The 144,179-nt window shown below is 44.7% G+C and overlaps 1 protein-coding gene across 4 annotated transcripts; it reads right to left on the bottom strand.

The window, feature by feature from the left end:
- Nucleotides 1-54,193: 54,193 nt before the first annotated feature.
- LOC140399740 (leukocyte immunoglobulin-like receptor subfamily B member 2) lies at nt 54,194-98,470 on the bottom strand. 4 transcript variants are annotated; one of them, XM_072489250.1, is made up of 5 exons: nt 70,386-70,494; nt 65,409-65,705; nt 60,074-60,184; nt 59,082-59,146; nt 54,194-54,372 (listed from the first exon to the last, which is right to left on the bottom strand). In XM_072489250.1, exons 1-4 carry the CDS (start codon nt 70,489-70,491, stop codon nt 59,112-59,114), a joined length of 549 nt encoding a protein of 182 aa, XP_072345351.1. In that variant the 5' UTR covers nt 70,492-70,494; the 3' UTR covers nt 54,194-54,372; nt 59,082-59,111. The 4 variants fall into 4 exon arrangements, with proteins under 4 accessions (XP_072345351.1, XP_072345353.1, XP_072345350.1 ...); XM_072489252.1 differs by lacking the exons at nt 59,082-59,146; nt 70,386-70,494 and adding an exon at nt 98,423-98,470; XM_072489249.1 differs by lacking the exon at nt 59,082-59,146.
- Nucleotides 98,471-144,179: the final 45,709 nt, after the last annotated feature.

The following is a 144,179-nucleotide window of genomic DNA, read 5'->3' as shown; positions in this document are numbered from 1 at the left end:
TAAGGGGTGTTGAGAGATCCAATGTTTATTTAAGATGTGAGTTGAGTTCATGGAATAAACATTGTTTTGTGTTTAAAAACCCACGTGTCCATAATTATAATACCACACCTAAGGAAAAAGCCGTGTGCGAGGAAAAGCAACACATCCATTAAAAGCAGAGGTTGGTTGAACTCCATGATACATTTTGGGGTCCTGAAAACGCCTCGCCCATAACACAATATTGCCTTTTTCACTTGCCTTTTCTATCTCCTGATTTATTATCTGCCACACATCCTGACCAGTGCCAGGGGGCCTGTACATAACTCCCATCAGGTACTTTTACCTTTGCGATTCCTCAGCCTACCTGGAGATTCTATGCCTTCTGTCCCATACCGCTCGTTGCGATCGATTTATCTTCATTCTTACCAATAATGCAACCCCGCCCCTTTGACCACCTGCCTGCCCTTTTGATAGGACACATATCCTTGGATATATAGATACCAGTCCTGATCCCCCTGCAGCACCATCTCTGTGATGCCCACATCATCGTACCTGCCAATTTCAATGCGTACAACAAGCTCATTTACCTTGTTCCGTACACTGTGTGCATTAACATACAACATCCTCAGTCCTGCATTGACTCCACTCTTCTCACACTTGTCACCCTCTTTGCTCTGCCTGCGGCTGATGTCGTTCTCTTATTTTGTTCTATGTTCCCCCTTCAGTTATTACACTTTCTACGCTAACGCTGAGGGGTTTCCAACCCCTGACAGACTACGGTAAATCCTCCCGAGTGATTCTAGCAAACCTACCAGCCAAGATATTAGTGCCCCTGCAGGTGAGATGCGGCCTATCCTCCTTGTACAGGTTTCCTTGGATCAGAGAACATTAAGCGGCGAATATTCTGAAGAATTTTGATAGGGTCAAGAGAATATTCCGTTTCCACTAATTGGTATGTCAGTGACTAGCGGTCACAATTACAAGACGGCAATCAAGAGAGCTATGAGTGATAGGTTTTTGGGGTTTTGAATGCGCTGCCTAGTGTTGGAGGTGGATTGCATTGGACTTTGCCGAAGAGAGCTGGATACATATTTGCAGTTGATGAACATAAAGATAGAACATGCAGTGCAGAAGGAGGCCATTCGGCCCATCGGGTCTGCACAGCAGGATACAGATCGGTTGGAGACTTCGGCAGAGAGTGCCAGATGGAGTCTGATGTGGACAAATGTGAGGTAATGCATTTTGAAACGTCTAATACGAGTGCGAAATAAGCAATACATATCAGAACTTCCGAGGTAGTGAAAGGCAGATGGACCTGAGTGTGCAGGTCAACAGGTAACTAAAAGTGAAATCGCAGGTAGAGAAACTCGGAATGTAGGAATATGTCAGGTTCTCCTTCATCCACGGCATTGAGCCTGAAGGATATGGAGGCTTTGGAGGGGGTACAGTGAGTTTACGATTATGTTGCTTGATATTGAGGATATTACCGGGGCAGCACGGTAGCATTGTGGATAGCACAATTGCTTCACAGCTCCAGGGTCCCGGGTATGATTCCGGCTTGGGTCACTGTCTGTGCGGAGCCTGCACATCCTCCCCGTGTCTGCGTGGGTTTCCTCTGGGTGCACCGGTTTCCTCCCACAGTCCAAAGATGTGCAGGTTAGGTGGATTGGCCATGATAAATTGCCCTTAGTGTCCAAAATTGCCCTTAGTGTTGGTGAGATTACTGGGTTATGGGGATAGGGTGGAGGTGTTGACGTTTGGTAGGGTGCTCTTTCCAAGAGCCGCTGCAGACACGATGGCCGAATGGCCTCCTTCTGCCCTGTAAATTCAATGATATGACAACATGCCTATCTCCGAGACAAAGCTACAATTATCGGTCGGGAGATCTCAACTGGAGATAACCCAAATGAAGTCGAACTGCTGGTCATACGAACAAGGAGAATGAATGACGAGGTGGGTGCAGGTTGTAGGGTGACATTTGACAGTATATGCAGTAGATATCACTCCAGGGGGAAGGGGGTACGGAATTGGGCATTCGTTGATATAGGAAATCAATGGCACAGTCCGGTACTTTATGCCAGTAATAAACCCCCTCCGCCACAGGATATTTGGTTTCACCTTAGAATATCAATTTCGCCCCCGAATGGATGAATCTTTCCCTACTAACATACCCCTCACACCTTACCACCAATATCACCACGAGCCGCACCCCCGACCGGCTCTGAGTCCCCACGACCACAGTTGATGCACCATCGGTGAAATCATGTCACATTCGGTCATTTACAGAATCAATCGTTGAGGAATGATATGGACACTCATTGAGAAATACTGTTCGCTTCTACCGTGCCACCTCGGTGACACGGAGCCGCCCCAAATGAAAGTTACATTGTTATTGCCGTGAACCGGAGCTGAAATAATCAATACGTAAAGCACATAGAATAAACATAGAAGTTTCATTTCAATGTTATTTACCTGATATGGTCACCTCCACAGCCTCGCTCATTGGGGATATTAGCTGCCGACCACTGACGGAAATTTCATATTGACAGGCATATCGCCCTTCACTTCTTCTATCAGTGGCCCGGAATGTTCCAAAATTGTCGTTTCTGACAATTTGACGGGAGGACAAACGTTGTTTATCTTTGTAAAAATTGAAGTATTTTTCTCGATTATCTCCAGTCACTGTGCAGGTAATAGTGAGAGTCTCTCCTCTTACATATACTCCGGTTGATTGATCAAGGACTGCCCTTGGCTTTTTTAGGGGATCTATGGTTAAGAGAAAGTGGATAGAATAGATAAATGTATCAGAAGAATACATATTAGGGCCATTGTTCGGACAAAAATCTCCATTGATCTGTCTGAAAGCAACCTGAGTCTCTGAGGATCACAGGCCACCATCTCCTTTTTTAGAGAGAGCTGATTGTTGGGATTTAACCTGCCGTTCACCACACCGCAGGCAGGGGGGACAGCTGACAGTGTGAGGTCACATGTATACAGTAGGTTGCCCGAGGGGTACAACCCACTGTTGGCGTCTCTCCGGAAAACAAAACGGCCTCACAGTCCACTGAGCTCCTCCCTGACTAAATCCACAGGTTTGTTACAGGTGGTATTTTCAGCCTGAATTATGAAGCACAAGTCCCAGTGTGTATATAGCCACCTCCAATAGTGAAATGCACCCTCAATCCTGGCACCGGGGGATGTGTCAGACTAGATTATAGAGATTTGGTACAAGACTATCTGTATCTAGCTCCAATAGTGTAGCACTCAATACTGACAACGTCTGGAGTGTCAGTCTGGTTTAATCTTGATAATATATATATGCGTGTCTGTCTGGATTAACCGGGTGAATATACATATCGAGACAAAGCCAAAATTATATGTACGTTGAATTTGCATGGAGACAATCCAAATGAAGTTGAACTATTGGTCATACCAGGAAAGAGAGTGAATGACCAGTTGGATGGCTGGAGGTTGGAGAGTGGTCTTCTGGACCAGGGTTTAGAGAACCCCAAAGTGCATCATGGAGTTCACCTGACCAACAACTTTTTGATTTTCATTTAGTGTACCCAATTCATTTTTCCAATTAAAGGGCAATTTAGCGTGACCAATTCACCGACCCTGCACATCTTTGAGTTGTGGGGGAGAAACCCACGTAATCACGGGGAGAATGTCCAAACTCCACACGGACAGTGACCCAGAGCCGGGATTGAACCTGGGACCTCGGGGCCATGAGGCAGCAATGCGCCACGGTGCTGCCCTACCTGACCCACAACTTTCAGTAGATTGTGGTAAGGGGAGCACACGGCCCACTCTACAGGAGCGGTACAGCAGAAATGGAAAAGGAATTTGAAAGCAAAACAATATTTATTCCATGAACACAAGTTAACCTTTCTAAAACATAGTGAACATATTTTCAACCAGTCATTCAAATACAACCCCCAAACAATACAACACTAAGTAATCCATGCTTTCCTTTTAACATCCATAAGACGTTTTAAAAAAACTTAACAGAAGCACATCAGGTTTAAATTCACCACTGAAAGCAGTTACCACTTTGAAAACCCCAAATGAACATTCATAAGCTTGCAGGGATTCATACACATCCTGGTGTCATTTTAGCTTCTCCAAAATTAAAATGAAACCAAACCCACCCTTCAGCAAAAGCCTGAAGCGAAAGAAAAAGCTGACAGACAGCCCAGCTCGACCCACTCTCTGACATCACTGCAGTAATCAACATCCATTTCAGAAAGGTACTCTCACATGACAGTGGCGTTTAACTAAGCAACATATAGCTCTCCATGGGGGCTGTAGGATCGGAACTGTTCATTCGTTGGTACAGAAAATCAATGGCAGCGTCCGCTCCTTTCAAGCAATATTATGTAATCAACTCCTAAATCACAGGACTGTGATTTCACCGGAGCTAGCTAAATATCTCCCAGTGAATGCACCTTTCCCTACTAATATACCCCTCACAGCCTGCATCAAATTTGACAACCACCCACTCCCCATACCGGCTCTCTGAGTCCCCAAATCCACAGCCGATGCACCACTGGTGAAGTCATGCCACATTCTGTCACTTAGAGAATCAATCGTTGATGAATGAAATGGACACTCATTTAGAAATGCTGTCGCTTCTACTGTGCCACCCCGGTGACACGGAGCCACCCCAAATGAAAGTTAAATTGTTATTGCCCGGTACCGGAGATGAAATAATCAATACGTAAAGCCCACAGAATAAATATAGAATTTTCTATTCCATGTTATTTACCTGAAATGGTCACCTCCACAGTCTCGCTCATTGGGGATATTAACTGCCTACCACCGGCGGAAATTTCATATTGACAGGCATATCGCCCTTCACTTCTTCTACCAGTGGCCCGGATTGGTCCAATTTTGTCGTTTCTGTCAATTCGACGGGTGGACAAACGTTGTTTATCTTTGTAAAATTTGAAGTATTTTTCTCGATTATCTCCAGTCACTGTGCAGGTAATAGTGAGAGTCTCTCCTCTTACATACACTCCGGTCCATTGATCAAGGACTGCCCTTGGCGTTGCCAGCGGATCTATGGTAAAGGGAAAGTGGATAGAGTAGTTATAAATGTATCAGAAGAATACATATTAGGGCCATTGTTAGGACAAAAACTCTCAATTGATCTGTCTCAAAGCACCCTGAGTCTCTGAGGATCACAGCCACAGATCAAAGAGAGAGCTGATTGTTGGGATTTAACCTGCCGATCACCACACCGCAGGCAGGGGGAACAACTGACAGGGAGAGGTCACATGGATACCGTAGGTTGCCCGAGGAGTACAACCCACTGATGGCGTCTCTCCGGAAAACAAACCGGTCTCACAGTCCACTGAGCTGCTCCCTGACGAAAGCCACGGGGCTGTTACAGGCGCTATTGTCAGCCTGAGTTATGAAGCACAAGTCCCAGTGTGTACACAGCCACCTCCAATAATGAAATGCACACTCAATACTGGCACTGGGAGATTTGTCAGACTAGATTATAGAGCTCAGGTCCCAGACTAAATGTATCTAGCTCCAATAGTGCAGCACTCAATACTGGAGTGTCAGTCTGGATTAACCTAGCTCATATATATGTGTCAGTCTGCATTAACATGGAGAATATATAGATGTATATCTCTGAGACAAAGCCAGAATTATATGTCGAGAGGATTTGCATTGAGACAATCCAAAAGAAGTTGAACTTTTGGTCACACCAACAAAGCGAGTGAATGGCGAGGTGGGTGGCTGGAAGATGGAGACTGGTGTTTAACGGAGCAACATGGAGCTCTCCATGGGGACTGTAGGATCGGAATTGGTCATTCGTTGGTACAGAAAATCAATGGCAGAGTCCGCTCCTTTCAAGCAATATTAAGTAATAAACTCCGAAATCACAGGACTGTAATTTCACAGGAGCAAGCTGAATATCTCCCCCAGGTGAATGAACCTTTCCCTACTCGCACACCTCTCACACTACGCCCCTCATTTCACCACCACCTCCTCCCCATACCGGCGCCTGAGTCCCCAGAGCCACAGCCGATGCACCATCGGTGAATTCATGCCACATTCTGTCATTTAGAGAATCAATCGTTGAGGAATGAAATGGACACTCATTTAGAAATACTGTCGCTTCTACCGTGCCACCTCGGTGACGGGCAGCCACCCCAAATGAAAGTTAAATTGTTATTGCCGTGAACCGGAGCGGAAATAATCAATAATCAAAGCCCACAGAATAAACAGAAGTTTCATTTCTATGTTATTTACCTGAAATGGTCACCTCCACAGTCTCGCTCATTGGGGATATTAGCTGCCTTCCACCGACGGAAATTCCATATTGACAGGCATATCGCCCTTCACTTCTTCTACCAGTGGCCCGGATTGGTCCAATTTTGACGTTTCTGTCAATTCGACGGGCGGACAAACGTTGTTTATCTTTGTAAAATTTGAAGTATTTTTCTCGATTATCTCCAGTAACTGTGCAGGTAATAGTGAGAGTCTCTCCTCTTACATATACTCCGGTCCATTGATCAAGGACTGCCCTTGGCTTTGCCAGCGGATCTATGGTAAAGAGAAATTGGATAGATTCGTTATAAATGTATCAGAAGAATACATATTAGGGCCATTGTTAGGACAAAAATCTCCATTGATCTGTCTCAAAGCACCCTGAGTCTCTGAGGATCACAGCCACAGATCAAAGAGAGAGCTGATTGTTGGGATTTAACCTGCCGATCACCACACCGCAGGCAGGGGGAACAACTGACAGGGAGAGGTCACATGGATACCGTAGGTTGCCTGAGGAGTACAACCCACTGATGGCGTCTCTCCGGAAAACAAACCGGTCTCACAGTCCACTGAGCTGCTCCCTGACTAAATCAACAGTGCTATCAAGCGGAATTTACTAAGCCATAACTTGCTCACTGCCGCTTAGATCCGGTTTACCACGGTTACTCATCTGCTGGCATCATTACAGCCGAGGGTCAAACAAGGAAAGAAGAGCTGGATCCCAAACAATAGCTAACACTTTCATTGATATCGAAGGTCGAATATGGCTTCAAGGAGCCTTAGCAAAACTGGAGTCAATGGGAATGAGTTCTGAAACTATCCTCTGTTTCGAGTCATACAAAGCGCAGTGTATGATGGTTGTGGTTGTTGAAGGTCACTCACATCATTATCTGGACATCACTGCAGCAGTTCCTCAGGGTAGCGTACTAAGCCCAGAAACGGAACTGGACGAGCCTTACAAACACTGTGGCGACTCGGAATCCTGTGGCAAATAACTCAGAGGTTGGAAATATATCGCTGTTCCTTCACTGTCCCAGTGTGAAGACCGGGGTATTTCCTCTCTAACGCACAGGGACTGCGCTTCAAGAAGGCAACTCACCAACACATTCTGAAGCGATATCAGGGATTTGGAATAGATTGTGGCCCAGCCAGCGAAACCAACATCTGGGAAATAAGAATGTAAAAAGGGGTTGCATGGAGTGGGAGTTAAATGTTTTTTCCTCTGCCTCATGAGAGTGCGACCAAATCTGCTTAAATCGGCTCATTCACGGATTACTTCCGACAGTGCAGCCCTACCTCAGTCTTTCCACGGGTTTGGGGTGGGGGCTAGTGTCGGCGTGGATTATGGAGCTCAAGCCTGAAAGCATATACATCTACCCCGCCCAGTGCAGCCTTCTTCAGTACAGGCATCGAGGTTCGTGTCAGCCTGTGTTATGGATCACAGTTCCTGAATTATTTACATCTACCTCCAAGAGTGCAGCACCTCCGCAGTAGCAGAAACGGACGGGCTGTAGAAGGAGTGCTGCTCCGGATTATCGACCTCAAACCCTAAATTCTTTATATCTAGCCCCTGACAGTGCAGCACTCTCTAAATACTCACGCAGCGTGGGAGTTACTGCACCATCATGTGGCAATGATCACAGTCTGCAGTTCAGTTCCAGACCACATCATCTGTGGACTGGATACTTCACACCTCCTCCTGATTGGCTCGTGTGGTCTTCTCTGGCTCATAGTTATAGATCAAGTATCCAGGCCCCAAACGTTCATGGATTCTGTCAGGATTTTATTCAATTAAAATGCTCCCTCTCAGTATCTGACCTAAAATGTTCTTACATTAGACGAAACAGGCTTTGTAAAATAACAATGAACTGAAGCAGTTATCTTAAAAAAACCACTGTTTTCAGTCCCTCACCTGCTATTGTCACAATCACAGATTCGCTCACTGCGGATGTTCTCTGATCATGCACACAATAACAATTACACGCAAAATGTCCTCCATTGCCGATTGCAGCAAATGAGAAAGTTGCAGAGATGTCCTGTGTGGTAATTCCATCACCCTTAAAATGTTGACCATCTTTGTAAACGTAGAAGGTTTTATCAGAATCACATGTCTGGCCGGTGCAGGTAATGGTGACATTCTCTGTTTCTAAATACACTCCAGTCGGTTGATCAAGTGATATATTTGTCTTTGTCCGGTGAACTGTGTTGACCGAAACAGAAATAACTATTAAATAGATCATCAGGACTTCATGTACAGTGAGAATGTGATAACTCAGTAACTGCTGAACTGTGCTGGAGGGAAATGTTTGCTCCGGCATCTCATGTTGACCAATATGACGTTAAGGAGTTTGGTTGCAAAGAAACAGTGAGATATTTGAAATTGCAGAATACATTTCAGTAGCTCAGCTCAGCACGTGATACAGATATTTAAATGTAACTAGATCTGAAAGTAGTAAATAAAATAACAATAAATATAATAAATCAGTGGAATACCCTTTACCAAAATGAGATGTTTAATCAGAAATATTTTCCTGGAAGTGATGATCTAATTTGACGTCAATATTTATGCTAAGTACAACCGATTTAAATATGTAATTTAAAAGTGTGAAAATCTATTTTAATCTGTGTAATTTCAAACAATGGATTCTCTTCGCTTAAATAAGTACATACAATTATGGCAGAGGTGAGTGACTCTGTCAAGACTGACAAACTCAAGCGGGGAATTAGGTGAGCTAAAACTGGGCTTGAAATGTCATTGCCATTGGGTTTATTAAAATCCCAATGCATTTTATACATATGCGAGGAGCAAGAGGGTTCCTACGGATAGAGTAATCCCACTCCAGGACCAAGGAGGCAGGGCATCCGTGGAGTCAGAGGAAGTGGTTTATATCCTCAAAGAGTACTTTGCATCGGTATTCACCAAGGACAGGAGCATGACGGATGTTGGGGTTGCGGATGGGTGGCACAGCAGTACAATGTTTGGGTGGCAAGTTTGCACAGTGGCCGGCACTGTTGCTTCACAGCTCCAGGGTCCCAGGTTAGATACCCGCTTGGGTCACTGTTCGTGCGGAGTCTGCCCGTTCTCCATGTGTCTGCATGGGTTTCCTCCGTGTGCTCTGCATTCTCCCCACAAGCAAAAGTTGTGCAGTTTAGAGGGATTAGTCATGATACATTGCCCCTTATTGCCTCAAAAGTTTGGACGTGTTCCTGGGTTATCGGGATAAGATCGAGGTGTGGCCTTGAGTATGGCACTCTTTCCAAAGGCCGGTGCCGACTGGATGGGCCGAATGGCCTCCTTGTGCACTGTAATTTATATGATTCTAAGGGTGTGCGAATAATAGAGGACGCGTCAGCATAACGAAGGAGCAAGTGCTGGATATTTATTAATGCACTGTTAGACATGTGCCCTCTGCCGGATGGGATATATTCCAGGGTCATGGGAGTCAAAAGAGGTAAAACCGGGGGCTTCCACTGAAAGCTTTGCATTATTTTTGACCACAGGCGAGGTTCCAGAGGACTGGACAATAGCTAAACTCCCTTTGTTTCAGACGGTAAGCAATAATAAACGAGGTAACTATCGCCTGTTGAGCCTGACGTCATTGGCGAGGAAGCTATTGGAGAACTCCCGAGGGACAGGATTTATTCGCATTTGGAACCGAATGGACTTGTTAGTGACTGGCAACATAGTTTTGTGCGGGGGCGGTATTGTCTTATCAACTTCATTGAGTTTTTTTGAGGAGGTGCCAAAATTAATTCATGAGGGATAAGGTGGAGATGTCGTCTCCATGGACGTTAGTATGGCGATTCACAATGTCCCTCATGGCAGACTGCTACAAAATATAAAGTTGCGTGGGAGTCGGGTGTGCTAGCTAGATTGTAACAGAACTGGCTTGGCAACAGGAGACAGAGAGTAGTAGTACAAGGGAGTGTTTGAGAATAGAGTTACGTAACTCGTGGTGTTCCACAGGAATCAGCGCTTGGACTATATTTGTTTTGAATATATGTAAATGATGTGGAACAAAACTTCGGTGCTCTGTTCAGCAAGTTTTCAGGTAACGCTACGATATATGGAGTTGCAGATAGTGACGGGGTCTGTCAGAGAATGCAGAATAATGATAGATCGGAGAGTTTGGCAGAGAAATGACAGGTGGAGTTCAATCCGGACAAATGCGAGGCGATGCATTTTGGAAAATCAAATTCAGGTGTGAATTATTGAGTAAATGGCAGAGCCCTTCAGAGCATTGACATACACTGAGATCTGGGCGTTCAGGTCCATATTTCTATGAAAGATGCAATGCAGGTGGACAATGCGATCAAGAAGACAGACAGTCTGCTTGCCTTCATCCACCGGGGTATTGAGGACAATTGATGGCAGATCATGTTACAGTTATATAAAACTTTATTTAGGTCACATTTGGAATATTATGTGCAGTTCTGGTCGCGACTGGACCAGATGGGCTTGGTTGGCTTGGAGAAAGTGCAAAGAAGGTGTTCTGGGGTATTGCCTGGTCTGGAGGGAGTTATCCCTGAGGAGAGGTTGCATCAACTCGGATTGTTTCCGTTTGAAAGACGGAGGCTGAAGGGTGACCTGATTGAAGTCGGCGAATTTAAGAGAGGTATAGACAGGGTGCATAGTCAGAACTTTTTTTCCAGGGTGGAAGGCTCAATTACAAGGCCGAGAGGCTCAACGTGAGAGGGGGAACGTTCAGGGGAATTGTTTTTCACGGAGACGGGGGTGTGGCGCCGGGAACGCGTTGCCAGTGGAGGTAGTGGTGCCAGGCCGATAGCAACGTTCAAGACATATCTTGCTCGACACATGAACGGACTGAGAATGGAGGGACACAGATCGCTTGGGCAAGAAGTGCTAAGTGATAATCAGGAATCTGGATTGGCGCAGGCTTGGTGGGCCGACGGAACTGTTCCTGTGTTGATATGTTATTTGTTATTTGTTTGTTCTAATTACTGCCCTCACGAATGGGCCTTTCAGAATCTGCTTGGGATACTCTGCGAAGCGAGCATTCCATGGTGTGATGTTAATCTAAAAACAAAAGGAAGGCAGCAGTTGGAGCCAGCTATTAGTTAAGGACCACTGACATATTCCGAGTTTGGATTTGTTGCGAAATGGAGGAAAACCGTACTTTGATGGCCTTCCACTGCTTTCAGTGTCCATGTTAATAACCTCGTCCCAAACACCAGTCCGCCCTTGGCACCCTGTAAACTCGTTCCCCAGACACGAACTGGATCCTTCTCATTGATATCCGCCTGAGCTGACAGAGACACTTCACCATCTTGAAATCATATTTGACCCTACGTTGATTTCTGCACCCATGAATGCATCATTGCTCAGGCCAAAAAAGTCAATCTCCATGACATCCGCTGACTCCGCCCCTGTCTCAGCCCACCTGTCTTTCCTGCCTCCGCACATGTGTATTTCAACTCTCACCCGGTGGAGAACACATCTGTCACACTGCATCAGAATGATTGTAACAGAATATCCGGTGTCCTCAGTGCCAATGCAACCTAAGGTCCATTAATGTCGGAGCTCCATTCTCTAAGAACTAAATTGTGCTCCCCTAAACGAAAGCCAATGAATTGAAAACTGCCTGGATTAAAGAAGAAAATAATTATATTCCGGAACGCTCCATGTCCCTCGTGTCATCCCTATTTGTGTTCTGTTCCCCAGCTCCTGAAACCCGTTGCTATCTCTACACCCATATAATTGTGGGCCCTAGAGCTCACTTAGACATTCCATTGCCCTGTAATGAGTTCCTGCAGCTGCTTTGGGACCCTGAGCTCTGGAGTTCGCCCCCTAAAACTCTCCGCTTGAGTCACTCCCCCTTGAAGACCTCCTTCTCGTCACAGTTTTTGCTAATCTCCAATGCCATCTCCATGCTCGGTGTTCAATGGATATTTGCTCCCTTGTAGCGTTTAGGACGAGTTACTGCAGTACTGCCACTGTATGAATAAAATAATGTTTGGTGAGGCCTTTGGATGGGAATGATAATGGTGGACAATTGTGTCCTTTTTTCATGCACTAGACAGTGAGACTATTTCCCTTCATTTCTGCTCAGATGGCAAGTGAGAAAATCTCAGGAGTAGAAGAAGCCCATTTCATGGGCGATTCTAACAAGCAATTAATCACTAGGTGAGTGTTTTAGATCTGCTAGAGCATCTGAGTTAGTTGTTAATTTCAGACATGAGGGTTATCGGTTTTGCAGTTTATTCGGTACTCCGAGGATAGGCCTCAATTGGACAGTGGAGCAGTTCGAAGACATGCAATGACACCTTTGGATATGCTGTACATATATTTGGAATTGTAACTGCAAACATAAAATGAATACTCATATTTCACAGAACTTCAGCTGTTGCCAACTTCAACACGACACGCCTCCCTCGTCATCCTCCCCCGATATGTGTGAATGGGTGACGTGTCAACAGAAAATACGGTATTTCCGGTCGCATTGACAATCTGGTCCTGCATTACCATTGTCAGTGTTGTAGCACGATGGGTTACAACATTCAGATCAATAACCATGAAGAAAAAAGGATTGATTAAACAGGACAAGAATTAGTAGTTCAAGGCAGTTTATGAAATTGGAGAGATATGTCGCCACTTACTTTGTGAAACGCTCCTTTCAATCAGGGAAATCACTGAAATTGAGAAAATAAGAATGAATAAAAGGAGCATCAAGACCATTCCTAGAATTAATGAAACAATGCCTGTTCCAATGCAGCGCCAAAGTGCCCGTTTCAGAGGCTTTGTTACGAAACACACATCCCGAATTCCCTGATATCCAGGTATTCCTTTTTGGCGGCAGGTAAGCATCTGATTTTATTTTAAGCTTTGCTGTTGGAGCTGTTGACATGTCAGGACGTACATTCCAGTCAAGCAGCTCGCTGTGGAGAAGAAAGTCCCCCTTATGCCCGTTTATTTCTTGTGCCAATCAGGTTATATCGAGTATCCTCTGGCTCCCCACTATTCTGCACATAAAGATGATTAATCCTTATGCAATCAAAAATATCGAGTATGATTTTGAAAACTTGAGTTAAAGCTCATCTGGATCTTCGCTGCTTGGGGGAAGACAAGCCCAGCGGCTCCAACACTGCAGTGCGGATATTGGGGAATAAAATACACTCGAGTGCCAGGGCCTTCAGTCGGAAAGATCGGGATAATTTTTCCCGGGGATACGGTACCCAAAGATTGGAACTTTCCCCGACAAATTGTAATTGATCCACCGTCAAATACTCATTTTAAATCTCAGTTACGGAGTTTTTTTTCTAAATTAAATGTATTACCATGTCTTTAGATATAAGAAGACAAGTAGCTGAGGGGACAGAGTTGCCATAGAGTTTTACAGGATACAGAGAGACCATTCGGTCCAGAGGTTCTGTGGCAGCCGTCTGGCACATATCTATTCTTATTCCATTTTCAGCAATTGGTCCCGAGACTTGTATGTTATAATGTCTCAAGTGCTCACCTAAATACTCCTTCAATGTTGTGAGGATTCCCACCTCTTCCATCCTTCCAGGCAGTCAGTTTCAGATTCCCACCTTCCTCTGTGTGAATGTGGTATTCCCTCAAATTGCCTCGAAATGACATGTTTCTTACGTCATATCCCCTGGATTGTGCCCCTCTACTCGTGGGGAAAGTTCCTTCCTATATACTCTCTCTATGTCGCCAATAATGTTGGGCTGGATCATTCTCTGTAATGTGTCTCTGTCTCTGCCTTTGTCGCAGTCTCTCTGTATGAGTCTGTATTTGTGTGTTTGTGCCTGTACGTCTCCCAGTGTGAGGTTTGGAATTAATAATTAATCGTGGAACACTTCCAATTTTCAGCAACATGTTCCAACCCTCGAGCACCATATTCTCGGAGAAACGTTTCCCAGCTTCAGACCTGTCTGTGCGTTTTTGTGCGTGTATCTCTATCTGCGTATCTGTCTCTGCTAGCCTGTGTGATTGTTGTTGTCTCGCTCTCGTTCTGTACATATAGCTCTATGGGTACATAAAAAGCAAGAGGGTAGCCAGGGAATGGGTTGACCCATTGAAGTACAGGGGAGGGAAACTATATGTGGAGCCAGAGGAATTGGGCGAGGTATTAAATGAATACTTTGCATCGTAAGAGAAGCAATTTCATTTCATTTCAATTGGCGGATGTTGAGTCTGGAGAAGGATGAGTAGATAGCCTGGGTCACATTGATATCCAAAAAGACGAGGTGTTGGGCGTCTTGAAAAATATTAAGGTGGATACGCCCTCAGGGTCTGATGGGATCTACCCAAGAATTCTGAAGGAGGCAAGAGAGGAAATTGCTGAGCCCTTAACATAAATCTTTAGATCCTCACTGTCTTCAGGTGATCTCCCGGAGTACTGAATATTAGCCAATGTTGTTCCTTTGTTTGAGAAGGGTAGCACTGATAATCCAGGGAACTACAGGCCGGTCAACATTACGTCAGTGGTAGTGAAACTACTGGGGAGAATTCTTCGAGACAGGATCTACTCCCATTTGGAAGCAAGGGGTCGTAATAGCGAGAGGCAGCACGGTTTTGTGAAGGGGATGTCGTGTCTCATTAATTGATAGAGTTTTTCGAGGCGATCACAAAGATAACGGATGCAGTTACGGCAATGGATGTTGTCTATATGGAGTTCAGTAAGGCCTTTGACAAGGTCGCTCATGGCAGACTGGTACAATAGGTGAGTCACTCGGGATCAGAAGTGAGCTGGCAAGATGAATACAGAACTGGCTAGGTCATAGAAGGCAGAGAGTAACAATGGAAGGGTGCTTTCTGATTGGAGGGCTGTGACTGGTGGTGTTTCGCAGAGATCAGTGCTGGGACCTTTGCTGTTCATAGTATATATCAATAATTTGGAGGAAAATGTAACTGCTCTGATTAGTAAGTTTGCGGATGACACAAATATTTCTGAAATTGCGCACAGCGATGAGGACTGTCAGAGGATACAGCAGGATTTAGATCATTTGGATACTTGGGCGGAGAGAAGGCACATGGAGTTTAGTCCGGACAGATATGAGGTAATGCATTTTGGAAGGTCTAATACGGGAAGGGAGTTTACAGTGAATGGTAGAACCCTCGAGAGTATTGGCAGTCAGAGAGATCTAGGTGTACAGGTCCACAGGTCACTGAAAGGGGAAACACAGGTGGAAAAGGTAGTCAAGAAGGCATACGGCATGCTTGCCTTCATTAGCCGGGGCATTGAGTATAAAGATTGGCAAGTCATGTTGCAGCTGCGTGGAACCCTGGTTAGGCCACACTTGGAGTGTAGTGTTCAATTCTGGTCGCCACACTACCAGAAGGATGTTGAGCCTTTGGAGAGGATGCAAACGAGATTTAACAGGATTCTGCCTGGTATAGGGGACATTAGCTTTGAGGAGCGGTTGAATAAACTCGGGTTGTTCTCACTGGAACAAAGGAGGTTGAGCGGCGAACTGATTGAGGTCTCCAGGGGCATAGACAGAGTGGATGGTCAGAGACTTTTTCCCAGGTTGGTGGGGCAATTACTAGGGGGCGTAGGTTTAAGGTGCGAGGGTCAAGGTTTAGAGGACATGTACGAGGCAAGTTTATTTACACAGAGGGTAGTGGGTTCCTGGAACTCGCTGCCGGAGGAGGTGGTGGAAGCAGGGACGATAGTGACATTTAAGGGGCACCTTGCCAAATACATAAATAGAACATAGAACATAGAAAATACAGCACAGAACAGGCCCTTCGGCCCACGATGTTGTGCCGAACCTTTGTCCTATATTAATCATAGATAGGATGGGAATGGAGGGATACGGACCCAGGAAGTGTAGAAGATTGTAGTTTAGTCGGGCAGCATGGTCGGCAGGGGCTTGGAGGGCCGAATGGCCTGTTCATGTGCTGTACTTTTCTTTGTTCTTTATTCTTTGTTATGAGTCTTTATGTGTATCTGTCTATGTTTGCGCTGATGTGTCTTTATATTTCAGTCTTTGTGACAGTCTATGTGCCTCTGTCTTTTTTGTGTGCTCATGGATGTGTCTGTGTGAGTCTGTGTGTTAGTTTCTGTCTTTCTCTTTACCCACCTCCATTTGTCCGTTTGTGTGTATCTTTGTTTCTTTGGCTATCTCGGTGAATGTTTCTATGTGTTAGCCTTGTCTTTCTCTGCGTCATTTGTCTGTCAGTCTCTGTGTTTGAGATAGTCACTTTCTATATGTCCGTCCCTGTGTGCTTACCTCTGTTTGTCTCTGCATTTCTGTGTGTCTGCCACAATCTGTGTGCCTGTTCCTGTGTGCTTACTTCTGTTTGTCTCTCCCTTTCTGTGTGTCTGCCACTATCTGTGTCCCTGTCCCTGTGTGCTTACCACTGTTTGTCTCTGCCTTTCTGTGTGTCTGTCACTAACTGTGTGTCTGTCCCTGTGTGCTTCCCTCTGTTAAACTCTGCATTTCTGTGTGCCTGTCACTATCTGTGTGCCTGTCCCTGTGTGCTTACCTCTGTTAATATCTGCCTTTCTATGTGTCTGTCACTAACTGTGTGTCTGTCCCTGTGTGCTTCCCTCTGTTAATCTCTGTCTTTCTGTGTGTCTGTCACTTTCTGCGTGCCTGTCCCTGTGGGCTCACCTCTGTTAATCTCTGCCTTTCTGTGTGTCTGTCACTAACTGTGTGTCTGTCCCTGTGTGCTTCACTCTGTTCATCTCTGCCTTTCTGTGTGTCTGTCACTATCTGTGTCCCTGTCTCTGTGTGCTTACCACTGTTTGTCTCTCCCTTTCTGTGTGTCTGTCACTATCTGTGTGCCTGTCTCTGTGTGCTTACCTCTGTTTGTCTCTGCCTTTCTGTGCATCTGTTACTATCTGTGTGCCTGTCCCTGTGTGCTTAGCTCTGTTTGTCTCTGCCTTTCTGTGTGTCTGTCACTTTCCGTGTGCCTGTCTCTGTGTGCGTACCTCTGTTTGTCTCTGCCTTCCTGTGTGTCTGTCACTGTCTGTGTGCCTGTCTCTGTGTGCTTCCTCTGTTTGTCTCTGCCTTTCTGTGCATCTGTTACTATCTGTGTGCTTATCCCTGTGTGCTTAGCTCTGTTTGTCTCTGCCTTTCTGTGTGTCTGTCACTGTCTGTGTGCCTGTCCCTGTGTTCATGCCTCTATTTGTCTCTGCCTTTTGTGTGTCTGTCACTATCTGTGTGCCTGTGTCTGTGTGCTGACCTCTATTTGTCTCAACCTTTCTGTGTGTCTGTCACTATCTGTGTGTTTGTCCCTGTGTGCTGTTTGATGTATGTTCTCGTCTATTTACCACTCACTGTGTGAATGTCTCTCTGTACTTGGCTGTCTCTGTGACTTTCTATGGCTGTGTGCCTTTAGATATTGGTGTCAATGTGTCTGCATTTGTCTGGAAGAACCATGATGGAATGGATACGGAAAGTGAGTTTCGGCTGCTAAAGTGAAGGATAAAAGCAAGACCAGGAAGTGGTTTGCACGATATGGTTCCATACGTAATGTGTTCACGAAAAAACATCAATCTCCGCCGTCTGTACAGATTATTCAATTAGTTAAATCCAGGAGATGAAGCAGAACGTGCCGTTTAAATAATAAGAACCGAATATTGTTTCAATTTTCGGAATCTGGAATTAGTTTGTGCACTGTCCGAAACGCAACATGAAATCGATAAATGAAGAAACAGAAATATTAGTGGATAGACATTTTAACTTCCGCCTGGGTGTATTTTAGTGACAGTCAGCGTTTGTAGCTGAAACCAGTTGTTTCAGATCAGAGGCAGAACTCCTCATACAAAATAAACTTCACCATTGAGAGTGGAAGCAATGGGCCATCGGAAGTCTTGTTTACTGACCCTGTTGAACAATGCTTGGTGAAAATCTCTGTCAAATATTTCGAAAAAATGAAACAGATAATTCTTGAATAAATGGGCGTCATAAATGTCGGATTGATAGACTGAACCCCCTGCACTTATTTATCCAGACTGATCCATACCTGCACGAATCCAATTATGTTTAACATATTTCAATATTAATTAACTCTTAAATGTTCCACACATATCGCAGAATATGTTAACATGCAGATATATTGCACTGTGCCGACGTGCTGGGGATTTAAGCGCCATGAAACTGAATAAAAAACATGGCAATATTATTCGACAAGGGGTTTAAGAGGAAATGAAAAGCTAAAGTAAGCATTCGTCACTTGGGGTAGCAGACAGAGAGAGAGAGAGAGCGAGACAGACAGACAGACAGTTGGATACAGAATAACTGAGAGAGAGAAAGACAGAGTCAAAATTTGGAAGACTCCCACATGTCAGATGCACCTACTTGTGACAATAAAGTTTGTTATTGTGACAGCTGTCACCCATCTGTACCGGGGGTGTGACCAGGTGTCTAGAACGCCTCTTTGTGATGCTTTTCCTCACCTGAATGCTCCTCAATTGATCCAACTTCTGCTTCAACCGATTGAAGCGATCTGTGAGGATCTGCAATTGGGTATACATACTGCAGATACACTTGATTTGAACGCTTGAACTGTCAAGGATTTCCCACATCTCACAGGCGAAGCATTTTAGCCCGCTTACTGACATTTCTAGCAGTAAGTAATCAATAAAAAAATAAGTACTCATTATATTCTTGTTTTTAATAAATTTAGAGTACCCAATCATTTTGTTGCAATTAAGGGGCAATTTAGTATGGCCAATCCACCTGCCCTGCACATTTTCGGGTTGTGGGGGTGCAACGAACGTAAACACGGGGAGAATGAAACTCCATACGGACAGTGACCCAGAGCCGGGATCGAACCTTGGACCTCGGCGCTATGAGGCAGCACTCCTAACCACTGTACCACCGTGCTGCCCAACTTACTTATTACATTGTTATTAAATTAAGTTACAATTACCTATATGGTCCCTGGTGCTTGATTTCTACCATAGATATTGATTGATAAATACAATAAACTCCACCCTCCAGTCTGTCGCGGTCAGATCACAACTTCTCATCTCGGGTGGGCCCTTGTAAGTGATTTGTTTAGCCGCGAAAATCCCCACGCTAAATTTGTGCCGTAACCGGAATAAGTCTACGCCCTCCGGTTTAGTTGTTCCTCTTCAGAAGCAAGTAGCTCTGATGTTGACTTTATTTAGATGTGGAAATTGAAGTGTATTAGGTTACTAACCTTGAATATATTTTGGAAGCTTTAGATCGTGCGATCAAGTTGTGTTTTTCAGTAATTTACAAACTGTGTTAGCTGTCAATTGCAAAGAGGTTTCCTTAATATGAGTATGGTTAGGTATGTGTTTAGATTAAAGTTTGTGTACCATAAAATACACCTATTGAGCAGTATTAGTAACCTTGGATGACTTGTCTGCGCTCATAGTCCCACCAATTGCAAATTCCAAATTGTTGGCAGTCTCCCACAGATCTCACACTATAGATTAGGTACCTATCATCTGACCTTGAGATCAGTGTTCCCATACATGAAGCTTCAAAGTGGCATGTAAAAGCGAATGAATATGTCAAAAAATAATTTAAAACAATGTAATAAATTCACTTTTTAAAAAGAAAAGCAGATTATTGGGAATTATAGGAATCTCACGGTGGATTGTCGGTGTCGATGATTGACGTTGTCCCCCTTGTGGGGGAGTCGAACTCAAAAGGCACTAATATCTGACTAAGACATCTCTCATTTTATACAGACATGGGGAGGTATTTATTCTTTCAGAGGGCAGTGAATCTGTGGAATTATTTACCGCCGATGTGTCCAACGGTTGGGTCGTGAAAAACATTCAGTGTTGAGATAGACAGATTTTTAATCAGTAATGGAATCAAGAGCTATGCGGAAAGAGCGGGAAGCGTGGTGTTGAGGATTATCACGTCAGCTCGGTCATGATCTAATTGAATGGCTCGATTAGCCGAATGGCCTACACCTGACCCTGTGGTCTTACCATAGAAATCATAGAATATAAAGTGCAGGAGGAGGCCAATCGACCCATCGAGTCTCCACCGGCCCATAGGAAAGGGTACCCCAGTTAACCCCACGCCTCCACCCTATGTCCGTAACCCAGCAACCCCAGCTCATCTTTTTGGACACTAAGGTCAAATAATCTTGGCCGATCCGCCTCACCTGCACATCTTTGGACAGTGGGAGGAAACAGTAGCACCCGGAAGAAACCCACGCAGTCACGGGGAGAACGTGCAGACCCTGCACAGACAGTGACCCAGCGGGTAATCGAACCTGGGACCCTGGAGATGTGAAGCCACAGTGCTACCCACTGTGCTACCGTACTACGCGTTATGAAAGAATAGATTCTGGAAAAAAAATTGACCGTCCGAGCAGTCGCGTTTTTTTGCGTCGAATTATGAAGGAACCACTTTCGGATGAGTCGGCCAGTATTATAAAGGGTGACAGGCAGACTGCTCGATACTTCTGCCCGAGGACAGGGACTTTATTGGGTGGGGAGATATGACAATATGAGGGCTTTCTTCTTGGTGCACAGCAAGATTAATTGGCGGTTATAGATGTTTGGTAAATAACTAAAGCTGTTGATTGGCTGAAGGAGCAGTGGTTGTTAGCACTGGCAAGTCTTTGATAATCAGACCGTTCTGATTGAAGTCTATTGAGAAAACAAGCGGGAGGTGGAGAGATTTGACAACAGGTTTGTATTCAGATATGTTTCCAAAGTTCTGAATGAGCTGGTGTGGGGTAAGACGTCATGTCCCTCTGAATATCCTATATCAGCCCGGTCTATTAGGAGTGGGCGTTCACGCGGAGGAGTGTGAGGGACCTCATCTTACACATGGATGGACCACGAGAAATAGCGCCAAAGGTTAAAGACAATGAATTACCATGCAATGACATGGTACACCATGTATCATTTTGTGGGGAAGCGATCTTAGCATGAACATTTCAATATATGCTACTGACCCTTTCTGTGTGTCTGTCTCAGTCTGTGAGTCTGTGTTTGTCTATGTGGTGGTGTTTGTGCAGTGTGTCCAGGGAGCTTTTTTAACACAGTATGTAGATTGTCCGACCAGAGGAGGGGCAATATTGGATTTAGTACTTGGTAATGAACCATGGCAAGTGATAGATTTGTTAGTGGGGGAGCATTTTGGAGATAGTGACCACAATTTTGTGACTTTCACTTTAGTAATGGAGATGGATAGTGCGTGCAACAGGGCAAGGTTTACAATTGGGGGAAGAGTAAATACGATGATGTCAGACAAGAATTGAAGTGCATAAGTTGGGAACATAGGCTGTCATGGAAGGACACAAGTGAAATGAGGAACTTGTTCAAGAAACAGGTACTACGTGTCCTTGATATGTATGTCCCTGTCAGGCAGAGAAGAGATGGTCGAGTGACGGAACCATGGTTGACAAGAGAGGTTGAATGTCTTGTTAAGAGGAAAAAGGAAACGGATATAAGGCTGAGGAAACAGGGCTCAGGCAGGGCGTTGGAGGGATACACGATAGCCAGGAGGGAACTGAAGAAAGGGATTAGGAGAGCTAAGAGAGGGCATGAACAATCTTTGGCAGGTAGGATCAAGGAAAACCCTAAGGCCTTTTACACATATGTGAGAAATATGAGAATGACTAGAGCGAGGGTAGGTCCGATCAAGGGCTGTAGCGGGAGATTGTGTATTGAGTCTGAAGAGATAGGAGAGGCCTTGAACGAGTACTTTTCTTCTGTATTTACAAATGAGAGGGGCCATATTGTTGGAGAGGACAGTGTGAAAGAGACTGGTAAGCTCGAGGAAATACTTGTTAGGAAGGAAGATGTGTTGGGCATTTTGAAAAACTTGAGGATAGACAAGGGCCTGACGGGATATATCCAAGGATTCTATGGGAAGCAAGAGATGAAGTGGCAGAGCCGTTGGCAATGATCTTTTCGTCCTCACTGTCAACAGGGGTGGTACCAGGGGATTGGAGAGTGGCGAATGTCGTGCCCCTGTTCAGAAAAGGGAATAGGAATTACAGGCCAGTTTGTCTTACTTCGGTGGTAGGCAAAGTCATGGAAAGGGCACTGAAGGATAGGATTTCTGAGCATCTGGAAAGACACTGCTTGATTCGGGATAGTCAGCACGGATTTGTGAGGGCTAGGTCTTGCCTTACAAGTCTTATTGAAGCAGTGGATGTAGTGTTCATGGATTTTAGTAAGGCATTTGATAAGGTTCCCCATGGTAGGCTTCTGCAGAATGTAAGGAGGCATGGGATAGTTGGAAATTTGGCCAGTTGGATAACGAACTGGCTAACCGATAGAAGTCAGAGAGTGGTGGTTGAAGGGAAATATTCAGTCTGCATCCCAGTCACCAGTGGCGTACCGCAGTGATCAGTTCTGGGTCCTCTGCTGTTTGTGATTTTCATGAATGACTTGGATGAGGGAGTTGAAAGGTGGGCCAGTAAATTTGCAGACGATACGAAGATTGGTGGAGTTGTCGGCTGCAAAGAGACATAGATAGGATGCAGAGCTGGGCTGAGAAGTGGCAGATGGAGTTTAACTCTGAAAAGTGTGAGGTTGTCCATTTTGGAAGGACAAATATGAATGCGGAAAATAGGGTTAGCGGTAGAGTTATTGGCAATGTGGAGGAGCAGAGCGATCTTGCCGTCTATGTTCATACATCTTTGAAAGTTGCCACTCAAGTGCATAGAGCTGTGAAGAAGGCCTATGGTGTGCTAGCGTTCATTAACGGAGCGATTGAATTTAAGAGCCGTGAGGTGATGATGCAGCTGTACAAAACTTTGGTAAAAAAAATATTCAGTTAGCACCTCTCCTATCTCATCGGACTGCACGCACAAATTCCCACTACTGTCCTTGAGTGGCCCTACTCTTACCCTAGTCATTCTTTTATTCCTGACATATCTATCGAACGTTTTAGGGTTATCCTTGATCCTACCTGCCAAAGGCTTATCATGTTCCCTTCTGGCTCTTCTTAGCTCTCTCTTTAGGTCCTTCCTAGCTAACCTGTAACTCTCGAGCGCCCTAACTGAACCTTCATGTCTCATCTTTACATAAGGCTCCTTCTTCCTCTTGACAAGTGTTTCGACTCCTTTAGTAAACTACGGTTCGCTTTCTCGACCACTTCCTCCCTGCATGACAGGTACATACTTATCAAGCACACGCAGTAGCTTTTCCTTGAACAAACTCCACATTTCCATTGTGCCCATCCCCTCCAGTTTTCCTCTCCATCCGATTCATCCTAAGTCATGACTCATCACATCATAATTGCCTTTCCCCCAGATATAACTCTTGCCTTACATTATATACCTATCCCTTTCCATCACTAAAGTAAACTTAATCGAATTATGGTCACTATCACCAAAGTGCTCACCTACCTCCAAATATAACACCTTTCCTGGCTCATTACCCAGTACCAAATCCAATATGACCTCGCCTCTCGTTGGTCTGTCTACATACTGTGTCAGGAAACCCTCCTGCACACATGGCACAAGAACAGACCCATCTAAAGTCCCGAACTATTGCGTTTCCAGTCAATATTTGGAAAGTTAAAGTTCCCCATAACAACTACCATGTTGCTTTCGCTCCTATCCAGAATCATCTTTGCAATCGTTTCCTCAACATCTCTGGAACCTTTCGGAGGCATATACAAAGAACAACAAAGAACAAAGAAATGTACAGCACAGGAACAGGCCCTTCGGCCCTCCAAGCCCGTGCCGACCATGCTGCCCGACTAAACTACAATCTTCTACACTTACTGGGTCCGTATCCTTCTATTCCCATCCGATTCATATATTTGTCAAGATGCCCCTTAAATGTCCCTATCGTCCCTGCTTCCACTACCTCCTCCGGTAGCGAGTTCCAGGCGCCCACTACCCTCTGCGTAAAAAACTTGCCTCGTACATCTACTCTAAACCTTGCCCCTCTCACCTTAAACCTATGCCCCCTAGTAATTGACCCCTCTACCCTGGGGAAAAGCCTCTGACTATCCAATCTGTCTATGCCCCTCATAATTTTGTATACCTCTATCAGGTCACCCCTCAACCTCCTTCGTTCCAGTGAGAACAAACCGAGTTTATTCAACCGCTCCTCATAGCTAATGCCCTCCATACCAGGCAACATTCTGGTAAATCTCATCTGCACCCTCTCTAAAGCCTCCACATCCTTCTGGTAGTGTGGCGACCAGAATTGAACACTATACTCCAAGTGTGGCCTAACCAAGGTTCTATACAGCTGCAACATGACTTGCCATATAGAAAACCCCTAACAGGGTGACTCTCCATTCCTTTTTCTAACCTCAGCCCATTCTACCTCAGTAGACGAGTCCTCGTCAGACGTCCTTTCTGCCACCGTAATACTGTCCTTGACTAACAATGCCACCCTTCCCCCTCTTTTACCACCTTCCCTGTGCTTACTGAAATATCTAAATCCCGGCACCTGCAACAACCATTCCTGTCCCTGCTCTATCCATGTCTCCGAAATGGCCACAACATCGAAGTCCCAGGTACCAACCCATGTTGCAAGTTCACCCACCTTATTCCGGATACTTCTTGCATTGAAGAAGACACACTTTAAACCACCTTCCTGCCTGCCGGTACACTCCTGCAACTTTGAAACCTTACTCATGACCTCACTACTCTCAATCTCCTGTATACTGGAGCTACAATTCAGGTTCCCAAGCCCCTTCAGAACTAGTTTAAACCCTCCCGAAGAGCATTACAAAATCCCCCCAACCCGGATAATTGGAGCCCCTCTGGTCCAGGTGTAGACCATCCCGTTTGTAGAGGTCCAACCGAACCCAGAATGAGCGCCAATTATCCAGAAATCTGAAACCCTCCCTCCTGCACCATCCCTGTAGCCACGTGTTCAACTCCTCTCTCTCCCTATTCCTCGTCTCGCTGTCACGTGGCACGGGTAACAACCCAGAGATAATAGGGGCTGGTTTCGCACAGGGCTAAATTGCTGGCTTTTAAAGCAGACCAAGGCAGGCCAGAAGCACGGTTTAATTCCCGTACCAGCCTCCGCGAACAGGCGCTGGAATGTGGCGACTAGGGGCTTTTCACAGTAACCTCATTTGAAGCCTACTTGTGACAATAAGCGATTTTCATTTCATTCATGTCATTTTCATAACTCTGTTTGTCCAAGATCTAAGTTTTCACCCTAGATCCCTGAATTCCTGCCTTACATCCCTATCCCTTTTCCAACCTATGTCGGTGGTACCTATGTTGACCACGACTTGGGGCTGCTCCCCCTCCCTCCTAAGGATCCCGAAAACACGATCCGAGACATCACGAACCCTGACACCTGGGAGGCAACACACCAACCGCGAGACTCTCTCGTTCCCACAGAATCTCCTATCTATCCCCCTTACTATGGAGTCTCCAATGACTAATGTTCTACTCCTCTCCCCCTTCACTTCTGAGCAACATATTAATCTGTGTCTCTGTCTCACTCTGTGACTGTCACTATGCATTTGTCACATTCTGCTTAGCTGTCTCTGTCTGTCTATCTGTATTGATCTTTGTCTGTGTCTCTCGCTGTTGGCCCTGCTGTCACTACGCATTTCACACAATATGTGTAGCTGTCTGTGCTTCTATATCTATATTAATCTATGTCTGTGTCTCACTCTGTTTGTCCTGCTATCGCTATGCATTTGTCACATTCTGTTTAGCCGTCTGTACCTGTATATCTGTATTAATCTGTGTGTCACTTTGTTTGTCCAGCTGTCGCTATGCATTTGTCACAATCTATCAGCTGTCTGTGTCTGTCTATCAGTATTAATCTGTGTCTGTATGTCACTCTGTCCGACTATCCCTGTGCATTTGTCACATTCTGTTTAGCTGTCTCTGTCTATATTATTGTATTAATCTGTGTCTCTGTCTCACTCTGTCCGGCTGTCTCTATGCATTTGTCACATTCTGTTTCGCTGTCTGTGTCTGCATATCTGTATTAATCTGTGTCTCTGTCTCACTTTGTCCGGCTGTCTCTATTCATGTGTCACATTCTGTTTCGCTGTCTGTGTCTGTACATCTGTATTAATCTGTGTCTCTGTCTCACTCTGTCCGGCTGTCTCTATGCATTTGTCACATTTTGTTTCGCTGTCTAGTCTGTATAGCTGTGTTAACCTGTGTCTGCCTCTCACTCTGCTTATCCGGCTGTCTCTATTCATTTGACGCATTCTGTTTAGCTGTCTGTTTATAGATAGAGTTCACAGTGCAGAAGAAGGCCATTCGGCCTATCGAGTCTGCACCAGCTCTTGGAAAGAGCACCCTACCCAAGCCCACACCTGCACCTTATCCCCATTGCCCAGTAAACCCACCTCACACTAAGGGCAATTTTGGGCACTAAGGGCAATTTAGCATGGCCAATCCACCTAACCTGCACACCATTGGACTGTGGGAGGAAACCGGAGCACGCGGAGGAAACTCACTCACACGCGGGGAGAACGTGCAGACTCCGCACAGACGGTGACCCAAGCCGGGAATCGAGCCTTGGACCCTGGAGCTGTGAAGCAATTGTGCTAACCACTATGCTACCGTGCTCCCCATGTCTTTATATCTGTATTAATCTGTGTCTCTGTCTCACTCCTATTTTCCGGTTGTCTCTCTGCATTTTTCTCATTCTGTTTGACTGACTGTGCCTCTATATCTGTATTAATCTGTGTCTCTGTCTCACTCTGTGTGTCCAGCTGTCTCTATGCATTTGTCACATTCTGTTGAGCAGTCTGTGCCTGTATATCTGTATTAACCTGGGCCTCTGTCTGTCGCTCGCTGTTTGTCTGTCCCAGTCTGTGTCTCTGTCTCTGTGTCAGTTTATGCCTGCCGATATCTGTATCCACCATCATTAAACGGCTGGCTGCATTCACCATAGAGTTTTTTTGTTGAACATGTGAAGGTTGCCGGATAAATGTTGACCACAAGCAGCAGCTACTGCACAGTGTGCACAAAAGGACATTAGTCTCCTCCCTCTGTACAGATCTCTATCTCAATGGTGTTAGCAGATTAAGCAGAATAATGGAGGAAGTGCAGTTTAAATTATTCGATCCGTTTCGTGCTTCAATTCAGTTTACAAGTGTAGTTTTGTAACTGTCACAATTTCAAACTTAGTGCATTAACGTAAAGAGTCCTCGATTAAGATTAACAAAAGCTTAAACATTTGAAAATGTATCTGGTTAAATTTAACAGAGTTGGTAAATATTATAACGGAAATCTGTGGTCTCAGATCAGAAATAGATCAACTCAGACAAAATAAACATCATTTTAACACATCACTGGAAAACAATGGGTCAGGGGAAGATGTTTTTTATAAGGCGAGTGAAGATACATTCTGAGAATCTTGTTTAAATAATTTGAACAAATTAAATAATTAATTACTGTACCGGGCATCACCAATAGTGGCGGACTTGCAGACTGAATCCTCTTGCAATCACTTCTCCACACAGCTAAACAAATTGGTTACAAAATGTTCCACACAAATCTCAGGAAATGTTCATTAGCAAACATACTGCATTACACCAACGTGGTGAGGATTCAACCTGCAAAAATCACTGTGAACATTGTAAACACAGATTATCATTCAGTCACTAAATAAAAAAGGAAGCGTTCAGCTGGAGTGACGAATCGTTACTTGACAGCAGGGAGGGAGAGAGAGAGAGTGACAGAGAGAAAGTGAGAGAGAGAGTGAAAGCGAGAGAAAGAGGGAGAAAGAGAGAGAGAGAGAGAACATAGAACACAGAACATTATAGCGCAGTACAGGCCCTTCGGCCCTTGATATTGCGCCGACCTGTGAAACCACTCTCAAGCCCATCTACACTATTCCCTTATCGTCCATATGTCTATCCAATCACCATTTGAATGCCCTTAGTGTTGGCGAGTCCACTACTGCTGCAGGCAGGGCATTCCAGGCCCTTACTACTCTCTGAGTAAAGAACCTACCTCTGATATCTGTCCTATATCTCTCTCCCCTCAATTTAAAGCTATGCCCCCTCGTGCTAGACATCACCGTCCGAGGAAAAAGGCTCTCACTGTCCACCCTATCTAATCCTCTGATCATCTTGTATGCCTCAATTAAGTCACCTCTTAACCTTCTTCTCTCTAACGAAAACAGTCGAGAGAGAGAGAGAGAGAGAGAGGGTGAGAGAGAGAGTGAGAGAAAGAGAGAGAGAAAAAAAATGAATGAGGGACAGAGAGATAGAAAAAGACAGACAAACAAAGAAAGAGAGGAAGAGAGAGCGAGCGAGCGAGCGAGAGTGAGATAATAAATGAACGAAGGACAGTGAGACAGACGGAGGGGCAGAGGGAGATACACGAACAGACATAGAGGCAGACGGACAGATACAGCCACAGAGAGAGAGAGAGAGGGAGAGAGAGAGAGGGTGAGAGAGACAGTGAGAGAAAAAGCGAAGGAGAGAGACTATGAATGAGGGACAGAGAGATAGACAGACTGGCAGAGAGAGCTGCACAAACAAACATAGAGGCAGACAGACAGATACAGCCATAAGGCGAGAGAGAGAGAGAGAGACCGAGAGACCGAGAGACCGTCAGGGAGAAGTACACACAGGATGATGGATACATGGACCCTCAGGTGGACAGATGGAGAGAGTCAGACAGACAGACAGACAGACGCGAGAGAATGATACAGAGAGAAACATTGTGTTTAAAGTAAATTAGGGAACAACCATCCAGGGATTTTTCGGCGAAAAAGTGGGAGGGAGCTAAAACCAAGACAGGCAGTGTACAACACATACGGGACACATTTATAGAAGCGAAGAATTACAAGTCCCGTCAAATCTAAGGCCTTGAACCGCGGGTCTCAATGGAAGTGAACCACAGCGATAACAAATTCATTCGGTGTAATCTTCTGAAATCCCCGTCAGCCTGAATGAATGGAGCCGCTTTAAATCTTATTAATATTACACCGATATTCCAGGAAGGAGGGAGACAGTAGTTGTACGACTGTAGTTGTACAGTAAGCATTGTACTTCTGATTGTCTAACATCTGACATTGAGAAGAGTGTCCACATAGGCAAAATACTCAAACTACTGGTAATGTGGAAGACTCTGTGAAATAGTAAAGATTAAAGGCTCTCTAAACATAGAAAGATCAGATGAGAACATTATTGAGAAATATAGAATTGTCAAGAAAGGCTTGACAGGGTAAATGGGGAATGGTTGTTTCCCCTTAGAATCATAGAATCATAGAAGTTTACAGCATGGAAACAGGCCCTTCGGCCCAACCAGTCCATGCCGCACAGTTTTTACCATTAAGCTAGTCCCAGTTGCCCGCACTTGGCCCATAACCCTCTATACCCATCTTACCCATGTAACTATCTAAATGCTTTTTAAAAGACACAATTGTACCCGCCTCTACTACTACCTCTGGCAGCCCATTCCAGACACTCACTACCCTCTGAGTGAAGAAATTGCCCCTCTGGGCCCTTCTGAATCTCTCCCCTCTCACCTTAAACCTATGCCCTCTAGTTTTAGACTCCCCTACCTTTGGGAAAAGATGTTGACTATCTACCTTATCTATGCCCCTCATTATTTTATAGATCTCTATAAGATCACCCCTAAGCCTCCTACGCTCCAGGGAAAAAAGTCCCAGTCTATCCAGCCTCTCCTTATAACTCAAACCATCAAGTCCCGGCAACATCCTAGCAAATCTTTTCTGCACTCTTTCCAGTTTAATAATATCCTTTCTATAATAGGGTGACCAGAACTGCACACAGTATTCCAAGTGTAGCCGTACCAATGTCATGTACAACTTCAACAAGACGTCCCAACTCCTGTATTCACTGTTCTGACCAATGAAACCAAGCATGACGAATGCTTTCTTCACCACCCTGTCCACCTGCGACTCCACCTTCAAGGAGCTATGAACCTGTACTCCTAGATCTCTTTGTTCTATAACTCTCCCCAACGCCATACCATTAACTGAGTAGGTCTTGGCCTGATTCGATCTGCCAAAATGCATCACCTCACATTTATCTAAATTAAACTCCATCTGCCATTCGTCGGCCCACTGGCCTAATTGATCAAGATCCCGTTGCAATCCTAGATGTGAGAGAGTCTCGGACAAGAGGGCATAATCCCAAGTTCAGGACCGATCTTTTCAGAGATATGTGAGGAGGGATATATTCTCTAACGTGGCAGTGATCCTGTGGAATTCCATATTTCAGATGTCTGGAGACCTTGGCCGTTGACAAATACGAGGCTGAAATAGACAGACTTTTAATCAGTGAGGGAATCAATGATTATGGGGATAATCCAGAAAAGTGGGAGTTATTGATTAGCAGACCAGATCGGATATAATTTCATTGAGTTGTGAAATCGACTAGATGGGCCTCATGCAGTACTTCTTTCCTCCATGGTTTTATGAAATAAATAATTCTTTAAAAAGTCACCGGTCATGCCTGAACATGTCACCATTTCCAATTTTGAACAGGTACTTTAGGGAGGGTATCCAACAATTGATAGGGATGAAATGAGATTGATCCAATTGTATCAGGGAGGATGACACTTACTTTATATGGAGACAAATTATAATTACAGTTATTCTCCTCAGAGCACAGCAGGGCAAGATCATCCTTGGTAACGGACTCCCTTGAATATAATTATATTTGTGATACTGGGTGCTCCATTTATGTAAACTAGTAATATTCCATGGTAGGGATCAATAACCTCACATTATCTTCAGGAAAGTCCTCGAATTAAAGTAGTTTTAAACAACACACAAGCTCCATTTGCTGACTGAGTGCAATCTTTATAAAGACGAAGTGGTGCAGCTGCGTGGAGTGTGTGAGTGTAAACGTCACAGATCTTTACCGATCCATTCGTGTCCAGGAACAGACAAATCATGTGAATCTCAATGCCCTGGTTGCAATATGGAAAAGATGGAGGCATGGACTGTGGCAATTGAGACTGTGATATACAGTCTCCATTTCCACAGTCTATGCCTAGAGACAGAAACATGTGATGCAGAAAAAGGGACAACGAAATGGCTGAGCAACGGAGTACACACTTTGGTTCTGTCTTCACAAAAGAGGTCGCAAATCAGACACCAGAAATGTTGGAGAATGAAAGGTTTAGTGAGAGGGAAGAACTGAGGGAGATCAACATTAGTAGAGTAATTGTGCTAGGAAATCGATGGGATTAATGGTGGATAAATGCCCAGGGCCTGGGAATCTGCATCTCAGACTGCTTTCGGATGTGGCTCTGGAAATACTGGATGCATTGGTGGCCATCTTCCGGGATTCTATAGACTCTGGAACTGTCCCTTCAGATTGGAGGGTAGCTCACGTCACTCCGATATTCAAAAAGGGAGGGTGAGAGAAAGCAGGGAATTATAGACCAGTAAGCCAACATCGGTAGTGGGGAAAATGCTTGAACTATTATCAAGGACTTTATAGTGGAACACTTAGAAATCAGTGGCAGGATCAGTCAGAGTCAGCATGGATTTATGAAGGGAAAATCATGCTGGACAAATCTGTTCGAATTCTTTAAACAGGCAACCAGTACAGTCGACAAGGGGAAGGCAGTCGATGTGGTATATTTGGACTTTCAGAAGGCGTTTGACAAAGTCCCGCTAAAGCGATTTTGTACAAGATTAAAGCACATGGGATTGGGGGAAGTGTATTGAGGTGGATAGAAAACGGGTTGGCAGAGAGTAAATAAAGAGTAGGGATTAATGGGTCCTTTTCAAATTGTCAGGCAGTAACCAGTGGGATACCACAGGGATCGGTGCTGGGGCCCCAGCTACTCACAATATATATGAATAATTTGGATGAGGGAACAAAATGTAACATCTCAAAGTTTGCAGATGATACCAAGTTAGGTGGGAGGGTGAACTGTGACGAGGATGCAGGGATCCTACAGCAAGATCTGGACATGTTGGGTGAGTGGGCAAATCAATGGCAGATGCAGTATAATTTGGATAAGTGTGAGGTTATTCATTGTGGAAGCAAAAACAGGAAGACAAATTCCTAGGTGAATAGTTGTATATTGGGAGAGGGGAGTGTGCAGCGGGACTTGGGTGTCCTTGTGCACCAGTCGCTGAAGGTGAGCATGCAGGTGCAGCAGACGGTAAAGAAGGCCAATTGTACGTTGGTCTGCATTGAACAAAGAACAAAGAGCAAAGAAATGTACAGCACAGGAACAGGCGCTTCGGCCCTGAAAGCCCGTGCTGACCATGCTGCCCGACTAAACTACAATCTTCTACACTTCCTGGGTCCGTATCCCTCTATTCCCATCCTGCGAGAGATTTCGAGTATAGAAGTAGGTAGTGTTGTTGCAATTATACAGAGCCTTGGTGAGGCCACACCTGGAGTATTGTGTGCACTTTTGGTCTCCTTCTCTGAGGAAGGATGTTCTTTGCTCTCGAGGGAGTGCAGCGAAGGTTTACCAGACAGATTTCAGGGATGGCGGGACATATGAGGAGAGATTGACAAGGTTGGGATTGTTCTCTCTGGTGTTCAGAAGAATGAGGGATTATCTCATAGAGATTTATAAAAATATTTTTGCATCAATTTATACTATCCAATTATTATTTTTCTAATTAAGGGGCAATTTAGCGTGGCCAACCCACCTAACCTGCACATCTTTGAGTTGTGGAGGCGAAACATACGCAGGCATGGGGAGAATATGCAAACTCCACACTCCCAGAGACGGGGATTCGAACCCGGGTCCTCAATACCAGAGTCCCCGTGCGATCCACTGCGCTACATGTCGTCCTTAGATGTAAAACATTCTAACAGAACTAGACAGGGTAGATGCATGGAAGAGGTTACCAATGATGTGTGTGTCCAGAACCAGTGGTCGCAGCCTGAAGATTCAGGGTAAGACATTTCAGACAGAGATAAGGAGACCTTTCTTCACACAAAGAGTGGCGAGCCTGTAGAATTCATTACCGCAGGAAGTAGTTGATGCTAAAACATTGAATATATTCAAGAGGCGGCTGGATATAGCACATGTGGAGAATGGGATCAAAGGCTATGGGGAAAAAGCAGTATTACGCTATTGAGTTGGATGATCAGCCATAATCGTGATGAATGGGGGAGCAGGCTCGAAGGGCCAAAAGGCCTCCTCCTACCGCCAACTTCTATGTATCAATGTATGTGAGAAATGACAAGGAAATTCTGCGCACAAAGAGCATTGCCTCTCATTAGTCTCCTCAGTCTACAGACCTCTATATCAATGGTGTGCTAAACTCCAGCAGACTGAAGGAGGAAGTGAAGTTAATACATGTTGTCAGAGGTAAAACGCAGCCTGGTTTTCTCAAGAGGAGCGTTTGATTGTATAACTGATAAATTCATCAGCTCCTAACATATACAGAGTCTTCCAGGAACGTACTCCTACAACAAAGACTGAGAAATTAAGCCAACGTTTTGAACGTGGTCGTTATTAAAGATAGCAGAAATAGCACTTAAGTGTCAGAGTGGAAAGAAAAGATTTGACCTCTGAGAGACTTCAGTTGAGAAAAGAGGAACTTAGCTGTTTCCATAAAGGACCATGACTCAGATCTAACAGAATAATCTAAATTAGACATTCCAGAACGTTCCATTATTGGCTTCAAGTGCTGCCCTTTAACTTAACTTCCCATATCACCGGAACCTCCTCCTTCATGACTGAATCATGCCATTGGTCAATGTCCCACCGCATAACCATATACATCATGAGAGCCAGTTTGAACTTGATTGCCTGTGCTGAGGACCACAGTTGTAATACTGAACTAAAGGCCTTTCTAGCTCTGTTTCTAGCTTTGCTATTTCCCCGCCCATTCCGCGCATGTTCACTTCGCTGCATTGAACACTGGTTCAGCAGCGTTATCACCACACTTGGTCAATGCTTCCTTTCTGCAGCTTTGGTACACTGAGCTGATTGGCCGTCACAGAGGACATCCAGGGCAACCAGATTCTCTGCTCTGTCCAGGCCACGGGCTGAACAGCAGTCTAATTTCCAGTTCATGGGTTCCTTCCGCTCAAAATCATCACAGAGTCAGCAGAGCCAGTTCAGTAGAATCGTCATTTAGATCTGAAATGTTAACTGCTTCTCACCACAGATGCTGCTGGACGTGCTGAACTTATCTGACATTGTCTTTATTCTCTTGTGATCGGGTCAGCATCCAGCTATAAAACCGGGAGGTCGGCCTTTATATCGATGTATGAAATGTGCAATTGAGGAGATGTTTTCCCCCCAGGGAGTGCACGGGCTATAGAAGTTGATACTTTCCAGATTAGCTGATGCTGGTAACATTCATGTCATTCAGGGGAAATTTGGTTGTAAACATTTGGCTGATACGAAAGAGTTAGAGGAAGTACTGATAAGGTTGTATGAACCAGTAGAAGAGGTGGATGGTGTGGAATGTCAATGACAACACCTGAACTCTTCGTCTGAATAACCTCTTTATCTACTATAAATACAAATAATTTCAATTGTACTGAGTCGTGAATTAATAGAGAATGCACGAACTGACAATCCATGTCTGCAGTTTAAGAACCCTTCACATATGATCAGTTGTAATTTAACACATACTACAAGACTCTCTCTCATCCGAGTGGGAAGTTTGTTTCAGGTCAAGAGAATTAGAACCTATCGTGGATATATTGTTGGCAAGACTTCAGTTTTAAACAATATTATTCTTCCAAAGTGTATCACACCTGTTAGAGCAGCAGCAGACAAGTTCACAGGACTTTATTTATTGATGTAATCTGAATTCCAGTCACATAAATAAATAAATACAGTTAATATTGCACCAGCACTTTCTCATCTAAACATGGATGGATGCATTTGTGGGCATCACATGGGCTAAATTTGTTAGGTTGGAGGGTGTTATCAGACAATGTGCAACATTTGTCTGTACCTGAACAGAGTAACAAGTTACAACTTCAACTGCTTCAAGGTCTGAGAGAGAGATTAGGTTCAAGAGGTGGGTGATGGATATCACTAGAAATCTAATCCCAGGAAGGACATTCCTGTGAGAGCAATTGGCGTGATGCATTGAGTTTCCAGACGGAATTCAGAACTGTCCGATACACAAAATGAATGGGCAAAAGTAGCGTACATGTGAACAGCAACGATATCCTGGAATGAACTGAAAAGTCTTTTACATACGGAAGGAATAGAGCAATAAAGGAAGTCATTTCATGCTCTCGGGCAAGGTTTAAACAGGGGAACCACAAGGATCTGTGATAGGGCTCCAGCTGTTCACAATTTCTATCAAGGAATTTGGTGACAGGTATAAAGGCAACAGCTGCAAATATGCTGTCAGCACGCAGCCAGGTGTAAAAGTCAGTTGAGTGGCGATGGAAGGATGAATCATGGGATTCTGAGAGGACAGGTGAGTGGACATCAACCTGGCGGATAGACCGTAATGTGTAAAAAATGTGATGTGTTCCGCTTTGGTTGGAAAAGCAGAAAGTCAGAGTTTTTACGAAATAGTGAGAGATTTGATATTAACATGGAAACGAAGAATATAGGTGCAGTCGTAGGGCATTCGGCCCATCGAGCCTGCACCACCATTCAATATGATCATGGCTGATCATGCAAATTCAGTATCCCACTCCCTATTGGTCTCAGTACCCCTTGATCCCTTTAGCCGCAAGGGCCAAGTCCAGCTCCCTCTTGGATATATCCAACGTATTGGCCCCAACAGCTTTCTGTGGTTTGGAAATCCACAAGTTCACAGCTCTCCGAGAAGACGTTCTTTCTCAGTTCAGTCCTGAATGGCTTCCCCCATTTTATTCTTAGGCTGTGGCCCCTTGTTCTGGACGACCCAACATCGGGAACATTCTTCCGCATCCAGCCTGCCCAGTTCCATCAGGATTTAATATGTTTCTATGAGATCCCATCGCTTTCTTCGAAACTCCAACTGAATACAAGCCTAGTTTATCCAGTCTTTCTTCATACACCAGCCCTGCCATCCTTGGAATTAATCTGCTGAATCTTCTCTTGACACCCTCAAAAGGAAGAATGTCCTTCCTCAAACTAGGAGACCAAATCTTCACGCAGTACTCAAGATGTGGCCTCTTCAAGGCCCTGTATAACTGCAGCAAGACATCCCTACTCTTATACTCAAATGTTCTCGCTCTGAAGCCCAGCATGCCATTCGTTTTCGTCACCGCCTGCTGTGTTCAACCATGACACCCAGGTCTCGTTGCACTTCCCCTTTTCCTAAACTGCCACTGTTAACATATTAATCATCATTCCTGCTTTGCCACCAAAGTGGATACCTCACATTTATCCACATCGTGTTGCAATTGGCAGGTATGTGCCCATTCCACCAGCCTGTACAAATCACCCTGCTGCCTCTTTGCATCCTCCTCACAGCACACACTGCCACCCAGCTTTGAGTCGTTTGTAAATTTTGAGATACTGCTTGCAATTGCTTCGTCCAAATCACTGATGGATATTGTGAATAGCTGGGACCCCAGCACTGAACCCTGCGGTACATCAATTGCCGCTGCCTGCCACTCTGAAATGACCACTTTATTCCCACTCTCTGCTTCCTGTCTGCCAACTAGTTCTTTATCCACAATACCATGAGCTACAATATTGTCCAGCAATGTCTTTTCTGGGATCTTGTCAAAAGCCATTTGAAAGTCCAGATCCACAGCAACAACTGGCTCACCATTGTCCACTCTGAATAATAATTGGGCACATACTGAATAATTCCAGAAAATTGGTCAAGCATGATTTCCCTTCAGTAAATCCATGCCGATTTGGACCGATCCGTTCCCCACTTTCCAAATGCTCAGTTATTTCATTCTCAGGAACTTGGATGTCATTGGCCATATCTCACGAATAGCTGGCATGGAAATTCATTAAACAACTAGGATGTCAAAATGTACCGTGTCATTAATTGCAAGAGTGTTTTCGGACACTAATATAAATGTTTTCTTGCATTTAGAGAGAGCCATGGTGAAACAATATCCGCAGCTTTCCCTATAATTGTGGCCTTCTGGCATAAGAACAAATATATGTGCCACAGAAATAGTGGACTCGCTTCACGATATCCATCCCAGGGATTGCGTAGCTGTCCCCTCAGGAGACATTGATAAAAATGTGTTTGTGTTCTCTAGTGTACAGTTGCGAATGACAGATGATCCGACTGAACCAAGCATTATTCTCGAAGACTCGACAGGTGGATGGAGAATGCATGTTTCCTGGCAGCCTGGGGAGATTGTCTCTAAATTACAAGGAGACAATTTTAGACATAGATCAGGAGGACATTCGTCACTCAAAACCTGCTGACTCTTTCGCGTTCGCTCCGATAGACAGCACGGTAGCATTGTGGATAGCACAATTGCTTCACAGCTCCAGGTTCCCAGGTTCGATTCCGGCTTGGGTCACTATCTATGCGGAGTCTGCACATCCTCCCCGTGTGTGCGTGGGTTTCCTTCAGGTGCTCCGATTTCCTCCCGCTGTCCAAAGATGTGCAGGTTAGGTGGATTGGCAATGATAAATAACCCTTAGTGCCCAAAAATTGCTCTTAGTGTTGGGTGGGGTTACTGGGTTATGGGGATAGGGTGGAGGTGTTGACCTTGGGTAGGGTGCTCTTTCCAAGAGCCGGTGCAGACTCGATAGGCCGAATGGCCTCCTTCTGCACTGTAAATTCTATGATAGAAAACTCTGGGCTAAATCCTTGGCATGTTGAAGATATATGTCGATAACTTTCGAGTATAAAATACATCAACCGATAACTAGAGAGTGAACGAACATGCTGTTATTGTGGAGGACCAGCTATGATCCTGTTGAGCGAAGGAGCAGTAACAAGGAGTTGAATGTCCTGTTCCTGCTCCTATGTTCCTATATTCCAATCAACTGCAGCTCCACACTGGGACTTTAACAGATGAACCCAAATATTAAATATTAGTTAATGAGGTTCCATGCTCCAACTGTTCAGAAATAATTATGCGACTGATTGATTTCGCGACCGAAAAATAGATGAGAGCAGAAATGTACACTGTAGAGATGGGAGATTTCTTCACAGATTACCAAACAGACTGTACAGTACAATTGGCGGAGTTCCATTATGGAATGGATGTATCTGTGAAAAGTGATCATGTATAGTGTGAAAGATGTAGATGGGGAGAAATATTCTGAGGAGTGTTGATAGCTGTTTTAATCAAGGACATTTGACTCCGCCCCCTCTGCAGACATACTGCTCAGTTTGTTGCTCATTTGTAGAATGGAGAATGAGGAGAAGGTTTTAAGACACGTTCATACAGCTGAGCCCTGACTGAAGTATCATTGAGGAAAGTTCAGTTGTGCAGACCGCAACACATACACTGGAAATTATCACACATCGCCTGAAATTAGGGGATGTAACAGAGCCAGAAAGCACATCGAACATGCTGACAATTGCCATTGTTATCAATGAGAGAAAAAGCACTGAGCATCAGTCAGGAAGACTGTGGTTTCAACTCAAACTACATTCACGACAAAGAAAGAGGAACTTAGCAATTGTGAGAAAAGAAATTGACTCAAAGATAAAGGAACAGCTCCAAATATATGCAGCAGAAAATGTCACAATACTGTGAATAAAACAATTCCCACCAGCTTTGTCAATATATTGGCAGGATTTGCATTCACAAATGCAACATCCGCCTCCTCAATGTTTACCTGTTTGCACAGACACTGAGTGGGTTGGTTGACCTGTGGGGAAAAAAACCGCGACCTGTGGTAACACTGGCAACTACACCGCATGTTTCTTCCCCAGAATGGCGCAGAATTACGTGACTCTGTCAATGCTTTTGGTCCACGATTCCTTTAAAGCTGCCGAAGCTGTGAGCTGATTGGTAGCGCCAGAAACTCAATTGACCGAAATAGGGGAATTGGGAGACGCAGTGCTGGCGAATCCAAATTTAATTAAATTATTACATAAGAATCTGGCTTACTTGATTCCAACCTAAGCTCAAAAGGATTAATGCCTTGAACACCATAACTGTTACAGTATAAGGACCGTGTTTATTTGCTATTTGCTCAAGAAAGTATGAAATCTAGTCATTCAATAGCATGAAGGTCTTAACATTCCACGAATGGGCCCTAACAGACAAAGAGGGAGGAACAATTCCACAAGTAGCACAAGGACATTGGAGGATAAAAGTAAGCGCAGGGTGTGAAGAGACTGAGAGATAAATGCGGAGCACAATAGACAGCTGAAAAACCGATTGCAAGGCTCCATTGTTTGTTCACATTAGAGATTGCATCTCAGTTATATGCTCAGCTCCAGCAATCGGGACAGGGAAGTTCAAAATATTCAAATTCTGAGAAGACAACTCAGCGTGAATCTAACTTTTGCTTCCGGTAAATTCTGATGAAATCATAGACGAATGACTCCATTCTACCTTCATATAAGGTAAGGTCTCGGTACACCAGACTTGCCCTGCTGCCATTTTAATCCTAATAATGGCAACGTTTATTGCTAAATAATCTATTGATGGTTCTTGAAGGTTTCAACAGCTTTGACCCTGACTATTTCCTTTATCATTCTATAAATGGTTCAGACACATTTGTCAGATGATAGAATATCTACGCCTTTTCTGTGAAATATCAGTGTCATTGTGAATAAATGGATTATACCTCCTTGAGCGACTCTGTCCTTGAACAATGCAAGACAAAACAAAATAACTATATTCTCCAAACAGCACACAAGTATTCCATCTCTGCTAAAATTTCAGTTTGTCCAACTACTGATGGAAGAGGCTTGAATTCAACTCAAGGCCTCTGAGAAGCCTTGATGCAGACCAGCTTATTTTCATAGAATTTCACACAATTTCCAGTGCAGAAAGCGGCCATTCTGCCCATCGAGTCTGCAGCAGCGGCTCTTGGAAAGAGCACCGTACTTAAGCCCATCCCTTCACCTAATCCCAGTAGCCCATCAACCCCAGCTAACCTTTTTGGACATTGAGGGCAATTTAGCATGGTCAGTCCACCTAACCTGCACATCTTTGGACTGTGGGAGGAAACCGCAGCACCCGGAGGAAACCCACGTCGAAACGGGGAAAACGTGCAGACTCCGAACAGACAGTGACACAGGCCGGCAATCGAACCTGGGATCCTGGAGCTGTGAAGCAACTGTGCTAACCACTGTGCTACCGTGCTGCCATATTAATTCGACAAGTAGATACAATCTGTCACAAATAGAAGCGTTGATGTTTGATTCATAAATCAGCCCCCCTTTAACACGATTCTTGGGCAAGTGATTCTCTGCCTCACACATTGGTGGAAAGGACCCACTTGGTGTTTGAGCTCAGCAGTTATTTGGCGGTATAACAGGCTAATTAAACACTATGTAAATCAACTGATAATATCCTCAGGTACATCCACTGATCAATGCAGTGTAACAGGGCCAGGAAGTCAGTCGAAGTAGCAGACACTCTCTTGGCTTGCTGCTGTCATCTAAATCGCTCCACGTTCCCTCAATCTAAAGCCAGCTTCACTTTTTCATTGCTGCTCACACAGAATTCAACACAGTTAAGTTCCTGGTCCGATAGTACAAACTAATGCAATCTCCACCACTGGTATTGCTTTAACACGCTCCGCTACCAGCGTTCTGACGCCTCGGGGCTCAGATCCACTATTCCTCTGCTAGTACACACACCAAGCAGAAGCCAAAAACACACTCGGATCAATAAAAGATTGCTGCACTACTCACCAAAGAATAGTAAGAGGACACCACCCTCCATGTTCACTCTGAGGGACTTGAGGACATGTGAGTTGGAAGGACGGCGGGTAAGTGCCACTTCACAAAAATTCAAACCAGGAAATGTTAAATGAGAGAGGTTATATCTACTAGGAGGAAGTGACAGTTAAAGCCACAGTTAAAGCAACAGCGCTGAATTTTGCACAACAAAGGCTGAAACATTGATAAGATAATGTAATTTTCGAAAATGTTAACATTTGTAAGTTACACAATGATCATGTGTTGTTTCGTTTGTGGGGTTAAATGTAGCAGAAGTAACAACTTTAAACATTTGTGTTTGGTTGGAGATTGGTCTTCATCACAGTCAGGCATTCTGATTCTGTGAGGGACATTTCTTCACTTCAATCTCTTTTGGGATTGGCAGTACAGTAGCACAAGTGGATAGCACTGTGGCTGCACAGCGCCAGGGCACCATGTTCGATTCCCCGCTGGATCACTGTCTATGCGGAGTCTGCACAGTTCTCCCCGTGTCTGCGAGGGTTTCCTCCGGGTGCTCCGGTTTCCTCCCACAGTCCAAAGATGTGCAGGTTAGGTGGATTGGCCGTGCTACTTTGTCCTTAGTGTCCAAAAAAGGTTAGGAGAGGTTATTGGGTTATGGAGGTAGGATGATAGTGAGACCTTAAATGGGTCGTTGCAGACTCGATGGGCCGAATGGCCTCCTTCTGCACTGTATGCTCGATGTTGTATGATAATGGACCCGACCGCAATTTTCAAAAATGTTCCATTTGTAAAAGAATGAGCAATGGATAAGTTTGCAACTGGTGTGTATAATATGACCAGGAGTTGTCCTATCGAAACTTGGAAATGTTACAACTCTGCAAGAGGACATTCAGCCCATTTTGTCCATGCCAGCCGGGGAGACCGGGGTGCCTTTATAATCCCACCTTCTTGCACCCGATTCATAACCCTGTCGCTCACAAACATATCAGGTGCAGATGAGGGATTTTAAAGAAGGGTTTGGGGTCATGGACTCCACCATCAACTCGGGCAGCGATTTCAAGGCACCCACGAACGTCTGGGTGAAAATGTTCGTCCTCGTGTCCCCTCTACTCCTTCTACCACTTAAGTTGTAACTATGTACCCTGGCTCCAGACTTCTCGACCAAGGGAAACCACTTTATTCTGTCCATTCTTTCACATCCATTCATAACTTTGCACAGCACAATTAAGTCCCCCCTCTGCCTTCTTTGTACCAAAGAAAATAACCTCAAACTATCCAATCTATCATTGCAATTGCACGTGTTGAGCCCTGGCAACATTTTTACAAACTTCTGCTGCACTCTGTCCAGTGCAATTGTGGCCTTCCTGTAATGCGGTGACCATTACTCCAGTTGTGGCCTCACCAGTGTTTGATACAATTCCACCATTGGACCCTTGCTTTATATTCTATTCCTTTGCCAATGAAGCAGCACATTCCATGTACTTTCTTTCCTACCTTGCCGAATTGAACTGATACCTTTCGGGATCTGTCTACATGTACACCAAGCTCTCTTACTTCATTACCCTCTCAGTCTATTCCCATTTCTTGTGTACTCCCTAGAACTGCTTGTCCTCAATAAATGCTGACCTCACACTTCCCAATGTTAAATTACATCTGAGACTTGATCGCCCCTCCACTAACCCATCTATATCATTTTTGAGATTATAGATATCCTTCTCACTAACCACAACTCTGCCAATATTTATGTCTATAAGACCAAAAGGCAGAGGATTAGAAACCGGCCATTCGACTCATCGAGTCTGCTCCGTCATTCAATCATGTTATTTTTCTCATCGGTGTTCTCCTGCCTTCTCCCCATAACACCTGACCCCCTTATTGAACAAGAACCTATATATTTCTATCTTAAAGACACTCAGTGATTTGGCCTCCACGGTAATGTGAGGCAAATAGTTCCACCGGTTTTCCATCTTGTGGTTGAATAAATCCATCACATCTCAGTTTTAATGGATCATCCCTTCGGTAAGAGTCTGCGCCCTAGTGTTCTACATTTTTCCGACGAATGGAAACACCCTCTCCACGTCCACACTATCTAGAACTCTCAGTTTCCTGTAAGTTGCAATAAGATCCTCTCATACCTTCTAAACTCCTACGAACAAAGGCCTCGAGTACTCAACCGCTCCGCATACGACAGCTCTTCATTCCAGGGACCATTCTTGTGAACCCGCTCTGGTCCGTTCCCAAGGCCAGCACATCCTTATTTTTATACGGGGTCGAAAACTGTCCAAATGGGGTCTGATCAGAGCCTTTTCCAGCCTCAGAAATACATCCCTGGTTGTGTATTCTCGCCTCCTCGACATGAGGCTAACATTGCATTTGCCTTCCTAACTGCCAAATGAATTGGCATTCGGACTTATAAGTCCCTGTTTCTTTCTGGTTTCCTGAGACTTTTCGCATTTTGACTATAGTCTATGCCTCCAGTCATCCTACCAAAGTGCGTAACCTCACACTTTTCCACATTGCAGCCCCGTGCTTCCTCAATGCTCCCTATCCCTTTGGATATCTTTGTATCATCTGCAAACTTAGCAATAGTGCCCTCAGTTCTTAATTCCAGATATTTACTGTATACAATAAAAACTTGTGGCCCCTAAATCCACCCCTGAGGCACAGCACTAGTCACCGGCTGCCATCCAAAAAAATAACCCCTTTTCCCCCACCCCTCCGCCTTCTGCCAGTCAGCCAATCCTCCATCAATGCCAGGATCTTACCCTGAACAGCATGGGCTCTTAACTTATTGACTTTGTCAAATGCCTTCTGGAAACCTAAATCAATCACATCCACTGGTTCTCCTTTGTCTAACTTCCTTGTTAACTACTCAGACATGTCCTCCACGTAAAGAGGCCTCTTTGATCATGCCTTCTCCAAGTACTCCACAATCTTCTCTTTAATTACGGACTCTAAAATCTTACTAATGACCGAAGTCAGGCTAACCGACCTATAATTTCCTGTCTTCTGCCTCCCCCCTTCCTAAACAGGGGTGTTAATTTACGCATTTTCCATTCCTCTGGGACCCTCCGTGCCACCAGTGATTTTTGAGAGATCATCACCAAAGCCCCCACAATCACCTCAGCTTTCTCCTTTAGAACCCTTGGGGTATAGTCCATCCGGTCAGTTGATTCATCCACCCTCGGACGTTTCTGTTTCTCCAGAACGTTCTCTTTAGTTTGAAGATAACGTTCTGGAGAAACAGAAACGTCCGAGGGTGGATGAATCAACTGACCGGATGGACTATACCATCAACTGTGCCCCCTGGAGCAGCACGGTGGTTCAGTGGTTAGCATTGCTGCCTGGCGGCGCCGAGGTCCCAGGTTCGATCCGAGCTCTCGGTCACTTTCCGTGTGGAGTTTGCACATTATCCCCGTGTTTGCGTGGGTCTCGCCCCCACATGCCAAAAATGCACTGGGTAGATGGATTGGCCACACTAAATAGCCCCTACATTGGAAAAAATGAATTGGGTACTCTAATTTAAAAAAATAAAACTGTGCTCCCTGATTCTCGGTATGTTCTGGTACCCCACCGATGCCTTCCACCGAGAAGACTGATGTAAAGTGACTATTCGTTCTCCTGCCATTTCTTTGTTTCCGATTACGACTTCTCCATCCTCAGTTTTCGGTGGTCTAATGCCTGTTATCGCCTCTCTCTCTTACCCTTTATATATTTCCAAATACCTATTGCAACCTTCATTTGTATTACTGGCTATCTTATCCTCATACATTATCCTCTCCACCCTCATTGCATTTTTAATAATCCTTTATTCGCTTTGAAAGGCTTCCCAATCCTTTGGTTTACCACTAATACTCGCCACGTTGTATGCTTTGTAATTTGCTTTAAATCTTTCCTTGACTTTTCCCGCCAGCCCTGGATGCTTCGTCCTCCCCTTAGATGATTCCTCTTCCTTGGGATAAATTTCTGTTGTACCTCGCGAATATCCGGCAAGAAGCCCTGCCTTTGCTGCTCCACTGTCTTCCCTGCACGGCTCCACTTGTAACCAACTCTGGCCAGCTCCTCCCTCACGTAGTAGTTTCCTTGATTCAATTTCAAATACCGTTCCATCTGATTCTTTGTTCTCCGTTTAAAACGGTGGTAGTGGGCGGCCAGTTGCACAGTAGTTAGCACAGTTGCTTCACTGCGCCAGGGTCCCATGTTCGATTCCCCGCTGGGTCACTGACTGTGCGGAGTCTGCATGTTCTGCCCGTGTCTGCGTGGGTTTCCTCCGGGTGCTCCGGCTGCCTCCCACAAGTCCCGGAAGATGCAGTGTTAGTGAATTCGACATTCTGAATTCTCCCTCTGTGTACCCGAACAGGCGCCGGGGTGTGGCGACTAGGGACTTTTCACAGTAACTTCATTGCAGTGTTAATGTCTGCCTACTTGTGACAATAAAGATTATAAAAAAGTAAAAATGCATTCGATCCTACTGTGATTTCTGCCCCCAAATAGTATCTTCACCTTAAGTTCCTTCGTTACGTCTGCCTCATTATACATCACCAAACCCAGAATTGTCTCCTTCCTAGTGCATTCTGTCCCAAGTTGCTCATAAAAATAATCTCTTAGACAGTCCACGAATTCCATTTCTTGGGATCCAGTAGCAACCTGATTTTCCCCTTCCACGTGCATCTTGAAGCCCCCCATGATTATTGTAATATTGTTTTTTTAGCAGCTGTTTCTATCTTCTGGTTTGGCTACTGCCCCAGATCCTGACTACTGCCTGGACATAACTCAAATCAGGGCCTTTTTTTCCTTTGCGACTCCTCAACGCCACCCAAAACACATTTTACGCCTTCTCACCCTGTATCTCTCCTGGCTATCGATTTAATTTCATTTCGAACAAACGATGCAAACTCGCTTTATCTGCCCATCTGCCTGTCCTTTCGACAGGCATATATTCTTGGACATTTAGATACCAGCCTGATTCCCTTGTACCTACGTCTCTGTGATGCCCACAATATCGTATCATCAGCCAATGTCATTGTGCACAAGAAGCTAATTTACTTTGTTTGGTATACTGCGCATATTTAGGTGCAAGACTCTCAGTCCTATATTGACCACCTCCCATCTCATATTTGTCCCAGTCTTTGCTCTGCATGAAGTTAGATTCCTGCCACCTTCGACAATCTCTGTTCTATTTCTTGTCACCTGCAATTTTGCAATCATGCCCCGCACGTTCATGTGTTATGTTAAAAGTAACGTGATCTTAAAAACAGAATTAAGTATATTAACACTTTAACAATCATCAGGAAAACCGTTCTGAAATGGAAGAAAAAACTTTAACTCGCGATGCACAGTTGCCACCATATATATTTCAACTAAGCATCCCAATACAGTTCACTGTCCACTCATAAATATAGTCAGCAATCAGGTTTACTTCCTGTTCCGGTGCAGGCCTTTTGACAGAGACCCGTTCAGGGACAACGTGGAAATCATTCTGCTTTCACAGGCTTAAGTCCGATGACAAAACTGCCACAAAAATCATACAGACCTGGCTCTTCTCATCAATATATCATATTTGACCCAGTGGGATATCGCATGTCCATTACCGCCGATTACACACCATCCTTCATTAATTAACTATACCCGGTAAATCTCCATTCCATAAACCTTATTTCATTAGCCCTGGACACGGAAACAAATAACTAGTTAATGTCAATGCCAAAAATCATATTTATGGCTCTTTAATCACAGCGTTAGCAAACATATGGCTTGAATGTATTTGAACACAGGACCGTTAACAACATTACCACAGCAATATAGAACAACTTCATACATTCACCACATCTCTTAGCGTGGAATGAAAACTCAACATGGTCATTCCCAAAGCTGCCTAACACCAAAACAATGTAATTACAAAAGACTCGGCACAATCCCGCGTTCCTTTGTTGCTGTCAATACACGCGGGAATGTTTATTGTGACTGAGAGACTGAACCTGATTTCAGTTTGTTTTAAATTGGAGCTCTCCCCCTCTTACCCCATCATTCTCTCATCCAGTATCGGAATGCAGGCGGTACCAATGCCCATGGGGTGTATTTGCAGTGTCCCCGTTCTCTTCACTTGATCAGGACTCACGGGATACGGAGTCCATACAGAGCAATACTTATTTTAAAAAGTTGTTCAATTTCCAAGTTCTTGGTTATTTGTTGATGAATTAATATTACCTTTTCCGTGATAAATCCATCGGCAGCATCATTAACCCACAACTTTGTGAGCGGATGTTTGCAGTCAGGTGTTGTTCTGCTATGTGTGGTGCCGTTGACTACCAGAGCGGTGTCTCCAAGCCAATCATTTCGGCTGGGAAACATGTGCTCGGTTGTGAGGGGAGTTACTCGGCTTCTCCAGACACGGAAATTAAATTGAAACTGAATGGAGAGAACAGGTGAAATTTCAAATGGGTCCATGTTTTTCATTGAGAATAATTGGTAACGTTGACCAGAATTTCTAGGAAGCCATGGTGTTTTACAACAGGCCACCGCAGGTACATCTCTGTTCTGCTAGTCTTTCCAAACGGCCACATCCTATATGTGGTGCGGTGTTGTTAAATGCGTGTCATGGTGAACAGAGATACATGACATTTAATCTTTACGTGAAAAGCCTTGCCGCCAAAACGGGCAATACTGCTATCAGTAATTCGGAGTGACAAATTTTAGTTTAACATCCGGCATTTCTACTTCGTCTGAAGTGAGAAGCTCATTGCAATACAGCCATAATCTCGCTGCTGAAATGACCAATCGTTGCATCTTAGATCTACGGATCTACGGATATGTGGCAATGTAATGGAATGTAAACTATTCTGAATGCAGGGGTAGCGTTTTGCGAGTTTCGATCGGTCTGTTTTCGTCATTAGTGATATGAGGGCGATGCTGTCTCGGCCAGCATTTATGGCCCAACGCGAATTACCCTTAAGGTTAGATACATAGATACTTAGAAGATAGGAGCAGGAGGAGGCCTTTTGACCCTTCGAGCCTGCTCCGCCATTTATCATGATCTTGGCTGATCACCCAACTCAGTAGCCTAATCCTGCCTTCTTCCCATAGCCTTTGATCCCATTCTCCACAATCATAGAATTTACAGTGCAGAAGGAGACCATTCGGCCCATCGAGTCTGCACCGGCTCTCTTTTTTTTTAAAGAGCACCCTACCCAAGCCCACATCTCCACCATATCCCCATAACCCAGTAACCCGACCCAACACTGAGGGTAATTTTGGACACTAAGTGCAATTTATCATGGCCAATCCATCTAACCGGCAGGAAGAAGGGCAGGGCTACAGTGATACGGGAATCAATCGTAAAGGGAATACACAGGCGGTTCTGCGTACGCAATCGAGACTCCAGGATGGTATGTTGCCTCCTTGGTGCAAGGGTCAAGGATGTCTCGGAGCGGCTGCAGGACATTCGGGGAGGGGGGCGGGGAGGGTGAACAGCCAGCTGTCGTGGTGCACGTAGGCACCAACGATATAGGTAAAAAACGGGACGAGGTCCTACAAGCTGAATTTAGGGAGCTAGGAGTTAAACTAAAAAGTAGGACCTCAAAGGTAGTAATCTCAGGATTGCTACCAGTGCCACGAGCTAGTCAGAGTAGGAATGTCAGGATAGAGAGGATGAATACGTGGCTCGAGAGATGGTGCAAGAGGGAGGGATTCAAATTCCTGGGACATTGGAACCGATTCTGGGGGAGGTGGGACCAGTACAAACCGGACGGTCTGCACCTGGGCAGGACTGGAACCGATGTCCTAAGGGGGGGGGGGGGGTGTTTGCTAGAGCTGTTGGGGAGAGTTTAAACTAATGTGGCAGGGGGATGGGAACCGATGCAGGAAGTTGGAAGGTAGTAAAACAGGGACAGAAATAAAAGGCAGTAAGGGGGAAAGTTTAAGGCAGAGAAGCCATAGTCAAAAATCAAAAAGGGCGACAGTACAACGTACAGTGACTGAGGGGAGCTCAGTGAATAGGACCAGGAATACTACAAGAAATAAAACGGGAAGTGAAAACATTAATGGTAAGCGATGCGGCAGGTTGTTACAGGAAGATGTGGGTTCGACGACAAGGAAAATTAGGAGAAACGTTAAGAGGAAATATAACTTAGGAGAGGTTACTGATCGAGGTGTTAAGATTAAGAACAGAGGTAAAAAAGCCAACATAAGTGTACTTTACCTGAATGCTCGTAGTATTCGGAATAAGGTAAATGAGTTGATGGCGCAAATCATCGTGAATGACTATGATTTAGTGGCCATTACTGAAACATGGTTAAAGGATGGTCACGACTGGGAGTTAAATATCCGAGGGTATCAAACTTTTCGGAAGGACAGAGTGGATGCTAAGGGAGGGGTTGTAGCTCTGTTATTTACGGATGATATCCGGGCAACAGTAAGGGATGACATTGGTGCTATGGAGGATAAGGTTGAATCCATGTGGGTGGAAATCAGGAATAGTAAGGCGAAAAAGTCACTGATAGGAGTAATCTATAGGCCACCAAATAGTAACATTATGGTGGGGCAGGCAATAAACAAAGAAATAACAGAAGCATGTAGTAATGGTACAGCAGTTTTCATGGGGGATTTTAATCTACATGTTGATTGGTTTAACCAGGTCGGTCAAGGCAGCCTTGAGGAGGAGTTTATAGAATGTATCCGCGATAGTTTCCTCGAACAGTATGCAATGGAACCTACGAGGGAACAAGCGGTCCTAGATCTGGTCCTGTGTAATGAGACAGGATTGATTCAGGATCTCATAGTTAGGGATCCTCTCGGAAGGAGCGATCACAATATGGTGGAATTTAAAATACAGATGAAGGGTGAGAAGGTAAAATCAGCACTAGTGTTTTGTGCTTAAACAAAGGAGATTACAATGGGATGAGAGAAGAACTAGGTAAGGTAGACTGGGAGCAAAGACTTTATGGTGAAACAGTTGAGGAACAGTGGAGAACCTTCCAAGTGATTTTTCACAGTGCCCAGCAAAGGTTTATGCCAACAAAAAGGAAGGACGGTAAAAAGAGGGACAATCGACTGTGGATATCTAAGGAAATAAGGGAGAGTGTCAAATTGAAGGAAAAAACATACAAAGTAGCAAAGATCAGTGGGAGACTAGAGGACTGGGAAATCTTTAGGGGGGCAACAGAAAGCTACTAAAAAAGCTATAAAGAAGAGCAAGATAGATTATGAGAGTAAACTTGCTCAGAATATAAAAACAGATAGTAAAAGTCTCTACAAATACATAAAACAAAAAAGAGTGGCTAAGGTAAATATTGGTCCTTTAGAGGATGAGAAGGGAGATTTAATAATGGGAGATGAGGAAATGGCTGAGGAACTGAACAGGTTTTTTGGGTCGGTCTTCACAGTGGAAGACACAAATAACATGCCAGTGACTGATGGAAATGAGGCTATTACAGGTGAGGACCTTGAGAGGATTGATATCACCAAGGAGGTAGTGATGGGCAAGCTAATGGGGCTAAAGGTAGACAAGTCTCCTGGCCCTGATGGAATGTATCGCAGAGTGCTAAAAGAGATGGCTAGGGAAATGATAATTTACCAAAATTCACTAGACACTGGGGTGGTCCCGGCGGATTGGAAATTAGCAAACGTGACACCGCTGTTTGAAAAAGGAGGTAGGCAGAAAGTGGGTAATTATAGGCCAGTGAGCTTAACTTCGGTAGTAGGGAAGATGCTGGAATCTATCATCAAGGAAGAAATAGCGAGGCATCTGGATGGAAATTGTCCCATTGGACAGACGCAGCATGGGTTCATAAAGGGCAGGTCGTGCCTAACTAATTTAGTGGAATTTTTTGAGGACATTAACAGTGCTGTAGATAACGGGGAGCCAATGGATGTGGTATATCTGGATTTCCAGAAAGCCTTTGACAAGGTGCCACACAAAAGGTTGTTGCATAAGATAAAGATGCATGGCATTAAGGGGAAAGTAGGAGCATGGATAGAGGATTGGTTACTTAATAGAAAGCAAAGAGTGGGGATTAATTGGTGTTTCTCTGGTTGGCAATCAGTAGCTAGTGGTGTCCCTCAGGGATCAGTGTTGGGCCCACAACTGTTCACAATTTACATAGATGATTTGGAGTTGGGGACCAAGGGCAATGTGTCCAAGCTTGCAGACGACACGAAGATAAGTGGTAAAGCAAAAATTGCAGAGGATACTGGAAGTCTGCAGAGGGATTTGGACAGGCTAAGTGAATGGGCTAGGGTCTGGCAGATGGAATACAATGTTGACAAATGTGTGGTTATCCATTTTGGTAAGAATAACGGCAAAAGGGATTATTATTTAAATGATAAAATATTAAAACATGCTGCTGTGCAGAGAGACCTGGGTGTGCTCGTGCATGAGTCGCAGAATGTTGGTTTTCAGGTGCAACAGGTGATTAAGAAGGCAAATTGAATTTTGTCCTTCATTGCTAGAGGGATGGAGTTTAAGACTAGGGAGGTTATGCTGAAATTGTACAAGTTGTTAGTGAGGCCACACCTGGAGTATTGTGTTCAGGTATGGTCTCCTTACTTGAGAAAGGACGTACTGGCACTGGAGGGTGTGCAGAGGAGATTCACTAGGTTAATCCCAGAGCTGAAGGGGTTGGATTACGAGGAGAGGTTGAGTAGACTGGGACTGTACTCGTTGGAATTCAGAAGGATGAGGGGGGGGGGGGGATCTTATAGAAACATATAAAATTATGAAGGGAATCGATAGGATAGATGCGGGCAGGTTGTTTCCACTGGCGGGTGGATGCAGAACTAGGGGGGGCATAGCCTCAAAATAAGGGGAAGTAGATTTAGGACTGAGTTTAGGAGGAACTTCTTCACCCAAAGGGTTGTGAATCTATGGAATTCCTTGCCCAGTGAAGCAGTAGAGGCACCTTCATTAAATGTTTTTAAGATAAAGATAGATAGTTTTTTGAAGAATAAAGGGATTAAGGGTTATGATGTTCGGGCCGGAAAGTGGAGCTGAGTCCACAAAAGATCAGCCATGATCTCATTGAATGGCGGAGCAGGCTCGAGGGGCCAGATGGCCTACTCCTGCTCCTAGTTCTTATGTTCTTGTGTTCACTACCCTAACCTTTACATCTGATCAACTCCTCGAGAAATGCAATCACATTCCTTAGGCTCGACATCCCTCTGAGAAAACCATGGTGGCTATGTCGGATCAAACGTAGCCTCTCCAAATGTAGATTAGAATTGCTGCTCCAGAATGTTCCAACTTATTAAGACGGTATTTTGAATCTTTTCATTTTTTATTTATTTTCTTTTACACTATCAATGCTTATGTCATTGACTCATTCAAGGTGTATTTTTTGAAATTTCAATTGAAGATGATTATTCTTCAATCCCTATGAGTGCCGAAGGGCTTTCCGATTTTTTCTACCTGTGACATTACTATATGAATTTGCAATAAAATATAACTTGCCCTGTGACATTCTTTAAAACTAGTCATATGCTTTCACTTAAAATAGGACATAACGTTCATGCAGTAAACGCTAAGAATGGAATCATGAGTGTTCTGTCTGCTAACTTTTGTTGTGTCAAATTAAAGTTTGATTGGTACAGAACTGGTCAGGTCATAGAAGGCAGAGGATAGCAATGGAAGGGTGATTTTCTGATTGGAAGGCTGTGACTAGTGTTGTTCCGCAGGGATCAGTGCTGGGACCTTTGCTGTTCTTAGTATATGTAAATGATTTCGTGGAAAATGTAACTGGTCTGATTAGTAAGTTTACAGACGACACAAAGGTTGGTGGAATTGCGGATAGCGATGAGGACTGTCAGAGGATTCAGCAGGATTTAGATTGTTTGGAGACTTGGGCGGAGAGATGGCAGATGCAGTTTAATCCGGACAAATGTGAGGTAATGCATTTTGGAAGGTCCAATGCAGTTTGGGAATATACAGTGAATGGTAGAACCCTCAAGAGTATTGAAAGTCAGAGAGATCTATGTGTACAGGTCCACAGGTCACTGAAAGGGGAAACACGGGTGGAGGAGGTAGTCAAGAAGGCATACGGCATGCTTGCCTTCATTGGCCGGGACATTGAGTATAAGAATTGGCAAGTCATGTTGCAGCTGAATAGAACCTTAATTAGCCCACACTTGGAGTATAGTTTTCAATTCTGGTTGCCACGCTACCAGAGGAGGCCGTATAGAGGGTGCAAAAGCGACTTACCAGGATGTTTCCTGGTATGGAGGGCATTCGCTATGAGGAGAGGTTGAATAAACTCGGCTCGTTCTCACTGGAACGACGAATAGAGGGATTCGGACCCCGGAAGTGTAGAATTGTTTAGTTTAGACGGGCAGCATGGTCGGCAGAGGCTTGGAGGGCCGGAGTTCCTGTCCCTGTGCTGTCCGTTACTTTGTTCTTTGTTCTTTGTTCTGACACACAATGATGTCTCCGATAACGCTTTGCGAACTTTCTGAGGTGTGGGAAATGCTGTTTCCTTGGAGATATTGTCTCCTTTCCTTAATGGAAAATGTCCCCAAAGTCACAATCTTCAGCTTTTTGTAGAACTTGTGTTTCAGGACACGAGGGCAAAACATTTAATTTCCATTTCCCTGATTATGCTATGTTGCTTGTGTTCTTTCTTTGTTTATTTGGCCATTCATTTTAAAAAGTCATGTCCAAATATATTGTTTCCCTTGTATATGGAACAAAAAAGAAAGAAAAATACAGCACAGGAACAGACCCATCGGCCCTGCAAGCTTGCGCCGACCATTCTTGCATTCTAACCGAAAACCTTCTCATCTGTCAGGGTCCGTATCCCTCAATTCGCATCCAATTCTGTATTTGTCAACACCCTTTAAACGTCACTACCGTACCTTCTTCCACCGCGTCCGCCAGCAGCGAGTTTCAGGCATCAACTGCCCTCTGAAATAATTCCCCCGCACATATCCTCTAAACGTTGCCCCAGAACCTGATGTTTCGTTAATATTTCCTTGCTAATTTTCCGATGTGCCATACAATGCACAGGATTCTTGAATGCATTTCAATGCACTTGAAGAGGATTCTAACCTTATCAGAAGTGCCATGATGGAAAATATCCCCAGGGATCAGCTTCAGCAGTCTGCTGAAGTGGTTAAATGTGTTTCAGGACAAAAGATCTAAAACAAAAATACATTGAACTGAATTTTAAAAAAAATGTATGTTGTTTATTTGTATATTTATTTTTTCATTTCAACATTTTCTATTGGAAATTAATTGTTTACCTCATATATGTAATTCCGTTATAATTATATTATATTTAAATTCGTTCGTATGCACATAAAGTTGCACACATATACACAAATAAACGCACACATTTTCGCCCACACTGACCCATTGAAACGTAAACACACATGCGGAGATATATCTGTCAGAGACATCGTACTGGTAATTGGCGAACCTGAATTACATCCTTTGCTGCATTTTTGAGCAATAACAAACTTAACTATGGTTAAAAGTCCCAGACTTGTGTGACATATTTAATAGAGTTTTTTCACATTGTGATCTCTTCATTGTCGCTTCACATTGTTGTTTCACAATAAACTGCATCAGCATCGTCACCTGTCAAATACAAGGTGAATAATCGTGAGTAATACATCTCTGATATCATCCCGTCGTAATAACCTTTACAGGCACACATTAATGGTCAACAATCTTCCCGATGCGCAATGCCGCCATTGTGAAAAACAATCGTCTGCTTCCATGTCTTTCAGCAAGAACCCTGTGTGACGATTAGCTGTGGCAATTTCTCACCTGTTCAGTTCCTTTTTAATTATAATATGACTGCCGTCGTCTCGGTTGTCGCCTCGAGAGCGCGTTTTGAGAGTACATTCTACAATTTCATCCCTGTCAATATCGTAATTTTACTGCATCTGGAAGCAACATATATTAACTAACCAACTAAACAATTACAGACCACAGCAAGAAATTTCTACAATCAACTTACCTGCCTCTGAATTTATGTGGAAACTCTCGTGCGTAAAATTGATACCCCTCCTTCACTTTATATAACATGGAACATTGAACATTACAGCGCAATACAGGCCCTTCGGCCCTCGATGTTGCACCGACCTGTGAAATCACTCTAAAGCCCATCGACACTAATCCATTATCGTCCAGATGACTATCCAGTCACCATTTGAATGCCCTTAGTGTTGGCGAGTCCACTACTGTTGCAGGCAGGGCATTCCACACCCTTACTACTCTCTGAGTAAAGAACATACCTCTGACATCTGTCTTATATCTATCTCCCCTCAATTTAAAGCTATGTCACCTCGTGCTAGACATCACAATCCGAGGAAAAAGACTCACTGTCCACCCTATCCAATCCTCTGAACATCTAGTGTGCCTCAATTAAGTCACCTCTTAACATTCTTCTCTCTAACGAAAACAGCCTCAAGTCCCTCAGCCTTTCCTCATAGATCTTTCCTCCAGACCAGGCAACATTCTGGTAAATCTCCTCTGACCCTTTCCAATGCTTCCACATCGTTCTTATAATGCGGCGACCAGAATTGTATGCAATACTCCAAATCCGGCCGCACCAGAGTTTTCTACAGCTGCAACATGACCTCATGTCTCCGAAACTCAATCCCTCTACCAATAGAAGCTAACACACCGTAAGCCTTCTTAACAACCCTCTCAACCTGGGTGGCAACTTTCAGGGATCTATGTACAAGGACACCGAGATCTCTCTGCTCATCCACACTGCCAAGAATCTTACCATTAGCCCAGTACTCTGTCTTCCTGTTAATCCTTCCAAAATGAATCACCTCACACTTTTCTGCATTAAACTCCATTTGCCACCTCTCAGCCCAGCGCTGCAGCTCATCTAAGTCCCTCTGTAACGTGTAACATCCTTCCGCACTGTCCACAACTCCACCGACTTTAGTTATCATCTGCAAATTTACTCACCCATCCTTCTACGCCCTCCTCCAGATCATTTATAAAAATGACAAACAGCAGTGGCCCCAAAACAGATCCTTGTGGTACACCACTAGTAACTGGACTCAAGTCTGAACATTTCCCATCAACCACCACCTTTGTCTTTTTCCAGCGAGCCAATTTCTGATCCAAACTGCTAAATCGCCCTGAATCCCATGCCTCCGTATTTTCTGCAATCGCCTACTGTAGGGAACCTTATCAAACGCTTTTCTGAAATCCATAGACACCACATCAACTGCTTTACCCTCATCCACCTGATGGTCACCTTCTCAAAGAACTCAATAACGTTTGTGAGGCACGACCTACCATTCACAAAACTGTGTTGACTATCTCTACTCAAATTATTCCTTTCCAGATGATTATACATCCCATCTCTTATAAAGTTCCAATATGTTGCCCACAACAGAAGTAAGTCTCACTGGTCTATAGTTACCGGGGTTGTCTCTACTCCCCTTCTTGAACAACGGGACAACATTTGCTATCCTCCAGTCTTCTGGCACTATTCATGTAGACAAAGATGACTTCAAGATCAAAGCCAAAGGCTCAGCAATTTCCTCCCTAGCTTCGGAGAGAATCCTAGGCTAAATCTCGTCCGGCCCAGGGGACGTATCTATCACACATTCCAAAATTGCTAACACCTACTCCTTATGAACCTCAAGCCCTTCTAGTCCAGTTGCCTGAATCTCGGTATTCTCCTCGACAACATTGTCTTTTGCCTGTGTGAATACTGACGAAAAATATTCATTTAGCACCTCTCCTATCTCCTCGGACTCCAAGCACAACTTGCCACTACTGTCCTTGACTGGCCCTGCTCTTACCCTCGTCATTCGTTTATTCCTGACATATCTATAGAAAGCTTTAGGGTTATTCTTGACCCTACCTGCCAAAGACTTCTCATGTCACCTCCTGGCTCTTCTTAGCTCTCTCTTTAGGTCCTTCCTAGCTATCTTGTAACTCTCGAGCGCCCTAACTGAACCTTAATGACTCATCTTTACATAAGCCTCCTTCTTCCTCTTGACAAGTGTTTCGACTGCTTTCGTAAACCACGGTTCCCTTGCTCGACTACTTCCTCTCTGCTTGACAGGTACATACTTATCAAGGACACGCAGTAGCTGTTCCTTGAACAAGCTCCACATTTCCATTGTGTCCATCCCCTGCAGTTTTCCTCTCCATCCGATGCATCCTAGGTCTTGCCTCATCGCATCAGAATTGCCTTTCCCCCAGATATAAATCTTGCCCTGCGGTATATACCAATCCCTTTCCATCTCTAAAGTAAACGTAATGGAATTGTGGTCACTATTACCAAAGTGCTCACCTACCTCCAAATCTAAAATCTGTCCTGGTTCATTACCCAGTACCAAATAAAAATGAAATGAATGAAATGAAATGAAAATCGCTTATTGTCACAAGCAGGCTTCAAATGAAGTTACTGTGGAAAGCCCCTAGTCGCCACATTCCGGCGCCTGTTCGGGGAGGCTCGTACGGCAATTGAACCGTGCTGCTGGCTTGCCTTGGTCTATTTAGACCTGTGCTAAACAGCCCCAGTGAAGTTACTGTGAAAAGCACCTAGTCGCCACATTCCGGCGCCTGTTCGGGGAGGCTGTTACGTGAATCGAACCGTGCTGCTGGCCTGCCTTGGTCTGCTTTCAAAGCCAGCGATTTAGCCCTGTGCTAAACAGTTTTTCCAAATCCTATATTGCCTCGCCTCTCTTTGGTCTATCTACATACTGTGTCAGGAAACACTCCTGCACACATTGGACAAAAACAGACACAACAAAAGTACTCGTACTATGACGTTTCCATTCAATATTTGGAAAGTTAAAGTCCCCCATAACAACTACCCTGTTGCTTTCGCTCCTATCCAGAATCATCTTTGCAATCCTTTCCTCTACATTTCTGGAACTTTTCGGAGGCCTATAGAAAACCCCTAACAGGGTGACCTCTCCTTTCCCGTTTCTAACCTCAGCCCATACTACCTCAGTGGACGAGTCATCATCAAAGTTCCATTCTGCCACCGTAATACTGTCCTTGACTAATAATGTCAACCCTCCCCCTCTTTTACCACCTTCCCTGAGCTTACTGAAATATCTAAACCCCGGCAACTGCAACAGCCATTCCTGTCCCTGCTCTATCCATGTCTCCGAAATGGCCACATTATCAAAATCCCAGGTACCAACCCATGCCGCAGGTTCACCCACCTAATTCCGGATGCTCCAGGCATTGAAGAAGACACACTTTAAACCACATTCCTGCCTGCCGGTACACACCTGGAACTTTGAAACCTTACTCATGACCTCACTACTCTCTACCTCCTATATACTGGAGCTACAATTCAGGTTCCCAAGCCTTTGCTGAACTAGTTTAAACCCTCCCGAAGAGCATTAGCAAATCCGCCCCTCCCCCCAGGATATTGGTATCCCTCTGATCCAGGCGTTGACCATCCCTTTTGTAGAGATCCCACCGACCCCAGAATCAGCCCCAATTATCCAGAAGTCTGAAACACTTCCTCCTGCACCATCCCTGTAGCCACACGTTGAACTCCTCTCTCTCCCTGTTCCTCGTCTCGCTATCACGTGGCACGGGTAACAACCCAGAGATAATAACTCTGTTTGTCCTAGATCTAAGTTTCCACCCTAGCTCCCTGAATTCCTGCCTTACATCCCTATCCCTTTTCCTACCTATGCCGTTGGTACCTATGTGGACCACGACTTGGGGCTGCTCCCCCTCCCCCTTAAGGATCCCGAAAGCACGATCCGTGACATCACGCACTCTGGCACCTGGGAGGCAACACACCAACCGCGAGTCTCTCTCGTTCCCACAGAATCTCCTATCAATCCCCCTAACTATGGAGTCTCCAATGACTAATGCTCTACTCCTCTCCCCCTTCCCTTCTGAGCAACAGGGACAGATTCTGAGCCAGAGAATTGTACCCCATGGCTTACCCCTGGTAAGTCGTCGACCCCCAACAGTATCCAAAGCGATATACTTGTTACTAAGGGGAACGAGCACAGGAGATCCCTAGACTGACTGCTTCCTCCCAGCCCCTTTCACCGTCACCCATCTATCTTTATTTTTCGGAGTAACTACATCCCTGAAGCTTCTATCTATGACCACCTCTGCCTCCCGAATGATCCGAAGTTCATCCAGCTCCAGCTCCAGTTCCCTAACGCGGTTTCTGAGGAGCTGGAGACGGGTGCACATCCCACAGATGAAATCAGCAGGGGCACTGACGGCGTCCCTCACCTCAAACATTCTGCAGAAGGAACATTGCACTACGTTCCCTGCCATGCCCTCTAGATAAAAAAAAGAAAAAGAAAGAAAGAGCTTACCTGTTATTCACTCCCCTTCTCAGCAAGCACTCACTCGGCAACCTCTGCGCCCCACAAGATAACACCTGAGGGAAAATAAAAGAAAAGCTACTTACCAGTCACTAGCCAGTCCCTTACCTGCAGGCTGTGACGTCACGGTTCAACTTCTTTCGACTTCTACCTGCCCTCGAGCCTTCCTCGTGTTCTTTACAGCGGTTGTTTTTTTTTGGTGAGAGGAGGGGGTACGGACGGAAACACTGAAGAAGTGTTCCGGGTTTAAGTGTCACTTGACAACAACTCCTCCACAAACTACCTTCAAGTAAGGGTGAGCACACGGAGGTATGCAAATTACCCCCGCAACAGCCAATCAGCAGCTCCGCTCTACTGCCCTCTGCTGGATAATTCAATATAATTCAATAACTATATTTTTCCATTCACGGTTGAATTCCATCGCTACATGTTGCTGGCTGAATTTGGTGTAACTCTTTGTATTTGAGACATAGTGATCATTTTAGTTAACCTTACCATATTGATATTCCTGGTTTAGGTGAGATGTTCATCCCGAGTTCAACAGTGTGTTTTGAATAAATGTAAATCCAGCAGCTGCCGAATTTCAGATGGTATTGTAGTTAAATGTTAAAGGGAACTACGTACATATCTACTTAGTGGAAATGTGACTGATGTGGAAATGTTCAGATATCTGTCACGAGTAGCAATTTCAACTGGTTTTCTCAATAACAAGAAAGTATATGCATGTAAACACAGAACTATAATTATATATATACATTCAGTGTACATATACTTTAACAAATATATGTATTTCACATCTCTTTTTTGACAATGACTGAGAACATATTGTCTGATTGTTTCAGACTCTATACGGCCTTATTTAAATTGACAGCATTCAATAACGAAGACTTAATACTTACTCTGTGAGTAGCAGTTTGCATTGGTATGTTACTATTATATCCAACATGAATTGATCAATCTATCCGGTAGGTTTTCAAACATACCTGCAGGAACTGGCTTTCTCTTGGTCGGAATAAACTCTAGTCCCAGAATAATCACGATTCCTAACACGATCAATGCAGCGAGACTGAAACGGATTGGGATTGAACTGGAAACTAAAAGATTATGAGGAGAAAATGAATGACCATTTTAGTGCGTCATAGGCCAGTAGTGAACGGGATGTGTTTTAACATTTCCATTAAATATTTTAGATTTTAGTTGAACTGAATTTCTAACAGCTCTCGTCGCATGATTGGAATCCATGACTCCAGAAAATTGTCCTGTGTTTCTCGATTACTAGTCGAGTGAACACGCCACTGCGCCACCGCTTGTCCCAGTAAATTGATGCATTCCCTACCTATCCAATAAACATAGAACATAGAACATAGAACAATACAGCGCAGTACAGGCCCTTCGGCCCACTATGTTGCACCGAAACAAAAGCCATCTAACCTACACTATGCCATTATCATCCATATGTTTATCCAATAAACTTTTAAATGCCCTCAATGTTGGCGAGTTCACTACTGTAGCAGGTAGGGCATTCCACGGCCTCACTACTCTTTGCGTAAAGAACCTACCTCTGACCTCTGTCCTATATCTATTACCCCTCAGTTTAAAGTTATGTCCCCTCGTGCCAGCCATTTCCATCCGCGGGAGAAGGCTCTCACTGTCCACCCTATGCAACCCCCTGATCATTTTGTATGCCTCTATTAAGTCTCCTCTTAACCTTCTTCTCTCCAACGAAAACAACCTCAAGTCCATCAGCCTTTCCTCATAAGATTTTCCCTCCATACCAGGCAACATTCTGGTAAATCTCCTCTGCACCCGCTCCAAAGCCTCCACGTCCTTCCTATAATGCGGTGACCAGAACTGTACGCAATACTCCAAATGCGGCCGTATCAGAGTTCTGTACAGCTGCAACATGACCTCCCGACTCCGGAACTCAATCCCTCTACCAATAAAGGCCAACACTCCATAGGCCTTCTTCACCACCCTATCAACCTGGGTGGCAACTTTCAGGGATCTATGTACATGGACACCTAGATCCCTCTGCTCATCCACACTTTCAAGAACTTTACCATTAGCCAAATATTCCAAATATTCCAAAGTGAATCACCTCACACTTCTCTACATTAAACTACATTTTCCAACTCTCAGCCCAGCTCTGCAGCTTATCTATATCCCTCTGTAACCTGCTACATCCTTCCACACTATCGACAACACCACCGACTTTAGTATCGTCTGCAAATTTACTCACCCACCCTTCTGCGCCTTCCTCTAGGTCATTGATAAAAATGACAAACAGCAACGGCCCCAGAACAGATCCTTGTGGTACTCCACTTGTGACTGTACTCCATTCTGAACATTTCCCATCAACCACCACCCTCTGTCTTCTTTCAGCTAGCCAATTTCTGATCCACATCTCTTAATCACCCTCAATCCCCAGCCTCCGTATTTTCTGCAATAGCCTACCGCGGGGAACCTTATCAAACGCTTTGCTGAAATCCATATACAACACATCAACTGCTCTACCCTCATCTACCTGTTCAGTCACCTTCTCAAAGAACTCAATAAGGTTTGTGAGGCATGACCTACCCTTCACAAAGCCATGCTGACTATCCCTGATCATATTATTCCTATCTAGATGATTATAAATCTTGTCTCTTATAATCCCCTCCAAGACTTTACCCACTACAGACGTGAGGCTCACCGGTCTATAGTTGCCAGGGTTGTCTCTGCTCCCCTTTTTGAACAAAGGGACCACATTTGCTGTCCTCCAGTCCTCTGGCACTATTCCTGTAGCCAATGATGACATAAAAATCAAAGCCAAAGATCCAGCAATCTCTTCCCTGGCCTCCCAGAGAATCCTAGGATAAATCGCATCAGGTCCCGGGGACTTATCTATTTTCAGCCTGTCCAGAATTGCCAACACCTCTTCCCTACGTACCTCAATGCCATCTATTCTATTAGCCTGGGGCTCAGCAGTCTCCTCCACATCATTATATTTTTCCTGAGTGAATACTGACGAAAAATATTCATTTAGTATCTCGCCTATCTCTTCAGACTCCACACACAATTTCCCATCCCTGTCCTTGACTGGTCCTACTCTTTCCCTAGTCATTCGCTTATTCCTGACAGACCTATAGAAAGCTTTTGGGTTTTCCTTGATCCTTCCTGCCAAATACTTCTCATGTCCCCTCCTTGCTCGTCTTAGCTCTCTCTTTAGATCCTTCCTCGCTACCTTGTAACTATCCATCGCCCCAACCGAAACTTCACACCTCATCTTCACATAGGCCTCCTTCTTCTTCTTAACAAAAGATTCCAATTCCTTGTGTAAACCACGGTTCCCTCGCTCGACGCCTTCCTCCCTGCCTGACCGGTACATACTTATCAAGAACACGCAGTAGCTGATCCTTGAACAAGCCCCACTTATCCAGTGTGCCCAACACTTGCAGCCTACTTCTCCACCTTATCCCCCCCCCCACCCCCCCAAGTCACGTCTAATGGCATCATAATTGCCCTTCCCCCAGCTATAACTCTTGCCCTGCGGTGTATACTTATCCTAAAAGAATCCTTCATGATACTGAGCAATTCCATTCAATCACCTGTTAACATTCTCAAACTCCCCTGGGCGCGTGCGCTGTCCATGCCAACCCACGTGACCGAGTGACGTGACAGGAGGGAAATTAAATGTACTTTCAAAACACCTGACGACCTTGACTTAGCCCAATACATTGAAGTCATCAGGTTTATAAGTTTAATACCAACAATGTATTTTAACAGTACTGTAAGTACAATGACAAAAATATAACTGCCACTTTCCTCAACTCAGCCCCCACTTTCCAAATAGCCCCCCCTACAACACACTGAGACACACTTACTCACTCAGACACAGACACACACAGACATACACGGGCTCACACACAGACACAGACATTTAGTCACACTCAGACACACACTCACGGTGGCAGACAACAATGAGGAAAAGAGTTGTGGAGTGAGAACAAAGTAAAATAAAATAACATCGTGAAAGGATCTCTAAAGCATTGCGCCTGCTTTCAGTTCACGTCTTTCAAGAGTTCAAGATTTCGTTTTGATACTTATTCCTTCTGGGCTTGAAAGGATATTTTCGGCGAATGTTGTCTACTTTCTTTTTGAATCAACATCATTTTAAATTAGGAGTAATGATATGTCAGGTGCTCACTGGTTTTTGAACAACAGACTAGTTTTTCTAATTCAGCAAGGAGCGAGAGAAAAAGAGCTCCTCCCCCTTTCAAGGCCGAATCTTCTGCCCAGCTCTCTCAGAAGAATCGTACATGAACCAGTCACTGACTGTTGCCAAGCAGAACCGTATTACTCGCCAGCCCACAGACTGACGGGCAGCCACACGAAATGACGTCCTCCCAAGTTGGTTCTTATGATAGTCTCGGTGTCTCTCCGAAGTACAAAATGTGGTAAGCACTGGCATGATGAACAGGCTTTTCTTCAGGCACATTTTAATTATGGGTCCACGGAGCAAAATAATAAAATAAATGGTAGCATAAGGAACTGAAAAGGAGGGAATCTAACATAACTTCCCCCGTCCCGTCCCCCATCCCACCTGAAGGGATGAAACTTTATTTGAAGGACGTTTCAAACCAAGCAGGGTAACGCAAAAAACAAAGCGCACATCCATTTATCTATCCTTTCCCTCTACTTGAGTTGCCGGAATTCTTCTATCTGCCACTTACCAACTGTAAATAATTGAGAATCTATCCACCATAATCTGGTCCTTGTCAGGAATATGGGAAAACTTAATATTGAAACGTACCATCAATGAATTCTAAAGGAGCCATCTTGCATCTGAGTTTTACATATTTCTATAAACCAGGGCAGATTATGGTTCTGAAAGATTAGGCTGTGTTTATTACCATACCGGACACATAACTCAAAATGATGAAGGGTCTTTAGCAATGCGCTTTCGAAATGGTGTCGACTTCCTTTGGCACGGATTTAATTTTCACTGAAACGTTTCCCACCAGTGTTTACAGCACTTTTGTTCAGCTCTCTCAGAAACATTCCGCTAGAACTATTCACTGACTCTTGTCAGAGAGAAGACTGTCGCTGGACAACCCATAGGTTGCCAACAGACCAATCGAACGAACTTCCACCAATGCAGATCTTAATATTCACCCGGCGCCCGGGACACATGTAGCGCAATAGTAGCGCCAAGGACCTTGGTTCCAGAGATGCCCCGGGTCAGTCTCCGTGAGGAGTTCGCTCATTTGCCCCGTGTTTGTGTGAGTCTTAATACGAAAAGCCAAAAATGTGCAGGGTCCGTGGATTGGCCACGCTAAGTTGCCTTTTTGTTTAAAACCAATAGATTTACCCACCACCGAGGAGTTTCTATTTCCATCTCCAAAATACAAAAGCTGTGTCAAACAGGCCTGACGATCAGGTTGCTTCAGCTTGAGTCCACTGATTCTATACATCATGGTCCACGGGGGCAGCACGGTAGTGCAGTGAGTAGCACGCAGCCTCACAGCGCTGTGGTCCCAGGTTCGATCCCAGCCTGGGTCACTGTCTGTGTGGAGTTTGCACATTCTTCCTGTATGTGCGTGGGTTTCGCCCCCACAACCCAAAGCTGTGCAGAGTAGTTGGATTGGCCACGCTAAATTGCTCCTTAATTGGAAAAAATGAATTGGGTACTCTAAATTTATAGAAAATAAATAAAACATTATGAGTCCACGGAACAAAGAAAATTACATAAAATAAATGGGGCAAAGGGAAATCAAAAGGAATGTCTCCAACAACATGCTCCGCTCTCCATGTACGAATTGTAACCATTTCTAAACTTGTGGCACATTACAAACAGTATTTTCCGTCTTTCTCCAATTTGGATAATTTACCCCAGTCTGTCTATCCTCCTCCCTCAGAATGGTGCTCCGTAAAAATGATCCTTCAACGGCAGCCAATCAGGAATGGAGTTGGCAAGGTGCTGGGATGTGGATCTTGTCTCAATGCATCTGCTGGTATTATGCAGCAGAACTCTCAGTTTACATTTGGAAATATCTTGATTTTTGGCTTTGAAGCGTGGACTTCCCCATGACACAGCTAACCTGTGCCAACCAGGAGGCAGATGATTTATTGCTGCCAGATATTAGATCATGTACACATTTAATTCTCGGTGTAGTCTGTGCCAAGATTTAACACCAGAGCACTGTGTTCCTATTTTCATGTCAGCTTGAATTGCGAAGTGCACCGGTTAGTTTAACGAGATAACATCTCATGTCTGAATTAAAACAGGAACACATTATCCATAATCAGGTGGATATATTGACTGTGCATATCACTCACCTCTTACACTGATGCTCAAAGGGTCACTGGAGGTCGAGCATAGCCGGGTTCTGTTCACCTCCGCTTCATATCGACAGGTATAATATCCTATTTTGGAGTGATCGATTTTATTGATGGTGAAGGTGACAGAATGCATTCCTGCAGCAGGATATTTAACGTTGACAGAATTCGATTGTCCTTGTCTGTATAAGTAAAATGCAATCCCAGGACTGTCCTGGGAGCTGGAGCAGTTAAACGTGACACTTTCACCGTCAGCAATAACATAGGAATCCACTGAGAAACGTGGTTTATTCAGACCTGCAGTTGGACAGAAAGAAATAGTGACGGTCATTACATATTCAACACTGAATCAGGCTATTAATATTCAGAACTTTAGTCGAATTACCTAATTGAAAAGGAGACAGAGATAACAGGATGCTATAGAATGTGAAGGACTGATCAGTCAGGGAGGCAGTGGGGCCGTAGTACTGTCAATGGGTTGTGCTCCAGAGTCCCAGCGTTTTGATTTGGGGCACGGTGGCACACTGGTTAGCACCGGTGACTCACAGCATCTGGGACCCAGGTTCAATGTCGGCCTTGGGTGATTGTCACTGTGTAGTTTGCACATTCTACCCGTGTCTGCACGGGTTTCCCCCGGGTGCACAATACAAATATATGCAGGTTAGATGGAATGGCAGTGACAAACTGCCCTTAATGTCCGAGAGGTTCGGTGGGGTTACTGGGGTAGTGTCGGAGTGTGGGTCTCGGTTGTTCTTTCGGATGGTGTGTGCCGGTCCTCAGCTAATTCAAAACAGCAGTCGTGATCTCAAGAAACGGCAAAAGGAATTGGACACTGTAGAGGTTAGAGGACCTGCGGATATTCCTACAGACTTGTACTTGTACTGAAGGCATGCACCAAAGTACAGTGCAGTACAATTTGCCACATCAATAGCTCCGAAGTGAATACGGTCGGCAGCTTCAATACCTGGCCATCACCATCACCAGCAGTCTGTCCAGGTTCCTTCACTTTGACGCAAAAGTCAAGAAAGCCCAATTCATATCTTGTTACTGCCGAAGCTAAAAAAAGTCGTCATGTCTCCCTCAAATCTCACAAACTTCTGCAGATGTGCCATAGAACGCATCCTATCCGGTTGCATCACAGCTTGGTATGGCAACTGTTCGGCCCAAGATTGCAAGAAACTGCAGAGTGTGGTGAAATCAGCCCAACGCATCACACAAGCTTGCCACCCGCACATTGATTCTGTCTACACCTCCCGCTGCCTCATGAATTCAGACAGCATTATCAGAGACCCCTCCCACCCAGCCATTGCCTTCATCCAGACCCTTTCACCAGGCAGGATACAGAAGTCTGAATACCCGCACATCCAGATATACGTGCAGCTTCTTCCCCACAGCTACTAAACTCCTCAACAACTCTCCTTAGAACTGATGTGTTCCCTGTAAGAACACTATTCACGACGCCCTATGCTGCTCTTGCTCATATGTTTGCTTTGTTTGGCCCTTGTTCCGTACTTTTACCAATCACTATTTGTCGATGTACTACATGTGGATGTACTTAGATGATTAAACCTTTTGTCTACTATGTACTGTGTACGTTCTCTTGGTCGCAGAAAACTAGTTTCACTGTACTTTGGTACATGTGACGATAAATCAATCAATCAAGATATGTCCATTACACAGAAAAGGGACAAATCAAATCGGACAAATAATATCGCCAAATTTGCAGATGACACCAAGTTCAGTGGGAGGGTGAACTTCCTGCAGGTTGCAGAGATCCTCCGCTGTGATTTGGACAATTGAATAAGTGAGCAAATTAATGGTAGGTGCAGCATCATTTTTATGAACGCATTTGCATCCACTTTGTTCAGAAAAACAAGAGGGGATACTGTTATATGAATGTTCATAAATTAGGAGAGGGTAATGTACAATGAGACCCGAGTGCCCTTGCACACCAGTCACTCAAGACCAGCAGGAAGATACAGCACGTGGTAAAGAAGGGAAATTATATTCTTGCAGGAGGATTCGGGTACAGGATCAGGTGTGCCTGGCTGCAATTGTACAGGGACTTGCTGAATTAGCAACTGGAATATTATTTGCAGTTTTTGTCTCCTTATCTGAGAACAGAGTCTTTGCTCTCGAGGGAGTACATCGAAAGCTTACCAGACTGATTCATTGGATGGCGGGACTAACGAATGAGAACAGACTGCATCGGTTGGATTTCATTCGCTGGAGTTCTGAAGAACGAGGGGGATCTCCTGGAAACCTATAACATTCCAATAGGGCGAGACAGGGTGATTGCAGGAAGGATGTTCCCGATGGTGGGGGTGTCCAGAACGATGGGTCACAGTCCGAGGATACGGGTAGACAATTTGTACAGAGATAAGGAGAAATCTATCCCCTCAGAAGTGGAGAGTCGGTGGAATTCGTTACCACTGGAAGCCAGTTGAGACCAAAGCATTGTATGTTTTCAAAACCAGTTAGATATATGACTTCGGGTGAGGGAGATTGGAGAACATGCGGGTGCGTGGGGTGGGGAAGGGGGGGGGGGAGCAGAATTAGTCCATTGAGTTGGATGATCAACCATGATTATAATAAATGGCGGAGCAGGCTCGAAGGCTGAATGGCCACCCCTTCTCCTATTTTCGATGTTTCTTATGGCAACATGGAACTTATGCAAAAGCTTCATAAAATAATAGTAACATCTTGTATCCAATTCTGAGCATGAAACTCTATACATGATGGCCAGGTCTTGGAAAGTGATTTGGAGGTCATTGACTCAAATGCTTCCAGGAATGAGGGACATAAGTTAGGACTAGTAAATTGAACATCTCCCTTTCCCTTGGCAGTGCAAGGAAGATTAAGACAACGTTTCCTGGAAATTACATAAATAAATGATCTGTTTTGATGAAGTAATTGGGAAGTCGCTGGCAGAGTGATCATCGAGTCGCGAGTCGCATAACACAGAAACAGGCAATTCGCCCCACGTTGTCTATGCCGATCAAGCCCCAATCTGTACTAATTCCATTTAACAACTCTTGGTGCACAGCCTACTATGCCTCTGCGATTTAAGTGTTAGTTCGAATGCTACTTAAATGTTGCAAGTGTACCTGTGCACACCACCCTCTCTGTCAGCGCGATCCGACATTTCCACCACACTCTGGGTATAAAATAAAGTTTCTGCAGGTCCCCATACACCACTTATTCCTCCCGTTAATATTTTACCCCCTTAGCTTTGACACGTCTTCAATGTGGTAAAGATTCGGACCATCTATCCTATCTATCTCTCTAAATTGTTTGCACATCTCTCAGTTCTCCCCTCAGCATCCGCTACTGCGATGAAAACAAACACAGTCTTTCCTCAGAGCTGAAACGTTCCATCGCTGGCAACAACCTGGGGAATCTCCTCTGCACAGCCTCCAGTGCAACAAGTTCCTTCCGATGCTGTGGTGATCAGAACTGCGCACAACATTCCTTCTGTGGCATGACAATTGATGTATAAAGTTTGACCAAAGCTTCCCTGTTCCTATATCCTAAGCATCAGATAATGAAGGCAAGCATTCCGTATGCCTTCTTCACCACCCTGTTTACCTGTTCCTCCACCTCCAGGTATTCATGGACTCGTAGAGCAAAGTCTTTTCTTTCTTCAATACTCCCTCGGGATCTGTCAATCATTTTGCAGATAATACCCCTAATCGAACTCCCAAAATGCATCGCCTCACACTTCTCAGGATTAAATTGCATCTGTCTTTGCTCTGCCAAACTCTCCAGGTGATCAATATCAGTCTGTCGCATGGCTATCCTCTTCACTATCATCACCACCAAATTCCGTGTCATCTGTATTCTGTATACCTTCGGCATATACTTAATTTCTTGAATATACACATCAAGGGTCACAGCACCGATCCCTGTCGTACACTGATGGTGACAGGTTTCCAATCACCAAAGCAACTCTACCATCACCCTTTGCCTCCTGTTAACAACAACACATTGAATACATTTTTCCAGCTTGAATCCAATGGCTTTAAACCTTTGGGGCAATTTTCCCAGTGGGTTCTTCTCAAATCACTCATTTATGTTCATGTTAACCACGTCAACTACCCTCAACAATATATTTATTTACCTTTTCATACAACTAAATGAAATTAGTTGGACAGGATGTTCCACCACCAATCCGCGCTGACTATCCCTGCTAAATCGTTTTCTGTCCAAGCGTTGATTACTCCTGTGCCACAGGATCCCCCCCCCCCCCCCCCCCCCGCCCCCAACCACAATATTTCCGTACCAATAACGTACAGCCCTGTAAATACGTGGTATATCACTGCCGCGCTTTTTGAATGAAGGTGCCTCATTAGCGATCCTCCATCTGGCAATTCACCTGCGGTCAGCAAATACATAAATATCTCTGAATGGGCCCCCGCAATCTTCTCCATTGACTCCCAACGCAGCAAATATCCATGTCGTTAATGATGAAGCTGCCCGGGACAGATATACAAAAGACAAGGCTGAGACAGTCACAACAATCTGCAGCAAGAAGTGCCGAGTGGATGATCCATCTCGGTCTCCTCTGGATGTCTTCAGCATCACAAATGTCAATGCGATTCATTCCACCTGCAGTACTCCCTAAATTCCTGCTGCAGGATCTCATCCCTTTGTCTGCCCATGTCAGTGGTAACGACATGCACCACGGCCACTGGCTAATCCCCTCCCACATCACACTGCTCTCAAGGCACAAAAAAGGAAATAAACAATTATAGGGCCTGTTTCTGGCCACAGAAACGCAATCCGGCTTCCTTTACAATCGAGTCCGCGATGAGTGACGATCTCCCAATATTTTTCTCCTCCGCTGTGCACCCACGCGGCCACTAACACAGCTATTGATTATTTAGCCTGAAAGGCCTCCTATCCCAATACTATCTAAGACGATATAGTTGTCTGAGATGGGGATGACCACATGCGTGTAACCCGTGCACTACCTGCCTCCGGCTACCACTCCACCTGACGGTCTGCCACTGCTTCTCCGCCTGGGCAACCATGACTTGTGTTGCGGCATGCTTGCTAAAAGTGATATCCACAACGTCATCATCACCACGGGTGCTCAATAGTTCGTTCATGTGCAGCTCCCGTCATGCATTGCGGATAATCAGGAGCTGCAGTTGGACACAGTTCCAGTGATCAGAAACACGTGAAATGTCTCTGATTTCCGACATATTTCAGAAGGATCATTTCACAACGCTGAGTTCTCTTTCAAGATCCTTTAAAATACTTCTTAGATTCCATTAAATTCAGAGTACTGCTTACACAGGGGATCTTATTCTAAAGAGAATAGAGGTAAGTGGAAGAAACTCACACCTGAAATGAAAGTCACCAATCAGCGACCTGCATTACCGCATCTCACTTTCTGGATAAGGAAATCTCATTGGCCTCTGCCCCCACCTCACCGGCTGTTCTTGTTCTGGAGTACTCTGCAGTCATTTCACAAATGCGACTTTACTAACTAGAAGCAGCGCATCTGGTAACAAGTTCCCAACCCAATCTTACCCCGAATCTTCAGACCAGCTCTGAATCGGCGTTTCTGAAGCTCGGACTGAGCCTGAACTCCGCACTCAGTAGTTTTCATCTTCGACTCCATACAGTTCAGTGGGAGGCCTTTTGGAACATCGAGTCTGCACCGACCCTCTGAAACAGTCCCACCTTATTACGATCACCCGCTAACACCACCAAAACTTTTGGATCCTAAGGGAAATTAAAGATGGCCAATCCACCTAATCTGCACATCATTGCACTGTCGGAGGAAATCGGGGCACTAGGAGGAAACCCACGCAGACACGGGGGGAAATGCAAATTCCACACAGACAGTCAGCCGAGACCCGAAATGGACCCGGGCCCCTGGCGCTGTGGGGCAGCAGTGCCAACCACTGTACCAATGCGCCGTCTATAACGTTTTAGCTTTATCTTCTCCTGTTTGAATCAACACTGTTTTCACTCAACCCCAACACACTGTGGTTTATCCAAGCTGCACTGACAGTTCAGGAAAGCAACTCTGAAGCTGCCCTCCGCCTCACAGCGTGCCCGAAACAAGGATTTTGATAACTGAATCAATCCAGTTGGGCAGTTAACCAGCTTCAGTTCAGAGGGACACAGCTGACTCCTAATTCAGAAGCGCAATTAACTTACACCCAATCAAAACGAGCAGCTTTTAATTACATGACTAAATATGTAATTTTACTTTAAAATAGCGCACGAATTAAATTTAATTACCAATTACCGAAAAAAACAAATGCCTTGGATGCCTTGTTTTCAATTAAGCAAACATACTCGTCCAGCCAAGCAGCTCTCACAGTGGTATGGTTACTGGATGAGTAACCTCGAGCCCCAGGGTAATGCGCTACGGACTAGTGTTCGAATTCCACCCAGCAGATAGTAAGATTTCAGTTCAATTAACACCGAATGATGACGACGAAAAACGGAGCGGACTCACTTATAGACTTAAGGGAAGATAATTTGCCGGCCTTACGAGGTCTTACATACATGGGCAGCACGGTGGGACAGTGTGTTAGCCCAGCTATCTCATGGCGCCTCAGTCCCAGGTTCGATCCCGGCTCTGGATCTTTGTGTTGTGGGGGCGAAACCCACGCAAACACGGGGAGAATGTGCAAACTCCACTTAGACAGTGAAACAGGGGCCTGGTTCGAACCCGGGTTCTCAGTGCATGAAATATCATTCAATACTAATGTTATAAACCAGCACATGGTTCACAAGCTACAGCTTGGCGATTTCAGTGCTTGTCCAGATTATTCTGAAAACTTGCTTTTACTCATATTCCAACGACACTTGGGGTGAAATAATGTTTATTATCAACTCCCCTCCGAACAATTCATTCCTCACCTGAAACATATCCCCTTTGGGATTCCCTGGGAAAAAATTATCACGATTCCCCCTATCTCTGCCTCTGAATATCTCTATCAGATCCTTCCCTCATCCTCCTCTGTTACAGAGAAAACAAATAAAGCCTATCCAGACTGTTTTCATAGTTGAAACGTTCTTCCCAAGGCAGCATCCTTGTGAATTTCCTCTGCACCCTCTCCAGTGTAACCACGTCCTTCCGATGGTGTACCGATCAGAACTACACACAATATTCCATCTGTTGTCGAAGCAATGTACTAAATTTGTCCCAATAACTCCCTGCTCCTTTATTCAATGTTCCAGGTAAGGAAGGCAAAGTTCAGCGTGTATTCTTCACTACTCTATCTACCTGTGCTGCCACGTCCAGGGAGCCATCGACTTGTCAACCAGAGATCCCCTGTTCCTCAATACTACCTATGGACTTACCGTATTACAATTGGGTATATCCTATCCTTTATAGCCTTCGCAAAAAGCATCAGCTCACACTGGTCCAGAGTAAATTCCAACTGTTATGGCTGTACCCGACTACGAGCTGATCAATATGATTCTGTAGACCAAGACTTTCCTTCTCACTATCCAGAATATTTCCAATGTCCGTGTCAACTGCAAACTTACTAATTATACCTTCTACTTTCACATCCAAGTCGTTTATGTAAATAAAAAAACAGCAATGGTCCCAGCAGAGATCCCTGTGGTACACAGCTGGTAAAAGGGTTTCAGTCACAAATGCAACCCTTTTATCAATGCAGTGAAATATGAGGTAATGCTTTTTGGCAGTCAAAACATGCGGAGACAATATAGAACAAAGAATATGGAGGATAGAACAGTACAGCACAGGACAGGCCCTTCGCCCACAAGGTTGTGCCGACCATGTATCCTAATCTATGATCAACCTGACCTACAGCGCTTCAATTTACTGCTGACCATGTGCCTGTCCAAGAGTCACATAAATGTCTCTAATGATAGGGCAGCACGGTGGCTCAGTGATAGCACTGCAGTTTCACGGCGCCGCGGTCCCATGTTCTATCCCGGCTCTGGGTCACTGTCCGTGTGGTTCATTCTGCCCGTGTTTGCGTGGGTTTCGCCCCCACAACCCAAAGATGTGTAAGATAGGTGGGTTGAACATGCTAAATTGCCCCTTAATTGGAAAAAATGAATTAGGTACTATAAATTTATAAAAATTAAAAATAAATTAAAAAATATCCCTAATGATGCAATCCCCCTGTGAATGAAAGCCAACACAACACACGCCGTCTTAACAACCCTATCAACCTGGGTAAAAACTTTGAGGGATCTATGTACGTGGACCCCAAGATCCCTCTGTTCCTCCACATTTCCAAGAATTCTGCCTTTAACCCTGTATTCAGCATGAAGATTCGACCTTCCAAAATGAATCACTTCTCATTTATCAAGGTAGAACTCCATCTTCCACTTCTCAGCCCAGCTCTGCATCCTGTAAATGTCCTTTTGTAACCTGCAACAGCCCTCGACACTATCTACAACTCCACCAACCTCCGTGTCTTCGGTACACTTACTAACCCACCCTTCCACTCCCTCATCCAAGTCATTTAAAAAAACCACAAAGAGCAGAGGTCCCAGAACAGATCCTTGCGGTGCACCACTTGTCACTGATCTCCAGGGGGAATACATCCCATCCACTACCACTCGCTGACTTCTTTCGGTCAGCCAATTCTGTATCCAGACAGCCAAATTTCCCTGCATCCCATGCCCCCTTACTTTCTGATTGAGTCTACCACGGGGAACCTTATCAAAACCTTACTGAAATCCATATACACTACATCCACGGCCCGATCATCATCAATGTGTCTCGTCACATCCTCAGAGAATTTAAGGAGGCTTGTGAGGCATGACATTCCCTTCACAAAGCCACGCTGCCTATCTTTAATCAAACTATGTTTTTCTGAATAATCATAACTTCTCTCTCTGGATCCTTTCCAGTAATTTAGTCACCACAGACGTAAGACTGACTGGTCTGTAATTCCCTGGGATTTCCCCATTCCCTTTTTGGAACATGGGAACCACATTCGCCTCCCTCCAATCATCCGGTACTAGTCCAATGGAGATTGAGGGTACAAAGATCATCGCCACTGGTGCAATAATCTCCACCCTAGTTTCCGTACTAATCTTGGGTATATCCCGTTAGGCCCAGGCGACTTATCAATCCTGAAACTTTAAACAATTTCCAGCACATCCTCCTTCTTAATATCAATACAGGGTCAATGGGACGACTTTGAGGTGAGTACAGGAGCAGAGGGAACTCGGAGTACAAGTGCCTAATCCTCTGAAGGTGGCCAGAGAAGTTGAAACAGTTTTTAAGAAGCGTGGGTTAATAAATAGAGGCATAGAGTATAAAAGCAAGCAAGTGATGCTGCACCTCTACAAACGATTGGTCAAAGGGCGGCTCGTAGCACCGTGGTTAGCACTGTTGCCTATGGCGCTGAGGACCCAGGTTCGAATCACGGAGCTGGGTGACTATCTGCGTGGAGTTTACACGTTACCCCGGTGTCTGCGTAGGTTTCACCAAAGATGTGCAATTTAGGCGGATTGGCAGCTCAAAGTTGCCCCTCAATTGGAAAAACAATGATTGGGTCCTCTGAATTTATTTTTAAAATTGATTGGTCAGACCACATTTGGAGTACTGTATTCAGTTCGGGGCAAGGATGTTAAGGCCTTGGAGACAGTGCAGATGATATGATACCAGGAATGAAGATTTTTAGGCATTTTGGAATTTTCAAAGATGAGGAATTTAGATACAATGGAAGATTGGAGAAACTGGGCTTGTTCTCCTCGGATCAGACAAGATTAGAGGCGAATATTGAGGTGTTCAAAATGCTGAACAGTTTTGACAAAGTAAGACCATAAAACCATAAGGCATAGGAGCAGAATTAGGCCACTCGGCCCTTCGAGTCTGCTCCGCCATTCAATCATGGCTGATATTTTCTCATCCCCATTCTCTTGCCTTCTCCCCATACCCCTTGATCCCCTTATTAATCAAGAACCTATCTATCTCTGTCTTAAAGACACTCAGTGATTTGGCCTCCACAACCTTCTGAGGCAAAGAGTTCCACAGATTCACCACCATCTGGCTGAAGAAATTCCTCCTCGTCTCTGTTTTAAAGGATTGTCCCTTTAGTTTGAGATAGTGTCCTCTGGTTCAAATCTTTCCAACAAATGGAAACATACTCACCACATACACTCTATCCAGGCCTCGCAGTATCCTGTAAGTTTCAATAAGATCCCCCCTCATCTTTCTCAATTCCAACCAGTACAGACCCAGAGTCCTCAATCGTTCCACATCTGACAAGCTCTTCATTCCAGGGATCAATCTTGTGAACCTCCTCTGGACACTTTCCAAGGCCAGCACATCCTTCCTTAGATACGGGGCCCAAAGCTGCTCCCAATACTCAAAATTGGATCTGACCAGAGCCTTATACAGCCTCAGAAGTACATCCCTAGTCATGTATTCTAGCCCTCTTGACATGAATGCTAACATTGCATTTGCTTTCTTAACTGCCGACGGAACCTGCACGTTAACGTTAAGAGATTCCTGAACTGGGATCCCAAGTCCGTTTGTGCCACTGATTCCCTAAACAGTTCTCCATTTAGAAAAGTGCCTATGCCTAAATTTCTCCTTCCAAAATACATAGCCTCACACTTTTCCACATTGTATTTCATTTGTCACTTCATTGCCCACTCTCCAAGCTTGCCCAAATCCTTCTGCAGCCCCCATGCTTCCTCTAACTACCAGTCCCTCTACAGATCTTTGTATCATCTGCAAACTTAGCATCAGTGCCTTCAGTTCCTTCGTCCAGATCATTAATGTATATTGTGAAAAGTTCTGGTCGCAGCAGAGGTCCCTGAGGCACAGCACTAGTCACCGGCTGCCTGCCATAATATACACCAATATATCATGGTACAGACACACACACTGATGGACACACACTGGGACCAATAAACACACACAACACCGCAGCCAATCACCAGTTAGAGCACAAAGACAGGGGGCATCAGAGTTCCCGCTCATTCGAACTGCAGCTAGCTAGTAGGACATGAATCACAGCCGACGGGCCCGAGAGGCAGTGTACTGGCCCGGCATTAATGAAGACATAGCCAACACAGTGCTCAACTGCCCCACTTGTCAGCGCTTCCAGCCGGCCCAACCACGTGAGACCCTGCAGTCCCATGAGTTGGTCAAGTCACCTTGGACCAAGTTGGGCATCGACCTGTTCCATGGGCTGGGTACAGACTATGTCCTGATCGTGGACTACTTTTCAAATTACCCGGAGGTGATACGCTTGCATGATATCACATCATCTGCAGTCATCCGTGCCTGTAAGGACATCTTTGCTCGACACGGCATCCCATTCACGGTTATGTCGGACAATGGCCCTGCTTCGCAAGCCAGGAATGGCCCAACTTTGCCAGGCAGTACAATTTTGCACATGTGATATCCAGTCTCCTGTACTCCCAATCCAACGGCAAAGCGGAAAAGGGCGTCCATATTTTCAAACGGCTCCTCTGCAAGGCTGCCGATGTTGGGTCCGATTTCTACCTCGCCTTGCTGGCCTATCGCTCCGCCCCACTGTCCACTGGCCTGTTGCCACCCCAATTGCTCATGGGTCGTGCCCTGAGGACGACGGCGCCGTCCATTCTTGTCCCATACCTCGACCACGTTCCGGTCCTTCGACGGATGCAGCTGTCCCGTACACAGCCCAAGGCGGCACGTGACTCCCGTGCAGCTGATCTCCCTGCTCTGGCTACAGATGACAACGTCCGCGTCCGTCTTCCGGATGGTGGCTGGTCTGCAACCGCTGTTGTCCTTCGGCAGGTGGCCCCCCCGCTCGTTTCTGGTTCGTATACGAGATGGCTCCATTCTGCGCCACAATTGACGCGCCCTTCGTCTCGTTCCACGCTCGCTACGTCATCCTGCACTGTCGCCTCGCCCTCCTGCTGACCCTGCCATGGACTATGCAGAGATCCCGGTCACTCTGCATCCTCCTCACTCTGACGCAGTCCAGCCCGCTCCTCAGCCGGCGGCTCCCGAACCACCCTTGAGGCGGTCTACCAGAATTTGTGGCCCACCTCAGAGACTTAATTTGTGAACTTTGTGGACTTATAGATTTTCTGAATTGTTCTGTTCTTCCGTTTGATCTTTTACATGGTTTGTATATAGTGGTCATCTCGTTGTTCTTGTTGCAAACACTTTTTCTGCACCAGGCACCTTCCCATGTAAATAGCTTAGTTCTCATGTACATAGTCCTGTAAATATGTCTTTCGCACACACGTAGTCAGGGACATTCTCACCATACACTATTTATTGCCACACATGTACGTTATTTTCTAAAAGCGGGAGATGTCATTATATACACCAATATATCATGGTGCAGACACACACTGATGGACACACAGTGGGACCAATCAACAAACACAACACCGCAGCCAATCGCCAGTTAGAGCACACGCACTATAAAGACAGGAGGCATCAGAGTTCCCGCTCATTCGACTTCCAGCTAGCTAGTAGAGCAGAGCTCACAGCCTGCAGCACAGACATTCACCATGTGCCGAGTTCATCGACTGGTTAGGACAAGGCAAAGGTCTTTAGTTCAAGCTAGTATCGTGTTAACCCACAGTGAGAGTATGTTAAACAGTTAATGATTCAATAAAACAGTGTTGCACTATGTCAAGTGTTGGTGACCTCTATGTGTTCCACGGATCCAGAGCGCCCAACACAAGATTGCCATCCTGAAAAAGACTGCTTCATCACCACTCTCCGTCTTCTGCCAGTCAGTCAATCCTCCATTCTGCTTGCACAAGTTGCTGTTTCAGTGACTAGGGGTCATAATTTCAAGATGGTCAGCAAGAGACTTAGGAGTGAGATAAAAATAAGAATAGTAATTACCTGTGTCATTTTCACAAGTAGGCTTACATTAACACTGCAATGAAGTTACTGCGAAAAGCTCCTATTCGCCACACTCCGGCGCCTTTTTGGATACACAGAGGGAGAATTCAAAATCTCCAATTTACCCAGCAACACGTCTTTCGGGAACTGCAGGAGGAAACCGGAGCACCAGGAGGAATCCCAAGCAGACACCAGGAGAACGTGCAGACGCCGCACAGACAGTGACAAGCGGGAAACGAACCTGGGACCCTGGCACTGTGAAGCAACAGTGCTAAAGACTGTGCTACCGTGCCATACGAGATGTTGTATGGGTTTTGAATGCGCTGCGTAGGGGAGTGGGAGAGGTGGATTCCACATGAATTCTATCTATATGAAAGTTATACATTTAGAGGGCTATGGAGATAGGCCTGGGGAACTGGAGCAGCTAGCAAGGTCTTTTGGGAGTAGGAGCAGACACGATGGTTTGATTTGCCCTTTTCTATGCTGTAAATAACAAACAAACATGTAGCAAACAAAACACCCTATGATTCTTGTTAACGAGCCAATTTTGATTCACATTTACCAACTTTCCTTGGATTCTTTGGCCCTCCGTATTTTCGACCAACGTCCCATGTGGCACGCTGAACAAGGTCAAACTGAACTCGATGTAAATCTGAGCTGTGCTGCCCTCATCAATATGTTTCGTTACATTTTCAACAAAACGGAATTGAATTACTTAGAAAGGATCTCCGGCGAACAAATCCATGCTGACCATCCATCATTAATAGCCGTGTATCTCAGTGTTGAGTAATCCTGTTGCGCAGAATTCTTTTTCCAGGAATATCCCGACCAATGACATGATGATAACTAGAATGGCCTGTTCTTACCTGTCTTACCGTACTGGCTTTTTGAACAAAGGAATTACGTCTGCTATCTTCCAATCATCTGGAAGTTCACCTATGGCCAGCGAAGATTTAGGTGCCTCTGCCAGTCCCGTGCAATATCCTCCCTTGCCTTCCATATCAGCTTAGGATATATCTCATCAGGTTCTGGGGATTTATGTACCTTTATGCCCGCATATATATCACATACTTCATCCCTATTAAGCTTAACGTGCTCTAGTACGCTTCCGTTCAAATGTACACATTTAGCTACCTATCTCTTTCTCCTTTGCAAATACAGACGAACAATAGCCACTAACGGCCTCGTCCACGTCCTCTGGCGCAACGCACAGATTGTACCTATGACCCCTAATGAGCCCCAATGTTTCTTTGATCATCCTCTTGTTCTTAGTATTCTTGTAAAATGCCTTGGGGCTTTCCTGAATGATAACCAACAATGATATGTTCTGGACCCTCTTCATCTGGACCACACTTATCTCTTTACAATAGTGCTCCCAGCACTTTGCCTTCCTTGGTGTGCAGCAGAACAAACCTTGGTGCCACGCTCATGGCTGCTGGTTCTGTCCCCTGAGCGACAAACCCTCGCAACAGTATCCAACACGGTATATATGTTTGAGAGGGGCTGACATTTTGTGACGTCTGCATCCCAGAGTGCTTAAGGAGGTGGCTCTGGAAATAGTGGATGCATTGGTGATCATCTTCCGGGATTCCATAGACTCTGGAACTGTCCCTGAAGATTGGAGGATAGCTCACGTCTCTCCGATATTCAAAAAGGTAGGTAGAGAGAAAGCAGGGAATTATAGACTAGTAAGCCTTCCATCGGTAGTGGAGAAAATGCTTGAATGCATTATAAAGGACTTTATAGCGGAACATTGAGAAAGCAGTGGCAGGAATAGTCAAAATCTGAATGGATTTATGAAGGGAAAATCATGCTTGACAAATCTTTTGGAATTCTTAGAAGAGGTAACCAGTACAGTCGACAAGGGGGAGCCAGTCGATGTGGTATATTTGGACTTTCAGATGCCGTTTGACAAAGTCCCGCATAAGTGATTATTGTCCAAAATTAAAGCGCATGGGATTGGGTGAAATGTATTGAGGTGGATAGACAACTGGTTGGCAGGGAGGAAACAAAGAGTAGGGATTAATGGGTCTTTTTCAAATTGGCAGGCAGTAACCAGTGGGGTACCACAGGGATCGGTGCTGGGACCCCAGCTATTCATATTGCATATTAATGATTTGGATGAAGGAACAAAATGTAACATCTCAAAGTTTGCAGAAGATACCAAATTAGGTGGGAGGCGAATTGTGACGAGGATGCAGGGAACCTACAGCAAGATGTGGGCAGGTTAGGCGAGTGGGCAAACCAATGACAGAAGCAGTATAATTTCATAAGTGTGAGGTTATTCATTTTGGAAGCAAAAACAGGAAGGCAGATTACTTCATAAATGGTTGTAAATTGGGAGAGGGGAGTGTGCAGCGGGACCTGGGTGTCCTTGTGCACCATTCGCTGAAGGTAAGCATGCAGGTGCAGCAGGCGTTAAAGAAGGCTCATGGTATGTTGGCCTTCATTGCAAGAGGTTTCGGGTGTAGAAGTAGGGATGTGTTGCTGCAATTGTACAGGGCCTTGGTGAGGCCACACTTGGAGTAGTGTATGCAGTTTTGGTCTCCTTCTCTGTGGAAGGATCTTTTTGCTCTCGAGGGAGTGCAGCGAACGTTTACCAGATTGATTCCAGGAACGGCGGGACTGTGGTATGAGGAGAGATTGACGAGGTTGGGAATGTCTTCGCTGGAGTTCAGAAGAACGAGGGGGGATCTCATAGAGCCTTATAAAATTCAAACAGGACTAGACAGGGTAGATACAGGGAAGATGTTATCAATGATCGGCATGTCAAGAACGAGTGGTCACAGCATGAGGATTCAGGGTAATCCATTTCGGTCAGAGATAATGACACATTTATTCGCACAAAGAGTGGTGGGCCTGTTGAATGAATTGTCATAGGAAGTAGTTGAATATATTCAAGCGGCGGCTGGTTATAGCACTTGGAGAGAATGGGGTCAAAGGCGATGGGGAGAAAGCAGGATTAGGCTATTGAGTTGGGCGATCAGCCATGACCACGATGAATGGCGGAGCAGGCTTGAAGGGCCAAAATGCCTCCTCCGAATCCTGTCTTCTATGTATCTATGTCCCTGTCCAATCCTCTTCCCTGTGGTCACGAAATGCTTTTCTGACCTGCAGCCATTGCTTGCGGCCCGACTAACCCGGAAAATGTGCTATTTACAATACCTTCAGCAGTACAGATGCTGCAGAGTGAGACCATCCGCCTCTTCAGTGGCACCATGCGGTCATTCAGGAGCTGCAGTTGGACACATGGAAGTGTCCCTGATTTCCCTCTTATTGCAGGTGGATCATCCACGTGGCCGAATTCTCCGGCCGCACACTTAAAATGTGTTTAGTTTCCCTGGTTACGAAAGGGACAGTCCTCTATTTTAAATACGAGCAACTCCAAAACTAAGGTTCCTGAAAGACTTTAACGGAAGAAACACCCACCTGATTGTCAGTCACAATCTGGAGAGGCTCATCTCCGCCTCAATGCGTCCTCACAGTTCAGTTCCCAAATAGCGCCTCACCAACTGCAAACAAGCATCCAGTAATATTTGCTCAATCTTACCTCCGACTAACCAGATCAGTTCCTTTGCTCTCTCTCTCTCGGTGTTTATGAAGCCTAGCCGCGCACCGCACCTGCCCGGACGGAATCTCAGCTCCGCACCAATTTTCCCTGTTTCAGAGAACTCCATTTTTACTCAAGTCCAGCTCGTGTTTAAACAAGAAACACTCACAGTGCAGTGAACAGCTCTGAGTGCCCGCTTTTTATACCTAATCCCCCAACTCAATGATGTTATAACTGGTTAAGCCCCAGTTATTCAGTTGAAATCGTCTTCGATGACTCCTGATTCTGAGAGGATTTTAGTTACGACATTAAATAACTAATGTAGCTTCAAAGTACGGCTGAAATTTAGTTTAGTTGCGATTAACACCTTGCAAATTATCCTTTGAACGCGCTGTTTACATCCAACTCTAAAGCACACGAGTTTACACAGCAGCATTCACAGTCACTGGATTAGTAAACTATAATGAATGTGTCTACTAAATTTCCACAGGCCATTACAGCGAGAAGATTGTGAAGAAATTACTTCAATTCTTACGAGATATGGACAACTCACATAATTACAATCGGATCAAGGGTCAGATTTTACCCCAAGGCTATTCAAAGATATGGATAGCTTATGACTAGAACAATTTAAATCCACTGCGTACCATCCAGATTCGCAGAGAGCGTAACAAAGGTGGCATCAGACATTAAAGACAATGTTGAGGGCTTATTGTCAAGATTATACAGAGGATTGGGATAATGGAATTCCATTCATACTGTTTGCAATTAGGGATGCACCTAATGGGTCAACCAAATTCAGTCCTTTTGAAGTAATTTTTGGTCATGAGGTAAGAGAGCCACTTAAATTGATTCCGGAAAAAATGGCGAGTAAGCAGTCGGAACTCACATTATTGGATTACGTGTCAAATTTTACGGAACGATTAAATAGAGCAGGAGAATTGGCTAGACAACATTTAAAGATTGCACAACATGTGATGAAACGGTAAGCGGAAGAGAAAGAAAAAGTTCGTAGTTTTGCCAGTGGAGATAACGATTTAGTATTATTGCCAGTGGTAGGTGAGCCTTTAAAAGCTAGGTTTTGTGGACCTTATCAGATTGAAAGGAAATTAAGTGAGGTGAATTATGTGGTAGGAACGCCAGATAGAAGGAAAACTCACCGAGTGTGTCATGTGAAGATGCTTTAAAGGTACTTTGAAAGGGAAGGAGAGCAAAAGGAGGAAGTTTTAATGATTCGAACTCAAAGTGAAGAACTGAATCCAGATGACTTTGAATTTGACATTCCTCAAATTAAATTGGAAAACGAGCATGTTCTTAAAAATTCGGATAAATTGTTGAGTTAAGTTCCAGAGGAAAGCCTAACTGACCTGAAAGAATTATTGATATCACATGGGCAAGTTTGTGGAGATAAATTGGGAAGTACTAAAATGGCTGTACACGATGCAGATGTGGGGAAATGGTGTTCCTATCAAACAACATCCATATAGACTTAATCCTTTAAAATTGGCACAGGTCAACAAATAGATTGAAAGTATGCTTCAAAATGGCATAATTGAAGTGGGTTGTAGCCAATGGAACTCACCCAGAGTGATAGTACCGAATCACGACAGTACCCAACCGTTGTGTGTGAACTATAGAAAGGTGAATGCAGTTGCAAGAACGGACTCTTATCCTATCCCACGCTTAGAGGATTGCGAAAGTGGGCCAATCAGCTTTTATTTCCAAACTGGATTTACTTAAAGGTTACTGACAGGTACCTTTATCCGAAAGGGCGAAGGAGTTTTCAACTTGTGTGTCTCCAGATGATGTACACCAATTCAACGTTGTGCCATTTGGCATGAAAAACGCCCCAGCCACATTTCAATGGTGAACTAACAAAGTTGTTTCAGGATTACCCAATTGTGCGGTGTGCATCGACGATCTAGATTTTTCAGCCAGACATGGAAAGAACATTTAAAGCATCTGATGGAGTTATTCGATCGACTGCAGGAGCCTGGTTTGGTAGCAAACCTAGCCAAAAGTGAATTTGGAAAACCCAAGTCACTTTTCTTGGCCACAGAATCGGAGAGGGTCGAATGGTGCAACGGGCTGTGAAAACAACAGTTATTGGGGAGTTTCCAGTATCCTCGGCACGAAGGGAAATGATGCGACTTCTTGGCATGAGTGGAATTTACCGGAAAATTATGCCGAATTCCAGCAGTGTGGTCGCTCCGCTGACGGATTTGCCAAAGAAACGTAGCAAATTTCAGTTGTCAGCGGAGTGTCAACTGGCATTTGATGGCTTGAAGTCCGTGTTAGCCACTGCTCCTCTGTTAGCCATCCCAAATTATACCAAACCATTCAAAGTGACTGTTGATGCGAGTGATGTGGGCTGAGGTGCAGTGCTTCTACAAGACCATGACTAAGGACAAGCGAGGCCTGTTGGTTATTTTTCCAAGAAATTAAACCCGCACCAGAAGAAGTGTTCTCCGATTGAGAAGGAGACTTTGAGCTTGGATTTGGAGACGTTTTCACATTCGTGTGACCATTAATCTGTCTGAAACAATTAGAAAAACTGATCATAATCCATTGAGGTTTTTGGAGCGATTCCGGAATAACAATGCCGGACTGTTTCGATGGAGGTTACTGTTACACCCATTTCATTAAAAAATAATACGTGTGCCAGGACGAGAAAACGTGATAGCCGATGCTTTGTCACGAATGTGATGAAGAGAAGCAGGTTCGGTGGAGGAAGAAGAAGTAAAATGGATTATGTTGTTATACCTGTTTGCATCATTTGTTTTGTGAAACGTAAAGATATTTTACTGTCAGTATTTCTCAAAAGGAAAATAAAAAGGTGAAAAATGAAAGCATCTTAAAGTTGATGGTTTATTTTTTTAATCTTGGTGTGAGGTGTGAGGTGGATGTACTTTTTAGGAAATGGGTGTTTAGCAAATAGCTGCAGTGATGTCAGTGTTTGGCTGGGGCTGTGCTGTCTTTCAGTCTTTTACTTCGTTTTGAGCTGAAAAGCTGCTTTGTGGCTATGTTTTTGGTTTCGTTTTCAGACTTGAAGAGCTATTATCAAAGCAAACAAATGTGTAATGACCACTCTCGACAAGCTAAAGAATGTCTTCAGCTCACTTGATAATTTCAAAGAAATACCTGTTTATGGAGAGAATTTAAACCTGCTATCGTTGTTAAAAGGGTTTAACCTATGGATCTTGCTGGAAAAGGCATTGAGGGCTATCTATAGAGTATTGTATCTCTGGGGTTACGTGTGTTCGTAGTTGATAAGATGTTTACTGTGCGTTTCTTAAAATGTTAACTGTGTTCATAGAATAAACATTGTTTTGTTTTTTAAAAAATACTTATGGTCTCAGTTGCATAACTCATGGAGAGTGGACCCTTGTTCTCCCCATAAGCAACATCTATTAAAAGTCGTGGGACAGCTGAACTCCATGATATACTTTGGAGTTTTCTAAACCCTGGTCCACAATAAATGTAAGTATTCAGTTCTTCTGCCATTTCTCTGTTTCCTATTATTACTTCTCCAGCCACATTTTCCAGTGGCCCAATATCTATTATTGCCTCTCTTACTTTTTTTATATCTTTTACATTGCTAGCTAACTTGCCCTCTGTTATAACCTGCCTACTTACCATTGGCTGGGGACTAATGACTATCCCACAATCCTGTGGGAGTATGAGCTTCCCCAATGAGGGGGGCGGAGAAACCACTAGTAAACTCCTAGTATAAATAAGCTGGCAAGTTCAGGAACCAGCAGGAAGGAGTATGTAGCAAGGGAAGTTACTGCTACTGTTATGGATATATGTTATGGTAAATAAATGTTATTACTTTGTATCCTTAAAACTCGTGCTGGATTCTTCGTGGCCCTTACAAAACGGGCAACGAAGGTTAAAGTGAATAGCCGTCTACACTGCTGAAGCCACCTCACTGAATTTTTGTTGGATACAGGTTGGGAGTTGTTTTCTATTATACCATGCCTCTGTACGGACGTTTGGATGTTTTTGATGCTGCGCTGGAAAGCTGGAACCAGTACACACAACGGATGCGTTGGGGCGCAACCCCTTCCGTCCGAAAACGTCCCTCCGCACCCCTGCGGTACCTTGGGCGAGGCAACATCCGGACCGACGCCAGTGGCCGTCGGACATTCCTCCCCGAAGGGAGCCTTCTCCAGAGCCAATGGATGAGGAGCCATGTCCATGTCAGACTTGTAGGCGCCGACCCCGTCGCGGACGGCGGTCCTGGCGGCGCCAGAGGCGCCGTCGTTCCGACAAAAACTGGGACCAGCCCAGAGGCCATACCTTCCATGTGGATGAACCTGCGGCGACTACTTCTGAGGACGGGGAGACGGAGGATGACTGCCTGCAGTTGCATTGTGTGGCAGCTCCCCGTGTGGCCCCCATTAAGGTGACAGTACGGGTCAATGGCCACCCGCTTGAGATGGAGTTGGATACTGGCGCAGCGGTCTCTGTGATCGCCCAGAGGACATTCGACCGCATCAAGCAGGGTATACAGGCTCTTACATTAACCGACTCACAGGCCAGGTTGGCCACCTACACGGGGGAACCACTGGACATTGCTGGAACTACAATGACCACTGTTGTCTATGGACGCCAGGAAGGGCGTTTCCCACTTATCGTGGTGCGCGGCCATGGGCCCAGCCTGTTGGGTCGGGACTGGTTGCGCCATTTGCGGTTGCAATGGCAGCACATCCTCCAAACAATTTCTGAAGGGTTGACCGAGGTGCTAGGACGATACCCAGATCTATTCCAGCCTGGTTTGGGGGGAATAAAAGGGGCCGTAGCCCGTATCCAAGTTGAACCAGGAGCCACGCCGCGCTATTTCCGGGCGCGCCCAGTGCCTTGCGCCTTGCTCGAGAAGGTAGAAGGTGAGCTCACTCGTTTGGAGAGTTTGGGTATTATCAGGCCCGTCTGTTTTGCTGACTGGACAGCACCAATTGTACCTGTAATGAAGCCAGATGCCACAGTTCGCTTGTGTGGCGACTATAAACTTACAGTGAATACGGTGTCCCGATTCAACCGATATCCAATGCCTCGCATCGAGGATCTTTACGCGAAACTTGCACGTGGACTCTCGTTCACAAAATTAGATATGAGTCACGCCTACCTGCAGTTGGAGCTGGACCCTGCCTCCCGACCATATGTAACGATTAATACACACCGGGGCCTGTATGAATATACACAATTGACCTTTGGAGTATCCTCTGCCTGCGCAATTTTTCAACGTGTTATGGTGGACATTTTGAGAGGTTTACCACGTGTGGCTGTCTACCTAGATGACGTTTTGATTACAGGGACTCGGAGCAGGAACATTTGGAAAATCTGGAGGTTGTCCTTAGACGCCTTTCGGAGACTGGAGTCCGTTTACGTCGCACAAAGTGCGTATTTCATGCAAAGGAAGTAGTCTACCTAGGTTATCGGGTGGATCGCGAAGGTCTGCACCCCGTCGCAGAGAAGGTGCGTGCAATTCAACATGCCCCCCACCCCGGCTGACACTTCGCATCTTCGTTGTTTTCTCGGTCTCATAAACTATTACAGGAAGTTCCTCCCCAATCTGGCAACTACGCTGGCCCCTTTGCACCTTCTGCTAAAGAAAAATCACACCTAGGTTTGGGGTCAGCCGCAAGAAACCGCTTTCCGGCGGGTAAAGCAACAATTGTCGTCGTCTGGGTTACTAACCCACTATGATCCTGGAAAGCCTTTGCTCGTCACATGTGATGCATCCCCCTATGGTATTGGGGCCGTCCTGTCCCACAAGGTGGAGAACGGGGCCGAACGACCGATAGCTTTCGCCTCCCGCACATTGACTGCAGCGGAGAAAAAGTACGCGCAGGTCGAGAAGGAGGGCTTGGCAGTGGTTTTTGCGGTGAAACGCTTCCACCAGTACGTGTACGGCCGCCATTTCACTATCGTGACTGATCATAAGCCCGTGCTGGGACTTTTCAGAGAGGATAAGCCAATACCGCCGATTGCTTCTGCACGGATCCAGCGCTGGGCTTTGTTGCTTGCTGCCTACGAGTATTCTCTGGAGCACAAACCAGGTGCGCAGACAGCAAATGCCGACGCACTGAGCCGATTGCCTTTATCGACCGGCCCCATGTCGACCCCCACGATCGGTGAGGTGGTTGCAACCCTAAGTTTTATGGACACCTTGCCTGTCACGGCATCACAGATCCGTGAGTGGACCCAGACGGGGCCAGTCCTGTCAAAGGTTCGGCACATAGTCCTGTATGGTGGGCAGCATAGACAGCTCCCAGGCGAGTTGCGGGCATTTTCCTCCAAGCTGTCAGAATTCAGCGTGGAAGACGGCATCCTCTTGTGGGGGACGTGTGATTGTCCCGGAAAAAGGCCAGGAGCTGATACCATCAGACTTGCACAATGGGCATCCAGGTGTGACCAAAATGAAAATGTTGGCCCGGAGTTATATCTGGTGGTCAGGCCTCGACACCGACATTGAGAAGGTGGCCCAAAACTGCTCCATTTGCCAGGAGCATCAGAAGCTTCTGCCGGCCGCGCCCCAACATCACTGGTAATGGCCAGGGCGGCCTTGGGCAGATTTCGCGGGCCCTTTTCAAGGATCCATGTTCCTTCTACTAATTGACGCCCAGTCCAAATGGCTAGAGGTGCATAAGATGCAGGGGACAACGTCCTGTGCAACAATTGAAACAATGCGTCTATCGTTTAGTACGCATGGCCTCCCCGAGGTGCTGGTCACGGACAATGGCCCTCCATTCACGAGTGAGCAGTTTGCGAGGTTCACGAAGATGAACGGCATCCGCCATATCCGCACTGCCCCTTACCACCCGGCTTCAAATAGGTTGGCAGAGCGCGCAGTGCAGACATTCAAAAGAGGCCTAAAGAAGCAGTCTTCCGGATCAATGGACACGAGACAGGCTGGCTTTTTGTTTACGTACAGGACCCCCCCCCCCCCCCCCCGCCATGCAGTGACTGGGGTAGCTGCCGCAGAACTCCTAATGGGCCGGAGACGTCGCACCCGCCTTAGTATGGTTTTCCCGGACATTGGCGCAAAAGTACGCCACACACAAGAACGGCAGTGACAGGGATTTTCTCGGCATCGGCCGATTCGGCAGTTTGCACCCGTTCGGAATTTTGCTGGTGGTGCCCAATGGGTTCCTGGTGTAACCTTTCGCCAAACGGGCCCTATGTCTTACCAAGTGCAAGCCCAGGGTCGTCTCCAGCGAAAACATGTAGACCACGTTCGGTCCAGAAGACCATCCCCTCAAAAGATTCCCCGCCCCCGGGGCTCATTTCAACAGCCGCAGAGACCAGAGACAAGGGAAGGTAGTCCTCACAATCTTCCACTGGTGCCTCACTCGAAGCGTGCGCAGGTCTTTACGGGACCGAATGGAGATAGAGACGCTGACATGACGGAGGCAGCAGACTCTGACTCCGAGATGGAGACACAGGATGCATAAGAGGGGGAATCCTCGGGTCCACGGGCAGTGGATGTACAACCGCGCCATTCATCACGGACGCGCTGGTCTCCGTCTCGTTACACGCCACCTGATCCACCGCTGTGTGCAAATGGTGTCCGGCCTGCGGCCAAACGAGTCCGACGCCCTCCTTCGCCATGGTCTTCGGTGGATTCCTTGGACTTGGGGGGGGGGGGTGGGGGTGGGGGGGGGATGTTATAACCTGCCTACTTACCATTGGCTGGGGACTAATGACTATCCCACAATCCTGTGGGAGTATGAGCTTCCCCAATGAGGGGGGCGGAGAAACCACTAGTAAACTCCTAGTATAAATAAGCTGGCCAGTTCAGGAACCAGCAGGAAGGAGTATGTAGCAAGGGAAGTTACTGCTACTGTTATGTATATATGTTATGGTAAATAAATGTTATTACTTTGTATCCTTAAAACTCGTGCTGGATTCTTCGTGGCCCTTACAAAACCCTCACATTTCATGTTCTCCCCCGTTTCTGTTTTTTTAGCAGTTGTCTGCTCGCTTTTAAAGGCTTCCCAATCCCCTGGCTTCCCACTAATCCTCGCCAATTTGCAACCTTTTATCTTTTGTTTTCATCTGATTCTTTACTTCCCTCGTCAGCCATGGATTCCTTATCCTCCCCTAAGCATGTTTCCTCCTCAATGGGATGAATTTATGTTGTGCCTCCCGAATAATCCCCAAAAGCTCCTTCCATTGCTGATCCATTGTTTTCCCTGCTAGGCGTCTTTTCCAATGAATACTGCCCGGCTCCTTCCTCATGTCGGTGTAGTTTTCCTTATTTAATTTTAATACCGTTACATCTGATTCCAGCAACTTCCTATCAAACTGCAGGGTAAATTCTAACATATTGTGGTCACTGCTCCCTAAGGGTTCCTTCACATTAAGTTCCCTAATCAAGTTACCTCATTACACATCACCAAACCCAGAATTGCCTGTTTCCGAGCAAGCTCTGTCGCAAGCTGCTCTTAAAAAAACATCTGTTCGGCATTCCACAAATTCCTTTTCTTGGGATCCACAACGAAATTGATTTCCCCAGTGCACCTGCATATTGAAATCTGCCATGATTATTGCAATTTTCATGCGAGAGTGCCTTTAAGATCTGGATGATTAAGCAATGTACCTTTAAGAAAACAGTGATGTCATAGAGTGGGTGGAGCTCAGTTCAGTTCAGCCATTTTGCAGTTTGGTTTTGCAGTTTGAAAAGTTACTGGCTGGTTTTGCTGAGATCAGTTTAAAAGTGCCCGGCTGTTTTGCTGTGATCTGATTAAAATAAGAAAACCAGTGTGAGACAGCACCTTGAGAAATTCTGGTTTGCTATGAGTTGGTTGGAGGCAGAAAGCCAGATGGAAAAAAGCAGGTTGTATGTGTCTGTATTTTCCCAGAGAGTTTGCAGGAAGAAAGCAAGTTTGCAGGAAGAGCTGAAGTTAACCGAGCTAATATATCTCTGCCATACTACAGAAAAAATATATATCCTTTAACCTGATGCGATACTGTTTAAAGGTGTTGAGTCTCTTGGACGTTTGGAGGAACATTGTAAGGAGTTATTGGCTGTTGCAATATTTTCTGAGTTATCTTTGAAGAAAGGGGTGTTCAGAGATCCAATGTTTATTTCAGATGTTAGTTGAGTTCATGAAATAAACATTGTTTTGTGTTTAAAAACCCACGTGTCCATAATTGTAATACCACACCTAAGGAAAAAGCCGTGTGCGAGGAAAAGCAACAAATCCATTAAAGGGAGAGGTTGGTTGAACTCCATGATACATTTTGGGGTTCTAAAAAAGCCTCACCCATAACAATTGGGGGCTCGCCCGGGATATAAGTCTATCTATTGGATTGGCTTTTGTGAACTTAAAGACAGTGAAGGCTTGTTGCTTTTCCGGTGCGGTATTTTAGTTCATGTGAGAGTGTTCTGAATAATGGCTCTTTCAGAAGCTCAGACGTTTTTGGGGGTGGAGAATGTCACACGTAGTAGTTTACGGACAGAAACGAAAAGCAGACTGTTAGATTTGGCAAGAACATCGCAGTTAACATTTCCTGACAAAATGCGAAAAGATGAGGTAATTATGGCGGTGGTTAAGCATTTAAATTTGCCAAGATAGAGTTTGACTCATTGTAAATGGCAAAAATTCAGTTGCAAATTAAACAAATGGAACATGAGAGAGAATTAAAGCGGCTGACGTACGAGAGTGAGATAGAGGAAAAAGAAAGAGATAGAGAGAGAGGAAAAAGGAAGAGAAAGACAGAGAGAGGAAAAAGAAAAGGAGAGAGAAGAAAGGAGAAAAGAATGAATAGCCCTAGCAGAACAAAAAGAAAATGAAAGGGAGATACAGATCAGGGAAAACGATAAAGAGAGTCGAAGGTTTGTTGGGAATCTATTTAAATATGTCCAAGCATTGCCAAGGATTGAAGAGAAGGACGTGGAAGCCTTTTTCATTTCATTTGAGAATGTAGCTAAACAAATGAAATGGCCACAGGACATCTGCATGTTACTGATTCCAACAAAGCTGGTAGTTAGAGCTGGTGAAGTGTTTGCATCACTACCGGAGGAGGTACCTGGAACGTATGAAGAGGTGAAGAAATCCATCTTAAGTGCATGCGTGCTAGTGCCTGAAGCTTACAGACAAAGGTTTTGAAATTTAAGGATAGAATTTGGTCAAACATGCATGGAGCTTGAAAGGCTCAAACAGAGTAATTTTGATAGGTGGATAAGGGCTTTGGAAATAGACCAAACGTTTGAAGCTCTCAGAGATATTATACTTTTGGAAGAGTTTAAAAATGCAATTCCTGATGTAGTGAGAACTCATGTGGAAGAACAGAGGGTTAAAACTGTAGGATTAGCTGCGGAAATGGCAGATGATTATGAATTAGTGCATAAATCAAAGATTGGTTTCCGACATCAGTTTCAGCCAGTGAGGGATAGAAACTGGGGACATGAGAAATACTCAAGTGGTAAAGGTAAAGGTGATCTGATGGGAGACAATGAAGAGAGTGTACCTCAGATTAAAAAATAAATCCAGGAGGGTGGAAAAGAAATGAAAAGTTTCAGATGTTTTCACTGTAATAAACTAGGCCATGTAACGTCACAGTGTTGGGGGGTTGAGGAAAAGCACTGGGAAGGCTGGTGTGGTAAAACAAGATAAGACAGTGGGGTTTGTTAGAGTGGTAAAGGAAAGCCCAAGGGAAGCGTAGCAGGTGCAATCGATTGGACAGTCTGTTCAAGAAGTAATTGTTAAGAATGTGCCAGATGTATTTAAAAAATTTACTTGTGTGGGTAAAGTTTACTCATGTGTATCAGGAGCAGCAGGAAAAAAAGTCACAATAGTAAGAGATACAGAGGATAGTCAATCTTTATTGGTATGAGATGAGGAATTATGTAGTTTGGGAAGAATGTTGCCAGAAAAGGTGGTGATTTGTGGAATTCAGGTTGAGAGGAGTAGCGTTCCATTATATAAGGTAAGGTTTGAAAGTCCAGTGAAGAGTGGTGACGTGGTAGTAGGAGTAATAGATACACTACCTTGTCCAGGAATACAGTTTATCTTGGGTAATGATATGGCTGGATCGCAGGTGGGAGTGATGCCTACTGTGGTTGATAAGCCAGTGGAAAATCAGAGAACTGAAGTGTTGAAGGACGAATATCCTGGGATTTTTCAGGATTGTGTAGTAACAAGGTCGCAAAGTCACAGGTTAAGACAAGAGCAGAAATCAAGGAGTGAAGATGAAGTTGAAGTGCAATTATCAGAAACGAATTTTGATCAGATGGTTGAAAAAGAACAAGAACAGGTGGAGGAGGATCAGGCGGATATTTTTGGTTCTGGAAAATTGGCGGAGTTACAACAGAAAGATGTAGAAATAAAACGCATATATCAGAAAGCATATACGGAAGAGGAATCTGAGAGTATACCAGAGTGCTATTACTGTAAAAATGATGTCTTGATGAGAAAATGGAGACCTGTACATATGCAGACGAATGAAAAGTGGGAAGACGTTCATCAAGTAGTATTGCCGGTAAGGTACAGAAAGGAGGTGTTGCGAGTTGCACATGAGGTACCAGTGGGAGGTCATTTGGGAATAAGGAAAATGCAAGCTAAAGTCCAGAAACATTTTTATTGGCCTGGAATCCATAAATATGTAGTTAAATTTTGTCAATCATGTGACACATGCCAAGTGATAGGGGAACCTCGAGTGGTGATAAAACCAGCGCCTTTAATCCCCATTCCAGCATTTGGAGAACCTTTTACAAGGGTCCTAATCGATTGTGTAGGACCGCTTCCTAAAACAAAAAGTAGGAATCAATATCTTTTGACTGTAATGTATGTGTCTACTAGGTTTCCAGAGGCCATTCCAGTACATAATATTATAGCTAAAAGGATTGTGGAGGAGTTATTTAAATTCTTTACGAGATATGGAATACCCACAGAAATTCAATCGGATCAAGGGACGAATTTTCTTCAAAGTTAGTCAAAGAAGTTATGGACAGCTGAGGAAGAAAACTATTTAAATCAACTGCGTACCATCCAGAATCGCAGGGAACGCTAGAAAGGTGGCATCAGACATTAAAGACAATGTTGAGGGCGTATTGTCAAGATTATCCAGTGGATTGGGATAAAGGAATTCCATTCGTACTGTTTGCAATTAGAGATGCGCCTAATGAGTATACCAAATTTAGTCCTTTTGAACTAATTTTTGGTCATGAGGTAAGAGAACCACTTACATTGATTAGGGAAAAATTGGTGGGTGAGAAACAGGAAATTACACTATTGGATTACGTGTCAAATTTTAGGGACGAGTAAATAGAGCAGGTGAATTGGCTAGACAACATTTGAAAGTTGCACAATATGTGATGAAACGGGTAGCGGATAAGAAATGCAAAGTTCGTAGTTTTGCCAATGGGGATAAAGTTTTAGTGTTGTTACCAGTGGGAGGGGAGCCTTTAAAAGCTAGGTTTTGTGGATCGAATCAAATTGAAAGGAAATTAAGTGAGGTGAATTATGTGGTTAAAAACACCAGATAGAAGGAAGACTCACCGAGTGTGTCATGTGTATATGCTTAAAAGGTACTTTGAAAGGGAAGGAGAGAAAAAGGAGGTTTTAATGATTCTAACTCAAAGTGACGAGCCGAATCCAGATGGCTGAATTTGACATACCTCAAATTAAATTGGAAAATGGGGATGTTCTTAAAAATTGGGATGAATTGTTAAGTTACCTTCCAGAGGAAAAACGAACGGACCTGTAAGAGTTATTGATATCACATGGGAACGTTTGGAGAGTTAATTTGGGAAGTACTAAAATGGCTGTACATGATGTAGAAGTGGGAAATGCGGTTCCTATCAAATAACATCCATATATACTTAACCCTTTAAAATTGTCACAGGTTAACAGAGAGAGTGAGAGTATGCTTAAAAATGGCATAATTGAAGTGGGTTGCAGTCAATGGAGCTCAGCCATAGTGATGGTACCTAAACCAAACGGTACCCAACGGTTGTGTGTGGACTATCGAAAGGTGAATACAGTTACAAGAACGGACTTTTATCCTATCCCACCATTGAAGGATTGAATGGAGAAAGTGGGACAATTTGCTTTTATTTCCAACTTCCAGACATGGAAAGAACATTTAAAACATCGTGTAGAGTTCTTCGATCGACTTCAGGAGGCGGGTTTGGTGATGAACCGAGCCGAAAGTGAATTTGGAGAAGCCCGAAACAATTTCCTTGCGGAGTTTCCAGTACCCTCAAGACGAAGAGAAATAATGTGATCTCCTAGCATGAATGAATTTGATCGAACAGTTGTGCAAAAGTTTTGCGGCGTGATTACTCCACTGATGGACTTGCTAATGACACGTCAAAAATTTCAAAGGACAGCGGACTTTCAACAGGCATTTGACTGCCTGAAAGCTGTGATCACCAATGTTCCTGTATTGGAGAATTGCAAGGGACTCTGTGGTCAGATTGAAATAAAGTATCTGATTCTGAAGAGAAATACCGAGGAGTAGAGGAATGGATGGATCGTGCAGAGACTTTGTTCAAAGAGGCTGTCAGTCGAGAAGGATTTCGGTTGGAGGAAGAACAAAGATGAATGGACTATATTATTATACCTGTTTGAGTGTCTGGTTTTCTTTAAATGAAAATGTATATTTACTTTGTGCATTTCTTAATTGATGGTGCAAAGGTGAAAAATGAAACCATCTTGAAGTTGTTGGGTTTAATTTTCTTTGGGGGGGAGGTGTCATGCGAGAGTGCCTTTAAGAACTGGATATTTAAGCAATGTACATTTAAGAAAACAATGATGTCATAGAGTGCGTGGAGCTCAGTTCAGTTCAGCAATTTTGCAGTTTGGTTTTGCAGTTTGAAAAGTGCCTGGCTGGTTTTGCTGAGGGCAGTTTCAAAGTGCCTGGCTGTTTTGCTGTGAGCTAATTAAAAGGAGAAAGCCAGTGTGAGAAGTTCTGGTTCGCTATGAGTTGATTGGAGGGAGAAAGCCAGTTGGTAAAAGCAGGTTGTGTGTGTCTGTGTGTTTCAGAGTGTTTGTAGGAAGAAAGCAAGGTGCTGGAGCTGAAGTCAACCGAGCTAATAGATCTCTGCCATTTTACAGAAAAATATATATCCTTTAACCTGATGTGATACTGTTTAAAGATGTTAAGTCTCTTGGAAGTTTGAAGGAACATTTTAAGGAGTTATTTACTGTTGCAATATATTCTGAGTTATCTTTGTAGTAAGGGGTGTTGAGAGATCCAATGTTTATTTAAGATGTGAGTTGAGTTCATGGAATAAACATTGTTTTGTGTTTAAAAACCCACGTGTCCATAATTATAATACCACACCTAAGGAAAAAGCCGTGTGCGAGGAAAAGCAACACATCCATTAAAAGCAGAGGTTGGTTGAACTCCATGATACATTTTGGGGTCCTGAAAACGCCTCGCCCATAACACAATATTGCCTTTTTCACTTGCCTTTTCTATCTCCTGATTTATTATCTGCCACACATCCTGACCAGTGCCAGGGGGCCTGTACATAACTCCCATCAGGTACTTTTACCTTTGCGATTCCTCAGCCTACCTGGAGATTCTATGCCTTCTGTCCCATACCGCTCGTTGCGATCGATTTATCTTCATTCTTACCAATAATGCAACCCCGCCCCTTTGACCACCTGCCTGCCCTTTTGATAGGACACATATCCTTGGATATATAGATACCAGTCCTGATCCCCCTGCAGCACCATCTCTGTGATGCCCACATCATCGTACCTGCCAATTTCAATGCGTACAACAAGCTCATTTACCTTGTTCCGTACACTGTGTGCATTAACATACAACATCCTCAGTCCTGCATTGACTCCACTCTTCTCACACTTGTCACCCTCTTTGCTCTGCCTGCGGCTGATGTCGTTCTCTTATTTTGTTCTATGTTCCCCCTTCAGTTATTACACTTTCTACGCTAACGCTGAGGGGTTTCCAACCCCTGACAGACTACGGTAAATCCTCCCGAGTGATTCTAGCAAACCTACCAGCCAAGGTATTAGTGCCCCTGCAGGTGAGATGCGGCCCATCCTCCTTGTACAGGTTTCCTTGGATCAGAGAACATTAAGCGGCGAATATTCTGAAGAATTTTGATAGGGTCAAGAGAATATTCCTTTTCCACTAATTGGTATGTCAGTGACTAGCGGTCACAATTACAAGACGGCAATCAAGAGAGCTATGAGTGATAGGTTTTTGGGGTTTTGAATGCGCTGCCTAGTGTTGGAGGTGGATTGCATTGGACTTTGCCGAAGAGAGCTGGATACATATTTGCAGTTGATGAACATAAAGATAGAACATGCAGTGCAGAAGGAGGCCATTCGGCCCATCGGGTCTGCACAGCAGGATACAGATCGGTTGGAGACTTCGGCAGAGAGTGCCAGATGGAGTCTGATGTGGACAAATGTGAGGTAATGCATTTTGAAACGTCTAATACGAGTGCGAAATAAGCAATACATATCAGAACTTCCGAGGTAGTGAAAGGCAGATGGACCTGAGTGTGCAGGTCAACAGGTAACTAAAAGTGAAATCGCAGGTAGAGAAACTCGGAATGTAGGAATATGTCAGGTTCTCCTTCATCCACGGCATTGAGCCTGAAGGATATGGAGGCTTTGGAGGGGGTACAGTGAGTTTACGATTATGTTGCTTGATATTGAGGATATTACCGGGGCAGCACGGTAGCATTGTGGATAGCACAATTGCTTCACAGCTCCAGGGTCCCGGGTATGATTCCGGCTTGGGTCACTGTCTGTGCGGAGCCTGCACATCCTCCCCGTGTCTGCGTGGGTTTCCTCTGGGTGCACCGGTTTCCTCCCACAGTCCAAAGATGTGCAGGTTAGGTGGATTGGCCATGATAAATTGCCCTTAGTGTCCAAAATTGCCCTTAGTGTTGGTGAGATTACTGGGTTATGGGGATAGGGTGGAGGTGTTGACGTTTGGTAGGGTGCTCTTTCCAAGAGCCGCTGCAGACACGATGGCCGAATGGCCTCCTTCTGCCCTGTAAATTCAATGATATGACAACATGCCTATCTCCGAGACAAAGCTACAATTATCGGTCGGGAGATCTCAACTGGAGATAACCCAAATGAAGTCGAACTGCTGGTCATACGAACAAGGAGAATGAATGACGAGGTGGGTGCAGGTTGTAGGGTGACATTTGACAGTATATGCAGTAGATATCACTCCAGGGGGAAGGGGGTACGGAATTGGGCATTCGTTGATATAGGAAATCAATGGCACAGTCCGGTACTTTATGCCAGTAATAAACCCCCTCCGCCACAGGATATTTGGTTTCACCTTAGAATATCAATTTCGCCCCCGAATGGATGAATCTTTCCCTACTAACATACCCCTCACACCTTACCACCAATATCACCACGAGCCGCACCCCCGACCGGCTCTGAGTCCCCACGACCACAGTTGATGCACCATCGGTGAAATCATGTCACATTCGGTCATTTACAGAATCAATCGTTGAGGAATGATATGGACACTCATTGAGAAATACTGTTCGCTTCTACCGTGCCACCTCGGTGACACGGAGCCGCCCCAAATGAAAGTTACATTGTTATTGCCGTGAACCGGAGCTGAAATAATCAATACGTAAAGCACATAGAATAAACATAGAAGTTTCATTTCAATGTTATTTACCTGATATGGTCACCTCCACAGCCTCGCTCATTGGGGATATTAGCTGCCGACCACTGACGGAAATTTCATATTGACAGGCATATCGCCCTTCACTTCTTCTATCAGTGGCCCGGAATGTTCCAAAATTGTCGTTTCTGACAATTTGACGGGAGGACAAACGTTGTTTATCTTTGTAAAAATTGAAGTATTTTTCTCGATTATCTCCAGTAACTGTGCAGGTAATAGTGAGAGTCTCTCCTCTTACATATACTCCGGTTGATTGATCAAGGACTGCCCTTGGCTTTTTTAGGGGATCTATGGTTAAGAGAAAGTGGATAGAATAGATATAAATGTATCAGAAGAATACATATTAGGGCCATTGTTCGGACAAAAATCTCCATTGATCTGTCTGAAAGCAACCTGAGTCTCTGAGGATCACAGGCCACCATCTCCTTTTTTAGAGAGAGCTGATTGTTGGGATTTAACCTGCCGTTCACCACACCGCAGGCAGGGGGGACAGCTGACAGTGTGAGGTCACATGTATACAGTAGGTTGCCCGAGGGGTACAACCCACTGTTGGCGTCTCTCCGGAAAACAAAACGGCCTCACAGTCCACTGAGCTCCTCCCTGACTAAATCCACAGGTTTGTTACAGGTGGTATTTTCAGCCTGAATTATGAAGCACAAGTCCCAGTGTGTATATAGCCACCTCCAATAGTGAAATGCACCCTCAATCCTGGCACCGGGGGATGTGTCAGACTAGATTATAGAGATTTGGTACAAGACTATCTGTATCTAGCTCCAATAGTGTAGCACTCAATACTGACAACGTCTGGAGTGTCAGTCTGGTTTAATCTTGATAATATATATATGCGTGTCTGTCTGGATTAACCGGGTGAATATACATATCGAGACAAAGCCAAAATTATATGTACGTTGAATTTGCATGGAGACAATCCAAATGAAGTTGAACTATTGGTCATACCAGGAAAGAGAGTGAATGACCAGTTGGATGGCTGGAGGTTGGAGAGTGGTCTTCTGGGCCAGGGTTTAGAGAACCCCAAAGTGCATCATGGAGTTCACCTGACCAACAACTTTTTGATTTTCATTTAGTGTACCCAATTCATTTTTCCAATTAAAGGGCAATTTAGCGTGACCAATTCACCGACCCTGCACATCTTTGAGTTGTGGGGGAGAAACCCACGCAATCACGGGGAGAATGTCCAAACTCCACACGGACAGTGACCCAGAGCTGGGATTGAACCTGGGACCTTGGGGCCATGAGGCAGCAATGCGCCACGGTGCTGCCCTACCTGACCCACAACTTTTAATAGATTGTGGTAAGGGGAGCACACGGCCCACTCGACAGGAGCGGTACAGCAGAAATGGAAAAGGAATTTGAAAGCAAAACAATATTTATTCCATGAACACAAGTTAACCTTTCTAAAACATAGTGAACATCTTTTCAACCAGTCATTCAAATACAACCCCCAAACAATACAACACTAAGTAATCCATGCTTTCCTTTTAACATCCATAAGACGTTTTAAAAAAACTTAACAGAAGCACATCAGGTTTAAATTCACCACTGAAAGCAGTTACCACTTTGAAAACCCCAAATGAACATTCATAAGCTTGCAGGGATTCATACACATCCTGGTGTCATTTTAGCTTCTCCAAAATTAAAATGAAACCAAACCCACCCTTCAGCAAAAGCCTGAAGCGAAAGAAAAAGCTGACAGACAGCCCAGCTCGACCCACTCTCTGACATCACTGCAGTAATCAACATCCATTTCAGAAAGGTACTCTCACATGACAGTGGCGTTTAACTAAGCAACATATAGCTCTCCATGGGGGCTGTAGGATCGGAACTGTTCATTCGTTGGTACAGAAAATCAATGGCAGCGTCCGCTCCTTTCAAGCAATATTATGTAATCAACTCCTAAATCACAGGACTGTGATTTCACCGGAGCTAGCTAAATATCTCCCAGTGAATGCACCTTTCCCTACTAATATACCCCTCACAGCCTGCATCAAATTTGACAACCACCCACTCCCCATACCGGCTCTCTGAGTCCCCAAATCCACAGCCGATGCACCACTGGTGAAGTCATGCCACATTCTGTCACTTAGAGAATAAATCGTTGATGAATAAAATGGACACTCATTTAGAAATGCTGTCGCTTCTACTGTGCCACCCCGGTGACACGGAGCCACCCCAAATGAAAGTTAAATTGTTATTGCCCGGTACCGGAGATGAAATAATCAATACGTAAAGCCCACAGAATAAATATAGAATTTTCTATTCCATGTTATTTACCTGAAATGGTCACCTCCACAGTCTCGCTCATTGGGGATATTAACTGCCTACCACCGGCGGAAATTTCATATTGACAGGCATATCGCCCTTCACTTCTTCTACCAGTGGCCCGGATTGGTCCAATTTTGTCGTTTCTGTCAATTCGACGGGTGGACAAACGTTGTTTATCTTTGTAAAATTTGAAGTATTTATCTCGATTATCTCCAGTCACTGTGCAGGTAATAGTGAGAGTCTCTCCTCTTACATACACTCCGGTCCATTGATCAAGGACTGCCCTTGGCGTTGCCAGCGGATCTATGGTAAAGGGAAAGTGGATAGAGTAGTTATAAATGTATCAGAAGAATACATATTAGGGCCATTGTTAGGACAAAAACTCTCAATTGATCTGTCTCAAAGCACCCTGAGTCTCTGAGGATCACAGCCACAGATCAAAGAGAGAGCTGATTGTTGGGATTTAACCTGCCGATCACCACACCGCAGGCAGGGGGAACAACTGACAGGGAGAGGTCACATGGATACCGTAGGTTGCCCGAGGAGTACAACCCACTGATGGCGTCTCTCCGGAAAACAAACCGGTCTCACAGTCCACTGAGCTGCTCCCTGACGAAAGCCACGGGGCTGTTACAGGCGCTATTGTCAGCCTGAGTTATGAAGCACAAGTCCCAGTGTGTACACAGCCACCTCCAATAATGAAATGCACACTCAATACTGGCACTGGGAGATTTGTCAGACTAGATTATAGAGCTCAGGTCCCAGACTAAATGTATCTAGCTCCAATAGTGCAGCACTCAATACTGGAGTGTCAGTCTGGATTAACCTAGCTCATATATATGTGTCAGTCTGCATTAACATGGAGAATATATAGATGTATATCTCTGAGACAAAGCCAGAATTATATGTCGAGAGGATTTGCATTGAGACAATCCAAAAGAAGTTGAACTTTTGGTCACACCAACAAAGCGAGTGAATGGCGAGGTGGGTGGCTGGAAGATGGAGACTGGTGTTTAACGGAGCAACATGGAGCTCTCCATGGGGACTGTAGGATCGGAATTGGTCATTCGTTGGTACAGAAAATCAATGGCAGAGTCCGCTCCTTTCAAGCAATATTAAGTAATAAACTCCGAAATCACAGGACTGTAATTTCACAGGAGCAAGCTGAATATCTCCCCCAGGTGAATGAACCTTTCCCTACTCGCACACCTCTCACACTACGCCCCTCATTTCACCACCACCTCCTCCCCATACCGGCGCCTGAGTCCCCAGAGCCTCAGCCGATGCACCATCGGTGAATTCATGCCACATTCTGTCATTTAGAGAATCAATCGTTGAGGAATGAAATGGACACTCATTTAGAAATACTGTCGCTTCTACCGTGCCACCTCGGTGACGGGCAGCCACCCCAAATGAAAGTTAAATTGTTATTGCCGTGAACCGGAGCGGAAATAATCAATAATCAAAGCCCACAGAATAAACAGAAGTTTCATTTCTATGTTATTTACCTGAAATGGTCACCTCCACAGTCTCGCTCATTGGGGATATTAGCTGCCTTCCACCGACGGAAATTCCATATTGACAGGCATATCGCCCTTCACTTCTTCTACCAGTGGCCCGGATTGGTCCAATTTTGACGTTTCTGTCAATTCGACGGGTGGACAAACGTTGTTTATCTTTGTAAAATTTGAAGTATTTTTCTCGATTATCTCCAGTAACTGTGCAGGTAATAGTGAGAGTCTCTCCTCTTACATATACTCCGGTCCATTGATCAAGGACTGCCCTTGGCTTTGCCAGCGGATCTATGGTAAAGAGAAATTGGATAGATTCGTTATAAATGTATCAGAAGAATACATATTAGGGCCATTGTTAGGACAAAAATCTCCATTGATCTGTCTCAAAGCACCCTGAGTCTCTGAGGATCACAGCCACAGATCAAAGAGAGAGCTGATTGTTGGGATTTAACCTGCCGATCACCACACCGCAGGCAGGGGGAACAACTGACAGGGAGAGGTCACATGGATACCGTAGGTTGCCTGAGGAGTACAACCCACTGATGGCGTCTCTCCGGAAAACAAACCGGTCTCACAGTCCACTGAGCTGCTCCCTGACTAAATCAACAGTGCTATCAAGCGGAATTTACTAAGCCATAACTTGCTCACTGCCGCTTAGATCCGGTTTACCACGGTTACTCATCTGCTGGCATCATTACAGCCGAGGGTCAAACAAGGAAAGAAGAGCTGGATCCCAAACAATAGCTAACACTTTCATTGATATCGAAGGTCGAATATGGCTTCAAGGAGCCTTAGCAAAACTGGAGTCAATGGGAATGAGTTCTGAAACTATCCTCTGTTTCGAGTCATACAAAGCGCAGTGTATGATGGTTGTGGTTGTTGAAGGTCACTCACATCATTATCTGGACATCACTGCAGCAGTTCCTCAGGGTAGCGTACTAAGCCCAGAAACGGAACTGGACGAGCCTTACAAACACTGTGGCGACTCGGAATCCTGTGGCAAATAACTCAGAGGTTGGAAATATATCGCTGTTCCTTCACTGTCCCAGTGTGAAGACCGGGGTATTTCCTCTCTAACGCACAGGGACTGCGCTTCAAGAAGGCAACTCACCAACACATTCTGAAGCGATATCAGGGATTTGGAATAGATTGTGGCCCAGCCAGCGAAACCAACATCTGGGAAATAAGAATGTAAAAAGGGGTTGCATGGAGTGGGAGTTAAATGTTTTTTCCTCTGCCTCATGAGAGTGCGACCAAATCTGCTTAAATCGGCTCATTCACGGATTACTTCCGACAGTGCAGCCCTACCTCAGTCTTTCCACGGGTTTGGGGTGGGGGCTAGTGTCGGCGTGGATTATGGAGCTCAAGCCTGAAAGCATATACATCTACCCCGCCCAGTGCAGCCTTCTTCAGTACAGGCATCGAGGTTCGTGTCAGCCTGTGTTATGGATCACAGTTCCTGAATTATTTACATCTACCTCCAAGAGTGCAGCACCTCCGCAGTAGCAGAAACGGACGGGCTGTAGAAGGAGTGCTGCTCCGGATTATCGACCTCAAACCCTAAATTCTTTATATCTAGCCCCTGACAGTGCAGCACTCTCTAAATACTCACGCAGCGTGGGAGTTACTGCACCATCATGTGGCAATGATCACAGTCTGCAGTTCAGTTCCAGACCACATCATCTGTGGACTGGATACTTCACACCTCCTCCTGATTGGCTCGTGTGGTCTTCTCTGGCTCATAGTTATAGATCAAGTATCCAGGCCCCAAACGTTCATGGATTCTGTCAGGATTTTATTCAATTAAAATGCTCCCTCTCAGTATCTGACCTAAAATGTTCTTACATTAGACGGAACAGGATTTGTAAAATAACAATGAACTGAAGCAGTTATCTTAAAAAAACCACTGTTTTCAGTCCCTCACCTGCTATTGTCACAATCACAGATTCGCTCACTGCGGATGTTCTCTGATCATGCACACAATAACAATTACACGCAAAATGTCCTCCATTGCCGATTGCAGCAAATGAGAAAGTTGCAGAGATGTCCTGTGTGGTAATTCCATCACCCTTAAAATGTTGACCATCTTTGTAAACGTAGAAGGTTTTATCAGAATCACATGTCTGGCCGGTGCAGGTAATGGTGACATTCTCTGTTTCTAAATACACTCCAGTCGGTTGATCAAGTGATATATTTGTCTTTGTCCGGTGAACTGTGTTGACCGAAACAGAAATAATTATTAAATAGATCATCAGGACTTCATGTACAGTGAGAATGTGATAACTCAGTAACTGCTGAACTGTGCTGGAGGGAAATGTTTGCTCCGGCATCTCATGTTGACCAATATGACGTTAAGGAGTTTGGTTGCAAAGAAACAGTGAGATATTTGAAATTGCAGAATACATTTCAGTAGCTCAGCTCAGCACGTGATACAGATATTTAAATGTAACTAGATCTGAAAGTAGTAAATAAAATAACAATAAATATAATAAATCAGTGGAATACCCTTTACCAAAATGAGATGTTTAATCAGAAATATTTTCCTGGAAGTGATGATTTAATTTGACGTCAATATTTATGCTAAGTACAACCGATTTAAATATGTAATTTAAAAGTGTGAAAATCTATTTTAATCTGTGTAATTTCAAACAATGGATTCTCTTCGCTTAAATAAGTACATACAATTATGGCAGAGGTGAGTGACTCTGTCAAGACTGACAAACTCAAGCGGGGAATTAGGTGAGCTAAAACTGGGCTTGAAATGTCATTGCCATTGGGTTTATTAAAATCCCAATGCATTTTATACATATGCGAGGAGCAAGAGGGTTCCTACGGATAGAGTAATCCCACTCCAGGACCAAGGAGGCAGGGCATCCGTGGAGTCAGAGGAAGTGGTTTATATCCTCAAAGAGTACTTTGCATCGGTATTCACCAAGGACAGGAGCATGACGGATGTTGGGGTTGCGGATGGGTGGCACAGCAGTACAATGTTTGGGTGGCAAGTTTGCACAGTGGCCGGCACTGTTGCTTCACAGCTCCAGGGTCCCAGGTTAGATACCCGCTTGGGTCACTGTTCGTGCGGAGTCTGCCCGTTCTCCATGTGTCTGCATGGGTTTCCTCCGTGTGCTCTGCATTCTCCCCACAAGCAAAAGTTGTGCAGTTTAGAGGGATTAGTCATGATACATTGCCCCTTATTGCCTCAAAAGTTTGGACGTGTTCCTGGGTTATCGGGATAAGATCGAGGTGTGGCCTTGAGTATGGTACTCTTTCCAAAGGCCGGTGCCGACTGGATGGGCCGAATGGCCTCCTTGTGCACTGTAATTTATATGATTCTAAGGGTGTGCGAATAATAGAGGACGCGTCAGCATAACGAAGGAGCAAGTGCTGGATATTTATTAATGCACTGTTAGACATGTGCCCTCTGCCGGATGGGATATATTCCAGGGTCATGGGAGTCAAAAGAGGTAAAACCGGGGGCTTCCACTGAAAGCTTTGCATTATTTTTGACCACAGGCGAGGTTCCAGAGGACTGGACAATAGCTAAACTCCCTTTGTTTCAGACGGTAAGCAATAATAAACGAGGTAACTATCGCCTGTTGAGCCTGACGTCATTGGCGAGGAAGCTATTGGAGAACTCCCGAGGGACAGGATTTATTCGCATTTGGAACCGAATGGACTTGTTAGTGACTGGCAACATAGTTTTGTGCGGGGGCGGTATTGTCTTATCAACTTCATTGAGTTTTTTTGAGGAGGTGCCAAAATTAATTCATGAGGGATAAGGTGGAGATGTCGTCTCCATGGACGTTAGTATGGCGATTCACAATGTCCCTCATGGCAGACTGCTACAAAATATAAAGTTGCGTGGGAGTCGGGTGTGCTAGCTAGATTGTAACAGAACTGGCTTGGCAACAGGAGACAGAGAGTAGTAGTACAAGGGAGTGTTTGAGAATAGAGTTACGTAACTCGTGGTGTTCCACAGGAATCAGCGCTTGGACTATATTTGTTTTGAATATATGTAAATGATGTGGAACAAAACTTCGGTGCTCTGTTCAGCAAGTTTTCAGGTAACGCTACGATATATGGAGTTGCAGATAGTGACGGGGTCTGTCAGAGAATGCAGAATAATGATAGATCGGAGAGTTTGGCAGAGAAATGACAGGTGGAGTTCAATCCGGACAAATGCGAGGCGATGCATTTTGGAAAATCAAATTCAGGTGTGAATTATTGAGTAAATGGCAGAGCCCTTCAGAGCATTGACATACACTGAGATCTGGGCGTTCAGGTCCATATTTCTATGAAAGATGCAATGCAGGTGGACAATGCGATCAAGAAGACAGACAGTCTGCTTGCCTTCATCCACCGGGGTATTGAGGACAATTGATGGCAGATCATGTTACAGTTATATAAAACTTTATTTAGGTCACATTTGGAATATTATGTGCAGTTCTGGTCGCGACTGGACCAGATGGGCTTGGTTGGCTTGGAGAAAGTGCAAAGAAGGTGTTCTGGGGTATTGCCTGGTCTGGAGGGAGTTATCCCTGAGGAGAGGTTGCATCAACTCGGATTGTTTCCGTTTGAAAGACGGAGGCTGAAGGGTGACCTGATTGAAGTCGGCGAATTTAAGAGAGGTATAGACAGGGTGCATAGTCAGAACTTTTTTTCCAGGGTGGAAGGCTCAATTACAAGGCCGAGAGGCTCAACGTGAGAGGGGGAACGTTCAGGGGAATTGTTTTTCACGGAGACGGGGGTGTGGCGCCGGGAACGCGTTGCCAGTGGAGGTAGTGGTGCCAGGCCGATAGCAACGTTCAAGACATATCTTGCTCGACACATGAACGGACTGAGAATGGAGGGACACAGATCGCTTGGGCAAGAAGTGCTAAGTGATAATCAGGAATCTGGATTGGCGCAGGCTTGGTGGGCCGACGGAACTGTTCCTGTGTTGATATGTTATTTGTTATTTGTTTGTTCTAATTACTGCCCTCACGAATGGGCCTTTCAGAATCTGCTTGGGATACTCTGCGAAGCGAGCATTCCATGGTGTGATGTTAATCTAAAAACAAAAGGAAGGCAGCAGTTGGAGCCAGCTATTAGTTAAGGACCACTGACATATTCCGAGTTTGGATTTGTTGCGAAATGGAGGAAAACCGTACTTTGATGGCCTTCCACTGCTTTCAGTGTCCATGTTAATAACCTCGTCCCAAACACCAGTCCGCCCTTGGCACCCTGTAAACTCGTTCCCCAGACACGAACTGGATCCTTCTCATTGATATCCGCCTGAGCTGACAGAGACACTTCACCATCTTGAAATCATATTTGACCCTACGTTGATTTCTGCACCCATGAATGCATCATTGCTCAGGCCAAAAAAGTCAATCTCCATGACATCCGCTGACTCCGCCCCTGTCTCAGCCCACCTGTCTTTCCTGCCTCCGCACATGTGTATTTCAACTCTCACCCGGTGGAGAACACATCTGTCACACTGCATCAGAATGATTGTAACAGAATATCCGGTGTCCTCAGTGCCAATGCAACCTAAGGTCCATTAATGTCGGAGCTCCATTCTCTAAGAACTAAATTGTGCTCCCCTAAACGAAAGCCAATGAATTGAAAACTGCCTGGATTAAAGAAGAAAATAATTATATTCCGGAACGCTCCATGTCCCTCGTGTCATCCCTATTTGTGTTCTGTTCCCCAGCTCCTGAAACCCGTTGCTATCTCTACACCCATATAATTGTGGGCCCTAGAGCTCACTTAGACATTCCATTGCCCTGTAATGAGTTCCTGCAGCTGCTTTGGGACCCTGAGCTCTGGAGTTCGCCCCCTAAAACTCTCCGCTTGAGTCACTCCCCCTTGAAGACCTCCTTCTCGTCACAGTTTTTGCTAATCTCCAATGCCATCTCCATGCTCGGTGTTCAATGGATATTTGCTCCCTTGTAGCGTTTAGGACGAGTTACTGCAGTACTGCCACTGTATGAATAAAATAATGTTTGGTGAGGCCTTTGGATGGGAATGATAATGGTGGACAATTGTGTCCTTTTTTCATGCACTAGACAGTGAGACTATTTCCCTTCATTTCTGCTCAGATGGCAAGTGAGAAAATCTCAGGAGTAGAAGAAGCCCATTTCATGGGCGATTCTAACAAGCAATTAATCACTAGGTGAGTGTTTTAGATCTGCTAGAGCATCTGAGTTAGTTGTTAATTTCAGACATGAGGGTTATCGGTTTTGCAGTTTATTCGGTACTCCGAGGATAGGCCTCAATTGGACAGTGGAGCAGTTCGAAGACATGCAATGACACCTTTGGATATGCTGTACATATATTTGGAATTGTAACTGCAAACATAAAATGAATACTCATATTTCACAGAACTTCAGCTGTTGCCAACTTCAACACGACACGCCTCCCTCGTCATCCTCCCCCGATATGTGTGAATGGGTGACGTGTCAACAGAAAATACGGTATTTCCGGTCGCATTGACAATCTGGTCCTGCATTACCATTGTCAGTGTTGTAGCACGATGGGTTACAACATTCAGATCAATAACCATGAAGAAAAAAGGATTGATTAAACAGGACAAGAATTAGTAGTTCAAGGCAGTTTATGAAATTGGAGAGATATGTCGCCACTTACTTTGTGAAACGCTCCTTTCAATCAGGGAAATCACTGAAATTGAGAAAATAAGAATGAATAAAAGGAGCATCAAGACCATTCCTAGAATTAATGAAACAATGCCTGTTCCAATGCAGCGCCAAAGTGCCCGTTTCAGAGGCTTTGTTACGAAACACACATCCCGAATTCCCTGATATCCAGGTATTCCTTTTTGGCGGCAGGTAAGCATCTGATTTTATTTTAAGCTTTGCTGTTGGAGCTGTTGACATGTCAGGACGTACATTCCAGTCAAGCAGCTCGCTGTGGAGAAGAAAGTCCCCCTTATGCCCGTTTATTTCTTGTGCCAATCAGGTTATATCGAGTATCCTCTGGCTCCCCACTATTCTGCACATAAAGATGATTAATCCTTATGCAATCAAAAATATCGAGTATGATTTTGAAAACTTGAGTTAAAGCTCATCTGGATCTTCGCTGCTTGGGGGAAGACAAGCCCAGCGGCTCCAACACTGCAGTGCGGATATTGGGGAATAAAATACACTCGAGTGCCAGGGCCTTCAGTCGGAAAGATCGGGATAATTTTTCCCGGGGATACGGTACCCAAAGATTGGAACTTTCCCCGACAAATTGTAATTGATCCACCGTCAAATACTCATTTTAAATCTCAGTTACGGAGTTTTTTTTCTAAATTAAATGTATTACCATGTCTTTAGATATAAGAAGACAAGTAGCTGAGGGGACAGAGTTGCCATAGAGTTTTACAGGATACAGAGAGACCATTCGGTCCAGAGGTTCTGTGGCAGCCGTCTGGCACATATCTATTCTTATTCCATTTTCAGCAATTGGTCCCGAGACTTGTATGTTATAATGTCTCAAGTGCTCACCTAAATACTCCTTCAATGTTGTGAGGATTCCCACCTCTTCCATCCTTCCAGGCAGTCAGTTTCAGATTCCCACCTTCCTCTGTGTGAATGTGGTATTCCCTCAAATTGCCTCGAAATGACATGTTTCTTACGTCATATCCCCTGGATTGTGCCCCTCTACTCGTGGGGAAAGTTCCTTCCTATATACTCTCTCTATGTCGCCAATAATGTTGGGCTGGATCATTCTCTGTAATGTGTCTCTGTCTCTGCCTTTGTCGCAGTCTCTCTGTATGAGTCTGTATTTGTGTGTTTGTGCCTGTACGTCTCCCAGTGTGAGGTTTGGAATTAATAATTAATCGTGGAACACTTCCAATTTTCAGCAACATGTTCCAACCCTCGAGCACCATATTCTCGGAGAAACGTTTCCCAGCTTCAGACCTGTCTGTGCGTTTTTGTGCGTGTATCTCTATCTGCGTATCTGTCTCTGCTAGCCTGTGTGATTGTTGTTGTCTCGCTCTCGTTCTGTACATATAGCTCTATGGGTACATAAAAAGCAAGAGGGTAGCCAGGGAATGGGTTGACCCATTGAAGTACAGGGGAGGGAAACTATATGTGGAGCCAGAGGAATTGGGCGAGGTATTAAATGAATACTTTGCATCGTAAGAGAAGCAATTTCATTTCATTTCAATTGGCGGATGTTGAGTCTGGAGAAGGATGAGTAGATAGCCTGGGTCACATTGATATCCAAAAAGACGAGGTGTTGGGCGTCTTGAAAAATATTAAGGTGGATACGCCCTCAGGGTCTGATGGGATCTACCCAAGAATTCTGAAGGAGGCAAGAGAGGAAATTGCTGAGCCCTTAACATAAATCTTTAGATCCTCACTGTCTTCAGGTGATCTCCCGGAGTACTGAATATTAGCCAATGTTGTTCCTTTGTTTGAGAAGGGTAGCACTGATAATCCAGGGAACTACAGGCCGGTCAACATTACGTCAGTGGTAGTGAAACTACTGGGGAGAATTCTTCGAGACAGGATCTACTCCCATTTGGAAGCAAGGGGTCGTAATAGCGAGAGGCAGCACGGTTTTGTGAAGGGGATGTCGTGTCTCATTAATTGATAGAGTTTTTCGAGGCGATCACAAAGATAACGGATGCAGTTACGGCAATGGATGTTGTCTATATGGAGTTCAGTAAGGCCTTTGACAAGGTCGCTCATGGCAGACTGGTACAATAGGTGAGTCACTCGGGATCAGAAGTGAGCTGGCAAGATGAATACAGAACTGGCTAGGTCATAGAAGGCAGAGAGTAACAATGGAAGGGTGCTTTCTGATTGGAGGGCTGTGACTGGTGGTGTTTCGCAGAGATCAGTGCTGGGACCTTTGCTGTTCATAGTATATATCAATAATTTGGAGGAAAATGTAACTGCTCTGATTAGTAAGTTTGCGGATGACACAAATATTTCTGAAATTGCGCACAGCGATGAGGACTGTCAGAGGATACAGCAGGATTTAGATCATTTGGATACTTGGGCGGAGAGAAGGCACATGGAGTTTAGTCCGGACAGATATGAGGTAATGCATTTTGGAAGGTCTAATACGGGAAGGGAGTTTACAGTGAATGGTAGAACCCTCGAGAGTATTGGCAGTCAGAGAGATCTAGGTGTACAGGTCCACAGGTCACTGAAAGGGGAAACACAGGTGGAAAAGGTAGTCAAGAAGGCATACGGCATGCTTGCCTTCATTAGCCGGGGCATTGAGTATAAAGATTGGCAAGTCATGTTGCAGCTGCGTGGAACCCTGGTTAGGCCACACTTGGAGTGTAGTGTTCAATTCTGGTCGCCACACTACCAGAAGGATGTTGAGCCTTTGGAGAGGATGCAAACGAGATTTAACAGGATTCTGCCTGGTATAGGGGACATTAGCTTTGAGGAGCGGTTGAATAAACTCGGGTTGTTCTCACTGGAACAAAGGAGGTTGAGCGGCGAACTGATTGAGGTCTCCAGGGGCATAGACAGAGTGGATGGTCAGAGACTTTTTCCCAGGTTGGTGGGGCAATTACTAGGGGGCGTAGGTTTAAGGTGCGAGGGTCAAGGTTTAGAGGACATGTACGAGGCAAGTTTATTTACACAGAGGGTAGTGGGTTCCTGGAACTCGCTGCCGGAGGAGGTGGTGGAAGCAGGGACGATAGTGACATTTAAGGGGCACCTTGCCAAATACATAAATAGAACATAGAACATAGAAAATACAGCACAGAACAGGCCCTTCGGCCCACGGTGTTGTGCCGAACCTTTGTCCTAGATTAATCATAGATAGGATGGGAATGGAGGGATACGGACCCAGGAAGTGTAGAAGATTGTAGTTTAGTCGGGCAGCATGGTCGGCAGGGGCTTGGAGGGCCGAATGGCCTGTTCATGTGCTGTACTTTTCTTTGTTCTTTATTCTTTGTTATGAGTCTTTATGTGTATCTGTCTATGTTTGCGCTGATGTGTCTTTATATTTCAGTCTTTGTGACAGTCTATGTGCCTCTGTCTTTTTTGTGTGCTCATGGATGTGTCTGTGTGAGTCTGTGTGTTAGTTTCTGTCTTTCTCTTTACCCACCTCCATTTGTCCGTTTGTGTGTATCTTTGTTTCTTTGGCTATCTCGGTGAATGTTTCTATGTGTTAGCCTTGTCTTTCTCTGCGTCATTTGTCTGTCAGTCTCTGTGTTTGAGATAGTCACTTTCTATATGTCCGTCCCTGTGTGCTTACCTCTGTTTGTCTCTGCATTTCTGTGTGTCTGACACAATCTGTGTGCCTGTTCCTGTGTGCTTACTTCTGTTTGTCTCTCCCTTTCTGTGTGTCTGCCACTATCTGTGTCCCTGTCCCTGTGTGCTTACCACTGTTTGTCTCTGCCTTTCTGTGTGTCTGTCACTAACTGTGTGTCTGTCCCTGTGTGCTTCCCTCTGTTAAACTCTGCATTTCTGTGTGCCTGTCACTATCTGTGTGCCTGTCCCTGTGTGCTTACCTCTGTTAATATCTGCCTTTCTATGTGTCTGTCACTAACTGTGTGTCTGTCCCTGTGTGCTTCCCTCTGTTAATCTCTGTCTTTCTGTGTGTCTGTCACTTTCTGCGTGCCTGTCCCTGTGGGCTCACCTCTGTTAATCTCTGCCTTTCTGTGTGTCTGTCACTAACTGTGTGTCTGTCCCTGTGTGCTTCACTCTGTTCATCTCTGCCTTTCTGTGTGTCTGTCACTATCTGTGTCCCTGTCTCTGTGTGCTTACCACTGTTTGTCTCTCCCTTTCTGTGTGTCTGTCACTATCTGTGTGCCTGTCTCTGTGTGCTTACCTCTGTTTGTCTCTGCCTTTCTGTGCATCTGTTACTATCTGTGTGCCTGTCCCTGTGTGCTTAGCTCTGTTTGTCTCTGCCTTTCTGTGTGTCTGTCACTTTCCGTGTGCCTGTCTCTGTGTGCGTACCTCTGTTTGTCTCTGCCTTCCTGTGTGTCTGTCACTGTCTGTGTGCCTGTCTCTGTGTGCTTCCTCTGTTTGTCTCTGCCTTTCTGTGCATCTGTTACTATCTGTGTGCTTATCCCTGTGTGCTTAGCTCTGTTTGTCTCTGCCTTTCTGTGTGTCTGTCACTGTCTGTGTGCCTGTCCCTGTGTTCATGCCTCTATTTGTCTCTGCCTTTTGTGTGTCTGTCACTATCTGTGTGCCTGTGTCTGTGTGCTGACCTCTATTTGTCTCAACCTTTCTGTGTGTCTGTCACTATCTGTGTGTTTGTCCCTGTGTGCTGTTTGATGTATGTTCTCGTCTATTTACCACTCACTGTGTGAATGTCTCTCTGTACTTGGCTGTCTCTGTGACTTTCTATGGCTGTGTGCCTTTAGATATTGGTGTCAATGTGTCTGCATTTGTCTGGAAGAACCATGATGGAATGGATACGGAAAGTGAGTTTCGGCTGCTAAAGTGAAGGATAAAAGCAAGACCAGGAAGTGGTTTGCACGATATGGTTCCATACGTAATGTGTTCACGAAAAAACATCAATCTCCGCCGTCTGTACAGATTATTCAATTAGTTAAATCCAGGAGATGAAGCAGAACGTGCCGTTTAAATAATAAGAACCGAATATTGTTTCAATTTTCGGAATCTGGAATTAGTTTGTGCACTGTCCGAAACGCAACATGAAATCGATAAATGAAGAAACAGAAATATTAGTGGATAGACATTTTAACTTCCGCCTGGGTGTATTTTAGTGACAGTCAGCGTTTGTAGCTGAAACCAGTTGTTTCAGATCAGAGGCAGAACTCCTCATACAAAATAAACTTCACCATTGAGAGTGGAAGCAATGGGCCATCGGAAGTCTTGTTTACTGACCCTGTTGAACAATGCTTGGTGAAAATCTCTGTCAAATATTTCGAAAAAATGAAACAGATAAGTCTTGAATAAATGGGCGTCATAAATGTCGGATTGATAGACTGAACCCCCTGCACTTATTTATCCAGACTGATCCATACCTGCACGAATCCAATTATGTTTAACATATTTCAATATTAATTAACTCTTAAATGTTCCACACATATCGCAGAATATGTTAACATGCAGATATATTGCACTGTGCCGACGTGCTGGGGATTTAAGCGCCATGAAACTGAATAAAAAACATGGCAATATTATTCGACAAGGGGTTTAAGAGGAAATGAAAAGCTAAAGTAAGCATTCGTCACTTGGGGTAGCAGACAGAGAGAGAGAGAGAGCGAGACAGACAGACAGACAGTTGGATACAGAATAACTGAGAGAGAGAAAGACAGAGTCAAAATTTGGAAGACTCCCACATGTCAGATGCACCTACTTGTGACAATAAAGTTTGTTATTGTGACAGCTGTCACCCATCTGTACCGGGGGTGTGACCAGGTGTCTAGAACGCCTCTTTGTGATGCTTTTCCTCACCTGAATGCTCCTCAATTGATCCAACTTCTGCTTCAACCGATTGAAGCGATCTGTGAGGATCTGCAATTGGGTATACATACTGCAGATACACTTGATTTGAACGCTTGAACTGTCAAGGATTTCCCACATCTCACAGGCGAAGCATTTTAGCCCGCTTACTGACATTTCTAGCAGTAAGTAATCAATAAAAAAATAAGTACTCATTATATTCTTGTTTTTAATAAATTTAGAGTACCCAATCATTTTGTTGCAATTAAGGGGCAATTTAGTATGGCCAATCCACCTGCCCTGCACATTTTCGGGTTGTGGGGGTGCAACGAACGTAAACACGGGGAGAATGAAACTCCATACGGACAGTGACCCAGAGCCGGGATCGAACCTTGGACCTCGGCGCTATGAGGCAGCACTCCTAACCACTGTACCACCGTGCTGCCCAACTTACTTATTACATTGTTATTAAATTAAGTTACAATTACCTATATGGTCCCTGGTGCTTGATTTCTACCATAGATATTGATTGATAAATACAATAAACTCCACCCTCCAGTCTGTCGCGGTCAGATCACAACTTCTCATCTCGGGTGGGCCCTTGTAAGTGATTTGTTTAGCCGCGAAAATCCCCACGCTAAATTTGTGCCGTAACCGGAATAAGTCTACGCCCTCCGGTTTAGTTGTTCCTCTTCAGAAGCAAGTAGCTCTGATGTTGACTTTATTTAGATGTGGAAATTGAAGTGTATTAGGTTACTAACCTTGAATATATTTTGGAAGCTTTAGATCGTGCGATCAAGTTGTGTTTTTCAGTAATTTACAAACTGTGTTAGCTGTCAATTGCAAAGAGGTTTCCTTAATATGAGTATGGTTAGGTATGTGTTTAGATTAAAGTTTGTGTACCATAAAATACACCTATTGAGCAGTATTAGTAACCTTGGATGACTTGTCTGCGCTCATAGTCCCACCAATTGCAAATTCCAAATTGTTGGCAGTCTCCCACAGATCTCACACTATAGATTAGGTACCTATCATCTGACCTTGAGATCAGTGTTCCCATACATGAAGCTTCAAAGTGGCATGTAAAAGCGAATGAATATGTCAAAAAATAATTTAAAACAATGTAATAAATTCACTTTTTAAAAAGAAAAGCAGATTATTGGGAATTATAGGAATCTCACGGTGGATTGTCGGTGTCGATGATTGACGTGGTCCCCCTTGTGGGGAGTCGAACTCAAAAGGCACTAAAATCTGACTAAGACATCTCTCATTTTATACAGACATGGGAAGGTATTTATTCTTTCAGAGGGCAGTGAATCTGTGGAATTATTTACCGCCGATGTGTCCAACGGTTGGGTCGTGAAAAACATTCAGTGTTGAGATAGACAGATTTTTAATCAGTAATGGAATCGAGAGCTATGCGGAAAGAGCGGGAAGCGTGGTGTTGAGGATTATCACGTCAGATCGGTCATGATCTAATTGAATGGCTCGATTAGCCGAATGGCCTACACCCGACCCTGTGGTCTTACCATAGAAATCATCGAATATAAAGTGCAGGAGGAGGCCAATCGACCCATCGAGTCTCCACCGGCCCATAGGAAAGGGTACCCCAGTTAAACCCACGCCTCCACCCTATGTCCGTAACCCAGCAACCCCAGCTCATCTTTTTGGACACTAAGGACAATTTATCTTGGCCGATCCGCCTCACCTGCACATCTTTGGACAGTGGGAGGAAACCGGAGCACCCGGAGGAAACGCACGCAGTCACGGGGAGAACGTGCAGACCCTGCACAGACAGTGACTCAGCGGGGAATCGAACCTGGGACCCTGGAGCTGTGAGGCCACAGTGCTACCCACTGCGCTACCGTACTGCGCGTTATGAAAGAATAAATTCTGGGGAAAAAATTGACCGTCCGAGCAGTCGCGTTTTTTTGCGTCGAATTATGAAGGAACCGCTTTCGGATGAGTCGGACAGTATTATAAAGGGTTACAGGCAGACTGCTCGATACATCTGCCCGAGGACAGGGACTTTATTGGGTGGGGAGATATGACAATTTGAGGGCTTTCTCCTTGGTGCACAGCAAGATTAATTGGCGGTTATAGATGTTTGGTAAATAACTAAAGCTGTTGATTGGCTGAAGGAGCAGTGGTTGTTTGCACTGGCATGTCATTGATAATCAGACAACTCTGATTGAAGTCTATTGAGAAAACAAGCGGGAGGTGGAGCGATTTGAGAACAGGATTGTATTCAGATATGTTTCCAAAGTTCTGAATGAGCTGGTGTGGGATATGACGTCATGTCCCTCTGAATATCCTATATCAGCCCGGTCTATTGGGAGTGGGCGTTCACGCGGAGGGGTGTGAGGGACCACATCTGACACATGGATGGACCACGAGAAATAGCGCCAAAGGTTAAAGACAGTGAATTACCGTGCAATGACAAGTTATACCATGCATCGTTTTGTGGGGAAGCGATCTTAGCATGAACATTTCAATATATGCTACTGACCCTTTCTGTGTGTCTGTCTCAGTCTGTGAGTCTGTGTTTGTCTATGTGGTGGTGTTTGTGCAGTGTGTCCAGGAAGCTTTTCTAACACAGTATGTAGATTGTCCGACCAGAGGAGGGGCAATATTGGATTTAGTACTTGGTAATGAACCAGGGCAAGTGATAGATTTCTTAGTGGGGGAGCATTTTGGAGAGAGTGACCACAATTCTGTGACTTTCACTTTAGTAATGGAGATGGATAGGTGCGTGCAACAGGGCAAGCTTTTCAATTGGGGGAAGGGTAAATACGACGTTGTCAGACAAGAATTGAAGTGCGTAAGTTGGGAACATAGGCTGTCATGGAAGGACACAAGTGAAATGTGGAACTAGTTTAAGAACAGGTACTACGTGTCCTTATATGTATGTCCCTGTCAGGCAGAGAAGAGATGGTCAAGTGACGGAACCATGGTTGACAAGAGAGGTTGAATGTCTTGTTAAGAGGAAAAAGGAGACTTATGTAAGGCTGAGGAAACAAGGTTCAGACAGGGCGTTGGAGGGATACACGATAGCCAGGAGGGAACTGAAGAAAGGGATTAGGAGAGCTAAGAGAGGGCATGAACAATCTTTGGCGGGTAGGATCAAGGAAAACCCCAAGGCCTTTTACACATATGTGAGAAATATGAGAATGACTCGAGCGAGGGTAGGTCCGATCAAGGGCAGTAGCGGGAGATTGTGTATTGAGTCTGAAGATATAGGAGAGCTCTTGAACGAGTACTTTTCTTCTGTATTTACAAATGAGAGGGGCCATATTGTTGGAGAGGACAGTATGAAAGAGACTGGTAAGCTCGAGGACATACTTGTTCGGAAGGAAGATGTGTTGGGCATTTTGAAAAACTTGAGGATAGACAAGTCCCCCGGGCCTGACGGGATATATCCAAGGATTCTATGGGAAGCAAGAGATGAAATGGCAGAGCCGTTGGCAATGATCTTTTCGTCCTCACTGTCAACAGGGGTGGTACCAGGGGATTGGAGAGTGGCGAATGTCGTGCCGCTGTTCAAAAATGGGAATAGGGATAACCCTGGGAATTCCAGGCCAGTTAGTCTTACTTCGGTGGTAGGCAAAGTAATGGAAATGGTACTGAAGGATAGGATTTCTGAGCATCTGGAAAGACACTGCTTGATTAGGGATAGTCAGCACGGATTTGTGAGGGGTAGGTCTTGCTTTACAAGTCTTATTGAATTCTTTGAGGAGGTGACCAAGCATGTGGATGAAGGTAAAGCAGTGGATGTAGTGTACACGGATTTTAGTAAGGCATTTGATAAGGTTCCCCATGGTAGGCTTCTGCAGAATGTTAGGAGGCATAGGATAGTTGAAATTTGGCCAGTTGGATAACGAACTGGCTAACCGATAGAAGTCAGAGAGTAGTGGTGGATGGGAAATATTCAGCCTGCATCCCAGTTCCCAGTGGCGTACCGCAGTGATCAGTTCTCGGTCCTCTGCTGTTTGTGATTTTCATTAATGACTTGGATGAGGGAGTTGAAGGGCGGGCCAGTAAATGTGCAGACTATACGAAGATTGGTGGAGTTGTGGATAATGAGGAGGGCTGTTGTCGGCTGCAAAGAGACATAGATAGGATGCAGAGCTGGGCTGAGAAGTGGAAGATGGAGTTTAACTCTGAAAAGTGTGAGGTTGTCCATTTTGGAAGGACAAATATGAATGCGGAAAACAGGGTTAACGGTAGAGTTCTTGACAATGTGGAGGAGCAGAGCGATCATGGGGTCTATGTTCATACATCTTTGAAAGTTGCCACTCCAGTGGATAGAGCTGTGAAGAAGGCCTATGGTGTGCTAGCGTTCATTAACGGAGCGATTGAATTTAAGAGCCGTGAGGTGATGATGCAGCTGTACAAAACTTTAGTAAAAGAATATTCAGTTAGCACCTCTCCTATCTCATCGGACTGCACGCACAACTTCCCACTACGTCCTTGAGTGGCCCTACTTTTACCCCAGTCATTCTTTTATTCCTGACATATCTATAGAAAGTTTTAGGGTTATCCTTGATCCTACCTGCCAAAGACTTCTCATGTTCCCTCCTGGCTCTTCTGAGCTCTCTCTCTAGGTCCTTCCTAGCTAACTTGTAAATCTCTAGCGCCCTAACTGAACCTCCATGTCTCATCTTTACATACGCCTCCTTCTTCCTCTTGACAAGTGTTTCGACTGCTTTAGAAAACTATGGTTCCCTTTCTGGACCACTTCCTCCCTGCCTGACAGGTACATACTTATCAAGGACACGCAGTAGCTTTTCCTTGAACAAGCTCCACATTTCCATTGTGCCCATCCCCTCCAGTTTTCCTCTCCATCCGATTCATCCTAAGTCATGCCTCATCGCATCATAATTGCCTTTCCCCCAGATATAACTCTTGCCCTACGTTATATACCTATCCCTTTCCATCACTAAAGTAAACTTAATCGAATTGTGGTCACTATCACCAAAGTGCTCACCTACCTCCAAATCTAACACCTTTACTGGCTCATTACCCAGTACCAAATCCAAGATGGCCTCGCCTCTCGTTGGCCTGTCGACATACTGTGTCAGGAAACCCTCCTGCACACATTGCACAAGAACAGACCCATCTAAAGTCCCCGAACTATAGCGTTTCCAGTCAATATTTGGAAAGTTAAAGTCCCCCATAACAATTACCCTGCTGCTTTCACTCCTATCCAGAATCATCTTTGCAATCCTTTCCTCAACATCTCTGGAACCTTTCGGAGGCGTATAGAAAACCCCGAACAGGGCGACTCTCCTTTCCTTTTTCTAACCTCAGCCCATACTACCTCAGTGGACGAGTCCTCGTCAGACGTCCTTTCTGCCACCGTAATACTGTCCTTGACTCACAATGCCACCCTTCCCCCTCTTTTACCACCTTCCCTGTGCTTACTGAAATATCGAAATCCCGGCACCTGCAACAACCATTCCTGTCGCTGCTCTCCGAAATGGCCACAACATCGAAGTCCCAGGTACCAACCCATGCCGCAAGTTCACCCACCTTATTCCGGATTAATCTGGCATTGAAGAAGACACACTTTAATCCACCTACCTGCCTCCCGGTACACTCCTGCAACTTTGAAACCTTACTCATGACCTCACTACTCTCAATCTCCTGTATACTGGAGCTACAATTCAGGTTCCCAAGCCCCTTCTGAACTAGTTTAAACTCTCCCCAAGAGCATTGCAAAATTCCCCCCCCCCCCCCCCCCCGGATATTGGAACCCCTCTGGTCGAGGTGTAGACCATCCCGTTTGTAGAGGTCCAACCGAACCCAGAATGAGCCCCAATTATCCAGAAATCTGAAACCCTCCCCCCTGCACCATCCCTGTAGCCACGTGTTCAACTCCTCTCTCTCCCTATTCCTCGTCTCGCTGTCACGTGGCACGGGTAACAACCGAGAGATAATAGGGGCTGGTTTAGCACAGGGCTAAATTGCTGGATTTAAAGCAGACCAAGGCAGGCCAGAAGCACGGTTTAATTCCCGTACCAGCCTCCCCGATCAGGCGCTGGAATGTGGCGACTAGGGGCTTTTCACAGTAACCTCATTTGAAGCCTACTTGTGACAATAAGTGATTTTCATTTCATTTTCATAACTCTGTTTGTCCTAGATCTAAGTTTTCACCCTAGATCCCTGAATTCCTGCCTTATATCCCTATCCCTTTTCCTACCTATGTCGTTGGTACCTACGTTGACCACGACTTGGGGCTGCTCCCCCTCCCTCTTAAGGATCCCGAAAACACGATCCGAGACATCACGCATCCTTCACCTGGGAGCCAACACACCAACCGCGAGACTCTCTCGTTCCCACAGAATCTCCTATCTATCCCCCTTACTATGGAGTCTCCAATTACTAATGCTCTACTCCTCTCCCCCTTCCGAGCAACATATTAATCTGTGTCTCTGTCTCACCCTGTGACTGTCGCTATGCATTTCACACATTCTGTGTAGCTGTCTGTGCCTCTATATCTGTATTAATCTGTGTCTGTGTCTCACTCTGTTTGTCCTGCTATCGCTATGCATTTGCCACATTCTGTTTAGCCGTCTGTACCTGTATATCTGGATTAATCTGTGTCTCTGTCTCACTCTCTCCGGCTGTCTCTATTCATTTGTCACATTCTGTTTCGCTGGCTATGTCTGTCTATCTGTATAAATCTGTCTCACACTGTCCGGCAGTTTCTATGCATTTGTCACAATCTACCAGCTGTCTGTGTCTGTCTATCAGTATTAATCTGTGTCTGTGTGTCACTCTGTCTGGCTGTCTCTATGCATTTGTCACATTCTGTTTCGCTGTCTAGTCTGTATACCTGTATTAACCTGTGTCTGCCTCTCACTCTGCTTATCCGGCTGTCTCTATGCATTTGGCACATTCTGTTTAGCTAGCTGTTTATAGATAGAGTTCACAGTGCAGAAGAAGGCCATTCGGCCTATCGAATCTGCACCAGCTCTTGGAAAGAGCACCCTACCCAAGCCCACACCTGCACCTTATCCCCATTGCCCAGTAACCCCACCTCACACTAAGGGCAATTTTGGACACTAAGGGCAATTTAGCATGGCCAATCCACCTAACCTGCACATGATTGGACGGTGGGAGGAAACCGGAGCACGCGGAGGAAACTCACTCACACACGGGGAGAATGTGCAGACTCCGCACAGACAGTGACCCAAGCCGGGAATCGAACCTTGGACCCTGGAGCTGTGAAGCAATTAAGCTAACCACTATGCTACCGTGCTCCCCATGTCTTTATATCTGTATTAATCTGTGCCTCTGTCTCACTCCGATTTTCCTGTTGTCTCTCTGCATTTGTCACATTCTGTTTAGCTGCCTCTGTCTGTATATCTGTATTAATCTGTGTCTCTGTCTCACTCTGTGTGTCCAGCTGGCTCTATGCATTTGTCACATTCTGTTTAGCAGTCTGTGCCTGTATACCTGTATTAACCTGGGCCTCTGTCTGTCGCTCTCAGTTTGTCTGTCCCAGTCTGTGTCTCTGTCTCTGTGTCAGTTTATGCCTGCCTATATCTGTACCCACCATCATTAAACGGCTGGCTGCATTCACCATAGAGTTTTTTTATTGAACATGTGAAGGTTGCCGGATAAATGTTGACCACAAGCAGCAGCTACTGCACAGTGTATACAAAACGACATTAGTCTCCTCCCTCTGTACAGATCTCTATCTCAATGGTGTTAGCAGATTAAGCAGAATAATGGAGGAAGTGCAGTTTAAATTATTCGATCCGTTTCGTGCTTCAATTCAGTTTACAAGTGTAGTTTTGTAACTGTCACAATTTCAAACTTGGTGCATTAACGTAAAGAGTCCTCGATTAAGATTAACAAAAGCTTAAACATATGAAAATGTATCTGGTTAAATTTAACAGAGTTGGTAAATATTATAACGGAAACCTGTGGTCTCAGATCAGAAATAGATCAACTCAGACAAAATAAACATCATATTAACACATCACTGAAAAACAATGGGTCAGGGGAAGATGTTTTTTATAAGGCGAGTGAAGATACATTCTGAGAATCTTGTTTAAATAATTTGAACAAATTAAATAATTAATTACTGTACCGGGCATCACCAATAGTGGCGGACTTACAGACTGAATCCTCTTGCAATCACACGGAAAGAGAGAGAGAAAGAGAGGGTGAAAGAGACAGTGAGAGAAAGAGAGAGAGAGACTATGAATGAGGGAGAGAGAGATAGACAGACGGGCAGAGAGAGCTGCACAAACAAACAGAGAGGCAGACAGACAGATACAGCCATACGGTCAGAGAGAGACCGAGTGACCGTCAGGGAGAAACACACATAGGATGATGGATACAGGGACCCTCACGTGGACAGATGGAGAGAGTCAGACAGACGGACAGACAGACGCGAGAGAATGATACGGAGAGAAACATTGTGTTTAAAGTAAATTAGGGAACAACCATCCAGGGATTGGTCGGCGAAAAAGTGGGAGGGAGCTAAAACCAAGAAAGACAGGGTACAGCACATACGGGACACATTTATGGAAGTGAAGACTGACAAGTCCCGTCAAATCTAAGGCCTTGAACTGCGGGTCTCAATGGAAGTGAACCACAGCGATACCAAATGCATTCGGCGTAACCTTCTCAAATCCCCGTCAGCCTGAATGAATGGAGCCGCTTGAAACCTTACTAATATTACACCGATATTCCAGGAAAGAGGGAGACAGTAGTTGTACTACTGTAGTTGTACAGTAAGCATTGTACTTCTGATTGATTGTCTAACATCTGACATTGAGAAGAGTGTCCACATATACAAAATACTCAAACTACTGGTAATGCGGAAGTCTCTGTGAAATAGTAAAGATTAAAGGATCTCTAAACATAGAAAGATCAGATGAGAACATTATTGAGAAATATAGAATTGTCAAGAAAGGCTTGACAGGGTAAATGGGAATGGTTGTTTCCCCTTGTGAGAGAGTCTCGGACAAGAAAGGCATAATCCCAGGTTCAGGACCGATCTTTTCAGAGATATGTGAGGAGGGATTTATTCTCTAATGTGGCAGTGATCCTGTGGAATTCCTTATTTCAGATGTCTGGAGATCTTGGACGTTGACAAATACGAGGCTGAAATAGACAGACTTTTAATCAGTGAGGGAATCAATTATTATGGGGATAAGTCAGAAAAGTGGGAGTTATTGATTAGCAGACCAGATCGGATATAATTTCATTGAGTTGCGAAATCGACGAGACGGGCCCCATGCAGTACTTCTTTCCTCCATGGTTTTATGAAATAAATGATTCTGAAAAAAGTCACCGGTCATGCCTGAACATGTCATCATTTCCAATTTTGAGCAGGTACTTTAAGGAGGGTATCCAACAATTGTTAGGGTTGAAATGAGATTGATCCAATTGTATCAGGGAGGATGACACTTACTTTATATGGAGACGAATGATAATTACAGTTACTCTCCTCAGAGCACAGCAGGGCAAGATCATGCTTGGTAACGGACTCCCGTGAATATAATTATATTTGTGATACTGGGTGCTCCATTTATGTAAACTACTAATATTCCATGGTAGGGATCAATAACCTCACATTATTTTCAGGAAAGTCCTCGAATTAAAGTAGTTTTAAATAACATACAAGCTCCATTATTGACTGAGTGCAATCTTTATAAAGACGAAGTGCTGCAGCTGCGTGGAGTGTGTGAGTGTAAACGTCACAGATGTTTACCGATCCATTCGTGTCCAGGAAAAGACAAATCATGTGAATCCCAATGCCTGGTTGCAATATGGAAAAGATGGAGGCATGGACTGTGGCAATTTAGACTGTGATATACATTCTCAATTGCCACAGTCTATGCCTAGAGACAGAAATATGGGATGCACAAAAAGGGACAACGAAATGGCTGAGCAACGGAGTACACACTTTGGTTCTGTCTTCACAAAAGAGGTCGCAAATCAGACACCAGAAATGTTGGAGAATGAAAGGTTTAGTGAGAGGGAAGAACTGAGGGAGATCAACATTAGTAGAGTAATGGTGCTATGAAATCGATGGGATTGATGGTGGATAAATGCCCAGGGCCTGGGAATCTGCATCTCAGACTGCTTTCGGATGTGGCTCTGGAAATACTGGATGCATTGGTGACCATCTTCCGGGATTCTATAGACTCTGGAACTGTCCCTTCAGATTGGAGGGTAGCTCACGTCACTCCGATATTCAAAAAGGGAGGGTGAGAGAAAGCAGGGAATTATAGACCAGTAAGCCAACATCGGTAGTGGGAAAAATGCTTGAACCATTATCAAGGACTTTATAGTGGAACACTTAGAAACCACTGGCAGGATCAGTCAGAGTCAGCATGGATTTCTGAAGGGAAAATCATGCTGGACAAATCTGTTCGAATTATTTAAACAGTTGACAAGGGGGAGGCAATCGATGTGGTATATTTGGACTTTCAGCAGGCGTTTGACAAAGTCCCGCTAAAGCGATTTTGTACAAGATTAAAGCACATGGGATTGGGGGAAGTGCATTGAGGTGGATAGAAAACGGGTTGGCAGAGAGTAAACAAAGAGTAGGGATTAATGGGTCCTTTTCAAATTGTCAGGCAGTAACCAGTGGAGTACCACAGGGTTCGGTGCTGGGGCCCCAGCTATTAACAATATATATGAATAATTTGGATGAGGGAACAAAACGTAGCATCTCAAAGTTTGCAGATGATACCAAGTTAGGTTGGAGGGTGAACTGTGACGAGGATGCAGGGATCCTACAGCGAGATCTGGACAGTTTGGGTGAGTGGGCAAATCAATGGCAGATGCAGTATAATTTGGATAAATGTGAGGTTATTCATTGTGGAAGCAAAAACAGGAAGACAAATTCCTAGGTGAATAGTTGTATATTGGGAGAGGGGAGTGTGCAGCGGGACTTGGGTGTCATTGTGCACCAGTCGCTGAAGGTGAGCATGCAGGTGCAGCAGACGGTAAAGAAGGCCAATTGTATGTTGGTCTGCATTGAACAAAGAACAAAGAGCAAAGAAATGTACAGCACAGGAACAGGCGCTTCGGCCCTCCATGCGCGTGCCGACCATGCTGCCCGACTAAACTACAGTCTTCTACACTTCCTGGGTCCATATCCCTCTATTCTGATGCTGGAATCTATCATTAAGGAAGAAATAGCGAGGCATCTGGATGGAAATTGTCCCATTGGACAGACGCAGCATGGGTTCACAAAGGGCAGGTCGTGCCTAACTAATTTAGTGGAATTTTTTGAGAACATTAACAGTGCGGTAGATAACGGGGAGCCAATGGATGTGGTATATCTGGATTTCCAGAAAGCCTTTGACAAGGTGCCACACAAAAGGTTGCTGCATAAGGTAAAGATGTATGGCATTAAGGGGAAAGTAGTAGCATGGATAGAGGATTGGTTAATTAATAGAAAGCAAAGAGTGGGGATTAATGGGTGTTTCTCTGGTTGGCAATCAGTAGCTAGTGGTGTCCCTCAGGGATCAGTGTTGGGCCCACAACTGTTCACAATTTACATAGATGATTTCGAGTTGGGGACCAAGGGCAATGTGTCCAAGTTTGCAGACGACACTAAGATAAGTGGTAAAGCAAAACGTGCAGAGGATACTGGAAGTCTGCAGAGGGATTTGGATAGGCTAAGTGAATGGGCTAGGGTCTGGCAGATGGAATACAATGTTGACAAATGTGAGGTTATCCATTTTGGTCGGAATAACAGCAAAAGGGATTATTATTTAAATGATAAAATATTAAAACATGCTGCTGTGCAGAGAGACCTGGGTGTGCTAGTGCATGAGTCGCAGAAAGTTGGTTTTCAGGTGCAACAGGTGATTAAGAAGGCAAATGGAATTTTGTCCTTCATTGCTAGAGGGATGGAGTTTAAGACTAGGGAGGTTATGCTGCAATTATATAAGGTGTTAGTGAGGCCACACCTGGAGTATTGTGTTCAGTTTTGGTCTCCTTACTTGAGAAAGGACGTACTGGCACTGGAGGGTGTGCAGAGGAGATTCACTAGGCTAATCCCAGAGCTGAAGGGGTTGGATTACGAGGAGAGGTTGAGTAGACTGGGACTGTACTCGTTGGAATTTAGAAGGATGAGGGGGGGTCTTATAGAAACATATAAGATTATGAAGGGAATAGATAGGATAGATGCAGGCAGGTTATTTCCACTGGCGGGTGAAAGCAGAACTAGGGGGCATAGCCTCAAAATAAGGGGAAGTAGATTTAGGACTGAGTTTAGGAGGAACTTCTTCACCCAAAGGGTTGTGAATCTATGGAATTCCTTGCCCAGTGAAGCAGTAGAGGCTCCTTCATTAAATGTTTTTAAGATAAAGATAGATAGTTTTTTGAAGAATAAAGGGATTAAAGGTTATGGTGTTCGGGCCGGAAAGTGGAGCTGAGTCCACAAAAGGTCAGCCATGATCTCATTGAATGGTGGAGCAGGCTCGAGGGGCCAGATGGCCTACTCCTGCTCCTAGTTCTTATGTTCTTATACCCATCCTGCGAGAGGTTTCGAGTATAGAAGCAGGTAGTGTTGTTGCAATTATACAGAGCCTTGGTGAGGCCACACCTGGAGTGTGGTATGCACTTTTGGTCTCCTCCTCTGAGGAAGGATGTTCTTTGCTCTCGAGGGAGTGCAACGAATGTTTACCAGGCAGAGTTCAGGCATTGCGGGACATATGAGGAGAGATTGACAAGGTTGGGATTGTTCTCTCTGGAGTTCAGAAGAATGTGGGATGATCTCATAGAGACTTATAACATTATTTTTGTTTTTTTAATATCAATTTATACTATACAATTATTATTTTTCTAATTAAGGGGCAATTTAGCGTGGCCAACCCACCTAACCTGCACATATTTGAGTTGTGGGAGCGAAACCTACGCAGACATGGGGAGAATATGCAAACTCCACACGGACAGTGACCCAAGGCGGGGATTCGAACCCGGGTCCTCCGCGTCAGAGTCCCAGTGCGATCCACTGCGCTACATGCCGTCCTTAGACGTAAAACATTCTAACAGGATTATACAGGGTAGATGCATGGAAGAGGTTACCAATGATGTGTGTGTCCAGAACCAGCGGTGACAGCCTGAGGATTCAGGGTAAGACATTTCAGACAGAGATAAGGAGACATTTCTTCACACAAAGAGTGGCGAGCCTGTGGAATTCATTACCGCATGAAGTAGTTGATGCTAAAACATTGAATATATTCAAGAAGCGGCTGGATATAGCACATGTGGAGAATGGGATCAAAGGCTACGGGGAGAAAGCAGGATTAGGCTATTGAGTTGGATGATCAGCCATAATCGTGATGAATGGAGGAGCAGGCTCCAAGGGCCAAAAGGCCTCATCCTACCGCTAACTTCTATGTATCAATGTATGTGAGACACGACAAGTAAATTCTGAGCACAAAGAGCATTGCCTCTTATTAGTCTCCTCTCAGTCTACAGACCTCTCTATCAATGGTGTGCTAAACTCCAGCAGACTGAATGAGGAAGTGAAGTTAATACAGGTTGTCAGAGGTAAAACGCAGCCTGGTTTTCTCAAGAAGAACGTTTGATTGTATAACTGATAAATTCATCAGCTCCTAACATGTACAGGGTCTTCCAGGAACGTACTCCTACAACAAAGACTGAAAAATTAAGCCAACGTTTTGAACGTGGTCGGTATTAAAGATAGCAGAAATAGCACTTAAGTGTCAGAGTGGAAAGAAAAGTTTTGACCTCTAAGAGACTTCAGTTGAGAAAAGAGGAACTTAGCTGTTTCCAGGAAGGACCATGACTCAGATCTAACAGAATAATCTAATTAGACATTCCAGATCGTTCCATTATTGGCTTCAAGTGCTGCCCTTTAACTTAACTTCCCATATCACCGGAACCTCCTCCTTCATGACTGAATCATGCCATTGGTCAATGTCCCACCGCATAACCATATACATCATGAAAGCCAGTTTGAACTTGATTGCCTGTACTGAGGACCACAGTTGTAATACTGAACTAAAGGCCTTTCTAGCTCTGTTTCTATCTTTACTAATTCCCCGCCCATTCCGCGCATGTTCACTTCGCTGCATTGAACACTGGTTAAGCAGCGTTATCACCACACTTGGTCAATGCTTCCTTTCTACAGCTTTGGCACACTGAGCTGATTGGCCGTCACAGAGGACATCCAGAGCGAACCAGATTCTCTGCTCTGTCCAGGCCACGGGCTGAACAGCAGTCTAATTTCCATTGCATGGGTTCCTTCCGCTCAAAATCACCACAGAGTCAGCAGAGCCAGTTCAGTAGAATCGTCATTTAGATCTGAAATGTTAACTGCTTCTCACCACAGCTGCTGCTGGACGTGCTGAACTTATCTAACATTGTCTTTATTCTCTTGTGATCGGGTCAGCATCTAGCTATAAAACCGGGAGGTCGGCCTTTATATCGATGTATGAAATGTGCAATTGAGGAGATGTTTTCCCCTCAGGGAGTGCACGGGATATAGAAGTTGATACTTTCCAGATTAGCTGATGCTGGTAACATTCATGTCATTCAGGGGAAATTTGGTTGTAAACATTTGACTGATCCAAAAGAGTTAGAGGAAGTACTGATAAGGTTGTATGAACCAGTATAAGAGGAGGATGGTGTGGTGTCAATGACAACACCTGAGCTCTTCGTCCGAATGACCTCTTTATCTACTATAAATACAAATAATTTCAATTGTACTGAGTCGTGAATTAATAGAGAATGCACGAAGTGACAATCCATGTCTGCAGTTTAAGAACCCTTCACATATGATCAGTTGTAATTTAACACATACTACAAGACTCTCTCTCATCCGAGTGGGAAGTTTGTTTAAGGTCAAGAGAATTAGAACCTATCGTGGATATATTGTTGGCAAGACTTCAGTTTTAAACAATATTATCCTCCCAAAGTGTATCACACCTGTTAGAGCAGCAGCAGACAAATTCACAGGTCTTTATTTATTGATGTAATCTGAATTCCAGTCACATAAATAAATAAATACAGTTAATATTGCACCAGCACGTTCTCATCTAAACATGGATGGATGCATTTGTGGGCATCACATGGACTAAATTGGTTATGTTGGAAGGTGTTATCAGACACTGTGCAACATTTGTCTGTACCTGAACAGAGTAACAAGTTACAACTTCAACTGCTTCAAGCTCTGAGAGAGAGAATAGGTTGAAGAGGTGGATGATGGATATCACTAGAAATCTAATCCAAGGAAGGACATTCCTGTGAGAGCAATTGGCGTGATGCATTGAGTTTCCAGAAGGAAGTCAGAACTGTCCGATACGCAAAATGAATGGGCAAAAGTAGGGTACATGTGAACAGCAACAATATCCTGGAATGAACTGAAAAGTATTTTACATACGGAAGGAATAGAGCAATAAAGGAAGTCATTCCATGCACTCGGGCAAGGTTTAAACAGGGGAACCACAAGGATCTGTGATTGGGCTCCAGCTGTTCACAATTTCTATCAAGGAATTTGGTGACAGGTATAAAGGCAACAGCTGCAAATATGCTGTCAGCACGCAGCCAGGTGGAGAAGTCAGTTGAGTGGCGATGGAAGGATGCATAATGGGATTCTGAGAGGACAGGTGGCGGAAGAACCGTAATGTGGTAAAAATGTGATGTTTTCCGCTTTGGTTGGAAAAGCAGAAAGTCAGAGTTTTTACGAAATAGTGAGAGATTTGATATTAACATGGAAACGTAGAATATAGGTGCAATCGTAGGGCATTCTGCCCATCGAGCCTGCACCACCATTCAATATGATCATGGCTGATCATTCAAATTCAGTATCCCACTCCCTATTGATCTCAGTGCCCCTTGATCCCTTTAGCCGCAAGGGTCAAGTCCAGCTCCCTCTTGAATATATCCAACGTACTGGCCCCAACAGCTTTCTGTGGTTTGGAAATCCACAAGTTCACAGCTCTCTGAGAAGACATTCTTTCTCAGCTCAGTCCTGAATGGCTTCCCCCTTTATTCTTAGGCTGTGGCCCCTTGTTCTGGACGACCCAACATCGGGAACATTCTTCCGCATCCAGCCTGCCCAATTCCATCAGGATTTTATATGTTTCTACGAGATCCCCTCGCTTTCTTCGAAACTCCAACTGAATACAAGCCTAGTTTATCCAGTCTTTCTTCATACACCAGCCCTGCCATCCTTGGAATTAATCTGTTGAATCTTCTCTTGACACCCTCAAAAGGAAGAATGTCCTTCCTCAAACTAGGAGACCAAATCTTCACGCAGTACTCAAGATGTGGCCTCTTCAAGGCCCTGTATAACTGCAGCAAGAAGGCCCTGTATAACTGCAGCAAGACATCCCTACTCTTATACTCAAATGTTCTCGCTATGAAGCCCAGCATGCCATTCGTTTTCGTCACCGCCTGCTGTGTTCAACCATGACACCCAGATCTCGTTGCACTTCCCCTTTTCCTAAACTGCCACTGTTCACATATTAATCATCCTTCCTGCTTTGCCACCAAAGTGGATACCTCACATTTATCCACATCGTGTTGCAATTGGAAGGTATGTGCCCATTCCACCAGCCCGTACAAATCACCCTGCCGCCTCTTTGCATCCTCCTCACAGCACACACTGCCACCCAACTTTGTGTCGTTTGTAAATTTTGAGATACTGCTTGCAATTGCTTCGTCCAAATCACTGATGAATATTGTGAATAGCTGGGACCCCAGCACTGAACCCTGCGGTACATCAATTGCTGCTGTCTGCCACTCTGAAATGACCACTTTATTCCCACTCTCTGCTTCCTGTCTGCCAACCAGTTCTTTATCCACTTCTATCTATTACCCACAATACCATGAGCTACAATATTGTCCAGCAATGTCTTTTGTGGGATCTTGTCAAAAGCCATTTGAAAGTCCAGATCCACAGCAACAACTGGCTCACCATTGTCCACTCTGAATAATAATTGGTCACATACCGAATAATTCCAGAAGATTGGTCAAGCATGATTTCCCTTCAGTAAATCCAAGCCGATTTGGACCGATCCGTTCCCCACTTTCCAAATGCTCAGTTATTTCATTCTCAGGAACGTGGATGTCATTGCCCATATCTCACGAAAAGCTGGCATGGAAATTCATTAAACAACTAGGATGTCAAAATGTACCGTGTCATTAATTGCAAGAGTGTTTTCGGACAGGAATATGAATGTTTTCTTGCATTTAGAGAGAGCCATGGTGAAACAATATCCGCAGCTTTCCCTATAATTGTGGCCTTCTGGCATAAGAACAAATATATGTGCCACAGAAATAGTGGACTCGCTTCACGATATCCATCCCAGGGATTGCGTAGCTGTCCCCTCAGGAAACATTGCTAAAAATGTGTTTGTGTTCCCTAGTGTACAGTTGCGAATGACAGATGATCCGACTGAACCAAGCATTATTCTCTAAGGCTCGACAGGTGGATGGAGAATGCATGTTTCCTGGCAGCCTGGGGAGACTGTCTCTAAATTACAAGGAGACCATTTTAAACATAGATCAGGAGGACATTCGTCACTCAAAACCTGCTGACTCTTTAGCGTTCGGTCCGATAGACAGCACGGTAGCATTGTGGATAGCACAATTGCTTCACAGCCTCAAGGTCCCAGGTTCGATTCCGGCTTGGGTCACTATCTGTGCGGAGTCTGCACATCCTCCCCGTGTGTGCGTGGGTTTCCTTCAGGTGCTCCGATTTCCTCCCGCTGTCCAAAGATGTGCAGGTTAGGTGGATTGGCCATGATAAATAACCCTTAGTGCCGAAAAATTTCCCTTAGTGTTGGGTGGGGTTACTGGGTTATGGGGATAGGGTGGAGGTGTTGACCTTGGGTAGGGTGCTCTTTCCAAGAGCCGGTGCAGACTCGATAGGCCGAATGGCCTCCTTCTGCACTGTAAATTCTATGATAGATAACTCTGGGCTAAATCCTTGGCATGTTGAAGATATATGTCGATAAATTTCGAGTGTAAAATACATCAACTGATAACTAGAGAGTGAACGAACATGCTGTCATTGTGGAGGACCAGCTATGATGCTGTTGAGCGAAGGAGCAGTAACAAGGCGTTGAATGTCTTGTTCCTGCTCCTATGTTCCTGTATTCCAATCAATTGCAGCTCCACACTGGGACTTTGACAGATGAACCCAAATATTAAATATTAGTTAATGAGGTCCCATGCTCCAACTGTTCAGAAATAATTATGCGACTGATTGATTTCGCGACCGAAAAATAGATGAGAGCAGAAATGTACACTGCAGAGATGGGAGATTTCTTCACAGATTACCAAACAGACTGTACAGTACAATTGGCGGAGTTCCATTATGAAATGGATGTATCTGTGAAAAGTGATCATGTATATTGTGAAAGATGTAGATGGGGAGAAATATTCTGAGGAGTGTTGATAGCTGTTTTAATCAAGGACATTTGACTCCGCCCCCTCTGCAGACAGACTGCTCAGTTTGTTGCTCATTTGTAGAATGGAGAATGAGGAGAAGGTTTTAAGACAAGTTCATACAGCTGAGCCCTGACTGAAGTATCAGTGAGGAAAGTTCAGTTGTGCAGACCGCAACACATATGCTGGAAATTATCACACATCGCCTGAAATTAGGAGATGCAACAGAGCCAGAAAGCACATCAAACATGCTGACAATTGTCATTGTTATCAATGGGAGAAAAAGCACTGAGCAACAGACAGGAAGACTGTGGTTTCAACTCAAACTACATTCGCGACAAAGAAAGAGGAACTTAGCAATTGTGAGAAAAGAAATTGACTCAAAGATAAAGGAACAGCTCCAAATATATGCAGCAGAAAATGTCACAATACTGTGAATAAAACAATTCCCTCCAGCTTTGTCAATATATTGGCAGGATTTGCATTCACAAATGCAACATTCTCCTCCTCAATGTTTACCTGTTTGCACAGACACTGAGTGAGTTGGTTGACCTGTGGGGGATAAAAACCGCGACCTGTGGTAACAATGGCAACCACACCGCCCTACAGTGTTTCTTCCCCAGAATGGCGCAGAATTAAGTGACTCTGTCAATGCTTTTGGTCCACGATTCCTTCAAAGCTGCCGATGCTCTGAGCTGATTGGTAGCGCCAGAAACTCAATTGACAGAAATAGGGGAATTGGGAGACGCAGTGCTGGCGAATCCAAATTCAATTAAATTATTACATAAGAATCTGGCTTACTTGATTCCAACCTAAGCTCAAAAGGACTAATGCCTCGAACACCAAAACTGTTACAGTATAAGGACCGTGTTTATTTGCTATTTGCTCAAGAAAGTATGAAATCTAGTCATTCAATAGCATGAAGGTCTTAACATTCCACGAATGGGCCCTAACAGGCAAAGAGGGAGGAACAATTCCACAAGTAGCACAAGGATATTGGAGGATAAAAGTAAGTGCAGGGTGTGAAGAGACTGAGAGATAAATGCTGAGCACAATAGTCAGCTGAAACACCGATTGCAAGGCTCCAGTGTTTGTTCACATTAGAGATTACATCTCAGTTATATGCTCAGCTCCAGCAATCGGGACAGGGAAGTTCAAAATATTCAAATTCTGAGAAGACAACTCAGCGTGAATCTAACTTTTGCTTCCGCTAAAATTCTGATGAAATCATAGACGAATGACTCCATTCTACCTTCATATAAGGTAAGATCTCGGTAGACCAGACTTGCCCTGCTGCCATTCTAATCCTAATAATGGCAACGTTTATTTCTAAATAATCTATTGATGGTTCTTGAAGGTTTCAACAGCTTTGACCCTGACTATTTCCTTTATCATTCTATAAATGGTTCAGACACATTTGTCAGATGATAGAATATCTACGCCTTTTCTGTGAAATATCAGTGTCATTGTGAATAAATGGATTATACCTCCTTGAGCGACTCTGTCCTTGAACAAGGCAAGACAAAACAAAATAACTATGTTCTCCAAATAGCACACAAGTATTCCATCTCTGCTAAAATTTCAGTTTGTCCACCTACTGATGGAAGAGGCTTTAATTCAACTCAAGGCCTCTGAGAAGCCTTGATGCAGACTAGCTTATTTTCATAGAATTTCACACAATTTACAGTGCAGAAAGCGGCCATTCTGCCCATCGAATCTGCAGCAGCGGCTCTTGGAAAGAGCACCGTACTTAAGACCATCCCTTCACCTTATCCCAGTAGCCCATCAACCCCAGCTAACCTTTTTGGACATTGAGGGCAATTTAGCATGGTCAATCCACCAAACCTGCACATCTTTGGACTGTGGGAGGAAACCGCAGCACCCGAAGGAAACCCACGTCGAAACGGGGAAAACGTGCAGACTCCGAACAGACAGTGACACTGGCCGTTAATCGAACCTGGGATCCTGGAGCTGTGAAGCAACTGTGCTAACCACTGTGCTACCGTGCTGCCATATTAATTCGACAAGTAGATACAATCTGTCACAAATAGAAGCGTTAATGTTTGATTCATAAATCAGCCCCCCTTTAACACGATTCTTGGGCAAGTGATTCTCTGCCTCACACATTGGTGGAAAGGACCCACTTGGTGTTTGAGCTCAGCAGTTATTTGGCGGTGTAACAGGCTAATTAAACACTATGTAAAACAGCTGATAATATCCTCAGGGTACATCCTCTGATCAATGCAGTGTAACAGGGCCAGGAGGTCAGGCGAAGTAGCAGACACTCTCTTGGCTTGCTGCTGTCATCAACATCGCTCGACGTTCCCGCGATCTAAAGCCAGCTTCACTTTTTCATTGCTGCTCACACAGAATTCAACACAGTTAAGTTCCTGGTCCGAGAGTACAAACTAATGCAATCTCCACCACTGGTATTGCTTTAACACTCTTCGCTACCAGCGTTCTGGCGCCTCGGGGCTCAGATCCACTATTCCTCTGCGAGTACACACACCAAGCAGAAGCCAAAAACACAGAAGCCATTAAGTCAATAAAAGATTGCTGCACTACTCACCAAAGAATAGAAAGAGGACACCACCCTCCATGTTCACTCTGAGGGACCTGAGGACATGTGAGTTGGAAGGACGGCGGGTAAGTGCCACTTCACAAAAATTCAAACCAGGAAATGTTAAATGAGAGAGGTTATATCTACTAGGAGGAAGTGACAGTTAAAGTCACAGTTAGAGCAACAGCGCTGAATTTTGCACAACAAAGGCTGAAACATTGATAAGATAATGTCATGTTCGAAAATGTTAACATTTGTAAGTTACACAATGATCATGTGTTGTTTCGGTTGTGGAGTTAAATGTAGCAGAAGTAACAACTTTAAACATTTGTGTTTGGTTGGAGATTGGTCTTCATCATAGTCAGGCATTCTGATTCTGTGAGGGACATTTCTTCACTTCAATCTCTTTTGGGATTGGCAGTACAGTAGCACAAGTGGACAGCACTGTGGCTGCACAGCGCCAGGGCCCCATGTTGTATCCCCGCTGGATCACTGTCTATGCGGAGTCGGCACATTCTCCCCGTGTCTGCGCGGGTTTCCTCCGGGTGCTCCGATTTCCTCCCACAGTCCAAAGATGTGCAGGTTAGGTGGATTGGCCATGCTACTTTCCCTTAGTGTCCAAAAAAGGTTAGGAGGGGTTATTGGGTTATGGGGATAGGGTGGTTGTGAGGGCTTAAATGGGTCGGTGCAGACTCGATGGGCCGAATGGCCTCCTTCTGCACTGTATGTTCGATGTTGTATGATATTGGACCAGACTGCAATTTTCAAAAATGTTCAATTTGTAAAAGAATGAGCAATGGATAAGTCTGCAACTTGTGTGTATAATATGACCAGGAGTTGTCCTATTTTTATACTGAAACTTGGAACTGTTGCAACTCTGTAAGAGGACATTCAGCCCATTTTGTCCATGCCAGCCGGGGAGATCGGGGTGCCTTCATAATCCCACCTTCTTGCACCCGGTTCATAACCCTGTTGCTCACAAACATATCAGGTGCAGATGAGGGATTTTAAAGAAGGGTTTGGGGTCATGGACTCCACCATCAACTCGGGCAGCGATTTCAAGGCACCCACTAACGCCTGGGTGAAAATATACGTCCTCATGTCCCCTCTTCTCCTTCTACCACTTAAGTTGTAACTATGTCCCCTGGCTCCAGACTTCTCGAACAAGGGAAACCACTTTATTCTGTTCATTCTTTCACATCCATTCATAACTTTGTACAGCACAATTAAGTCCCCCCTAAGTCTTCTTTGTACCAAAGAAAATAACCTCAAACTATCCAATCTGTTATTGTAATTGCACGTGTTGAGCCCTGGCAACATTTTTACAAACCTCTTCTGCACTCTGTCCAGTGCAATTATGGCCTTCCTGTAATGTGGTGACCATTACTTCAGTTGTGGCCTCACCAGTGTTTGATACAATTCCACCATTGGACCCTTACTTTATATTCTATTCCTCTGCCGATGAAGGAGAACATTCCATGTACTTTCTTTCCGACCTTGCCGAATTGAACTGATACCTTTCGGGATCTGTCTACATGTACACCAAGCTCTCTCACTTCATTACCCTCTCAGTCAATTCCCATTTCTTGTGTACTCCCTAGAACTGCTTGTCCTCAATAAATGCTGACCTCACACTTCCCAATGTTAAATTACATCTGACACTTGATCGCCCCTCCACTCACCCATCTATATAATTTTTGAGATTATAGATATCCTTCTCACTGACCACAACTCTGCCAATATTTATGTCTATAAGACCAAAAGGCAGAGGATTAGAAACCGGCCATTCGACTCATCGAGTCTGCTCCGTCATTCAATCATGATATTTTTCTCATCGGTATTCTCCTGCCTTCTACCCATAACACCTGACCCCCTTATTGAACAAGAACCTATATATTTCTATCTTAAAGACACTCAGTGATTTGGCCTCCACGGTAATGTGAGGCAAATAGTCCCACCGGTTTTCCAACTTGTGGTTGAATAAATCCATCACATCTCAGTTTTAATGGATCATCCCTTCGGTAAGAGTCTGCGCCCTAGTGTTCTAGATTTTTCCGACGAGTGGAAACACCCTCTCCAAGTCCACACTATCTAGAACTCTCAGTTTCCTGTAAGTTGCAATAAGATCCTCCCATACCTTCTAAACTCCTACGAACAAAGGCCTAGAGTACTCAACCACTCCGCATACGACAGCTCTTCATTCCAGGGACCATTCTTGTGAACCCGCTCTGGTCCGTTCCCAAGGCCAGCACATCCTCATTTTTATACGGGGTCAAAAACTGTCCAAATGGGGTCTGATCAGAGCCTTATACAGCCTCAGAAATACATCCCTGGTTGTGTATTCTCGCCTTCTCGACATGAGGCTAACATTGCATTTGCCTTCCTAACTGCCAAATGAACTGGCATTCGGACTTATAAGTCCCTGTTTCTTTCTGGTTTCCTGAGACTTTACGCATTTTGAATATAGTCTAAGCCTCCAGTAATCCTATCAAAGTGCGTAACCTCACACTTTTCCACATTGTAGCCCCGTGCTTCCTCAATGCTCCCTGTCCCTTTGGATATCTTTGTATCATCTGCAAACTTAGCAATAGAGCCCTCAGTTCTTGATTCCAGATATTTAATGTATATAATAAAAACTTGTGGCCCCTAAATCCACCCCTGAGGCACAGCAATAGTCACCGGCTGCCATCCAAAAAAATAACCCCTTTTCCCCCACCCCTCCGCCTTCTGCCAGTCAGCCAATCCTCCATCAATGCCAGGATCTTACCCTGAACAGCATGGGCTCTTAACTTATTGAACAGTCTCCTATGCGAGCCCTTGTCAAATGCCTTCTGGAAATCGAAATCAATCATATCCACTAGTTCTCCTTTGTCTAACTTCCTTGTTACCTACTCAGACATGTCCTCCACGTGAAGAGGCCTCTTTGATCATGCCTTCTCCAAGTACTCCACAATCTTATCTTTAATTACGGACTCTAAAATCTTACTAATGACCGAAGTCAGGCTAACCGACATATAATTTCCTGTCTTCTGCCTCCCACCCTTCCTAAACAGGGGTGTTAATTTACGCATTTTGCAGTCCTCTGGGACCCTCCGTGCCACCAGTGTTTTCTGAGAGATCATCACCAAAGCCTCTACAATCATCTCAGCTATCTCCTTTAGAACCATTGGGATAAAGCCCATCCGGTCAGTTGATTCATCCACCCTCGGACGTTTCTGTTTCCCCAGAACGTTCTCTTTAGTGTAGGGCACTGACGTTAACTGTGCCCCCTGGAGCAGCACTGTGGCTCAGTGGTTAGCATTGCTGCCTGGCGGCGCCGAGGTCCCAGGTACGATCGGAGCTCTCGGTCACTTTCCGTGTGGACTTTGCACATTATCCCCTTGTTTGCGTGGGTCTCGCCCCCACATGCCAAAAATGCGCTGGGTAGATGGATTGGCCACACTAAATAGCCCCTACATTGGTAAAAATGAATTGGGTACTCTAATTTTAAAAATGAGAACTGTGCCCCGTGATTCTCGGTATGTTCTGGTACCCCACCGATGTCTTCCACCGAGAAGTGACTATTCGTTCTCCTGCCATTTCTTTGTTTCCGATTACGACTTCTCCATCCTCAGTTTACGATGGTCTAATGCCTGTTATTGCCTCTCTCTCTTACCCTTTATATATTTCCAAATACCTATTGCAACCTTCATTTGTATTACTGGCTATCTTACCCTCATACATTATCCTCTCCACCCTCATTGCATTTTTAATAATCCTTTATTCGCTTTGAAAGGCTTCCCAATCCTTTGGTTTACCACTAATGCTCGCCACGTTGTATGCTTTGTATTTTGCTTTGAAGATTTCCTTGACTTTCCCCGCCAGCCCTGGATGCTTCGTCCTCCCTTTAGATGATTCCTCTTCCTTGGGATAAATTTCTGTTGTACCTCGCGAATAACCACCAAGAAGCCCTGCCTTTGCTGCTCCACTGTCTTCCCTGCACGCCTCCACTTGCAACCAACTCTGGCCAGCTCCTCCGTCACGTCGTAGTTTCCTTGATTCAATTTCAAATACCGTTCCATCTGATTATTTGTTCTCCGTTTAAAACGGCGGTAGTGGGCGGCAAGTTGCACAGTAGTTAGCACAGTTGCTTCACAGCGCCAGGGTCCCAGGTTTGATTTCAGGCTTGGGTCACTGTCTCTGTGGAGTCTGCATGTTCTGCCCGAGTCTGCGTGGGTTTCCTCCGGGTGCTCCGGCTTCCTCCCACAATTCCCGAAAGACGCGGTGTTAGTGACTTGGACATTCTGAATTCTCCGTCTGTGTACCCGAACAGGCGCCGGGGTGTGGCGACTAGGGGCTTTTCACAGTAACTTCATTGCAGTGTTAATGTATGCCTACTTGTGACAATAAAGATTATCAAAAATTAAAAATGCATTCGATCCTACTGTGCTTTCTGCCCCCAAATAGTATCTTCACCTTAAGTTCCTTCATTACGTCTGCCTCATTATACATCACCAAACCCAGAATTGTCTCCTCCCTAGTGCATTCTGTCCCAAGTTGCTCATAAAAATAAACTCTTAGACAGTCCACGAATTCCATTTCTTGGGATCCAGTAGCAACCTGATTTTCCCATTCCACATGCATCTTGAAGTCCGTACAATTATTGTAATATTGTTTTTTTAGCAGATGTTTCTATCTCGTGGCTTGGCTACTGCCCCAGATCCTGACTACTGCCTGGGCATAACTCAAATCAGGGCCTTTTTTTCGTTTGCGACTCCTCAACGCCACCCAAACACATTTTACGCCTTCTTACCCTGTATCTCTCCTGGCTATCGATTTAATTTCATTTCGAACAAACGATGCAAACTCGCGTTATCTGCCCATCTGCCTGTCCTTTCGACAGGCACATATTCTTGGATATTTAGATACCAGCCTGATTCCCGGGTACCTACGTCTCTGTGATGCCCACAACATCGTATCAACCAATGTAATTGTGCGCAAGAAGCTAATTTACTTTGTTTGGTATACTGCGCACATTTAGGTGCAAGACTCTCAGTCCGACATTGACCACCTCCCATCTCATATTTGTCCCCGTCTTTGCTCTGCATTAAGTTAGATTCCTGCCACCTTCGATACTCTCTGTTATATTTCTTGTCACCTGCAATTTTGCAATCATGCCCCGCACGTTCATGTGTTATGTTAATAGTAACGTGAGCTTAAAAACAGAATTAAGTACATTAACACTTTAACAATCATCAGGAAAACCGTTCTGAAATGGAAGAAAAAACTGTAACTCGCGATGCACAGTTGCCACCATATATATTTCAACTAAGCATCCCAATACAGTTCACTGTCCACTCATAAATATAGTTAGCAATCAGGTTTCCTTCCTGTTCCGGTGCAGGCCTTTTGACAGAGACCCGTTCAGGAACAACGTGGAAATCATTCTGCTTTCACAGGCTTAAGTCCGATGACAAAACTGCCACAAAAATCATACAGACCCGGCTCTTCTCATCAATATATCATATTTGAGCCAGTGGGATGTCCCATGACCATGACCGCCGATTACACACCATCCTTCATTAATTAACTATACCCGGTAAATCTCAATTCCATAAACCTTATTTCATTAGCCCTGTACACGGAAACAAATAACTAGTTAATGTCAATGCCAAAAATCATATTTATGGCTCTTTAATCACAGCGTTAGCAGACATATGGCCAAAATGTATATTGAACTCAGGACCGTTAACAACATTACCACAGCAATATAGAACAACTCCATACATTCACCACATCTCTTACCGTGGAATGAAAACTCCATATGGTCATTTCCAAGGCTGCCCAAAACCAAAACAATGTAATTACAAAAGACTCGGCACAATTCCGCGTGTCATTGTTGCTGTCAATACACGCGGGAATGTTTATTGTGACTGAGAGACTGAACCTGATTTCAGTTTGTATTAAATTGGCGCTCTCCCCATCTTATCCCATCGCTCACTCATCCAGTATCGGAATGCAGGCGGCATCAATGCCCATGGGGTTTATTTGCAGTGTCCCCGTTCTCCTCAGTGGATCAGGACTCACGGTTCACGAAGTCGCTACAGAGCAATACTTATTTTAAAAATGTGTTCAATTTCCAAGTTCTAGGTAATTGGTTGGTGAATTAATAGTACCTTTTCCGTGATTAATCCATCGGCAGCATTATTAACCCACAACTTTGTGAGCGGATGTTTTCAGTCAGGGGTTGTTCTGCTCTGTGTGGTGCCGTTGACTACCAGAGCGGTGTCTCCAAGCCTATCATTTCGGCTGGGAAACATGTGCTCGGTTGTGAGAGGAGTTATTCAGCTTCTCCAGACACGGAAATTAAATTGAAACTGAATGGAGACGACAGGTGAAATTTCAAATGAGTCCATGTTTTTCATTGAGAATAATTGGTAACTGTGATCAGAAGTTCTGCGGAAGCCATGATGTTTTACATCAGGCCACGGCAGGTACATCTGTTCTGCTAATCTTTCCAAACGGCCACCTCCTATATGTGGCGCGGTGTTGTTAAATGCGCGTCATGGTGAACAGAGATACATGACATTTAATCTTTACGTGAAAAACCTTGCCACCAAAACATCCAATACTGCTATCGGTAATTCGGAGAGGCACATTTAGTTTAACATCCGGCATTTCTACTTCGTCTGAAGTGAGAAGCTCATTGCAATACAGCCACAATCTTGCTGCTGAAATGACCAATCGTTGCAGCTTCGAAAACGTTTGAGCGACGGAGATGTAGAAACCTAAAGGATTGTAAATTATTCTGAATACAGGTGTAGCTTTTTGCGAGTCCTGACCATTCTGTCATCTTCATTAATAAGAAGAGGGCGGTGGTGAAAAGGCCAGCATTCATGGCTTATCCTGAATTGCCCTTGGGATTACGGTAGTGAGCTGTGTTCTTCATCAGCTGCCGTCCATATGGTGTAGGTACACCCAATGTGCTGTTAGAGAGAGAGATCCAGGATTTTGACACAGCGATCTCGATATATATCAATAGTGACAGCTGGCCATTCACACGATAGCACATGATAGATTCTAGTGGTTTGATGGCTAGATTAGGAGACCATGATGGCTTCTCTTGTTGCAGATGTCGAAATCCACTTCCCAGCACTTGGCACACAGTCGTAAACGTTATGACAGTACTCATCCAGTTACTTTCATCCACTTACTTTTTATAATGTTGTTACGTTTCCCGCCTCTCCTTCCCTCCCAGTCAGTGCATTCCCGACTCCTAACACCCTCTGGGGTGTTGTCCTCTGATCCAGTCTGAGCCAATTGCCGCCCACTTTACAATAATGCTCCTCGATATTAACCCTGGAACTAAGGAGAACTGCGTGTCCCTATCTATCCTGTCTGTGCACCTCAGCTTGCTCCTCAGCCGTCTGTGTTCTGAATTAAAGAACACGATCAAATCTACCCTCTCTTCATAGCTGAAATTCTCCACCCAGGCAAAATCCTGGTGAAGCTGCACTGCACCGTCGATGGAGAGACGACCAGAACAGCACACAGTACTGCTGCTTTGGCCTAACGGGAGACTTGTGCAGTTCCAACATTAGCTCCCTGCTCTTATATATGGGGCACGGTTATTAAAGTCTCGTGTCCAGTGTGCCTTTTTACTAATCTCTTGAACTGTCCTGCCTCCTCTGGACAATAATCACAAGATCCATCTGTTCCCCTGAGCTTCTCGTGTCCTATGATGCATTGCATACTCCCTTCTCTTTCACTCCTTCCAAGGTGCGTCACCTCTCATTTTTCAGAGCTAAATTACACCTGCCACTGGCCCATCTGACCAACCGTCTATATATCCCTGCAGCAACAGTGGGCCAAGCACTGAACTCTGTGGTCCACCACTGAACACCGGACTTCTTAACTCATTTTACCTATTGCCACGAAGTCAGTTTTGGATTTAACTTGCCAAGGGACACTGCAACCCACATGCTTTTACTTACTGTATCAGTCGTGCAAGTGGGAACTTTGTCGAAGCCTTTGCTGGAATCCATAGAAGCCACAACTTCCCTACCCACACATATACACTCGATTACCTTCTCGAGAAATGCAATCAAATTCCTGAGGCTTGACCTCTCTCAGGGAAAGCCATGATGACTATCACTGATCAAACCCAGCCTCGCCAAGTGAAGATTAGAATGTCAGCTTCAGAATGTTCCCCCCCGATTATGAAGGTATTTTGAAGCTTTTTGGAAAAAAATATTTTCTTTTATCAACTAATGATTTTGTTCTTGACTCATTTGTTTTTTAATTTCATTTTTTATGATTGATGATGATTACAATACAATATGGACAATTGTGCAGAGGTTTTCCTCATATTTTGTTTCATATCTGTGACATTACTGTATGAATCTGCAATGCTATATAACTTACCATGTAATAATCTTTTATAATAATCTTTATTAATGTCAACAGGAGGCTTACATTAACACTGCAATGAAGGTACTGTGCAAATCACCGAGTCATAGAATCATAGAATCATAGAAGTTTACAGCATGGAAACAGGCCCTTCGGCCCAACCAATCCATGCCGCCCAGTTTTTACCATTAAGCTAGTCCCAGTTGCCCGCACTTGGCCCATAA

The sequence above is a fragment of the Scyliorhinus torazame genome, chromosome 23, assembly GCF_047496885.1.
Source record: "Scyliorhinus torazame isolate Kashiwa2021f chromosome 23, sScyTor2.1, whole genome shotgun sequence".
Classification (NCBI taxonomy): Eukaryota; Metazoa; Chordata; class Chondrichthyes; order Carcharhiniformes; family Scyliorhinidae; genus Scyliorhinus; species Scyliorhinus torazame.
The sequence above is the reverse complement of the archived record's forward strand: the minus strand, read 5'-3'. Positions and strand labels throughout refer to the sequence as shown.

Excerpts from the sequence above, each read along its gene's own strand:
- LOC140399740 (XM_072489249.1), bottom strand. The coding sequence starts at position 70,491 with ATGATGACGTTGTGGATATCACTTTTAGCAAGCATGCCGCAACACAAG. Across the intron at positions 65,706-70,385 it reads AGGTGGAGTGGTAGCCGGAG|GTCTGAATAAACCACGTTTC; the intron begins GCAGGTAGTGCA and ends GTCCAACTGCAG. Across the intron at positions 60,185-65,408 it reads TTTGAGCATCAGTGTAAGAG|TTTCCAGTTCAATCCCAATC; the intron begins GTGAGTGATATG and ends ATAATCTTTTAG.